The sequence below is a fragment of the Talpa occidentalis genome, unplaced genomic scaffold (genome assembly GCF_014898055.3).
Source record: "Talpa occidentalis isolate TD23 unplaced genomic scaffold, MPIMG_talOcc4v2.1 talOcc4.10, whole genome shotgun sequence".
NCBI classification, from domain to species: Eukaryota; Metazoa; Chordata; class Mammalia; order Eulipotyphla; family Talpidae; genus Talpa; species Talpa occidentalis.
In genome coordinates, this window is record NW_023600993.1 from 10739072 (window position 1) to 10863339 (window position 124268).

The 124268-nt window shown below is 39.1% G+C and overlaps 1 protein-coding gene and 1 pseudogene across 5 annotated transcripts; one reads left to right on the top strand and one right to left on the bottom strand.

The window, feature by feature from the left end:
- Positions 1-1185: 1185 nt before the first annotated feature.
- Positions 1186-101629, bottom strand: DNAJC13 (DnaJ heat shock protein family (Hsp40) member C13). Of its 5 annotated transcripts, none has more exons than XM_054688869.1 (57): positions 101373-101522; positions 86276-86356; positions 81507-81582; positions 80263-80412; positions 79815-79856; positions 77277-77477; positions 74120-74326; positions 73928-74023; positions 72261-72352; positions 69289-69455; positions 69111-69190; positions 68862-69031; positions 68349-68448; positions 65956-66063; positions 65163-65318; positions 64457-64513; positions 62357-62478; positions 60082-60157; positions 59743-59838; positions 58826-58969; positions 56249-56263; positions 55623-55705; positions 54176-54329; positions 51305-51408; positions 51060-51219; positions 49745-49807; positions 48712-48813; positions 47632-47736; positions 46427-46629; positions 45360-45444; positions 42763-42917; positions 42233-42278; positions 38382-38536; positions 36850-37051; positions 35137-35252; positions 34026-34104; positions 33140-33275; positions 30284-30468; positions 29816-29890; positions 28438-28557; positions 27360-27539; positions 26222-26389; positions 23115-23228; positions 21787-21903; positions 20730-20907; positions 19003-19094; positions 17333-17432; positions 16241-16315; positions 15917-16029; positions 12301-12470; positions 12110-12152; positions 11497-11670; positions 9930-10109; positions 9512-9652; positions 7911-8054; positions 6118-6217; positions 1186-2008 (listed from the first exon to the last, which is right to left on the bottom strand). In XM_054688869.1, exons 2-57 carry the CDS (start codon positions 86341-86343, stop codon positions 1911-1913), a joined length of 6738 nt encoding a protein of 2245 aa, XP_054544844.1. In that variant the 5' UTR covers positions 86344-86356; positions 101373-101522; the 3' UTR covers positions 1186-1910. The 5 variants fall into 5 exon arrangements, with proteins under 5 accessions (XP_054544844.1, XP_037380272.1, XP_054544895.1 ...); XM_054688920.1 differs by lacking the exon at positions 1186-2008 and adding an exon at positions 2598-2702; XM_037524375.2 differs by lacking the exon at positions 56249-56263.
- An 8162-nt stretch (positions 101630-109791) lies between these two features.
- LOC119237793 (small nucleolar RNA U3) lies at positions 109792-109882 on the top strand (annotated as a pseudogene).
- The last annotated feature ends 14386 nt before the right edge of the window (positions 109883-124268 follow it).

Sequence of the window (124268 nt, forward strand, 5' to 3'; positions counted from 1 at the left end):
AATTCTAGATTGTGATCTCAAAGTTTGGGATTTTCTATAGGGGCCATTTATCCGTAATCCTCTGGAGGTAAAAGACAAAGACAGAAACAGAGAGCTCTTGATTTTTCATTTAAAATTTTGGCCACATGTTCTAATTTCAAGAGTTAATTATTTTACCAATATTTATGAAGACGCTGGGAATTTTTATCAATTTAGTTTCTAAGTTTTTACTAGCTTCAGATGAGAAAATTTTCCTTAACTTTGCATGCCTAGGACATGGTCCTTTGGCTTTATTTTGTTTCTGTGCTCTCAGGAGACCAAGCACCTTCCGAAAACAAAAGAACACTTTTTATAGGCCATGCACAGGGGAGACAGGAGAAGAGCTACATTAAGATCTTATCTGTTCGTAGCTTCTCATCAGATTTGTAACTTAACTCACACAAAGCTGCATCTGCACTCTTAAGTTTCTCGTTAAGACCAATTAACCTGGGGCCTCCCGGGTGGCTCAGTGGTTGAGCGCTGGGTTGTGAAGCTGCCCGGGGGGCTCTAGTAGCGCCGGTTCGATTCCCGGCTGCTCCTCGAGCCCATGGCCTCTGCAGCACTGGTTCAATCCCAGGCTGCTCCCCAGGCCCGTGGGCCTCTGCGGCGCCGGTTCGATCCCCAGCTGCTGCCCGCGGCCCCTGTGGCGCCGGGTGAATTCTCTCACCCACCCGCGCTTCTGACTGTACCCCAGTGCATGTATAAACAAACAAATAAAAACATGCCCCTATTAAAAAAAATTAACCTGATAAAACTAAACTTTTTACAGGCCCAATAAGCAATGTAGAAGTTTCAAAATCATCCTGTATAGCTTGTTATCAAGTCTAAAGTAACAGCAGTTTTCACCTTAAACAGTGTAGACTTCAAGATTAGAATTTTCTAGCCGTAGAACAGACTGGAACAGTATGTCGATGAGGTGAACAAAAGGAGTCAAGCTCCCGGCACAGCTGGAAGGCAGCAGACACGCCGTCAGGCCGGCACCCCCCGCCAGTCCAGGCGGGCACTGGCAGGCCCTGCTCCTACCCCGGCGCGCCCGTGTTTATTGGTGCTGTGACGGGGTGGTCCCCGAGAAAAGGGGGGTTCCAGGTTCCCTGCCCTGCCCAAGGGAGGAGAAGCTGGAAAGGAGGGAAGGGGGGGAGCCAGGAGGGGGAGCGTTCGCAGGGGGAATTAGACAAGAACAAGTGTCTCTCATTAACAAAGCAGTTCCCTTTATTTTTAAAATTTTATGTACACATATGAATGATCTGTATAATGTACATTCAATATAGAAAGCTTTATATATTCGATAATGTATAGAACAGTTCACAATTACACTCATCTCTTACATAACATCTTGACATTGTTTTTAAATTTTAAAATTTTTTGCACAAGCTCCTTTTCATCCAATTTGGTAAAGCCAGTGACACCCCCCGCCGCGCCGTGAGCTCCGGGCGATGACCGCGGCGAGGGCGCCGGTGAAGGGGCCGGCGGAACCTGCTAGTGTTTAACGGGAGGGGGCGGCAGCGGGAAGCCCCCTTTTCTGGGAACAAGAGACTCAGCCCAGCCCCACGGCACGCTAGCTCAAAAAAAAAAAAAAAAAAACAACAACGAAACACATTATAAAAACTAGGAAGTCTTGTCTTGTTGATTCACAGTCTTGTAAACAGGAAAGGAAGGACATGTGCTCACACCGCAGGAAAGGAACGTCTCGAGGACCCGCGGCGGCCGCTCCCGAGCGCCTGCGGGACACGGGACACAAGTAGCATCACTGACTTTTTTTCCTAAATAAAAATATACTTATAGAAAAAGGAATAACACTGTCATGAACCAGGAGAAGGCAGTAGGAGTTCTCGTCACCGTCGCTGCAGGAATGTGGCGGGCGCCGGCGCTCACTGTCCCCGGAGCGCCCGCTGCTAGCCGAGCTCGCCGGCCTCGGGGTCCACGGGCGGCGGCAGGCTGGGCAGGACGGAGGAGGACGTGCCCGCGGTCAGGTAGCCGGCGACGCCAGGTCCTGCGAGGGGAGAACACGCGTCCAGGTGAGCGGGCCCGTGCGCGGGGAGAGCGACCAGCGCCAGCTCAGCTGCGCCACGTGGGCGCCGGGCGCCGCCTCTACCCCGCGCCAAAGCTAAGACGCGCGTCAAGACCACGCTGGCTGCAGTCAGGCCGGCGTGGAATGGCGGAGTCATTTCCTTCTCACGTCCGAGAAGTTTAGTCTTTCAGAAGCTCCTGGGGCTGGAGGGCGGCTATGCCGGATGCGGGGGACCGGCGGGGGGGGGGGGCCTGTGCTCCGCCCCCCCAAGTCCCACTCGGGACAATCCCGGCAAACGCGCCCACCGGCACGCAGGCGGGCCGAGCTCGTCCCCACGGGCCAGCGCCCCAACGAGGCCGCCGCCTGCCGGGGGGAGCAAGGAGGCCGTCGAGGGGCGTCCTCCGCGGCACCCTCTGCCCCGAGCATGCGGCCCGGGCCAGCCTCTAGCCGGCCGCGCCCCGAGAACGCGCAGGACACACCGGAGCGAAATCCCGCGCCCACGGCCCGGGCGGGAACCCCGCGGGCCCCGGCGGTGGGGCGGCATGCACGGAGCACGGAGCGGAAGGTTCTCTACCTGTCAGCTACACAGAAGCGAGCAAGCTGCCTGGGGAGCGGGTCTAAAGCCCGCCCCGGAGGTGGAGGGGGCTGCTGCCCGCGAGAAGGGAAGGAGACACACCTGAGGAGAGAAGAGACGTCAGCAGGAGGGCGAGGGCGGTGGCCGGGCGCCCCGGCAGGGCGCGGAGGGCGGTGGAGGCGGGCCGGCCCGGGGGACGGGGCAGGACTCGGGGTCCTCTGGGGTGGCCTCCCGGGCGCAGGAATCACGCCTCTCCGGGCCCGCGGGAGACGCCCCGCGACGCCCGCCCCGGGCCAGGCGGTCGCGGCGCCTTGGGGAGCGGCAGGGCGGCTGGGGAGGCCGGGCAGGGCCCCCGGACAAGCTCCCGACCGCCGCCGCGGGGCGTTTCCCAGTGGAAGCCGCGCGCCCGGCACTGGCACCTGCTCTCGTGCTGCCCGGACGCGACTGAAAACTTCCATCCGCGGGGAGGGGGGAGGGGGGAGGGCCGGGCGCAGCCGAGGAAGACGCCGCGGCGGGCGGGCTCTGGGAACGGAGGCGGCCCGGGCACCTCTGGGTAAGTCTAAGTGGTGACACGATGGGTCTAGAAAGGTCCAGAAGAAACCAAATTCCAGCCCCGCCTCCCTGTCAGGAGACTCGGCCACGCCGCCCACACCCCGGCTCTCCCCGGGGCCGGCCAGGAGGGCGCGCGGCAGCGGGAGGCGCGGCTGCGGAAACAGGACAAGAACCCCGCAAACGGCACTGGCCGGCGGGCTCGGGGCGGAGACGATGCTCGGCCTCACCGGTTGCTCGCCGGGTCCCAGAGTGAAGGGACCCCGCGGCTCTCTCCTGGGGTCTTGGGCGTCGGAGGAAGAAGGGAATGGAGCCAACTCTGGGAGCCGACGGGCTGCACCTCCCCCAGGCGGCCCGGGAAGGGCCCCGCTGCTCCCTGCCTAGAAACACGCAGCTCGCCAGCCCGGGAAAGCCTCTCCACCTCTGCTCATTCTCTTCCCTTCACGGGTTTTCTAGTCGCGATAACGCAGGGGTCGTCCCTGCTGACATTACTTGATGGGGCCTGAACTTCCCAGTGAAAGCTTGTCTCGGGCCTCAGGAATGGCGCGTCCCCAAGGGCCCCGGGCAGGGAGCAGCTAGTCTGTCTGCAGCGCAGACAGAGCAGATCACGTGCCAGGAGGGCAGCCGCAGGGCACCACCAGCCTGTGACCCTGCCCAGGCCTTGCCCCCCTCACCCTGAATCGCGAGCCTGTGACCGGGCGCGCTGTGCAGCAAGCAGGGAGAAAAATGATCAGTACATTTCGGGTCCGCCCCACCTTACTTTAAACTAATACTTGACTTTCCTCGATCCCACCCCAACTTCTAACCAAAATCCACTCACTTGCCAAACTCGCCCCAAAGCGCGCGTTGGAAGGGCGGCTGCAGCGCGTCCTCACACCGGGCTTGGAAGTTGGTGAGAAGGCGGCCGTGAGAATGCGCTCAGGACCGAGGGCGCTGTGGGTACAGAGTCCGCCCCACACGCCAGCCACACACGCCGCGCCCGTGCGCACGGGAGGACTGGCCACTAGACGCACGTGCCCTTTCACCAAACACAAGACACACAACACATGAAGGGAAACGCGCACACAGGACGAGCGGCAGCAAGTCCGGCCAATCCCACCGCCAGCGCTTACCCCGCCGGCCGGTCCTTGCAGACGGGACGGAGCGGCTGCCGGCAAAGGCCTCTCAGACACCTAAGACTGCAGCCAAAGAACACCGCAGCCCGAGGGTGCTCGCAGCTGGTTCCCATCACCCCGCGCGGAGGTGCCTGCACGTTCCCGCCCCGGCCTTCGGGCCGGCCCCAGAAACACCAGGCCCTCTGGAGACTTGGCTTACACCATCCTCCCCTGGACTGGCTTGTAAGGAACTTGCTGTCCTTGCAGCCAAGGCAGTGAAGGAATCGGTAAACCCCTGCCTGCCTTCTCCCCACTCCCTCTCCCGAGCCCCACGGTTCCTCACCCCTCACTGGCAGGAAACTTCACCCCCTGTCCGTTCCCCCCACAATGAGGGAATCTGAATGGGGGAGAGACCAACCAAATGACTTGTAAAGGAAGCTGAGGTCTCTAAAGATAGATCCCTCTCTCTTCCACAGACCTTGTGGCCCACAGCTGGCCAGCCAAGGGGCACCTGCAGCCTTCTTTCTGCAGGGTCAGGACAGCTGGCTGCCGGGGAGAACAAAGAGGCGGCCTTCCTGCAGGAAGCTTAATTTCAAAAAATCTATTCTTAGCTAGAAAAAAATACAGCAGATTTTCCAATCATAACATCTTCATCTACAAAGTAATAAATGTAATGCCTCAAAAATGTGGTCGCATGTACACTTAGGGAAAAGAGTTTAGAGGCAAAGTTTTTGGTGTGCCTTTGAGAACATACTTCTGAGAATCTACAGATTTACCTCAGATTTGAAGGCGAGATATGGCTGGGTCTGTCTCTCCACAGAGACCACAGGACAGGGGTGTTAGAAAGGGAACCCCTTGGACACTGCTCCAAGGCGCGCACACGACCAGCCAGAAGACAAAGTACTGTGGGTAACTCTTAGGGCTCTGCCCACAGATGTTAGCAGGGGAATAGTAAAGCTGTCACAGTGAAGGAAACAATTGTCACTACCCTGTCTAAAATTAAAAGCAGAAATTAAAACGCAGAACTTTCTCCAATGTTCCTGTTTTTGGCTATTCAGATCGGTCTTCATGATAAGCTTTGGTGCTGCCACTCCCACTCGGGATTACGAAGACAATTATGCTGGACAGAGAATACTAGGGTAATAATTTTTTTCTCTCACTTTTCCCGTGTCGCCTCTGCTAAGAGGAGGCCGCTACAGGTGCAGACAGACACCGAGAGCCACCAACACTCTTAAGGCTCATTTCAAATCAAACGCTTTTAAACCAGAAGTTACCATTTCTCTTCCACATACACAGAACAGCATGATGACCTTCTTAAACAGAAGCCTGTTATGAAAATGAATATTCTAAAATCACACAATGAGTGGGCCAAGCGCCCCAAGCTTCAGGACCGTATCACCCCTGCACCCCAAAGTAGTCACATCCTTTTGTGGCGCCCTATCTTCCTCCCAAGAGAGGACAAGCTTTATATACACAGTAAAATACGAACTAATCACTGGAAACAGGACTCCCCCCAGGAGGATACATATTTGGACTGAATCTGTTGTGTTGTCAGGAATGGAATGATGCTGCTGCTTCCTGACACCGCTGCTCCTCAGGGACATGCCTCTCCTGCCTCTGCACGTGCAAGAGAAACACTTTGACACTGCCTTGCTCCACACCGTCATTCATGAACGTGATCAGAATTGAGCAAAGTCTGTGTCTCAGGGAGCACACGCAGCCACAGCTAAAACCATCTACCCACCCCAGCGCCTCCAGCCCAGGAAGCGCCCAGCCTGGGAAACCATCTCGATGCTGCCTGCAGCTTAGGGCAGAAGGAAGGTCCAAATGGCTTCTGATACATGTTTTAGGGTAACCAATTAGATGCGGTTTACCTGTGAGGTATCCTGCTGTTTGAGAGTCAGAAATAAACAGATCATGTTTCTGATCTTTGAAGGCACTCCAGACCGAAGACCGAGACAGGATTTCATTCACCTGGGGGAGTAAAGCAAACTCTTTGAACATAAACCAATGAAGGACAGGATATTGGCAGATACAATTACAGAAGAAAAACCCTCCAAGACAAAAGGAAAAAAGTCAGCAAGGAGGGCCTCCCCGGTGGCGCAGCGGCTGAGCGCTGGGTTGCAAAACTGCCCGCAGCCTCTGCAGTGCCGGTTCGATCTCCGGCTGCTCCCCGGCCACCGGAGGAGGGTCCCACATGGCGCGCAGACCTCTCCTGCCGCCCGCTGCTCCCCTCAGCAGTGTACTTCGGGACTTCTGCCTGCAGTGAACTCTCACCCTCCCGCACTTCTGACTGTACCCAGTGCTTATATAAATAAATAAATCTTTAAAAAAAAAAAAAAAAAGGTCAGCAAGGAGACCTAATATTAATCAACACTATGCCAACACTGCCAGGCGCACCCCATTAAACAGACCTACAGGACCCCAAGTCAAACTTCCCTCTAAAGTTGGACTCTGTAATTTGAACCCAGTTTACCGACTTGGAACCTGGGCAGGACAATCCTGTCCAGTGTATCTTATGCGAGCAAGAGCTGGCGGATGGGGTGTGCCTTCACGGACTATCCCGGCGACGGGCTTGGGGAGCAGACGCTGCAAACTTGAACTAACATTTAAAGCAGTCGTGCATATTATGGGCTGTGGCCAGCGTGCTTGAGGAAACAAAGATGGTTAAAGCCGGAGTATGATTCTGTAACATATGTGTACATATGAGAGTCTAATGATGTATGTGTGAACATGTATTGGATTGAGATGAGAGACATGTTTGTTACAAGATTAAAAAAAGTTTAGGAAATTCCAACCTAGAGGACAGCGCTCACATTTCAGCGTTCAGATCACAAGTTGGCTGAACACAGTGTATGTAGGAGTCCATTCATATGAAATATCCAGAATAGTGGTGGCTGGAAGGGGCTCGAGGAGGGAGAAATGGTAAGTTACTACTTAATGGGCACAGGATTTCCTTTTGGGGTGATGGAAATGTCTTGGAAGTAGACGTGGCGGCAGCGGCACTGTTAATGCACTAAGTACCAGTTAACTGTTCACTTCAAAATGGTTGATTTTGTTCTGTAAATTTCACTTCATTTACATAGACCATTAAGTCGCTAGGGCTATATAGTGAGACTGAACGAGGAACTTCTCAGAAGCAACACAAAGAATAAAACCCAAGAGAAAAATGAAATTACAGAATGGGCCATAGGTCAGCAGTGACGCACTGGAAACACCTGCATACCAGGAAGCCGACAGTTTGTAAGTGCTGAGAGAGACAATGAAGCTATGATGATGCTTCTGTATATTTTTAAAAGGCGTTGTGGGGTGGCTGATACATGTGGTCATCACTATCCCAGAACTGAAAGCTAATCTTAACCAGCACTAGTTGGTCAACATTCTTTTATGCGGAAGAATTTTGGCCATTTCCGTCCTGAAATGTACAACATGCTCTCACTATCCAGAGTAAGAATTCTTTTGACTAGATGAATACACAGTTTGTGTTTTTCACTGGCTAACAGGCAGTCACGCAAGTCCTTCCTGGGGCTTGGGACCCACTGCACGTCCAGCCAGCAGGCCCACCCTGCCAGGAGAACCTGAGCAGAGACGGATGGGTCACCCAGGGCCGAGAGCCCCGGCTTCGAGAACCCCTTGTGTCATGGTCAGTCGCTCGGCGCAGACTCACCTGTTCTCCGTGCTGCAGGCTACGAGTCATTGCCTTGAGAGCTTTAACAATCTGAGCCTTAGTGGCTGCTGGGCTGTCCAGATTCTCAAGGCCAATGCCTTCGAGTAATTTTAAGAGGTATGGGACCAAGTCCACTTTCAGGGCCTAGAAGAGAGTATAAGTGTATGTGTATGTTACATGGGGGAAACAATAAGCCAGCCACTAAAGAAACCATTTCAACCCCAGGACCATGTCTGGAAAAGGACCTCCTTTTAAAAAATTTTTAATGCCAGATAGTTTTTCTCATATCTAAGGAAGATATTCTTATTTAATGACATTTTATTCCATGTCATCAAAGGTTCTAAATATCCTACATAGATTATTTTATTTGATCCTCCCAACATCTAATGAGAATCTTAATAGTGGAAAATCAATACACAGGGGTTAAACACATTCTCAGTCACAGAGGTAGGCCGCGATCTGCCATGACCTACATCTGGAACTGGATCTACAGTCACAGCCTGAGCTTTCAGCCATGGTACTGGGCCGCCTCCCCCAATGGCACCGCATTAGTGGGCAAAAGGATCTGGAATATATTAATATTTTTTCACATTTTCTGAAATCATCAACCTTTGTATTGCCACACGGAAGCCAGGCACTCCTCTGGCACACAGCTTTCACTGTCTGCTCTGAAACCCAAAAGGAAGAAGCGGAAGTAACGAACATTTAGTGCCCTCTTGCTGACAGCTACTATTCTCAGAGCCAGTCTGTGAGGGAGTGAGGACCACGTCCCTGTGCAGATGAGGAGCCCCAGTGCTGGATGCATCACGCCTGAGGTCACAGTGAAGTGCCAGCCACCAGGTGGTAGTGCCAGCTCGCGCTCTCCCCCATTCCACCCCCCAAGCCCGCTGTGTGACCCTCGGGGCATCCAATGATCCCCGAGAGCTGTATCCAGCGCTGTGAGCTGGCTTAAAGGGAGGTGGAAGGCCGGGGCGGGGAGAAGAGGAGGGACACACCGATAAAAATCACGGCCTGGTATTCGGGCTAAGAGTGCCCGAGGCCACCTGGTCCTCTGGCAGGTGATGCTAAACCCTGAAGGGTTTTAAAGATGAGAAGTGACCCAGTTACATTTAAGATTTGTAATTTAAAAAGACCACGCTCGCAAAGCTTTTTCCTTTAAGTCTGTGTTCTTTCTACCGGTGCCCACCAAGTCCCCTCTTCATTAGGTGGTTCGTCTGTCTCTTTGAAAAGGACAATAAAAATCTCGGCATGTTTCTTAAGCATGACTTAAGAGATAAGAATCTTCCAAAGGGGACAAAGCAACTCTTATAAAGAAACCTAGGATATAAGCTAAATAGATGATTAGCATTTAAAATTTAAACATCACATGAGTATTCTGAAGTTGGTAAGATTTTTGGCAGCTGGTGCCCCCTGCCCTGTGTGTATACGTCACTTTCAGGATGTGTGTGCACACAGAGTATGAAATCGTGCACGCACACACCCACAAGCTCCTTCCTACCTAACTTAAGCCAGGGAAAGCAATCAGCCCCGAGTCAGTGAGCACCTGCTTGTCTGGTGTGCGGGCTTTCCCCAAGTAGTGCGGGGTCTGGAGAGTCACTTACTTGTGCTACTAATTCACTCTGCTCCTTCTGAAACATTCGATTAATGGCTTCACAGGCGAGACCAACAGTATCTGGTCGCTTTTTCATTCCGTTCATCAGCGGGCCAATGGTCTCTAAAGATGCCATGGCTCGAACACACAGCTAAGGGCCCAGAAAGAGACGGTTACTTGTAGAGTTGCGCTCACTTGCATAGCACAGTACACACCACAGTAATAAAATCTATGAAAACCTACATCCAGGTCAATAATAAACCGAGTGAAATCACATCATTAAACAGGTTAAAGGTCACAGCACCATGGGGCACATCCACAGAGACGCACGCACGGTAGCAAGGGGATTTCCAGTGCACCGTGTGCTAGGCAGGAAGAGGGTGCACTAGCTGCCAGAGTCATAAACTACTGATGGGATGCCGCAATACCTCGTTTTCAGACAGGGCGTGGATGAGCCGAACGGCGCTCTTGGGGACGGCGTTGTTCCTGTGATTCATCGCCTGGATGACCTTGGGCAGGTGGCCCAACGGTGGGACCTGATCGGCCAGCTGTGGCTGCGCGCTGAAGAGACACACTGCTGCCATCGTTAGCGTTTCCAGAGTTTCTCCCTGGGGCGTGTGAAACCAATGGGCAAGTAAGCTATAAATACTGCTAAGGTCCTCGACATCCTTGGCAATTATTCCATGTTCCAACTAGGGATTCACAAGCTCTAGGCGCTGATACTCAGAACTGCTTTACAAATCCTGAGAGAACAAACTTCCCTATCTTGAAAAAAGGCATGCATTCAAAGGACTTGAACAATGTGGTATCTTAACCCCAGCAGCCCTGCACCGGGCCAGGTCCCATCTCATTTCCCAAAAACTAACACAAGGAATTTTCAGTCCAAGCTACAGAAATGTTGCTGTTTGAGAACATCGGTAAATTTCCCAGGTCTCTTAAAAATCCTGCTCTTTAACACCTCTGGCTACCACGATGCACCGCTATCGGGGACCTGACTGCAGCAACCACACACACCACTAGGCCCAGACACATGTCTCCAGGCTACATGGATCGTAAATGAACCTGGGAACTGGGGTGTGCCCAAAATGATCCAGGAGAAAATGTTATGTTTTTCCCTTTCTAAGTATGTGGCTTTTTAGGATTAAATTTTTTAAGCAAACTATGTTTGAGGTAAGAATCCTAGTAAAGAGAAAACATGTCTATGGAAATAGATAAAAAAAAAAAAATAGTATGCTAGATGTTTTTAAGTTTTCTTAAGCTAATGATAGTAACTGATAATTTCTAAGTACTTAACAGGTGTCAGACATTATGTTAACTATTTCAGAGCTCACTAAAAACCTCTGCAATCACGCCATGAGCGAGACAGCTAAGGCAGTCACGAGGTGGCGCCAAGTTGGAGCAGGGGCCCGGGAACATCTATGGCACAGTGTGGGTTCCTGGTTGTCTTGCTCTACAGCCAGCCTGTCTGATTCAACAACAGCCACACACCTTAATTATTTTCAACCTAAGGGGATTATATACCATGAGGATTTCTGACTCACCAAACCAAGACCAACACAACTTTCTCTCACTCCTGCTTTCCCAGTAGCATTTGGCTTTAAGCAAGGGCACAGGGTTCCCTCTGCCAATCATGCAGGATCAACCCTGCCATATATGGAAAACTGAGTAAAGAACACCCTAGCAGAACACCCTTGCAGGGAACAATTAACATTCAGGTTTCTCCTTAAAATTATACAATCACTGGAATTCGGTTAGCACTTCTATAAATATTGCAGAGTACCCACTCAATATAGAAACTTCCAACTCTGGCCCAGAAAGAACCATTTTACTAAATTGTTTCACTTTGAAAATACAAAAAAAAAAAAAAAAAAGCATGTGATATCTGAATTTAACTGTGGCTGCTCCATGAGAGAGGCAGTTCTGAATGCATGGAGAGTGAGGGTGGCACTTTAACAGGATAGTGAGCAAACCCTTTAGCAGATGGCTGAAGCTTACATGTGGATTGTTCTTCTCCAGGAGCTCAGTCAATCTTTCCAGCAGTGCAATAAGAAACTCTCTAGGCTTCCTCAGAACCCAAGCTGGCTGTGCAATGAAGATTCTCAAGAAAACGCCGCCAACAGCAAGTTCACCTTCTGCTTCTCCAAACACCACAGCAAAATCTTCAGGCAACTTTAAATAGAGAATGATAGCAGTCAGGTCACTTAGTAACCATGAGTAGAACATGAAGCAAGAAAGCAAATCCTGTTAAAGAAATGTTAATGAAATTACTCTGTCATTAATATAATCAAATTATAATCACTTTTATTTTCTCTTAATAAAGTTCAGAAAAGTTGACTGGATTATAGTCACTTCAAAAGCAAAGGTCTTACCTTTGTGTTTAAACCCTTAATTTTCTGGGGGACACCCACGTGTCGTAATGCAAAGTACCTAGTAGGCTGCCACTAAAATGGGCAGGAATTTTTTTTAAAATGTCAACAAAAACTAAAGTAAAATTCCTTAGCCTTAGAACAAATCAACCCTGCCAACATCTTGCTTTTAGATTTCTGGTTTCCAGAATTGTGACAACATAAATTTCTGTTGTATTAAAATAAATAAAAGCGTATTTTACCTTCCAGTTTATATCGGGGTTGTCTCGCTGATTTTTAAAGTGCCTTGGAAAAACAGAAAAAGGAGAGGGGGAAATATCAAACCTCAGTCACAACATACCCTGTCACGAGCCTCTGGACTAAGTCTCCGAGGCAGGAGTCAGGGAGAAAAAGGGCTGCTCCCGGAAGGCCACCTTGTGCCGCAGCTACTTACTCAAGCATCATTTCTCTGACCGTTGTGGACACTTTGTCTCGGGAACTGTCATTCCAGATTAACTCAGGATTTTCGTGAGTCCCTTCAAAAATGTGGACAGCGGCTTCGGGGTTGTCTCTCATGGCGTCCATGAACACGCTCGGGAGGAATTTCATCAATGTGATTCGAACCTAGGCGAGGGGGTTTAAGAAAAGATGAAGACCCACTGGGAACATCCCAGTCTGTGGCTTACACTTCCCTACCAAGGAATCCACCGTAACTTGGGTTTGGCTGACACGGGCCCTCGCCATTGTCCGCAAGTTCTGGCGTGGAGGACAGGTAAGCCTTGGTTCATGCAGAGGTAACTTTAGCAAGACTCATCACAGCCTGCTCCTACTTACCCATCCGGTTGCACTTCCCTCGGTCTCAAATTTAAGAAACTTTAACAAGTTCTTTCTCACTGGTGTGTAAAGACCCCAGAGCACACTCTGCACATGCCAGGCCCCCTTCCCAGATGCCCTGAGCTGGCCTATCCCACTCTCCCCAGGCCATGGGGGCCACATCCCCCACACATTTTTCTTAGGCTCCTTTGTGTCTTCCAAGTACATTTTAGTGCAGTCCCCCCTTTTTCTGATGTGTTGTTTAAAATTATACCGTGCTATTTTCCAAAAGGGATTTTAAAAAGCAGCCCAAAAAATACACCCAACACACTCATACATACCAAAAATTACCGTGGGCTTAATGATGAAAGGACAATAAAGGGTAAGACCTCCTCAGGTCCTCACATGGTTATCTCTCCTAGTGTCATTCAAGTCTCTGCTCAAATCTCACCTTAATGGAAACACTCCTGGGCCTGGCCTGCTTAGCCCCTGGCACACAGCAGATGCTCAGAAACTCGCTTGAATGAATGGAGACTATACTAATAAGAAGTCAGTGTCCAAAAAACATCAAAAGCTCCATACAGTTGCCAGTGATGTACCACAAATTTAGCTCTGAATTTTCCAACATTGGATGAACTAATGGAAACAATTTTAGTTACATGACAGAGAACATCCAGAGACTCGGAAGTTTTCACTATTCTTGATCAGGACAAAATTCAAAGAGGACGTGATCACTCATTAGTGTGTATACTACTAAACATTTAAGTCAAAAAAATTAGAAAATGCACAAGCCTTTACGTTATGGTCAGATTATACCCAGTTGTTCTAGTAAAGGGGTTTGAAAACTAGGGGCCGATATGGCCTGCCACTTAGTTGTGTACAGACAGTTTTACTGGGATGTAGCCTCGCCCATTCCTTCGTGCACCTAGTGCCCGGCTGCTCTGCTGTTAAAAGTAGCACACACCACATGGACCAAAGTATAAAATACTCCATGGCCCTTAAAGAGTTATAGCAGCCCCACCCCTACCTCACACTGTGTACAACAATTAACACAACTAGATTTAAGACACAGATACAAGAGTTAAAACTGTAAGACATAACAGGAGTAAATCTAAGCAGGTGAGTATTCATAACCCTTGAAAAAAAATTGGCAATGGTTTCTTAGATGAGATATCAAAAATACAAGTTACAACAATAACAGAAAAGACAGAATGGCCTTCACCCAAATTAAACACTTTAGTGCGTCAAGAGGCATCAAAAAAGTGGTAAGACATGCACAGAATGGGAGAAAATATTTGTATATCATGTATCTGATAAGCAACTGGTATCCAGAATATAAGAACGATCACAACTCAATAGTAAAAAGACAAATCGATTAAAAAATGAGCAAGGTTGTGAAGAGACATTTCTCTAAGCAAGATGCACAAATGGGCAAGTACTAGAGAAGATGCAGAGCAATATGAGCCCTCACACGCTGTGGTGGGAATGTAAAATGGTGCAGCAGTCACTTTGGAAAACAGCCTGACAAATCCTCAAAAGGCTAAACACTGTTAACCTATCATTCAGAAATTCCATTCTCAGAGAAACAAAAAGACATGTCCATATAAAAATTGTTGACAAATGTTGATGGCGGCATTAGTTAGAATAGCCAGAAAGTAGAAATAATCCACATTCTATCCATTGATAAATGGAAAAACAAAATGTGATGGATTTAAACAATGAAATATTTGGTAATAAAAAAAAAAAAAATGAAGTGTTGACATTTGCTACAACATGGATGAATCTCAAAAACATTACCCCACACGAGGGAAGTCCGTCACCAGAGACCATACACTGTATGGCTCTGTTTACATGAAATAAGACAAGCAAACCTATAGACAGAAAGTAGCGGGTGCTGGGGGCTAGGTGTTGGAACAAGAGGAATGGAAAGGGACTGCTAAAGGGAGTGGGATTTTTTATTTCCCGTGGATTGATGCAAATGTTCTAAAATTGATTAAGACAGTCCAATCAGTGAATATAATCAACTCACTGAATTGTACACTTTATAGGTGTGAGTTGCATGGTATGTCAATTATAATTCAATAAAGCTTGTTATCAAAAAGAGAAAAAAGTTTACTGACCCCAGTTCTAGAATCTCTTGCTGCAAATCATTCAGTTAAGGAGCTGATACTTGTATTTTTCCTATACAGAAAATTTAAGTGTAAATATATTCACCATGATAAAATTTGTCCCTCATGTGTTTCAAAGGTCAAAAAATTAGTGACGGGTTCATAGTTAATTCCAGTATATATTTTAAACATCTAAAAATTTTTTTAAAACACTGAGCTATTAGATATTACAATTATGTACTACCCAACTCTAATTTTAAGAAATCTCAATATTAAATGTCAATATTCATACTTCTGTGGACCCTTTCTCTAGGTATCTAAATCTAATCTCTCATCAACCCTGCTGATAAGATGTTAACCTTATTCCCAAAGTAAAACAATTTCAGGTCCTCTGACAGATTCTCAATGCCTAGATGGTGAGATCAGGCAAGAACAAAACAAAAACCAACTGAATCTCACTTGTGTCACTAACGTAAAATCAGACTCTGGATGTAGCGGGGGCAGGCAGCAGGGGGAGGTTCAGGATCCTTATTTCATGGTACCTCCAGATGTGTCTGAGGTGCGGAGTGCGGACTGACAGATGATGCTTAGGTGGGCACTATTCCTGTGATGCTAACCAGTAACAAAGTGGGCTTTGATTACACTTGTGTCTGGATGGAATTCTACTTAGAGATTTTGTTTTAACAAGTTCCCGCTCTACAAACTGGACCATGTGCCAAGACCGTCTGGTCATCTCCAGATCCAGGAATGAAAAGGCAGAACTGGGAAGCAGAGGTGCTGCTCACTCATGCATGTAAAGACTCCCTCCCCTCCCTGCCGGAGATGTGTCTTACTAACTGGACACTGAGTGCAGAAGGACATGGCGCCAGCTCCTTAACTAGCTACTTCCACAGGCTGATCCTCGCACTGCTCTTTCTTCAAGGAGATGAACAATTCATCCTCATAATCAAACATTCTCTTAAGACTTATCGATTCCAGGGGAGGCTTCTCTGATGGCAATTTTCTCAGACCCGCAATGTAAAGGAACAATATCAGGTATGTAAATTTTCCAACTTTCACACCAGGTCATTTTCTTAACTTCACCATCCCAGACTTTGGTAAAATTCAAAAGTATCAAAAGTAACAGAGCTTTAATAATCTTGTGCTCACCTTTGGGCCTATTAGTTTATCGGCTGTCATTTTAGCAAAAAGTTCTGCTGTTTGGGCTCGAACTTGTGGATGTGTCGAATTGCAGAACATATCCAGCAAATAAATCAAAGCTCCTATAAAGGAAAAAAAGAATTGGGGGTTTAAACAGAAAGAGTATGTCTATTCTAATCAGTAGAATTTATTTTCAACCTCATTTCAACTCAAAGATTTTTCCAAACGGTAAGCCTTCCAAAGCATTCTTTAATTCTCAGACTGTGCTAAACAGTCCCAAACAAGCTTCCTGAATACTGAACGTGACAGATAAGCCAGAACTCCATACATTACCTTTTGTCATTGCTTCTTTGATTATTTTTGTACTTGATGTTAAAGCATAAAGAGTTTCCAGAACAAGCTGACGACCTGCAGAATAAAAGACATTTCAAGGAACACATCACCATGTCATGTTACTGTAGGAACCAGGGGTGCCGCTTGGGGTGCTGCACTACTCTAGCCGCATCACATGTAAGTCTTCAGTAAGGCCGGCAGACAGGCAGAATCACGGCCATGCTATGGAAGAGATGCCAAGGACTAACTTAGCCAGGCCATGGTTTCACTAGCTAATGTGTATGGTTGGGTTCTGTATCGAAGTCCGACTGACTCCAGACTCCACACTGCCATGGGGGAACAAGCAGCAATTGGCAGCTGTAAGACACTGTTTCGACCTAAGACAGGATAGCATCCTTCTGACACAGTGTGTACCCCTCGCCACTTGTCGCTGAAATAAACCAGGCTACTTCACTTTACTCTTCTACAGTCAAATGGCAATGACAGGTGGGAAAGGAATAATGAACTGGCAATGACAGCGGAGGATGCCAGAAATTAGGTGGGGGATACAACTACACCAGACAACCGTGCAGTTTACCCGGAACCTACAGAAGTGCAGGCTGTTTTCAAGAAACCAGGTTGGCTAATTTTTTTAATTACTCTCATCTTGGCGGGAGCAGTATTTATCAGCATCAAATCTTTAAGGTACCAATAACAATAACTAAAAGCTACACACATTAATTTCTATCTTAGGCTAATTTTCTATCATCCAAGACCAATTATGTTTTTAATAAACCATGGAATATTATACCAATCTCAACTACTTATGTGGAGATTATTTCCAACAAATTGAAAATCCTAGGTTATTTTCCTTTGCTTTTGAAGCTCTCTTGCTCCAACTTTAAAATTTTGATAAAAGAAATGCAAAAGAATTTTATTAATCTATGTAAAACGTAATTAGGAAAGCAAATCTGGCATAAAGAATACCACTTAAACAAAATCAAAATAATGCAAACATGTCAGCAGAGGCCTGGTTCTGTATCATCTGAGAAACTACTTCTCTCTGGTTGGCTGAGCTGTGGCTTCTACAATTCTATCCGCCGAGATACGTACTTGATGGCAATGAATGTAGAAGAGCCAGTAAATTGGACAAAACCACTGACTCAGCAATATTGTTGACGCAATCTTGGTTAGACGTCACTATATTCACAACCTGAAAGTTAATCAACCGGACAATTAGATTCAGAAATAATTTCAGACCTACATCAATTTAAGTTGGATCTAAATAAATTTAAGACATCATAAAACAAAAACATTTGGAAGATAAAGTATTTAATTTTACAAAGAGTCATTTTAGGAGACTGGCTTTGTTACTCTGATCTTTTGAGAAATAATAGAAAGTGTTAATGATCATGTATGTATTATGTACAATAGCCTCCTATTAATTTAGAGGCAAGAATTAAATGTAATTATTTAACAAATAATTTAGCACCCATTCACAATCCTGAATAGGCCTTGTAAGATCTTCTAAGCAGCCATAAATGCACACCAGCGCATGCTCCAGAACTACAGGGCAGCAAGAGTGTACACCAGAGTGCTCTCCAACCAGATTCGGGTGGGGAGTGGCAGGGAGGTAACTATCCTCACTACTGGGACTCTTTTTTTGCATTTGGAGGGAGAGTGGGGATATCTCCAGCAACCAGCACAACAAAATGGGTCTATCTTTCCATTATAACAAAGTAAACATGCTATTCTTTCAAATATGACCTCTCAAGTCTAAATTCTGTAGTCCATATAAAAAGATCAATGTCATTTTTAACTTGAACCATTTCAAAGCAATGTATCCAAGATTTAATGTTTATTTAAAAAGTTACAAGGTACTTAAAGGCTTTAAGTAGAGAAGCATGACCCTTAACAAAAAGAATTTGCTTAAGATTTTTGACATTTTTGACTTGTATTATTCTATTAAAAATGTCTTTTAAAACAAAATGCAATCTAAAAACATCATACAAATCATTCACACACCATTCACAACTTGTTATTCTTTCAAATAAATTGTGTTACAAGTAGGATCATCTGAAAATAAGCTCCTGGGTGCCCCCTCTGAGCTGTCTGGCATTGAGCCACCTGTGATCGGAGACTTCCTGCTTCTGCCAGAAGAAAGGGCTGCATCCAAACAGCTTCCCAGGGCTGAGCAGTTTCATTCCCCTGGAAGAAGGGCCCCCACTTCTCCTGGCCTGCTGGGCAGCTGGCTTTCCTAGGTAGCTTCTGCAATAGCATCATGCTCCAGTCACTGTAACCCTCGCTGAAAAGGTGCTATTGTTCTAGACCTACAGGAAGGAAAAGCACCACCGGAGGGGGAGCAGGCAGGGTCTTCCCTCTAGATCACAAGCCTGGGCTCAACAAGTCTCTCTGTGTGAGGACAATGAAACATCAGGGAAGCCTGTCTTCTCCTACTGTTTTATCTGCAGATTCTAAGCTTTCCAAAAAAAACCTATTCCTTAACCCACACTACGTGACAGAGTACAACCCATCCCAAGTTCTACCGCACACTGCCATGAGCAGATGGAAACTGCTGTACAATGTTTGCTCTTCAAAATGAGCATATTAATTCAAATTTTAGAAACACATTCACTTGGCTTCATAGGCAAAATGAAGGAAAAAAAAAACCCACAGCACCATGCAAACGTTCACTCAGCTTGAGAGGGCGACAAATCAAGGCTTATACCATACACAGTAATGGCAGGAAAGATAACATGATTTTTAAAACAAAATTCTTTTACCTCTAAAGCCAACTGCTGCACTTGACCAGCACCATGGACTCGGAGAAGAGAAAATATTAATTTAAAGTGCCCAATGCATTCACTTTCAGAACCTGGGGAGTATGAACAAAATGTTTTTTGTTTTTTTTATTTTTTATTTCCAAGAGGATGTTCTAATTTATGAACCTTCAGAACAGATACACACTTTTACTGTTAAATACAAGTTGCTGAGAAGCCTTTCTCATCATTTGTGACATGAAATGACTTAAGTATCTAGAAACAGTAAATGTTAAGAGGCAAGGGTAAGATATTAGAGTTTCTTAGGTTTATTTGTTTTCATTTACAGACTCACCTCTAACTCTCAGATTAAAAGAAATTTATCAAACACACAATCCAAATCCAACTCCCAAATCAAAGGTGTAAGGTAGTAGCTTTACTCTTTGCCTCCAGACTTTGGGGCTATCCTCCCCAATCTAACTGTATTTTGGCAGAGTGTGACATCATCTGGCTTTTAATTAACACCAAGTTAAAACTCTGCCATTTGAAGACACATTACAAAGAGCTGATGGACACACATGAAGGACTCCTTGTGAAGACACATAAAACTGAATAGCATGCTTATTCCTATCCACTTCAAAGCCCATACCCACTGATTTACTAGCATTTTGTTACTAACATTTTGTTTACTAGCATATTTAATGGATATTAAATAAGGCTTTGTTCTATGTATTTTTTGCTATACAGCAGTAACATGTACCTCGTAATCTGTAATTTTTCTAGGCTTCATAAAATAATTCACTAAGACGCTCCCTCAACTTGAATCCGAAAATATTCTAAAATTCACTTCTTACCAGGTTAGAATTATTATAGATACAAATGTATATATATACAGACAAAAACCATACTTCCAAATTTTAAGAGCATTCATTCTTGATACATACATTACAATAAAATTTCTGCATAAGCCCTCTCTCATTTATAAGTTCCAACTCAACAATCTGCATTGTTACAATTACTTTGTACCTAATATAACACTAGTAATGTTCTACTCTACCAATTTCAAACAGTAAGAAATGAAGTGTTCTTTTGCTTTTATAACATGGCCTTTAATAACATCCCAATATATCTTGGGAATCACTAATTTTTCTAACAACATTTACTTACAGTTGGTTATTTTATTTGAATCATTTGTTGGCAATAACTAAAAACTCAATTTTAGTAGTACCATAATATAAACTGAAAAAATAAGTACTTGAAAGGTAACATTAAATGTTAATTAAAAAACTGGGGTTTTCAAGAAATTCAAATTAAATTTTTATTATTTGCGATTTTATAGACTACATTTGCTATCTAAATTATTTTTGGAAAAAAGGTTTTAGATTTTTACTCAGCCATCTCCCTGGAGATTTTTGGAAATGTCCTCTTATTGATGTTTAAGAACAACAACTAACTTTTATAATACCTAATGCGTAAGTCTAATCTAAGCACTTACACAACATTATCAAGTTATTCTGCCTTTCCAACTAACTGAGACTCATTTTCTCTTAGGAGATATGCATTTTTCTAATCATGGTGCCTTGATTTCTCTTTCTGGCCTACTGTTTATAGGTAGGGGAGTCAATTCTTAATCCTATACAAAGCATAACAGCATAACAACCAGGTATGATTTTCCTTGATAAAAGTCAAATACGGAATTTTTAGAGCTTGTCTATTTTAAGAATGTTACTGATCAAGATATAGTGATGTACCTGGATTATATTTTATGACATTTCTTAGAGCCTCCAAAGCCATTTCCACTCTTGGCAAGCGGTCTCCATGTTGCTCAGATTCCACCTTTGCAGCATGTGTGATAGCCATGAAAGTGTGGAGGTACTGGGCCTGGGAGCCAATAAAATCCAACAGACTTGCAGCAAACGCTTTTGGAACCTAAGTAGAGAAATATTTTAAAACAATTGAGCCCTTGGAAATATATAACAAGAGACTCCATAGCAAAGACAAAAACCTTCAGACCATGAACATGATTAAATTATACATAAGTTCGAATATATCTATGGATCAAGTGGGTAGGGAGGCATGGCCAGCAGGAAACAAACCCAACTGCAATAGAAAGTGTTTTGCAATGATTTTTGTCCCAACATCTGAGAGACCTGGTACAGAAGCTGACATACTCCCATCTGGTCTAATAAATTCCCTTTTTACCCCAAGAGCAAGCTCTAAAACAGTCTCATTTCTTCTTTCATTACAAAACAGTCACCCACCAAAACTTCCTCGTCACCCCCTACAAAAAAGAAAGCACAATAAAAAATTCCTACATGATCCCCAAGAAGAAAAGGCCCTTGGTGGTTTCTGAAAATGATTTGGGATCATCACAAGGGATGTAGCTCAGGCATCTTTTAAAATACCTTGTTGCTCTCCACCTATATTTTCTTATTTTCTTCTAACAACAGATTAGCGAAGGACTTCTGGTGGCCTGATATTCTATGGGGTGAGTGTGCAAATGGCTCTGCACTCCCAAGAGTGACTAATGAGTTGATGACATCTCTACATGACACAGTGGGTATCACTGTGCACAAAACAAAAGGAATAGCTGGGCAAGGAATAACTTCTATTTCAGCCGCCACAAAACTAAATTCTTCAGTACTTAAAATAAAGAGAACTTCAATGGCTACCCCATCACTTACCCAGGTTAGTACAAAGCAATTGGCAGAGAAAAGGCATTATTTCATTCTGTACAGCATAAAAAAAAAGAGTAGCTTTCAATAACAAATCAAAGTATCGACAAAACTAAAAAAGTAGAGAGCTTACCTCTAGCTGGAAAGTAGGGACTTCATTATACACCCTAACAAAAATTTCCCCCACAATAAGTTCTTTGGCATGATCACTGTAGACAAATTCTGATCCATAAGTTTTGTCACAATCACCCTTTTAAGAAAAGGAAATAAACTGTTAAATGGTGTCTGCTTTATAAATATATCCATTTTCAGTTTAATAACTGATAACTTGAAAAATCTGATCATTTTTCCAGAGGAAAAATGGGTGTACTCAATGCAATTTTAGTGTTCATAACTAGTAATATGAACTCTGGAAAAATAGGCATAAAATTATGTTTTTTTTTAATCCAAAGATTAAGATAGCTCATTTTAATATTTCAAAAGTTCACAAAGGTCAGCCAATGAAGTATCTTAGAACTAGTGTTTATAAAGTAAGAACTGCTTGGCTCTTCTCACTCCATCCAGCAGACACTTGGCCTAGTCAGACATAGGCTGATAAACAGAAGAAATGAACACATTTGGATTGGGTTTGAAAAAGCAACTGTTATATGAATGTGCTGGAAAACAGTCATTGAATAAAAAAGACAGGCAATATATTGGCTGAGAAATCAAGAAGTGAATCCATTTAAGGAAAAGAGAGAAAAGAACAACAGGAGAAAAACAGTTTGAATGGATAGAAATCACACAGAATTCAGGTTGAACTGAAATAATAAAGAACGTAAAAGAGATGATGTTATTATTTCTCCTCTAATAAAAGGACAGATGATGTACAGGACCACAATACCTATTCTCAGCAATGCATTCTCAAAGCTTCTGTCTCTAAGAAGTTCTGAGTATCACAAGGCAAGTTAAAAACAAATAATTCAGGAGACAACAGTGATGGTTATTCTCTAATAAATTCAGACTCAGAAACAAAACTGTCCTCTAAACCACAAAGACTCAACTATCTCACATATGGATTATCCACATCTGTTTCTAATCTCCCAGCCTACCAACTTGTTTTTTTCCATGGCTTAATAGCCTCACCCCTAGAAGGTGGCAGAATAGGAGGAATTATTCAATTTTGATACCAGAAAGCAATTTTGATTTATGCGGGAAAAGAGGATAAAGAGAACAAACAGTACCCTGGATACAAAAACTAGTTAAAAGAGAAAACAGCTCTACTTAAGTAGTAACAACAAATCCAAATGTATGATTAAATACAGTAAGCACGCTGTTCTTAAATGGGCCAAATGTTAGGAGGTAAAAAGGCTTGATTAACACCAAATGGAGAAGCAATGGGTTTCTGCGCCATCAATATTAAGTTAAATTTTCAGAGACCCCATTAAAGTTACCCACGAAATGTACACAACAGTAACATACTTTCTTAATCATGTTTTCTTGTTGGGATTCAAGAAATTCAAGTAGTTCTGCTCTTGTAGAATTGTTCCAAATCAAGTAGGGGTTCTCTGTGTTGCTGTTAAGCATCTTCAAAATCTAGGAGACAGAATATTACTATTTTGTAACATTTAGTAAAAAGTCATCATTGAAGGTATCATTTATTAAACCGCCTATTCCATGCCAAGTGCTGTAATATGTGCGTGAAATGCAGGGGATCACAGTAAGGATCTTGACAATTCTGATAAGTTTGTTGATAATCTATTTTGCAACTGAGAAAAATCAAGGCTGAGAGAGATCAAATTAATTTGCTGAGTTTTCACAAACTTTAAGTGGTGACACTGGGATTCAAACTTCAATCTGTTTGACTCCACCTTCCTAGCATTTGCTCTGCTATTGTAAAAATTAGATTGTTTGCCTCCATAAAAGACAACAAAAATTATTGTGTATCAGTAAACAAATATGCATGGTATTCTGCATTTTCTAGACACTCAGTAAACAGAAGTTTGAGAAGAATCACATCATACTACCTTTCACACACACTTGAAAATAAGATGCACATCTTTAGGAAGCACACACCTGGGAAGGGGCAGTCACATTCATGGGCAGATACTCCATTCACATTCCCTCGGGCAAGCCTGCACAAGGCCGCACGAAGCAGTTCTGCGGATTGTCTGTAACTGCTTAGCTGGCGAGCGCACTTTCCCTTTGTTTAGTTCTCTTTGATTATAAGTGTTACAGAAACATACTCTAGTCTAAATGTGTTAATAAAAATTGCTTACATTTTACATTTACAGAGCTCTATGCTAGGAGGAAAGCAGTGGTTATTACCTCCCCTAGTTTTTTAAACTGAGGCAACACTGGCTTACAACACTACACGATTTAGAGGCTTAGGGTCATCCATAGTCTTTAGGTGTTTGTCACACCACACACATCACCAAGACACCCACAGTCCTCCATTACAGTCCATTGTGCCCCATCCCCACTTTGCTCCCCCCTACTCCGGTAGCCTCCCTCCAACAGTCAGATTACTAGGGTTTGTTATTGCTTTGGTTTTATCTGCCCCTTTGTTTTGTTTCTATATATTCCACATATAAGTGAGACACCATCTGGCATTTGTCTTTCTCCTTCTACGAATCTGATGAACATAATCCCCTCCATTTGCATCCACATTGTCACCCACGGCAAGAGTTCATGTTTTATTGTTAGCTGAACTACTCACATCTACTGAGAAGATCCATAATGTTGATCTCATAAGAGGTATTTGGATGTAGTCCCTCTCAATTTTTGGTAAGCCTTTGAGAAGGCTCAGTAGTAAGTCATTTGTCTGAAGATTTGGCAGAATTCACTAGTGGAACCATCTGTTCCTTAACTTTTTCTTGGGAGACGTAATAACTGTTTCAATTTCCTTGCTTGTAATTAGTCGGTTCAGGTTTTTTATTTCTTCCTGATTCAGTCTCATATGGTTGTATATTTCTAAGAATTTCTCCATCTCTTCTAAGCTACTCAACTTATTGGCAAACACATGTTCACAATCTCTTATGAGCCTCTGAATTTCTGGTAAGTCTGCGGTAACTTACCCTCTTTCAGTCCTGATTCTGTTTGACCTTTTTCCCTTTCTTTTCTGGTGTGTGTGTGTGGGCTGGCTAGCGATTTGTCTATTTTGTTTATTTTTTTCTAAGAATCAGCTTTTGGTTTCATTAATCTTTGGACTGTCTCTTTTATTTCTATTTCATTTACTTCTGTTCAATTTTTATTATTTCCTTCCTTCTACTGGGTTTTGATTGTTCATCTTTTTGAGTTCCTCAAGGTGAGACAGAATATTATTTATTTGAACTCTTTCTGTTTCTTGATGTGGATGTGTCCCTCTGTGAGCGTGTATCGCTGTATACCTACTTCTTTCTTAGTATTGCTTTTGCTGTGTCCCATAGATTCTGGGTTTTTACCTCTATCTTACACAAAGCCATTCAACCTTTGTTTTCAAATGTTAAATATTAGCTAAAATGTTAAATATTAGTTAAAATGTTTGAAAAAAAATCTTTAGAACTGTAAAACTTCTGATATTTGGCAGTTTCTTAGTTACATGAATAAGCATGTCAAACATATTTTAACTATTAAATCCAGATGAAATTCAAGTTACTATTTTGAAATGCTACATCTTTTTTCTGTAGCAGTTAATCATCAATTTGCTAGTATTTCTGGAATGTTTTCAGTCAGCTAAAATGTATCACATTGGTGAATACAAAGTCCAGAAATAGAACAAAGATCAAGACTGGCATCTAAAGCTCTTCTCTCCTACTCAGGGACACTGAAAAGCAATCACCTTTCTCAACCAGGTTGGATTAAGTAACAAATAAGCCATTTAAATTCTAAAAATACTTCACATTTGGAATCTTGAGGACTTTCTTGATTACAAAAATATTATCTATCATCAGAAGAAAACAAGATAAAATAAAAACAGCTCACAATTCTGCCATTCAGGGTAACTGCAGCAAACTATTGGAAAAGGTCCACCCATCCATCTGGCTTCTCAATACCAAAAAGGGGATTTTGTTTTTCAACTTTAAGTATCTTTTAAATGTCTTTAAATATGCCTTTACACTGTAAAGATTCACAGTATTCTGTTTAATGGGTTTCAATAGTTTATTTTTCTAATGCTATATCCATAGATTGTGTCTCAATGATTCTCACAAAAAGAGGTTAAAGAGGTTGGGAGATCTGTCAAGGTTATACTTATTTTTGTGAAGAATGTGTGCCACATTCTCCTGACTCCCAGTCCTCTGCTGTTTACATGACATAACATTCATTCCAAGTTCACTCTCTTGTCCTCTTTTTACGGTCTTATTAACCTTCTTCAAGGCTAGTAAGAATTATGATAGTTCCACAGGCAAGAAACAGGAAGTGAATTTACCCTTGTAGAGCAGTATCAGCATCAATCTACAATAATAAATTTCTTGGTTGAGAGAACAAGCACATGAACATTACCAATTTTCAGATTTCCTACATCAATCAACGTAATATTGTTATGTACTTTTACTACTTCAAGACCTTGCAACGTTTAGCAAAACCCAGACTGTCTCTAAAGCACATACCTCAGTAGCACTGATCACAGCAAGTTTCCTGGCCACATATGGTGTCAGCATGCCAGCTAAACTTTTCCTTATGGTTGGATTTTCTGGGGTTGCTTGGTCTTCAGGTAGATACCCTCCCAGGCGACTTAAAGCATGGATACTGAGTTTGGCAAGGCTATTGGCTACTTCCTGTTACAAAAAAATTAAGACATTAAAGAAGATCTGTTATCTTCTAGGTAATAACACAATAACTTTATGAAACCACAACTGTATAGAACATATTTGAAAAGCAGAAAGCAAACAAAAAAGCACATGAGTCCCCAACACTGATGTTGGAAAATGTATGCATCAGAGGTTTTTCTTTTTCTTTTTTAAGATTTCTTTATGCATACAAGAACTGGGGTACAGGGCCAGAGGGGTGAGTGGATTCACCAGAGACAGAGTGGGGAACAGAATAGGCAGACTGACTGAAATACACTGAGGGGAGCAGCGGGTGAGCCAGGAAAGGTCTGCTACACCATGTGAGTAGCTCCCCGGCCGGGGATCAAACTCGTGCTGCAGTAGCTAAGGATAGCTTCATAGTTGCATCTTAACCCCTTGCGCCACCAGGGAGGCCCCAGAGGTTTTTCTCTTATTCTTACAAAAGACCATGAGAAGCTGTGTTCTCATTTATACTTAACATAGTATGTGAGCACACTGGGGGTAGGGTGAGCAGCAGAGGACAGGTAGGTAGACATGCCTGTTGAGTAACATACTGACAATGTGAATAGTGAATGACAGTGAACAGGAAAGACGAGACATAAAAAGTATCTAAGAAATCAGAAGAGAACTCAAGTGTTTGGGGGAGCTTGATCCAACAGTCTGAGAGGATCACTGTATTTCCCTGGGTGAAAACAGCCATAATTTTATAAGCATGACGGTGACTGAGCAATCAAGAAAAGATTAAGTTATGTCTCCTATATGCTATTACAAACCCCCTTGCCTTCAAACCTTCCAGCACGAGTGGTTAAGATAAAAAGTTTTGGGGCTTAAACAGTAATAAATTGAATTAATCTGAAAAATAATTTAAATCATGGGGGTTCTGAATAGCTGGAGTTTTGCCTTCACATTAACGAATGGTTTGGGTTCAAGTTCAGAATTAAAGCAGTGCTAGAGTTACCTGTTGATTCGTTTCTTCGCTTTTCTGAATGCCGCTCTCTTCCAGTGTATAGTCATAATTAAATAGATAACCTAGCAGATGCCACAAAATTCCAGCCTGAAATAGGTGTGTCTGTAGCCAATAATCCACAGCAAAAGAACTAACACATTCCACCCCGAGAGCGGCCACTCGTGGGATACTCTGAGAGAAGGAGAGGGATGGAATTAATCATGGCGAGAACAGCAACCTGGAGAGAATGTATGCTTATTATGTCAAGCTAGCTAACTTATTGTGCAAATTGTTTCCCTCCTCTAACATTTTCAATTCCAATTTAATATTTAATGCTATATCCTTTAAAGCCTAAAAAAAAGCAACTCTGTAAAGACACACAAAATCACTATCTTTGAGCCTGGTGTTCAAAGACTAGGGTTTTTTTCTTTTCACTTTCTATATTTTTAAATTTTTTTAAAAAGTGATATTTATAGCAACTCGTATGCTCATTATCTTAACTGTAAGGATACTTTACACTTTACCTTACAGATATTTGTATCAGTTTGTATTCCTATTAAACACACTTCAGTGCAGCAAGTAAATAAAGCCAAGGAGAGATTTTCTGCAGATTCTTTATTTCTAGGTACTTCAGTCCAAGATAAGCAGTCCAATCCTGTTCTGTTCCAACACCCCTTTCACTCTGCCCAGTTATCTACTAAGAAATCTTCTCCTTCCAGTCACCTATCATTATCTGCACTAGTCAAATTCCTCAGCAGTACTGGACTGGGAAGAAACAGGAAGCTCTCAGATCCCTTAAAGCCTCCCTACCAGGCAGTGACTTGACTAAGTTTCAGGTTTTACTGGTCCCTTACTTTTTTAGATGTAGTCTAGACTTTCTTTCTTGCCTCTACCCTCTAGATATATCACTCTAGTCTTATTCACTGTGGGCCAATCTAGACACAAAATTCTTCACAACGCATCTCAAAATACATTTTTGGACATCCAAATAATCTACTTTAAAATGACTTATTTATAAATTGGAGACAGGCTACTTGACAATAAAACCCTTTGCTGACTGTATCCAGACGGCATTAAAGATGAACTCTACCTTCCCAAAATACAGCACCCGACAGAGATCCTGGATGATGCCAGGCATTTCTGTGATTTTCTCTCGGCATTCTTCAAACTGAGCAGCCACACTATAGCATTTGCTTATGTGTCCACACACCTGCAGACAGACAACAGAGAAAAAAGAAGTCACTTGTGCAAAAAATCAAATCAGCAGAGATTCATGAGTAAAGGCTACAATGTTCCAGAAGTAAACCACTCCATCGGCTCATCAGCCTTTGCTAAGACCTCTACGGAAGCAGGGCTGACAACCAAGGCCACTGTGACATTCAAGCCAAATGACTTGCTTTTGTATGACTAAGGACCAAAGAAGAATTTCACATTTTAAAAGGATTTCAAAGAAGCACAAATAAAAATATGCAATAGACTCTATGTAGTCTGAAAGCCTCAAATATCTACTCTCTGGCCATTATAAAAAAAGTTTGCTGACCTCTGGATCAAGAAATTTATGTTCAGGTTATTTACTTTGAAGAATCAAATTCTATTTAGGTACTTCAAAACACAGTAAAACTCAAAAAGTCTGTACTCTATTGTATTATAGTCTACATTTTGTTGGTTTAAATAAAGGGCCACATAAGAAGTACATTCTACAATGATCTTAATGAATTTCTGATGAATTAAGGACTCAATGATTTTTTTTTTTTTTTAAGATTTATTTATTTATTTATACAAGCACTGGGTACAGTCAGAAGCGCGGGAGGGTGAGAGAATTCACCAGAGCCAAAGCGGGGAGCAGAGCAGGCAGAAGGACCGAGGTACACTGCTGAGGGGAGCAGCGGGCGGCAGGAGGGGTCTGCGCGCCATGTGGGGCCCTCCTCTGGTGGCCGGGGAGCAGCTGGGAATCGAACCAGCGCTGCAGAGGCTGCGGGCAGCTTCGTAACCCAGCGCTAAACCGCTGCGCCACCGGGGAGGCCCTTGGACTCAATGATTTTAACCTTAGCAGAAAATTAGTCAATTAAAATATTACTGATGGGGGAGGGAAGCAGGGAAGTGGTTAGAAGGTATGTGGGGAAAAAATGGCAAAGCAATAAATGTTTGAAACTGGGTCTGGAGACAAAGGTTCATCAGCCATTCTTTAAGGGGAACAAAAACTAAGTCAAAAGATCATAGGTGGTTTAGTGCAGTGCTTCTTAAAGTGAGATTCGCAGACCAGCAGCATCATTATCACCTAGCAATTTGTTTAAAAAGCATATTCTGAGGTCCTTACTCCAGACCCAATGAACTTTAAACCCTATGGCAGGTGGCGGGCAGGCAGGAGGAGTGGGCATGTGGGTGAAGGAATTCTCAAAGAAGTTAAAAGTTTGAAACTACTGGTCTAGTGTCATTTTCTTGTTATTTTCTGTATGTTTTAGCCTCACCTGCACTGACATGTCACCTGGTTTACTAGAACGATTCAAGACAGCCACACAGCGACTGAATGCCTCTTGTAAGACCTGCAGAGAGAGAAGTCAGGCAGCCATTTAGCTCTCTTTTGACTTGAAGTCAAAGCTTTTACTGATAGGAATTAAAATATTAATATTTTTTAATGTTAGCTGGCAAAAATCAAATACCAACAGTTTCTCAATTAACATTTGTTAACAAGTGAACTTTTTAAGCAATGTTACGTTTACTAATTTGAATTCAATATCCAACTCACATCGTGAAATAAAGCTCCAATTCAATTACTAATTTTGGTACTAAAATATGATGACATTATGTTATCTGTTAGAATAAATGAAAGAAACTGTATCAACTATATTTGCATTTGGTGGATTCTGTGTTGCCTAGAGTCATACAAGAAATCCAAACTAGCTCACAGGTAAGCACAAAAGTCACTCCATAATTACCTCTATTCCATTCTCCCTCCGGAGCTCCTCCGCATTGAGGGCTGAGCAGTTCACAGTATGAAAAGCCAGCTCTGCAGCAGCAGGGAGTAATGGTGATTCTTTTGAAAAAAGGAGGTCATCTGAAGTTTCCATTGTTATAGTCCTAATTAGCATGGGGTATCCTGCATATTTATAAGGCTGCAAATCTGAAATAACCAAAAGTTAGTGTAGGGAAAAAACAAAACAAAAACCAAGAATTGTGTTGCCTTTTAAAAAAACAAAATATTCAACATCTTAAATGTCTCCTAATTCCTTTTTTTTTTTAAGATTTATTTATGCATACAAGAACTGGGGTACAGGCCAGAGGTGCGGGGAGTGAGAGGATTCACCAGAGACAGAGTGGGGAACGAACAGGAGGATTGACTGAAATACCTGGCTGTGGGGAGCAGTGGGCAAATCAGGAGACTGACTACTGCGGCATGTGGGTAGCTCCCTGGCTGGGGATTGAACTCATGCTGCAGTGGTTGTGGACAACTTCATAGGTTGTGTCTTAACCCCTTGCACCACCAGGGAGGCCCCCAACTCCATTTAAAAAAAAAAGAAATTAAGCTAGTACAAATCCCTTGGATCCCTCCTTTCCTGAAACTTGTTTAGTTGATTTCTCTAAAATGTTTCCCCTAGAAAAAGAACATTTTCTGGTAGATTTAAATGAACTTAATATGTTTTGATCCTTTGCAGAATATCTACATTCTCGTTGTAATGTGATCTTTGTAACTTTTCATCTGATCACGGAGAGCAAGACAGAGCCTTATACCAGAAGTTGGAACACTCGTGATACTCACACCTCTTTATAATGAAGAAACCGTGAGAGACATTTTATTTTAATGAAAGTGAACATTTCATATTATGCTTTCTGGATAACAAGTGTGTTTTTCTATTTTACAGTTATCATAAAGTAAATGTTTGAAAATACTAGATATAATTTGTTGTCAGAAATACAAAACAGAAATTTTATTAACTGTATTTAGCTAATTTTGATAAGCAAAAAGTGAAAGCTAAAACGTATAGGAGTCCCACTGTTCTGTACCTTTCATTCTGTTTCTTTTAAAAGTAACCTATTAGATAGGAAGATGCAAGTAAATTGGCTATGACATTTTAAGTAAACTTAAAATTAGCACAAAACTTTCTGGCTTTTGAGGATTACGAATAATCTGCCTTATATTAACTCATTACTAAGATGGCTTTTTAAAAAACTGCCTAGGAACTAGTCCTAACAGTCCTAACATACATATGTTCATGTATGTACATGGAAAGGAAAAAATGTGAATTAATGTTAAATCCTTTCAATGAGGAATCAGGGTATAAGCAGCCTTATGGTAAGGCTGAAAAATCATGTGGCCTCCCTGCTGGCACAAAGGGTTAAGCACAGCACTGTTAAGCTATCCACAGCCTCTGCAGCACAAGTTCAATCCCCCGCCAGCCAGGAAGCTCCATACATGGCATTGCAGCTCTCTCCCATCTCGCCCACTGCTCCCCTCAGCAGTGTATTTCAGTCAGTCTGCCTGTTTTGTTCCCCACTCAGTCTCTGCACCCCTGCACCTCTGGCCTATACCCCAGTTCTTACATGCATAAACAAATCTTTAAAAAAAAACAACACAAACCAACGGTAAGTCACATTATGTGGTTAACATAGAGCTATCAGCCATTAAAACAAATAGCCAATTGTTGGGGCCTCCCTGGTGGTACAGGGGTTAAGTCTCAGCGCTATCACTGCTGTGGCCTGAGTTTGATCCCCTGCCAGGGAGCTAACTCACATATGGTGCAGCAGATTTCTCCTGTCTCGCCCACTGTTCCCCTTAGCAGAGTATTTCAGGAGATCCACCTGTTCTGCTTCCCACTCTCTCTGGTGAGTCCTCTCACCCCATGCACCTCTGGCCTACATCCCAGTTCTTCTATGCATAAACAAATAAGTCAAACTTAAAAAAAAAAAAAAAAAACCACAAAAAAACCCAATGGCTTGAAAGGCCACTTTTAAACTCATTCTGACTCATGGGAAATGACGTATAACTAAAAGCAAAATCGGTTAATGACTGTTCTCTTTAATGACCAAAGTGCTATACCATACTAGCAATTCCACTTGCTTCAATCACCCAGCACTTCTCTTGCTTGACAAATCCCCACTGTCCTCTCTTTTCTACAACATCATGCACCCAAATTGTGATTTAAGCAAAACATTAAATGATCCCTAAATTCCAGATCCATATTTCTCTTTCTTTAATATGTTTGCTGCTAAATGGATAAAAACTAACCAAATACCTCCACATAATGGAAATTCCATAGGAAGGAATAATAAAACCTTGTTGGAAATGCAAAATACTGGAAACCATAGTTAAAAAGTGAATAGTATAAAATAAATAAGGATTCTGGGTCTTGCTAAAGAAAACTAGACTTTTGCTATATGAGGCTTTTGCAATAATAATTCTAAATCTAGGGCCTCCCTGGTGGCGCAGCGGTTGAGTGCTGGGTTGCGAAGCTGCCTGCAGCCTCTATAGCGCCGGTTCGATCCCCGGTCGCTGGGCAAGGGTCCCACATGGTGCACAGACCTCTCCTGCCGCCCACAGCTCCCCTCAGCAGTGTATTTTGTCAGTCTGCCTGTTGTGTTCCCCACTCTGGCTCTGGTGAATTCTCTCACCCTCCCGTGCTTCTGACTGTACCCAGTGCTTGTATAAATAAATAAATAAATAAATAAATAAATAAATAAATAAATAAATAAATAAATCTTTAAAAAAAAGTTAGATTAAAATATGCTAGAAATAAGTTAACATGGTAGAATTAGCTGGAGAATAAATTAAAATTTGAGACTAACACAAGCCTTACCTTCTTTATGACGATTGAAGAGGATGCTCTGTGTTTTCAGAATTAAAATTATATTCTCTGGATCTGGTCCATCCACTATTTTTGCTGATTTGGTACATAAAAATTCATATGCTTTGTTTACTTTTTCAAACATATCCTGTATGCAGCCAAAGATAATTAATTTTTAATTTGGATTGTTCCAAATCACAACTTAAACACAGCTGATTTGTATTTATCAATACCTTTTCTAGTTATTATTTTTTTAACAGTAAGGAATTCATTCTAACTGGTATATGTTCAAGGTGAAACTTTTTTTCCCCAAACAGCTATTTAGTGATCTCAACATCATTTACCCAAAAATTCTTCTTCACTGATTTATACCATCGACAGCATATCAGCACTGTGCGAACTCTTAATGTGCATCACCTCATTTAATTCTGAGAACAGTCATATGAAATGTGCATATTAGCACTGTGCGAACTACTTAATGTGCATCACCTCATTTAATTCTGAGAACAGTCATATGAAATGTACACCATTAACATTCTCATTTTTTAAGATGACGTTAACTCAATTGCCTAAGGTCACAAAGTCAATTGGGTTAGGGCTAGGACTTATGCCTCCATCTGTCTCCTAAAGTCAAATTTTGAAAATAGTGAACTATATTATGTTCCTTAATCTATTTCTTGATTCCTGTCAACAATATCTTATTGGTTTACTACTTGATGTAGTTTTAGAGCATTTCTATTCATGTGGAAAACATGGGCATGTAGGCGACACATGGAACATGTGGGCCTATATTACAAGGTACACACTGCAAAGGTTGAGTCCATCCTTTATCTGCCTAAAACAGTAACAGAGCCAAAGGAAAGTCAACCCAAACCTCTAACTGCAAAGCAGTACATACCCTCCCTTCTGGATTCTTATCAGGGTGGTACTTCTGTGCAAGTCTGAAGTAAGCTTTTCTGATCTTGCTCTCATCATGCCTGTTAAATAGAAAAATTGTTTTATGAATAATGTGCAAGAAACCATTTATTGTATGTGATTATATATTAAATGATGCATCAAATTAACCCCAATACGGGCCTCCCCTGGTGGCACAGGCAGTTGAGCGCTGCGCTGTGAAGCTGTCTGCAGCCTCTGCTGCACCGGTTCGATCCCGGCCTGCCAGCGAGGGTCCCACATGGTGAACAGACCTCTCCTGTCTCGCCACTGCTCTCCTCAGCAGTGTATTTCTTCAGTCTGCCTGTTCTGCTCCCCACTCTTTCTCCAGTGAATCCTCTCACCCTCCTGCAAATCTGGCTTGCACCCCGGTTCTTGTATAAATACATAAATAAATCTTTAAAAAAAAATTAACCCCAGTAAGTTTACGCGATATGCTACCTTTAGAGTTGAAAGATAAAAACCTTAAAGTTGCCAATCAATGTCATTATTCACTTCAAATTACAAAATCATGTTTTGGGGTTTCAAAACTAAAACTTTTTTAAAACTTATTTTCAAAATGTCACTTGAAGTTCTGTAATTCTAAGTTACTTGAAATTATCAGCCTTGCCAAAATGTATGTATACATTCACTTTATACTTAAATATCTTTTCCACCATTTTCCTCTAACGTATTGTATCATAAAACTTTACTGATATCAAACTAAATCTGCATTCTTTCCCTATGTAACTGTTACTTAGCATTTTAGACGTACCACCATCAGATCTCATCCTCATGCACATCCCAAACTACAAGACGGGCGAGGAAGGGAAGTATGCTAGTAACTACCATGTGTCAGATATGGTGCCAGGTAAGCTGCACACGTTATTTCAATTAATAAAGATTATACCAAGAATTCTCCTAATAAATCTGCAGTAAATGAAAATCATATGGACATAGATCCATATGGTTATTTTCCCATAGAAAAAAATCAAGTAGGCAAAATATTTAAAATTGATCTATTATTTAGTTATTGATATTTATATTCTTAAAGCATTTACTTAATATTTATGAATGTAATATGGAAAACAACTCACGGCCCCTCTCCTTGAGGGAGATTAAGTACTTCATAGGCATCATCTATTGACATCATAGGTGGCTTCTTTTCTACTTCCTTTTTCCAGGCATCAAGGGTATCTTTTAGAAGCTTAACCTTAAAGACAAAGGATTAAAATTTGTAACTATTTAAGTAAAATTATTTCAGAATATAAGTTTTAAATTATACAATTCTCGCATTGAATTTAAAGTGACATTTCTAGGCTATCCAATTAATGGCTTAATACAAACATCCATTTATCACCTCCTTAGCACTGCTGAATAGTTAGGTAATAAGGTATTTGTATAGGACTATATTCCTCTTTTTTTTAAAGTGACATTTTTATTGTCTGCCAACCTGTTAAATAAATGTTCAGAAAGTACAGAAGACTTTTGAAATTAGGAAAAGATTCACTGTAGCAAGATGATTTTACAGAATTATTGGTAATCTGGCATTCAAACAAACATAAGCAATAATAAACACAAGGGAGTCTGGGTAATGGGTAAGGAAAGTTAATATTTACTCCATGTTTAAGAAGCTAGAGTCTTTAAACTCTACAGATTTAATTCACTCACAAAATTTCAATAACGCATGAAAACATTGCGATTCTAAGAGACAGTTGCATGTTTGTGATGGAAGTGGATTCAAACCTAGCCTGACTTACAAAGTTTGCATACATTTTACTACCTACCGGCCTTCATTTGGTTCAGAGCACAGTAAATGGGCAATGACTGTGGTACAAATGGCATGTGTTCATAAATCTTTTGATAGTAAGGATGATGCCACTACAGTAACAAATCAACATGATCACCGAGGCCTACTTTTTGCCAGGTTTCCAACAGACACCCAAGGGCTTGAGTTGGGAGGGTCCTAGAGCTACTATGACCAGGTATACAGTAGACATGTCATACTTATGGCTCCTATGTGTCAGGAATTATGTTCTTTCTTATGTAGTTTCTCACTCACTCTCCCCAACCACATAAGACAGTTGCTATTACTGTTATGTGTAGCAGTATTACCTAAGTGAGTGCTTGCAGAAGTCAAGTGATGTGCTGAATGTTGGTATGCAGAGCTATTAATGGCCAAACTGAGACTCAATCCGGCATTTGTGAGCTTAATCCACTGTAGAGACAATCTATTATAGTATACAATTGTATTACATACTCAAAAGCAAGTCTGTTTCATTTTTGTCACAAGAGCTCAAGATTGTATATTCTTTTTTTTTTTTTTTTAAAGATTTATTTTTATTTATTTATACAAGCACTGGGTATAGTCAGAAGCGCGGGAGGGTGAGAGAATTCACCAGAGCCAGAGCGGGGAGCAGAGCAGGCAGAAGGACCGAAGTACACTGCTGAGGGGAGCAGCGGGCGGCAGGAGAGGTCTGTGCGCCATGTGGGATCCTCCTCCAGTGGCCGGGGAGCAGCCGGGGATCGAACCGGCGCTGCAGAGGCCGCGGGCAGCTTCACAACCCAGCGCTCAACCGCTGCGCCACCGGGGAGGCCCAAGATTGTATATTCTTAATATTCCCTCGAAAAATTATCTTTCAATCTGGGACTTACCCAAATATATTGAACTACACTCAGAGTTACACAGTTGTTTGGTAAGAGCAAGTACTTGAAGAAGCTATTATTACCACAGAAGGAAGATATTACCCAGAAGGGATAAGAAGCTGTATTTATGGGGTAAGAAGGCACAAATTAATCTGTAGACTTACCGGGTCCTTAATTGGCCAAGCTGGAAATCGGAGTGTATCACAAAGTTGTTTAAGATAATAAATATTACAAAACAGTTCATTTTCTAGTTGTGGATAATTGATTACTGGGATTGGACAATACTGGTAAAGTGCTCTTGTATTACTCTGAAGACGAGGCGTGAAATCAGCAAGATGGGCAGCGATCTTCTCTATCATGAGGCGCCTACAATTATAAAAAGCTTCAAGCATTAATGAAGGATTATTTAGGTTTATAGAAAAGGTTAAGATAGGTGATCAGGCAATATAATTATATGGATCTTCTCTAGAGTACATTAATTATTGGCATAAAAGGAGAGCAAGTAACAAAGTTACTCAGGGCATTCTAAATTTATTGTGTAAAAATATGCAACTGCTATGAACTTATTTGTAACACTTGTCCATAAAGAAGGCCATAGAAAAAAGGCTAAAATACCCAGTCATTGAAAAATCAGTCATCAGAAAGTCAGTTGGCATAGATGCATGAGGGTGTAGCCTGGAAATTAAAGTTCACTAGCACCTTAAAGGTGCATACAGCAGGATGTTTATTTCAGTTAACTAACCAGTCTAGGATCTGGCTCTCATCTAAGCAGAAACTTGATTTGATCAGTATACAGAGCTACATCTTTTAGAAGGGAGACTCGCATAACCCACTCTCAGCAGAAAAAGATTACATAGAAAAAAAAAAAAGATGTTAGAAACTAATTCATAGTCTGTATTTGTTAACAGTGAAAAACATGACTGTCACACAGAATATACTGAAACTGGAGCTAAAACACGCTAAACCTATAGATCAATCTACCAGAGCAGCCAGGTGACCAGCAGGGGGCTCTGTGTGAAGTCAGACAAAGCAGAGTGATGACTACTCAGACAAACTGCAATCCAGCTAAGAGGACAGAGGGGTTCTCCACAAGGAGGTAGCTGTGACACTGAATTATGATTGGTAAGTCTTTCCTGGACAGAGCCTATCTAGATATTGATATCTGGTTCTGGGCCTCATTTCTCTTGTTTTCCACAGGTTTTTCCTTATGGCACTGCCCTGCTATAGACATTCTTATAAAGAATGCTAGCCTTCACATTAAAGTCAAAATGTTCTGACTAGGGAGCTTTCATTCTGAAATGCCTTCAGTTACTTCTGGTCTGATCCATTCTATCAACAAGTGAGCTTATTTCTTAAGTGGAATACAGTTTCATTTCCAAACACCCAGTAGGTGTGTCTTAATTTTATCTTTATATATTCCTTACATACATATTAGTTCACTGCCTATAGTGATTCTATAGACTGATTTAAAAAACACTAACAGTAACAGGATTTACCCTTATATATAGCGCCATTAAAGTGTCAACTGTGTTAGTGTAGATAAAAGTTTATGGTCTTGTCAAAAGCCATCATTTGGTTTGGCACCAATGAATAAGGTACCTTTAGATTATGCAACCAGTGAAAGCAGTTCTCTTAACCAGATGGCAAGATGCAGAGATTCTGAATATAAAATACAAATAATCAACTGGTTATTTACCTCATTTCACTGCTCCAGATTGCTTCTGGAGTATCAAATTCTCCTAGAAAAATCTCAGAAAACTTTTCAGGCTCGTAATTTTCTAAGTAACAAACCATTGCTTCTGGTAAGATGTGCCCAAGTATACTTCTCTGGAAGATATCTGGTCCCTTTGTCTTTGAAACAAAATAAAACAAAGTCAGAAACACTTAAAACTATCCAATTTTTTAATAAATTCAAAGTTCTCTAGGTAGGGTTAGAGAATACTTTAAGAGAACAACTGGAACAAGTTGCTTTTATTTAGAAATCTATTTTTTTTTTACTAAGTAACAATGGTTTACAGGTATACATTACAAATCAACAACTGTATATGTAACACTATGTTTGCCACCAAAAGTCTTGTTCATATCCGTCACCATACAAATGACTCCCTTCAGCAAATTTCCCCATTCCTTTAAGCCCTTCCCTTCTGGTCACTATTTTGTTTCTCTACTCTAAGAGCTTATTTTTATTGGGTTATTCCATTAGTTTTGTTTCTCTATCTTCCACATATGAATGGAATAATTCTTCATCTGACTTATTTCACTTAGCAAAATGCCCTCTAGGATCATCCACGTTGTTGCAAATGGCAGATTTTCATCTTTACACACATATACACATACACAACTGAGTAACATTCCACCATGTAGATATATCACATCTTTATGCAATCATTTCTCAGTGGGAATGAAGGAGGTTTTCAATTCTTGGCTATAGTGAATAACGCTGTGATGACCATGGCTTTGCAAATATCTCTTCAGTATGGTATTTCTATTAATTTTCTGAGGATCTCCATACTGCTTTTCCACAGAGGCAGCACCAATTTCCATTCTTACCAGTAGCATGAGTATTCCCTTTTCTCCATATCCTTGCCAATGCTAATTTCTTATTATTTTGATAATAATCATTTCCCCAGGTATGAGGTGATAGCTCACTATTTGACTTGCACTTCCCTAACAATAAAAGATGATGAACATCTTTTCATGTGCTGTTATCTGTATCCTTCTTTGAAGAAATAGTCATTCAAATCCTGTCCATTTTTAAATTGAGTTGTTTTTGGTTGCTGACTTGTATGCATTCTTCATAGATTTTGGGTATTAACCCCTTGTCAGATATATGATTTGCAAGTGTCTTCTCCCACTCAGTAGATTATCTTTTTGGTTTGACAATAATTTCTTCACCTTGCAGAAGTTCTCTGGTTCTCTGGTTTGATGTAGCTCCATCTGTTTATTTTGCCTTTATTTCCCTCGACACTAGTGCCAAATCCCCAGACACCTCTAAGGCTGATGTCAAGGAGCTTATTGTCTATTTTCTCTAGGTATTTTATGGTTTCAGGTCTTACATTTACATCCTTACCCAATTATGAATTAATTTTTGCATGTGGTATTAGGATAGTGATCTAGTTTTATTCTTTTCCATGTGGCTGACCTGTTTTCTCAGCACGACTGTATGCTCATATAATTAATTTGTCTTAAGTTAACTGCCAATTATGTGTACATGTAGGTCTATTTCTGTGTATATTCTGTTTTAGTGATCTATGTCTGTTTTTATACCAATACCATGCTGTTTTGATTATGACTGCTTTGTAGTACAGTATGAAGTTGGAGCATATGATACCTCCATTTTTTTTCCCCTTCAGGATGGTTTTGGCTATTTGGGGTCTTTCACTGTTCCAAATTTATGCTTTCTGTTCTATTTCTGTGAAGAATGTTGTTGGTACTCTGATAGGGATTTCATTGAATCTGCATATTGTTTTAAGAATATGGGCACTTTAACAATGTTAATTCTTCCAATCCAAAGCATAGAGTATCTTCCTATTTCTTTTTAAAAGATTTATTTATTTATTTACATAAGCACTGGGTACAGTCAGAAGCACAGGAGGGTGAGAGAATTAACCAGAGCCAGAGGGTAGAGCAGAGCAGGCAGACTGACGAAGTACACTGCTAAGGGGAGCAGCGGGCGGCAGGAGAGGTCTGCGTGCCACGTGGGACCTTTGCCTGGCAGCTGGGGATCGAACCAGCGCTGCAGAGGCTGCAGGCAGCTTCGCAACCCAGCGTTCAACCGCTGCGCCACTGGGGAGGCGCCTATCTTCCTATTTCTATGTATTTTCTTCTATTTCTTCTACTTCTTTTGCCAAACATGGCAAAATGTGAATGCAAGGTGGCTGGTATAAATTGGCTTAGCATAAGCTCCAAGGTGGGGTAACAGCCTACGGTCCTGCAGCAGAGTTAACCTCCTCAGGGATCAGGTGCTGCTGATATTACGTAGACTGCCTTTGACCATGAATGAGGGATGACACAAGATTATGCCAAGAATTATGTCAATTATTCTGTTATGCTGTTGGCTGTAGTTCCTGCTGGCACCTGCTTCTGTTTGCAAAAACAAGTTAAGGCCAAAAGATGAAGATCTTTAAGAGCCTGTGCTTATGAAGTGTGATTAATATTTAGGTTGAGAATTTCTATGCAATGCAATAGTAACTATCTGTATTAGGAATTCCACATCCTTTGGCCACTCAAATGGAGTCAGGGAAATAATTAAACTTTATCATACTGAACTTTCAAATTCATTTCTTTTCCTAATAGAAACAATATGCTAAAGATTATAAGAACTTCTCTTATTTCCTTCTAGGCAAATTGAGAATATTTTATTTCTCTAGGATCTGACAGAGAAAAAGCCAGGGGGAAAAACCAGACATGGTTTTACCACTTACTGCAAAGACAAATTTGATAAATATATTCAGGTTCTTTGCTTTAAAAAAATCATAAAATCACTATCTGTTAAACCTTTGGGTGAAGAATTGTGTTCTTTTAACAACCATTATTTGAAAATTTCTGTATCCAGAGTTCTGCTATATTTTCTTTGTTTATTCTAAATACCATTAGATGACACATACACACACATATATATATATAATCTCTTATTATAAAATTTTTAAAAGACTATATATGCATAACTTTACAGAAAAACAGGGTGGGAGTAAAGAATGCCAAGAATGCCTAATGCTACATTACGGTGGTAGCATTGGAAGCAAATTTTTAACAGTTTTCTCATTTTCTATTTGTATGAAATTGGAAATCACGCTGCCCTGGGCATCACTTTAATATGAGACAGATTTCCTTCCAGGCCGCACCGGCTGCTCCTCAGTCCTGCTGTTTGGTCTAGTGTTTATGTGAAAGAGGGGTAATAGCTGTTGCTTAGTCTGGTGTTGGTTTATTCAGCTCTAAACAAAATCTGCAAATTAGTGTGCCATAAAAGCCTAACATATTTTGAAATGCCCTTTGGTTATGTTTTGGTAACAAGTATCTCTTTGAAAAATGTAGGTATAAAGTTTCAGGTTGTCAAAGCTATTTGGTCATTGATTTTTGGATTCCCAATTTTCCTCTTCAGTAAAACGGGAATACTTTCAGTACCTGAAAAATTAACTAACTTTAAAAAAGAAACTTAGCACTTCTGCCTCCTTGGGATGTGAACAAAAAGAAGGCTGAGGTCTACTGAAGCCTGCCCGACTATATGAGACTTAAGTATACAATGAATTATTTATGAAAATTACCAATCTAAGTTTTACACATAGGGAACAAGTTATATTTACTATGGTACCGGGCTGTAGTTCATAATTCAGCAATTTCAATAATGGACATTGATTTTCTTTTAAAAAATATTAGCCTAGGGTTTCTGTGTGCAAGGTACTACAAAGAATGTGAAAAAAAAATGAATGAAACAATATTTGCCCTCGGTTGCTTAAAATCTAGTAAACATGCATAGTTAAGGAAACTTTCATGCCAAGTCACTATCCCACTATTAAGTTATGTATTCAGAGGATTTATCTGGCTTACCTCTTCTGACTTGAAAGCCTGTTTAGTATGTGTGTACTTCAAAAACCTAGGGGAAAAAAATTACTTGTTATACATACAGTGACTTTAGTTTTCTACAGATCTTTTATATATAAAAGACAACTTACAAATCCATATTCCCAAATTGTTTAATTTCTAATTAAGGCAACAATTTAAATTAGGGAGATTTAAAAATAATGATTTTATTTAAGTTCTGTAATAATATAAAAAAGTAACCAAAGTTAAATGTAAAACTGCATATACAGTGTGAATAGTTATATTAAGTACATATATTAAAATACTAAATAATAAAAGCCTTATGTTGGATAGGGTATGAATCTTTTGCCTTTAACTAAAGTAGTATAATTCTGAGGCATTTTCCCCCATTTCTATTTCCGAATTTTCAGATATGGAGTTAGAATTTTTATAATAATTTATAAAAGCAATGAGATACACACCAAAAAATTCAGTTAATAATTTTGTTCACATATATGGCAAATAATAATTTTCAAGATTACCATCAGAATTCTTACCGAGCAACAGGAAGTACATTGGAACCTGTATACATCATGATAAAGAAAAACACTCCACTAAGATAAAGACGAGGCAACTGTGGATTATCTTGCATGACATGGTATAGCAAAACAGCAACCTTCTCAACGAGGATAGGGTCAAAGGTCAGCAGTAGCTAAAAAAGAAATGGGTTTGTTACTGTATTGTAAAAAACTGGTAGTATCACTGTCCAATTTAGGTTTATGTTGAGGTTATGGTTTTCATACATATAGAATAGTAAACTGCATAATAAAAATCCGCTGGATTCAGTAAGTTGTCCACTACTCTTAGCAGATTTGAGAAGTGATTCATTTTACAACATTTAATGCAGAGATAGTAAAATATTGAGAAATGATCAAAACTTATTCAGGAAAAACTCAAAAGTGCCTGGAGATGTTTTATCATGATTATAGGTAACACTGTTTCTTGTGCAGGAATCTTCCTGAATGAACTTCCCTATTAGTAAAGAAAAAAGGGGAAAGTAAGTAGCTATACTTTGGGTCAGTTTCAGTTCAGTTGAGAAAAAGAATCCCTTGAAGACTTCTTGAGAACTCAAAGAGCAGAGGCAGAGAACAACTCTCAGTGAAACAACACTTAAAAAAAAATCTCAAAATGCAGGAAAGACGAGGATAAATTGAACACTACTAGTATGTCTACCACCATAAAGAAACTGAATATTATATCTTAATAATTAGCATTTCAATTTTCTATAAATATTTCCAAAGAATCCTCAACTTTGGGTCAAATGTTATCAGTAAGAAAAACTGTAGTAATGACAGTAAATACTAGCTCAGCTTAGGAGGTCAAAGTTCTAAATTCAGATATGAGACCGAACAGCTATATGTTTTTAAGTAATTTCAATTTCTCTGTGTTTTTGGTATTTATCTGTTTAACAAGGTATTTAGATTAAGTCTTCAGTACTATGACATATCTTACAAAGTAAAAACTGAGATGCAGTAATACAGGAATGGCTCTAGTGTTAATGTAGTTGTAGTTCAAGACTTGATGTCACTTTAATAAAAATATGGGGATTAGCAAGCAAAACCCAGAACATTTTAAATTTTGATGATACTGGAAAATCTAGGACATTCACTCATTGTATCTTAGACCACTCTAAAATTCTCAAGTTGTATCAGATGGTAAAACTGGAGACTGCTCTTAAAGTCGAATGAAGTAGCAAAATCCATACTAGCCAAGATAGGTAAATTCCTGAAAACTAGTGACGTAACTGTGCTCAGTATAAGATTAAGGTCTCTCAGAATACAGAGATTTAAGGGAAAACAAAATTAGTTTCTGAAAAAATTTTTGAATTCAGAAAAAATTTACATGGCACAAACAGCTAGTAGCAGTTAAAATTATCAATAAAATTCTTCTCTTGAATGACTAACTGTACAGAGATTATGAAAAAATTTTGGTTAATTAAAACACCTTCCCCACAACCTTCATGTTATCTTAACCACATCTCCTAAGAGTTCTTCAGTCATCCTTTCCTAGATTGAAATTAAAAATTTGCACTTATTTTTCTTTCAGTTTCATAGTCTCAGAAAAATGACTAAAATTGGGAAAGCTAAAAATTTTCTAGGCATGATCATTTATTTACATGCCAAGAAGGTCCAGATAGAAAACAAATCCCTCTCTTTGTACCTCCTCACATATACAGCCACAGACTTCTGGGCTGGGATGGTAGTGGGTTACAATAAACAACTTTTGTGCAGTGCTCTTGTATTTAAGCACCTAAAATGTCCAAAATAGAGATGCACACAAATTTTAAAAATCTTCATAATCTAGAATTTTAAATGTGATGTAACTGCTTTAATTACAGTTAAAATGAAGTTTTTTCACTTTTGGTGACTTACATAGGTACTTACATTCCCATGGATGCAAAAATGCACAAAGTAACTTCCCTCTCTTCATGCCAATGTAGGACTATACAAATGGCAAAATTACTAGCACAGATTCTGAAGGTATACCATGTGTGGTTTATGTAATTAGATATGACAAAATGGTAATCAATAAATGGGAAACAGACACTGACCTCACATCTCTGGGACCTGAGTTTGTTGGGTTTAAAGCTACTGTGGAGTTTAGGTAGCTTAATTCCAAAAGAGCAAAGTAATCAGGGGAAGAAAAGATGCTTTAGTATACGCCACATAATTCCTACTCTACACTTTGGATCAGCAGCTGTCTATGAAGAAAATGTAACTGAGGCACCGAGTCTACATGTGTGACCTATGGGTGGCCTCCCTGGGCGTCCTAACATCAAGCTCCACCACAAACTAGAGTACATCACCTTCAGTGATCATAGTGCATAATTTTAAGAATGGATAATAAGACCTTTGAAGAATAACTCTGGTATGTGGATGCTTCCCACAGGTTCTTGGAGATGTTCCACTGTATATTCGGAATATCAACTCAATTAGGAGTAAGAGAAATAAATGTAATTTAGGGTTCAGGCTGTTTGAAAATGGAATGGAGTACAATTAAAAAAAAAAAAAAGACGGGGCTCATGGTAGAATTAAATAAGGGAAAATGACTCTTAAATTATCATTCCTAATTCGATAACATAAAAAGGACTCACTTGAATAATGTGGGGAAGGCAAGCACTGTCCGACAGCAGCCTTTTCACTCTGGGTAAAGGTCGAATGATGGCATTATCTTGATCCCTAAAAAATAGTTTTTAATGTCAACATTCAATATATTTATTAAATTTGTATGTTCAGAGCATATGACAGTCTACTAGGCATGAAGCATATTACCTTACTTTTTTGTTAATGAAGACTAAGCTCTCATACAGCTGGGAACATGATTAGGTATTTTGGTTTAAATCTATTTGGCTGCTTAATATGACTTCATTTCCTTCCAAAAGATTTCCTTGAAAAACAGTACCCTAGAAGAGCCAAAGACTCTTATTTATTATTTAATTGATTAAACTTGGTGTTGTCCAACACACTGTCAGTGGATATTTCCCCCCAAAGGGCATATCAAACTGTCACCCAAATTTAAACCTTAATTTAACTTACACTCAGTATTTCCAAGTATAGGCTTAATTTTAATGGTATATTACTTCTGAATATGAACTATATAATTTTAAATCTGATCTGTATTGTGAAGAGAACTGGAGCTACGAAAAGTCAAGTGGTATTAAATTGCGAGATATTCAATAATTTTCATCACAAAATATCTTTAACATGGTAGTTCGCACCCATACCAGTCAAGTGTGACAAGGTGTGAGCGTGGCCTCACCAGCAAGAGAGCTGTCCCTCTATCTCAGAAGCCAGCGCTCACCACTGTCTCTGGACTATCCTATGTTTATTTCAAAGTGTGCCTGCCTCATGCTCATGAATATGACAAATGCTACTGTTTCTACAGAGCTAAGCCTCTACCCTGCAACATTAGCTAAAGTCTCCCAGACTTTATCAACACAATTTACAAAAAGCTACTTTAACAACATAACTTACAAAGTATTTCTTCATATATGTTTCAAAATTCAAAGCAACAAAATTCAAACCCAGATCACAATGGGATATCTTTGCTCTAAATCACCAGAGTAACCCCATGATGTACTGAAGAAGCACCCATCTAAATGGGGGAGAACAGATGCTTTAGTGTCCCTGGTAACCATGGAAATGTTCAATTACATTTTACCTGCTTGGAAAATATCCACACATTGTGATCAACATGTTCAATATAAGGGTAGCAAGTTCAGTTTCATTTAGTACTGCCTGGCCACTGGCTAACAGACACCACTTAAGCTGGGGTATTGCCTGAAGTGGTCGCCATCCATCCATGCCTTGAGCCCAGCATCTGGTTTTTGCATTTAACATTCCTTTGGTCCACAATTCTTGCATCTAAATGAATGGAGGGCATCATTATTACAAACTAAGCAATATGAAAAGGTCTGTAATGTTTGCTATTTTGTAGTCAGTACATACTTCCTATGAAATAAATATGAAGTACACTTTAAATGACAGATGTAAGAAACCAAATTTGGTTATTAAGAGAAAATAACTATTTAGTTGGCCAGCCTGCTGAGCAAAAATGGTACAGAGTATAAAATGACCAAATTATAGGGCCTCCCCGGTGGCGCAGCGGTTGAGCGCTGGGTTGCGAAGCTGCCCGTGACCTCTGCGGCGCCGGTTCGATCCCCGGCTTCTCCCCTGCCACCGGAGGAGGGTCCCACATGGCGCGCAGACCTCTCCTGCCGCCCGCTGCTCCCCTCAGCAGTGTACTTCGGTCCTTCTGCCTGCTCTGCTCCCCGCTCTGGCTCTGGTGAATTCTCTCACCCTCCCGCGCTTCTGACTGTACCCAGTGCATGTATAAACAAAACAAACAAACAAATAAATAAATAAAACATGCCTCTATTAAAAAAAAAAAAATGACCAAATTATATACAAGCAGAAGGTTTGGTCTTCTATAAAACTATTTTTGACTAAATTCCAAATGAGCCTGGGAGGCTAAGGATGGCAGAGGTGGACTAAGTAGCAGCAGATGCTAAGAAGGAAATTGCCTGTGGACTACACAGGTAATCTGCAATGAATTTCAGACACATGTTACATCTTACCTGTTCATTCAATATAGAAACATTCCAGTGATACAATTAGTAAGGTAGCAACTGTTATTATATAAAACTTATTAAAACCTGGGTGTTAATATAATAACAATAGCTTTTAAACAATAAGCTTTCAAACAATGAAGACATGGTGTGGACATGGTGTGGAAATGGCGCAGAAACCCATGGAGTTGACAATATTTCAAATCATAGTTTAAAAATATTCCACATCTCTGAATATGCTACACAGGAAAACAAAGAAAGGCTAAAATCTTCACAAAACATTTCTCCAAACACATACCTCATGAAAGCCATATGGACCACTTCTTTCTTTGTCTGCATTGCCAAAGTACCATTCCTTTTCACTCTCTCTCTTCATATCTGGAGCAGCTTCAATTACATTGCTCTAAATTTTAAAAAGATTTAGTTAGTTTTCAAGGCAGACATCTGATACACAGTACTAGGTAGACTGTAATGGTAGATAAGCTCGATCACCATTATTCATATCTGACAGCAGAAAATGTCACATTCTAAACATTCAAATGGCACTTTTGTTCACAATTCAGCTGAATCTAACATGACACATCTTACACCAGGAGATTAAACAAATCATAAAAGCAAAAAAATCGCCAATGAGTTAAAAGTTAGGCATCAGAGAGGCAGTTCTATAGACTTGCAGCTCTCTCCTCTTATTCACTAGTTTAAATAAGGTTTCCCTCCACCCCAGAACCCCCCCCCCCAGATTCCTTAAGGAAAAGCACACTCTCAATGGTTCTCAATGCTAAAAATTCTAGTTACATAACCAAGGAATTTGCTTTAAATTCTCAAGGTCATATTGCCTCAAAATAAGCTAAGACATGCAGTTACTTTAAAAGACAAAAGAGAGAAGCCCCCTGGCTGCAAGGGGTTAAGCACTGCACTATGAAGCAATCCAAAGCCACAGCATGAGTTCAATCCCCTGGCTGGCCAGAGAGCAACCCACATGGTGAAGCAGACCTCTCCTGTCTTGCCCGCTGCTCCCCTCAGCAGTGTATTTCAGTTAGTCTGCCTGTTCTGTTCCCCACTCTGCTCTCACCCCCTGCATCTCTGGCCTGTACCCCTGCTCTTGTATGCATAAATAAATAAATCTTTAAAATAAAAAAAGACAAAAGAGATCATGAAAAATAAAATTGGATCTTTGCCTCCCATTCTGGATTGTTTTTAGGGTTATTTCACTTTTCCTTGTAAATCAATCTCCCAGGCATTAGCACTATCATAAAAATTACAAAAAAACGCATTTGTGGTTACATATATTGAACTATTTTCAGATTTCTATGATTTTTTTGATCTAAAATTATACTCAAAAATTGTTGAGCTGGTAAAAACTAATCAGCGCACACACCTGCAGGGGCACTGTAGCTCGGCTCACGTGGAGATGCGCAAGGGTGAGCAAGTCCACAAGGGTTCTAATTCCGTTTGAATCCATCAGATCCTTAACATTTTTCTGGAAGACAACATTTATATAATTTAAAATCTTTCTCTCCAATAGGTACTACTATTTAAAAGTTCCGCAAAGAAGAGACTATTTGGAATCTCCTTGGAAATAACTAGCACACAACGGTTACAACTTGGTTTTCTCAGGATTTTGGGTTCAAGGAACAGGGATTTAGATGAAGATTAAAAGGGCAAAACTGTATTACAGGTTGTAGACATGATATGGTATCTGAGGAAATATGAACCTACACCCCCTAAATCATATACAAATTTGTAAACCAAAATTATCTCAATAGGAAATACAATTCTTTTTAAAAAAACCTGTATTACAAAAAAATTATTATATAAAGAATTTTTACTTATATTTTAACAGAACAAAAAAACACACAAAAAAATTAAAGGCTAGCCCATGATAAACTTTCTAGTTCTATAATAATTCTGTTTTCAAGATCTTTTTGTTAATAATTAGAAATAAAATCTGATATAGTAAAATATATCAATAATAATTGATGTTATGTAACTATGAATTGTTAGAAATGAGGATGAACCTATTAAAAAGTGAAGAGGTAAAGTGACTCTTCATTTTATGTCTTCAAATTTCTTTCTCATCATCAAAATGTATATTGAGAAATTGAAAACCTTTCATATTTGTCACTTACATTACATAATCCTAAAGATTCCCTAAAGAAAAAGCAGCTAATGATTTTAGCCCTCATATTCTTCATGCACAATTTTATTTCCATTAATTTATCCAGTATCTGTATTATCAGAGAAAAACATACAGAGAATATTCGGCAGAAAGGTTTCCCTCTAGGTGCTAAAAGGACACAAAACTTTCTGATCTAAAAAGAAGATAAGAAAAGAATCATATCTGAATGCTTAACCCAAACTGCAATGATTTTTTTTTTTGATACATAATTATGTACACAAAAATACTGTACCTTATTAAGGATCAACTTGTTAAGGAAGAGGATCAACCTATCTCGTTCAAGTTTATCTGTGCACTATTGAAATAAATAAAAATTTAGTCAGCTATTAAAACCACAAATTAAGATACTACCACCACTGGATAAAATGACCCAACAGCCAATAATAAATGTCATATTTTAAGCATTAAGAAATTCAGACACAACTGAGGAATTATCCTAATTCTTCAATGTCTTACATTTTCTGCAATTTTATATTACTGTTATAATTTTATATTGCAGGGAAAAATATATGCCTTTTTTCTAGAAAGGCATATATTTTAAATCATAAATATTACTTTATTACATAGTTTTAAAATTATATGTAAAAATGGAAATAAATGGTATAACTGGCCCAAATAACAATCCTTCAATTAAGCAAAAACTCTAAAGAACTGATTAACAACTTTCACATAAATCATATGCTGATGAACACAAACAAGGAAAAACATCTCTATCTAAAATACGAATATTATACCACAAGTACTCAGGTTCACTGGAATAATAGATTAGAATTCCATAGTGCAATCTGGCATAACAGCAAGCAATAAGGATTTTCATCAGGTTATATTATTTCCTACATATGTTTTATAACTTTATTCAGATTCTATATTCTAATACACTAAGAATAATGAACAATTAAGGCATCATAAGAATGACTATTTAAAAAACTGATGAAATGGTTATAAGGCAGTTTATAGAAAATGAAATTGATAAATGTAAGAGGAACGGAAACAAATGAATAAAGCAGAAATACAAATGAATAAAGTGGACACACTGCCAAGAGCAGTGCACTGGATGAGCTGCATGCTGCATGAATTGATCAGATTGTTCTCTTACCCCAGCATGCCTAAGTGTCAAATGACAAGCTTTCTAAAATAATGCAACAGGTTGACTCAAGGTTCCCCTTTTTGGTTATTCTATTTCTAGAAAGTTGTATTATCTTCACACTTCGAATTTAAATAGGTTAGCATCATTCAAGGTTTTTTGCAAAAAGGAAAACCAAAAGTATACACAACTCTAAATGTCACTATTTCTTTTATACACATGTCCAGCTCATCCAAACTTAAAGACTGGCAAACAGATTGCTAGTCATTCAAAGCAGCAACGGAAAAAACCTAAGCTGACATGGACAAATACTAACCCATTAGTCATTTTCCTATTTACCTATTTAAATTAAGTGTTATGTTAAGTTGGAGAAAAATATCAGAAAGTTGTACTAACAATGTGATCAAATAAGGTTTAAATTTAGTTTAAAAATTTCAGCAGTTTCCTTAAATGATATCCTTACCCTTTCTAACATTCCAATGATGTATCTTGTATCTGTAAAAGGTCCTATATCTTCATGACATCTGCCGTAAACAATAGCAAGGGCTTGTAAACATAAACACTTCATGTTTACTTTTGGGGTGAGCAGGAAACGATGATAGAGTTCATTAAAAAATTCATACCTAGATTAAAAAGAAAGTTTTACAGGAGATACAGCCACAAGCTAATGGTGAAAATAAATAGACCAAGATAGGAAGAGCAGCTTACGATTTCTTAATTGATCCACTTTCTTCATTCTCATCTTCCTCCAACAGTAATCTCAGGTAATAGTCTCCTATTTTAATTTCCTCTGCCAGGCACTCATATTTAACCTTAATTAATAAAATAAAATTACATTTGCATTTACAAGAGATTTTTGCAATTTTTCACCTAATTGCTTCTTACAATTCTTTTTGTTCAGAGCTTTTCCTTTTAGGGCCTCCCGGGTGGTGCAGCGGATTGATCGCCATGCTGTGAGGCTGTCCGCAGCATCTGCAGTGCGGGTTCGATTCCCAGCCGGCCAGGGAGAAACCCACATGGCGCAGCAGACCTCTCCTGCCGCGCCCGCTGCTCCCATCAGCAGTATCTTTGATCATTCTGCCTGTTCTACTCCCCGCTCTGTCTCTGGTGAATATTCTCACCGTCCTGCGCCTCTGACCTGTACCCCAGTTCTTGTATAAATAAATTAAAAAAAAAAACTTGTCATTTAAAAAAAAAAAGACAACTTTTATTTATTTTTTAAAGATTTATTTATTTATGCATACAAGAGCTGGGGTGTAGGCTAGAGGTGTGGGGGGTGAGAGGATTCATGAGAGACAGAGTGGGAAACAGAATAGGCAGATCTACTGAAATACACTGCTAAGGGAAGCAGTGGGCGAGACAGGAGAGGTCTGCTGTGCCATATGGGTCACCTCCCTGGCCTGGAAACAAACTCGTGCTACAGGGGCTGCAGACAGCTTCATAGTGCTGATGTTTGACCCCTTGTGCCACCAGAGAGGCCCTGAAAAAACAACTTTTAATATAAAAACCCCAGACCATTTCTTAAAATATCTGGTAAGTCACTACTATTAAGACTATTTTAGCTAAATGTTGAGTCAGAATTACACACCAATTTTATGAATGTGAAATTTGCTGATAAAAACTGTCGAGTCTGTATTACGTCCACTAAGGTTTAGGGGGAGCTCTGCTTCATTCCCCCTCTGCTTGCCTCCATCAAGCAAGGAGTAGATGGTGCTGCACCCACACGATTTGCCAGTTCAACAAGCTACTTGAGATTTCCTCTTAGGTCCCCACATATCAACTACAGTTTATATGTTTACATAGTATCCATTCTCTGTATTTCAAATAACTCCAGGCTACAAAATTGGAGGTGAAGGTAAAGGAGTAGAGCATAGTCAGCAGCCGGGGACTCGGGCTGCTTGAGTCCAGGAAAGATTTGCAAGCATTTAAGGAATTCCCTGACAAGATTATCAAAATACTTCTTTGAATGCCTAAAACAATTCATTTCCAAGAATATAAAACAGAGTCATATATGTAGATTGATTTTACTATCTTTCTATAAATTCTGAGCCTTAATAAATGACAGTCATTTATAAAGCACATACTGTGTACCATGCACTATTCTAGTTATCAGCGTAAAAAAATAAAATGTGTATGACAGTTGGATGATAGTAAGTGCTATGAAGTGAAATAAAGGCGGGTAGGTGGGGAACAAGAGGGAAGTGGAAGGGGAGAGGTGAGGAGGAGGAAAAGTGTGTCTGGGTAAAGAGGGCTGCATTCTGAAATGGGGTGGCTGGACCCACTGAGATGATGACAATTCAGGAAAAGACAAAACAAGTTAAGGGGCTGTCTGGGGAAGCAACAAATACAAAGACCTTGAGTCAAGAACATGAATTTGGTGTTTTCAGGGAGCCCCATGTGCCCTGAGAGAGAGAACAGTAGGTGTTGGGGGCACACAAATCCTGTCCTGAGTCACTTTGAGATGCGAAGCCATGGGAACACAGGAAGGTTCTGCATGATCTGAGGACACTGCAGCTCTTTTGCTGATGCACTGTAGGGAGGCCATGGTGGAAGCAGACATATTGTTGCTATCTCACAGATGAGAGCAGGGTCCTAGATAAGTTATGTAAGTGTTTTGAATCGGATTTGGATTTGAGGTATAAAAGAAAAGAGAATTTCAAAGGTTTTGACTAGAAAATAAGAAGTAGCCACTACCTAAAATCATAAAGACAGCAAGAGAAATGAGCTTGAAGGAAGAACAAGAACAGGGCTTTAGAGATAAGTTCTAAATGTTTATTAAATATCAAATTATGAAAGTATGAAGTCCAGGGAAAAATGTCTAAGCAGATAAACATCTATCTAGAAACCACTAGCAAGTTAGGAATAAAAAAAAAAACACTTAAAGCCAAGAGAATTGATGAGCTTACACTGGCAATAAATATAAATGAAAAGAGGTACAAGAACTGACACTTCGAAGCAAGCCAACACTTAATAAGTGCAGAAATAAGGGAAAATGAGCAAAAGAAAATGCCAGGCAAATACAGACTCCATAAACCCAAGTAAAGGCAGGTTCTGAAGCACAGTCAAATCACCGTATGGTTTTGAAATACAGTTTGGTTAAAAATCAACTGTAGGGTCATGAGTATGTTCAAATGTATGGTTACTGCAAGAGTTTACACTATACACACACATAACTGTCTACTTTGTTTTGCTGTTCTCTGCATCAATATTTTAATAGGACAGCAAAATATGACCACATTCAAAATCAAATTACCAGAAAGGAAAAAAAAAAAAAAAACATACAAGTTACAAGGAACAAGGGGAACAGGCTGTTTTTAATGGAGAAAAAAATTTAAAAGGAGAAGGAATAAACCAAGAACTGACCTGGAACGTACAGGATCAAATTTAACTCCCACATGACTCTCAGGTACAAAAGTGAGTTACTTAACAAAGTAATTTCTTATTTTTGTCAGGCAAATATTAAAGTTTTCCAATACTTTCTCCATAAAATTACAAGGGGGAAAATACAACTAAATTTCTTAAGACTCCAAAAAATATGTTTTCAAAAAAAATCTGTTATAAAACGAAATTAAACTTTACCTCAAATTCATGGTGGTTCCAGGAGATCACATTAGCACTGCCAAGTTCTCGATCAATATTAAATGCTCTCATTTCAGATTCAAGGCTATCTCTCAGCTCTTCTCGTGTTTTGAAATTCCATATTAGGTTTGACCTGGCATGGTCCTGTCCAAACCTAGATAAACACACACACACACACAGTCAGAAAATAACAAGCAATAAACGGTTTTAAACAAAATTTATAAATGTCTCCTTATTACTTCTTATAACAAGCTAGAAAAGAATGGAGTTAACAAACTTTAGCAAGGGTAAGAAAATAAAATCTCTGTAAAGTATATATATAATAAAATGTTAATGGTAGACCCTTGGTGTTACATATATAGTAGTTACTGCAAAATTCTTATACCTTTCTCATTTGTTTAAAAATTTTTAGAACAGGATATTGGGGGAAAATGAACCCAAACTACAAAAAAAATCTGTGAATTTTGAAAAAAAGGAGCTGATTTCAATTTTAGTATTTATTGCTACTAAATTCCAACCAGAAAATGATTCATTATATAATCGACACCAAATTTTAGGTTGTGGTTAAGAATTTCTGGATTATTGGGTGTGAAGGGTGTGGGATGAGCAACAGTCTAGACTAGAATCTTAAAAACTACCCAAGAAAGAATACTGCTACATGGTCAAGCTCTGATGGGTATTTTCAAAATATCTTCCTTTCATTCCTAGAGTAAGTCTGAACTGGGGTAAGGGAGCTTCATGTTCATTCAGATATTCATTCCTGGAAAATCTGACGTCAGAGTTCTCAGGGAGTTCTGGGGGTTTGACCACTGAAGGAATCCTAAGAAAACCAAGGTATATTGTACTCTGTGCTGTAAAAGTACTGTTTTCAAAGCACCTATTTTCTTTACTTAGTAAGGTACAATCAATATATTAGTTTCCAGGATGAATATTTTGTTATCTTCAAAAATATTTGCAAACTTTTCCCTATGTTTTAAAGTCCTTCTAAACTTATGTATCTGGAGGTGGGATAAGCGGGGGGAGAGTGTGAGAGAAAAAGGGGTTACCATATTAGAAAAACTGGAGAAGTATATGAAGTACCTATTTCTCACAAATCTCCTTAATGTTTTCATCACCCACCTCTTTTAAGGCTCTAATAAGGCATAAAGAAGTGATAATGTAGTTACCAATAAGCCACAATTAAGTATTTTAAAGCAAACGTCATCTCTGTCCTAAAAAAAAAATTTAAGGTTAACTTTAGCTCTTTGGACTACAGACACTCATAAAAGGCCTTAATTTTATTGAAGCATCACTAATCATATCAATCTTAATAGTTATAGTTGACAGGGATAGCATAAAAATACTGGTAGCACTAGAGCACTAGGGTTCTAGGAAAGAAAACCCTGTCCAGATTCCTCTATGGCAATGCCTAATTTAATCTACATTGGAAAACAGGTCTAAAGTTTACCTATAATAGAAGAGATCCCAATTTGCTTCTATTTTTATTCTTTGTCTTCTCTTTCGCAGAACTACTGGCTTTTGATTTATATTCTGAAAAAGAAAAAAAACTGCTCACACTGGGCCACCACAGACAGAGGACTGTCAATTTACAAGTGATAAGGAATACTTTCTTCATTAAATGTTGGTTGAAAAAAATGAAAACTAAATCTGTAAAATAAGAATATCAGCTATTAGATTACATCAAAATATATTAATCTGCCAGTACATATTTCTACATTGTTGCCGAAATATTTTCCATGTAGTGTTCAGTTGTTTGAGCACCAAACTTTGTTGAAGTTTACAGTGATGACTAATAAAATTTGTAACAAACTTGTTTTAAACACTTACATGCAGTTAATACAAAAGTCTTGGGAAAGTAATAAATGCAAAAGACCACAGGTTATTAAACTGGAATCAAAGCCAAGAGGAGCAAGTATAAGTTGAAATAGCTAGTGGACAAGAAATAAGTATCTACATTCAGACACATGTGAAGTATGGCTTGAAATTAATTTATTAGACAAAGAATATCAAAGACGATTCCACATGCCAGGCAATATAATGCATTTCACACATGTAGCAGGGATTTAAACTCACCAGATTGTTTCTGTCCTGAATTTAATTGTAAAAAGGAAAAAATAAAAAAAATTTTTAAAGAAAATAAAGTGAGCCTATATTTGCTATGCTGTATCTATTATATAAATTTCACAAGAATGTTATCCATATAAATCATCCTCACTTTAAGACATTAAAAGGCCCACCTGCTTCTCTAAATCTCTGACCCAAATTTTAGGCTGCTGCTGAAGGATGAGACAAACTGTTTTAGATCTGATGTTGACTTCAGGAGCTAATATTGAAAGCTTTAATTACAAACATTAATGTTAAATTAAAAATGTAAATATTTCAAAACCACTTGTCTGGCTAGTTCTGACTATGTAAGAATGCAGCTCATTTCAAGGCCAGCCAGTTCATCTTGACAATGGTTAGTTTTCAGACTTTAGTTAAAGCACATAACTCCATACTTTGGTGTTAATATTTCTAGTAATAAAACACACAGGGATCATTCAATTTCTTAAAGATGTTAATGTTAAAGATAGTATTGCAACAGAAATAATTAGTTTTCTACCAAAAAAAATTTTTTTTAAATTTATTTATTTATTTATACAAGCACTGGGTACAGTCAGAAGCGTGGGAGGGTGAGAATTCACCAGAGCCAGAGCAAGGAACAGAACAGGCAGACCGATGAAATACGCTGCTGAGGGGAGCAGCGGGTGGCAGGAGAGGTCTGCGCACCCTGTGGGACCCTCGCTGATGGCCGGGGATCGAACCGGCGCTGCAGAGGCTGTGGGCAGCTTCGCAGCCCAGCGCTCAACGGCTGCTCCATCAGGGGAGGCCCTCTAGCAAAATTTTTTTGACCAGCAAATCTATTTGGCATTATTACTGCTTGACACTATAACACCCCATGTAAACGAAACCAACAGACCAATACACCTTGTTGATATTACAAATACATTCTTTACCTTCGGAACCATTTTTTTTTTTTTAATTTTTTTTTTTTTTTAATAGAGGCATGCTTTATTTATTCATTTATTTGTTTGTTTGTTTTGTTTATACATGCACTGGGTACAGTCAGAAGCGCGGGAGGGTGAGAGAATTCACCAGAGCCAGAGCGGGGAGCAGAGCAGGCAGAAGGGCCGAAGTACACTGCTGAGGGGAGCAGCGGGCGGCAGGAGAGGTCTGCGCGCCATGTGGGACCCTCCTCCAGTGGCCGGGGAGCAGCCGGGGATGGAACCGGCGCCACAGAGGCTGCGGGCAGCTTCGCAACCCAGTGCTCAACCGCTGCGCCACCGGGGAGGCCCCGGAACCATTTTTTTTGAATGACAGATGTTATCTACATTTCTAGCTGCAACAGCTTTGTTTCAAGATTACGCTAGATACTGTTATATGAAATTTGATGCCCAAAATTTAATTTCAGTATGGTAATTATTTTCAACAGCTTGGAACAACTTATTTTAGAAGTAGATTTAACTACCTGAAGCCAGGAGCTTGTAATTCTTATTAACTGTGAAAATCATATCATATCTATACTTTCAACTGTTCAAAATGCTATAGCAGTATTATTATAACCAGACATGTATATAACTTTTATTATCTTGTTTCTATATCAAAGCAATCCTATTAGAGAGGGGAGTTATTATTATTCTAATTTTATGAAAGAGGAAAGTAAGATTTTTACGAAAACCCTTAACTTCCCAAACAGATTAGTAAGCCATGGAATCAGTTCCAAATATAGGTTTAACAATTCAAAGTTCAGTATTCTCTACTATCTAATCATTAGGACACCTGCCTAATCATTCTTTATACTGCATGACATTCATATCAATGAGCATTAACCCCAATGTGCTCAAGTTTTAAGGAACTGAAAATCATTCTCAATTTCAGATAGACACATAAGACTATTTGTTCGGTGCACCTGACGCCTTATGTTTAGATAGTCTAGAAATTCACAAGAAACCTGCCATTGTAGAAACATATTTATAGTACTTCCCTTGAACGAAGAGATGGTAAAAGGGAAGAATGTGTGGTCAACAAAGACTGTGAGATCAAATAAATTTTCATAGGGCGCCTTAAACAATTCTTAACCATGGCATGTTCCATCCTAGTTAGAAGAACATGCAGTAGATTCTGCAGCATATGCTACATGCTGAAGGATGAGACAAACTGTTTTAGATCTGATGTTGACTTCAGGAGCTAATATTGAAAGCTTTAATTACAAACATTAATGTTAAATTAAAAATGTAAATATTTCAAAACCACTTGTCTGGCTAGTTCTGAATAAAAAAGTTAAGCAAGAACATCTTCATTTTTATGGTTAGAAAACAAAGTTCAGAGAAGGAAGAAAGGAAATAGGTCTATATAAATCAAAGTACAGAAACCAGAAGTTATGGGAGAGAAATTAAGAGCAGACTTTTATATTAAAATAAAAAATTATAAAACTATAAATTAAGAAAAAATATATAAAAATATAAAGTAGGGTAAGGGGGCGTTTCTTCAGGTCTTTTAATTTGGGTGTTAAGTCAGATGTCTGACACCCATTTCTGTGGACAGCAATGATGAGAGAAAATGCAGGATAGACAGACATGCTGGGAGTTTGGAAGCAAGTTTTATTTTTACCTCTTTTTGAGCAATGCCCATTCTGTCTCTCCAGTGCATCAACACAAGGTCCACCTTTTCTTTGGCAAATTTTTCAACTTCTTTAGCAGCTTTCCCAGCTAGTCTTTGCCACTCTGGAACTTTGTTAAATTTTCCGTATTGATCCTGTAATATAGTGTTGAAATTCATTAAAGTCCTGTTTACAAATTTATTTAAAAATCTAAGTATAGCTGAGTCATGGTATTTTACAAGATAAAATAATGTATGCTATAGCTCACTATAGCTCAGTGAGAAACAAGGTGAAAGTTTCTATAATAAATTATGCCTTCACCTAGAAATTTTACTTTTCTAGTTTCAAGATGATTCCTTTTAGAGGAATGGCTAGATGCAAGTGGGAGATGGATACAGATAAAGAAACGGGACACACATGCAAAACAAAACATTAGGATGAAAGCGTATCTTGAAAGATGTTTAAGTAGTTTTCTCAGAGATAGCCCAGTCATAATCATTAAAATAGCTCTTGTAGGGAAAAAAAGTCATCTCTAAGTTCATTCTTTTAGTTGGCCTCTTTGACACACAATTATTCATTTCATATTACATGCCATCACATTATACAATTGAAGATTTTTTTCTAGAAATCCATTCCTGAATGTGCAAATAAGCTTAGTTTAGAGAAACAAACACACAAGATTTCTACTACTTACTAGATTATGGTTAAGAGTTGCACAAATTTGAAAATATATTAAAAATAATTGAATTCTACAGGCAAACCAAATGAGTTTTACAGGATATAAATTTGACCTCAATAAAGCTGATAATAACATAAAAGTGCTACTTTTCAATACAGTGCATTTTTGGTTTATTTCTAAAATTTTTATAACGTTTCAGAAAATAATGCTCTCTTCAACCTGAAAGACACCAACGACCATCATACTTACCATTGCTATTTTCACATTATCTCTAACATGCATCCGATCAGCATCTTTCTCAGGAACTGGATCTGAGCTGTCCAAGTATGCCAGCAATCCTGGTGGCTAAAAACAAGAAATGAAAACAAAATACAAAATCCACCTTTAAAACAATGGTGCAAAAGTTAGCCTTCAAAACCCAAATAAATTAATAGCTAAATAAGGTTTAGCTATAGAGGCTTAGCATTTATTATAAGGCAACTTCTATAAATATCTTCTAAATTAAAAACAAATTTAAAAAGCCCTTTAACAGTATAAATAACTTACTTTATGCAATTTTATGCAATTTCAGTGATTCAACTGACTTACCAAAATGCGTTTCAACAAGTTTGCTGCAGTTGCATTATCAGCTGTCCAGAGTCCCACTAAATGTCTACTTAGCTGTCTGAAAAAAGCAGACGTTGAGAAAGGTATGCTGCTTTATCTCAGCTAGAACAGAAAGGAATTTTTCAGAACAAAATATCATATAAGAAATATGACTATAGCAAAAAATGAATCATTCTGATGTTAAATACTAAAAATTAATATTTTAGTGCAGAAAGACATGAGATAGTACCTCTAATATTAGAATTACCATTAATTAGGAAATTAGAATTTTCAACAAATTAAAATGCTGTCCTAACTTACTAATTTTCAATGGACTTGAACATGAATAGGCTGCTATCCCATTTAAAGGTAATTTAAATTTAAAATAAATTAAACTTGATGTTGGTTTTGCATAACAAGTCCTGATAGATCAATTAAAGCATCTTGGCATTCCTTGTGATTCTGAATACGAGCAAATTCAACAACTATGTCATAATATATAACTTTTTGCCAAGGTCAAAGAGAGAAAATATTATGAGCGCTGGAATTCGGACATAGGATATAAAGCTAATTATTTTATTGATTTAAATAAGAAGTGAAAATAAGCTCTATTTGGTTCTAAAAGAAAATCTAAGATCCATACTGAATGTATATCTTCATCATTTATTAATCTTAATCTTAAACTGACACCTGTTTACCATGTATTCCACCTGATGAGAGGGGAATACATTTTATTCAGCATTAACCCTTCTAAACTCATAATTCAATTGTCCTTTGTTGTAAGAATGGGCATAAAACCTATAAAGGAAATAACCAAATAATCACCTGCAGGAATATGTTTTTGCACATGTTACAGTGCCAAAAGAAAAACAATTTAATAGAAAAACCCAAATTGTATTTTATTCTTTCACCAAAAAAAAAAAAAACAAAAAAACAAACAAACAAACAAAAAAAAAACCCAAAAAACACTCCACTGTTTATTCCTGTGCCTATCTGAAAGCTAACATTAAAGTCATTAAACTTATAATTTCCTTCACTGGTATTTGATAGTTACTATATCATCGATTCCTAAAATGGTTTTAATCAGGGATAAAGGAGATAACAATTTATAGTAGCAATTTGTAAAAGATAAAGCAATGCAGATGGAAAGTGGCCTATATGCCACGATATGACAAACTGACAGTTTTTCAGTACTTCAACTAATCACAGTAGGGAATGTAATTGATTATAATAAAGAGGAACACAAACAAACTTCTAACATGGTAATTTAATGCAAGAAGACATCAAATTATCTCTACTGTAATGAAAGATGGTGTCCAGCATTGCTAGTAAGGCAGCACACCAACAAAATAATCTCCCTTTTTTATCTTTTTGTCCTCTCAGGCAACTGATTACTCCTGTGAGCTAACATTTACAAGTGAGGGATGCATATAGTTTCCTGTAATAGCATAAACAGCGGAAAACCATTGGCAAGACAACACACTGCTACATCTAATAACTGGACAGAGGTGATAAAGTATCATAAAGTATACTTAAGTCAGAAATTTATATTATTATTTAAAAAGTCAAAAAGAGCACGATTAAACATATTTATGATACTCTTTTAAAGCATTATGACTCATAAGTCATAACGCAGTATGCTAAGGATATGTGAAAGGGCCACAGGGCAGGAATCATAAAGAAAGGTTAAAAGAGTTGGAATTCATGCAGCCTGGAATAAATGAACAGACTTATGTCTTTCTTATAGTTGAATGATTATTAGAAAAAAGATGATGATTTGCTAAAATACAAATTATTTAACTATAAGAGATTTAGGAGAGGCTGGTTAGGTAGTAGGTTTTCATTATTACTCAAGTAGAGTGTACCTAACTGACCAAGACATCTAAAAATTGTGCAGGGTTTTGCAAGGGGTCATCTGCATGCAACATGGCCAGAAGGAAACACAAGGAGAAAAGGCCTGGGCACATGATTGTAGTTCCAAAAATTTTAGACCCTCTTTACATGTTCCAGTTCTATGACTATGGGTGTAGAGCATAACAATCAGATATTGGGGGAAAAGTAAACACACTTTCTATCCCTCCCAGGTTAGCCAGTGGCAGGTTCAATGATCATCTGAACACATTCCTTCTTTAAGGAAAGTAAAAGGAGAACTGGGTAACTCAAAAGAAAATGAAACATTTATATAATCCAAACACCACCTACTCAGTTTGTTTAATATAATATCTGAATCCATTCTCTAAACAGCAAGTTAATTGATAGTAAATTAAATTTAACCTACCTATTTGTAAGCATCCTTTGATCTGAGCTTATTGTAAACATCGAAGTATGCAAGTGTCGAGGTAAGGCACCTTCACTTAGGGCAAGCTCCTGCATTTTTGTAGCAATTTCTTTGTCACCTTCCTTTGGAAAAAGGGTAAGATGATCCCTAGAGCAGCAATCTAGCAAGCTATCCTAATTTTGTAAAGCTTAGTTTACATTTCTAGATAAACTAGTCAGTATACAATAAAAATTTAAAATGCGATCTTAATTACCCAAAAATAACAAAGGTAAGTTAGTAGTAAAGCAATTTTTATAATATGGTTTCTTTGGAATGAAGTTAAAATGTTTCCAGATACATTTATAAATTAAGTTTTGCTGAATTTATTATTAAAATTAAGTTCATACTCTTGAGTATATATCAACTCTTGAGTATATATCAACTAACCAAAGGGAGAAGTGACTCAGGGAAATCAGCAGTTCCTACCATAGGTGTTCACAAATGTGACTTGCTTTTGTTTTTAACAATATGTTCATCTGATGGTGAACACAATTCTTCACTTTTTAAAAAATGTGATAGAGAGGTAGTTCTTTTTATTCTGATCTCATTTTGCTTATAAGGACTCACTTTGGCAACAGGATAAGAAGGAACTACTAATTAAAGCTAGTCACAGAATTATGAACTAAATAAGCAGTGTGATATTTAAAACCACCTGTCAAAACGTGAAAGCCCACAATGTTAGTGAAAAAATGCACAAATATATACTACAACTGAATATGTAGTATTTATACAAATATGCATGTAGTATGAGTATGTTACATATGTCATCTTGACAGATGAATATGTAGCATGTAAACGAATATATACACAGTATGGATATGTACATATGTCATTTTAAACACCACAAGGTCTGAAAGGAATTTTACCAAAATGCTAATAGCAGTTATCTCTGGATGGTAAAAACACAGGTGATTTGTTTTATTCCTTGCTTTTTTTTTTTCTTGTATGTCCCAATGTTACTTCAAAGATCATAAGCTGCTTTTAAACAATCAGAAGAGAATAAGACTCCTGCCTGCCAGGACTTCAGAGAAAATAATCTTCTAGTCACTGACTAGGAATCTGGTGTGTGTGGCTTATACTTAAGTCAAAAGTCAACATTTAGATTACAGCTGGCATTCAAATTTTTCTGATTGAATGGCAACATATTGATAAATCAGAGTCAGGAATACACTTCTGTTTGGTCTCTTTATCCTAACTGTCCTTGGCTACTTCAAGCTCTGTAAAGTGAGAGATACAGTATTTACAATGAAAGCTAAAATTAAACATAGTACCCATTAGCTAGAGGGGAAAATTAGCTCATAGTTGTATATACACACTATTAGTGTACATAAACTTTGAGGTTCCAACCAGTTTAATGCCTATATATAATTTCAACAGTTAATTAAAAGTGTACTAATTCTGTTTATTACTTATGTGTAATATTTTTAAGCCATAATGATCGAGTTTTTTTGATAAAAGGGGTACTCTTACATTTTATCAAAATTATTGCTGACAATAAAAGAATACAAAATTCAAAAGCCATTTAGATAGATGTCGTGAACATCCAGTATATGCAAGCTGACATTCACACGCATGATTTCATTATCTAAAAAATCAAGGCTAAAGCAACTACCTTGCAGAAGCAATATTGTGCGTCTGACAATATCATGTGTTCTGATCCCTAGAGCTTAACTACAAATGTACGTTAGCCTGAGAAACTAATTTTTTGTTATCATTCTTTGTTGGTACCACTATGCTCTGAACTAACTCCATTAATAGGTCTCTACGTAACCTCAGTATCTAAAGTTTTTAATATTGTCATCACTACTCCCTCAAAAAAGATTGAGAAATGCCAACTGTTAATTCTTTTAAAAGAACAAAAAAATGTAGACACACATATATTTACTCTAAGCCCATTTAAGAATCTTAAAGTCAAATTTTATTATTGTGGATTATTTTTACAAATAGATTAAAACTAATTTCTACATAAAAACTGAAAATTACTTTTTTACCCAGAAAAATTGCAAGTTTCCCATAAAAGACTAAATCGTTCAAGTTTAAAATTCAAAATTGTTCTCTCACCTCTATTATTGCCTTCATAACCAATCCAGCTCCCTTTATAATTGCCATGGAAGGATGCTTTAAAATGGGGAGGGGAGAAGAAAATTGGGAAATCACAGAATAAAACAATTTCATTCAATGAATTTAGCTGCTATCTTCAGAAAGATATACAATTTTATGCAAGGTATAAGCCATAAAATTATTAAAGATACATTTCAATGTCAGATTGAATTTGGTTAAGTATTTTAGGTATTCTTACAATGTATCTTTATATACTTAAACCAGAGTTAACATTAGTGGGAAACAGCTGCCACTTATTTGAATAATATATATTATACTTACGAATGATACATATCAAACAGCAGTGATTTAAAAATAACTTCTATTTTTAATACAAATTAATAACAACAAATACATAAATATCATGTACATAGTAAATACTATAGTACTGTAGAAAAAAACAAATGCTTCCCACTGTTTACAGATGGTCCTGCTAAAGCACATCTTATTATTTGGGCAAAGGAGTCAAAACAATGGTCACAAGGAATCAACAGCTCTACATGAAATACTAAGAAATCTGTGGGATGTCATGCACTAACTTGATAATGTTCTAGGCTATACTTACTTATCAGCATTTATCCAGAAGCACACGTACATCATTTGAAAGACAAACTGACCCCAAAAGCAGTTCTCTTAGTTATCTGATAAGAAAAACACAAGTTCTCACCTGAAAGAGTTTAAAGAGTGTTCTTCCATTGGAGGCTACCATCTCTAAGAGCATATCAAACTGCTGCCCTTCTGTTGTCTCACTGTATGGAGCACAGAGGGCAAAAGTAAGGAAGTCCAAGAGTGAACTAATGACCAGGGCTCCTGTCCCATGATCCTGAAACAAAGTAACATAGGCCTGACTTAGCACAGAGAGTTTCACTGAGAACCTAATAATTATGTGTCCTTTCGGCTATTCTCTATGTAACAAGCAAACATTCTTGTTTGGGGCTCTTTGTCTGATGACATTATGTGGCACCTGTTATAATATAATAAAATCACTGCTCAAATACCTTGCAGAAACAGAACTGAAAATCAGCCAAATTTCAAGAGAATAGCCAAAAATCCTCAAGCATATAACTAAATGTGCATTTGTATAAAAAGCAATCTTTAACAATACTTGCAGAACACTGGCAATATATACACGTACCTTCTAGATGTTATCAATTTGCCCATCTCCAAACTGTTACCAACGAACAACCAGCAAAATTCTGGCTCAATTTTTTAAGAGATTAGTTTATAATGAAAGTTTTTAAAGTAAGAGAAAAACAGCAAAAATCAGAAAATATCACTATAAAAATCTAGGGCTCTACAACTTATCCTCCCTAGACAAATAGATATAGTCCTAAAAAAGAGTATTTAATTACTCGCATCAAGCTGGGCCAATACTAACCAAAGTTGGGGTGAAAAAAAGTAATGTTGGACTTTCTGAACACCTTTTAATAACAATATGAATACATTTAATTATATCTTACCACATGGGAATTAAATTTCTCCAGTAAGTTTTCCAGAAACTTCTTTGAAGAGAGAAGAGAAGCTTTGTTTAGCTGTTCTTGTCTTAAGTCATAGTCATCATGCATGGGCTATTGATTAAAAACAGTGATAATTTGTGAGGCATCCCACATGCTGGCCCCACACAAAGTCATTCATAAAGAGTGTTCATGAACACTAACAGAATTAAAACCCCACCTTCCAAGTTTAAGGCAAAAAGGAAACTCGTGATAAGACAAGCAGGAAGAAGTGATTTCCTTGGGTGTGATGAGACTTCAGAGTTAATGTGCCCAGCAAAAAGGGATGCCAGTATGAGGATTAAGAATGAAGTTTAAATCCTAATTCTGCTAAGAATTGTTGACCTCTGTCAAGGTTATAGCACTTAAATTCTCAAAGTCTCATTTTCCTCAGTTGTAAAGTGGGAATGACAGTACTTTTCTTACAGTTACAAAGCTAAATGAGACAGTTCTTGTAAAATACATAGCCAAAATCTGATAAGAGGTTACAGGTGCGATTGCTTCACTGTTGTTATTGTATGTTCTAGTTATGTGTCAACTGTTAAAACAAGACAATAGGTCCAAAATGGGGTTGCTTATGTTAAGCCCCAAACCGAGACTCAATTACTGTTCTGGCTATTCCAGAAATGGAATCTTAAACCAGTAAATCAGGAATCGCTTGATCAGCACTGACTCGGTAATCTGCCAAACATCCCTGCCTTCTCCCCTAAAGGAAAGTGGCCTTGCTGTAACCACTCTGCCTTCTACTAGTGCAATATCCTTGTTCCCACTCCCTCTGCCTAGTTTAGAAGTCTTTCACTCTGGACAGCTCCTGGGAGCGCCTTTCTTTGCAATTCAAGAACCATTGAATAAAGCCAGTAAGATCTTTAAAATTTATACAGTTGAATTTTTTAACAGCATTAATTCTTTCAATGGAATTATTTAGAGCAGTAAAAATGGAATTTCTTGAATTTACTTTTGGGAATAAATGCGAAGTTGTAGCAAGTGGTTACTTAGGTTTATTCTGTATCACTAAGGCTGCCTAAAACACTTTGCACAGATGGTCCCTGACATATAAGTGGATTCATTTCCAATTTTTCAACTTTACAAATGGTGTGAACAGCAGTGGATATTCAGTAGAAACTGTACCTAGAATTCTGTATTTTGACCTTTTCCAAGGTAGCAGAAAAGATACTCTTTCATGATGTTGGGCAGCAGCACCTAGCAACAGCTCCAATTAAGTTGTGCAAGTCATTCAATCAACTACATGAGATACGTGGCACATTCGATGGGACAATAAAACTGTTCTGAGCACATGTAAGGCAAGGCTAAGGTATGACATCTGCAGGGAAGGTGTACTAAATGTATAAATAAATTTTTGACTTATCAGTATTTTCAGTTTACAATAGATTTATCAGGATGTAACCCCACCATAGGTCAAGGAAGATCTGTATAAGGAAAAAAGCCCCAAAACTATACACAAAACTGAGGCAAATCAGCAATGTCAAAATAACATTGAATACTGAATAACTGCCTCTCTCCCATATGTGCTGTCACCAAGTCAGATCTTAACCTCTCAAACAGCTTTCAATTGTGCCTTGCCTTTCTGAATTCTTATCACTGTCCTACCTCTCCATCTCATTTTTTACTTGGTCTACCTACACCTAATTTTACTTCTAATGTATTGTCCACATAGTACCCATGAGCTTTCTAAACTTTAAGCATAGCATGTTACTGCTCCCGTTAAAAAAAAAAATCTTCCAGTCGTTCCTTACTAATGGATATAAATCTGCTTCCTTTGTCTAATACAAAATGCTTTTATGACTGTCTTTGCATACACCTCTAGCTGTATCTCCTAATCCCACACACTCTCATTATCCAACCTTATTATCCAACTACATTTAATTAGTTGCTGCTTCCCAAATATGCATAGGTGTATGCTAACCCCACACCTAGGAAAGCCTCCCCAAAGGCAGGGGATCTTGAAGGCCTGTCCATCAAAGTTCAGATCAAGTAGAAGGCCTTCCAGAAAGTTTGGTCTAGAATTTTCTATCTTCTCACCACAAAACCAAAATGAAATGCTGTTTTAGGGATCCCATGGATCCCACTATTTTATATTATACACATAAGCCCACAAGACTATCAGCAATTTCATGAAGGAACTTTCATGAACATCTTTGTATTTCTAGTGTCTAGTACAGATCTTGGTTAATAGGATGTGCTAAACAAATGTTTAGTGCAATAAATAAATAGCTATGGGAGCAATTCAGAAAATAGAGAAAAACGAACTCCACTGGTACAATGTACATCTGGGTTTGTGGAAATGTAAACCATCTGTTCACTTAAGAAAGCCCAGTTTCCTTAAGAGCAAAGCCACTTACACACATGAGGGCACAGAGCATGTCGACAGCTGCGTGGATGACCCCATTGTTGCTTCTCTTGAGTGCTTTCACCACCTTCACACCGAGACGCTCCCGAAACCTGGCAGAACAAAGAACCACAAGCAGATAATAGGAACATCAGACCATTATTTATTACATTGTTTTAATAGAACATGATAAGTTACCTTAAGTTTCCATTGCATTATTACAGAAATTACATATTTTGAATCCCACCTCTGGAACATCAGTTTTATAACAGCTTTTTTCTTTCAGGGTAAAGATGTTTTTATTAAGTTAAATAAAGCTAACAGGAAAGAGTAATACCATGAGCATGTATGGGACCACACTCCAATTCAACTCCACTTGTCCTTTTTAATTTCTCATGAATAAAAATTGCCGTTATCACCATATAAAAGGTATAAGGTGTGGTCATATAAAGTGGTAAGTGGTTGATTATTTACTATTTTGAGTTGCTTAAATTCCCTAAAAAAGAGGTTTTAGAAGACAACTTACCTTGGAAGCTGAGTAAAGGCTAGAAAGCCAGCCTTGGAAGCAACAAGCCTCCTCACAGCCTGGAACTGACTCTCAAGTTCTGCATTTGAAGCAACAACTTCTCCCTCTTGGGACAATAATGCTGTTATTGCATTATTGATCAGCTTTTCTTTGTTTTCTGAGAAGAGACCCTAGGTAAAGAAAGAATATTTCAAAAAAGTTTCCACACCAAAAGTTAGTAGTAACAAAGTATGACACGATCTGTCTTACATCTTGTGTCACTGCATGCAGAACTCCACTGTATGAAATATTAGCATTGAACCTGAATACGGCATCTGCAAAATTGCCATCTGCAAGGAGATAAAAATGTTCAAAAAGATTTAGAGGTTTGTGTTCTAATTCTTAAAAGGACAGATGAAAACAAAACTACATTCAGGTCGATACTTACTTGGAGGTGTAGCGAGGAACCTGAGATGCAGGCTCTCTACTTCCTCATCAACAGGCATGCTGAGAAGGCCCCATCGCTGACCTTTATGGGTCGGTGTCATTTTCACACAAACATCTCTATTACCGGAGGCTCTTACTCCGTCCAGCAAACTAGCTAATAAGGAATCCCTAAGCAAGTTTGAAAATAAAAAGGTTTTAGGAATGATAAAAATTCACAAGGGGTTTGATTCAGAATACAGCACAGTCCTTTAGCAGGCACTCTCATTCCCTGGGGACAGGGGAAGCACGCAAGAAGAGGGAATTTCAGAGAGAGCCTAGTTTTCTATACTCACTCTTCACTTTGCTGCCATATGACCTTGTACAAGTTACCTAGGTACTAGAGCTTTAACATTTTTCTGGGTTTTTAAATTTTAAGATTATTTTAACAGTTTTATAGAGATTGAGGTATAACTTACAATCACAAAATTCACCCATTGAAAGTACATAGTGTTATAATTTTTTAGTAAATTGATAGAACTGTGCAATCATCACCACAATACATATACTTCTATCACCCCAAAGACTTTCTTTGTAGCTATTTGGAAAAAAATTCCCCAGCCCCAGGCAATGCTTATATTCTTTCACTCACTATAGTTTTGCTTTTCCAAGAAACTTCATCAAAAGAGTGAAAAAACAAGCCACAGACTAGGAGAAAATATCTACAAAAGACATCTGACAAAGAAGTGTCATCCAAAATATATAAAGAATTCTTAAGATTCAACAATAAGAAAAACCCATTTACAAAACGATTCAAAGTCCTTAACAGACATCTCACCAAATCAGACATATAGATGGCAAATAAGCACATAAAAAGATAGTACACTTCACAGATCATCAAGGAAATACAAACAAAAAAAGTTACCACTACAATAGAGCATTACTATTAGAACGAGCAAAATCTGGGAAACTGACACTACCAAATGCTGGTGAGGATGTGGAGCAACAAGAACTCTCGGTATTTATTGGAACAAATGCGAAATGGTACATTTGCTTTTGGAAGACAGTTTGGTGGTTTCTTACAAAATGAAACATCCTCTTAACATATGTCAATAATCACACTCCTTAGTATTTACCTGAAGGACTTGAGTCTATGTTCACATAAAGCCAACACACAGCAATTTTGTGGCTTTATTCATAAAGCTCAAACTTGGAAGCAACCAGCATGTCCTTCGGCAGGCAAATGGATAAGATCCAGACAATGGAATATACTAAATGATAAACATAAATGAGCTCTCTAAGTCCTGGGGATGTAACATATAGCGTGATGATTATCGTTAATAACACTGTATTCCACATTTTAAAATTTCTAAGAGAGAGGGTCTTAGATTTCTCATCATAAGAAAAACACTTTTGGTAACTATGTAAGGTAATAGGTGTTAGAATTATTGTGATAATTTTGCAATGTGCACAAACATTGGATTGTTATGTTGTACACCTAATATATTATGTGTCAATTATAACTCAAAGAAAAGATCTGTCAAGCCAAGAAAGAACTGGAGGAAACACAATTAGTTTGAAAAGTAAGATTCCAATTATCTATCGCGTGGAAAAGGCAAAACCTTGGAGACAGTAAAAAAATCAGTGGTTCCCAAGGTCTGGGAATGGGGGGGCGGGGGGGGTTAGAACAGAGGATTTCTAGGGCAGTGAAACTATGATATTATAATGATGAGTACATGTCATTATACATTTGTCTCAAGTGGGGTTTGGTTGATAACATGTCAATGCAGGCTCATCAATTCTAACAAACATACCATTCTTGTGGGGGATGCTGAGAATGGAAAAAGCTATGCATGTGGGGGGTTCTTTATGTATTCTAGATACAAGTCCCTTATCAGTTACATGTTTTCCAAATATTTTCTCCTTCTCTGTAGCTTGTCTTTCTCTTAACGTTTTAGATTTTCACAAAGTCCAATAAATCATTTTTTTTAAATGACTGTACCTTTGGTATTAGATCTAAAAAACCTTTTTTCTAATCCAAAGTTCCAAAGAAATGGCTTTATTTTCTGCAAGCAAGCTTTACTGGAAATAAAGGTACCTTCTCCTAGGGCTACCAACAGAATTAAACAATAAAGCACATAAGAAACTAAGTGTCAAGATTCTTCCTCAGATTAGAACATCTGCACTGTTTTTTTTTTTTTAGAAGGTCTCTTCCTCAAATTCATAACAGGAAAAACAAAACCTTTTGCCCGAGATGCCATTTTTTGTTGACTTTAGGATCAAAAGCTTTCTAAGATAAGAAAGTTACTGGTCATATTTACGAGGTAAGGTTATAATGTAGACAGTGGCAAATGTACCAGATTGTCTTCACTAACTTTTAAGAACAGATTCCAGTCTCAATCTATATAAAACAGCATAAAAGGACTATCTGGAATGTAAGAACTGCCAAACCCAGGACAATGATTTAGTATTTGAAGAATGATCTGACTATATAGTTAAATAGCATTGTGTTTACCTTACAGCGGGAAGTCTGCGAGCCATAGCTCCTCACTGAGGTAACAGCCAAGTCACAGTAATGATAATATGCAAGCACATTCTACTGGAAAATCAGTAACTAGCTTATGATACTAACTTATAAAAATCTAAATTCATTTTTATTTATAGTAAATAGCTTTCTGCTGTTACCCAAACAGTGTAATAATGAAAAGTGAAAGGCAAAATATTTTTGAATATTTTGAAATCAAAATATTTTTGAAGTTACAAAAGTATGCTCTATTTTCATCATTTCATTTAAAAATCAAATTACCATTTATATTCTTAGGAATTTGAAAACTGAATGAAGGTCACTTTAAATAACAAAACAATATTGTCATATCCTAGGTTACATAATTACAAAGTTCTAGCTTATAAATCTTTGTTTTTCATCTTCCTCGGATTATTTTGGCTTTGCAATTACTAGGATCTCAACAACTTTTTTATGTATTAAAAAAAAAATACCTCTCCGTTGAAGAATATTTACGTATTTGCCCTTTTATAAATTCAATGGTAAAAACTTGAGGATTTTCTGAGTCACAAACCAATGCAAATACCTGAAGAAAACAGAAAAACAAGTTCAACAAGAGTTTAGTTTTACATATTTCATTAGAAAAACTACACATCATCATACAGCTTGTAAACAGCTTACTTCTTTATTTTTATATTTTATTTATTTATTTATTTATTTATTTATTTTATTTGTTTGGTTTTGTTTATACATGCACTGGGTACAGTCAGAAGCGCAGGAGGGTGAGAGAATTCACCAGAGCCAGAGTGGGGAGCAGAGCAGGCAGAAGGACTGAAGTACACTGCTGAGGGGAGCAGCGGGCGGCAGGAGAGGTCTGCGCACCATGTGGGACCCTCCTCTGGTGGCCGGGGAGCAGCCGGGGATCGAAGCAGCGCCGCAGAGGCCGCGGGCAGCTTCGCAACCCAGCGCTCAACCGCTGCGCCACCGGGGAGGCCCCTATTTTTATATTTTAAAAGGACATATTTATTAGGAAAAGGAGAAAGAAAAAGAGAAGCACCTGCATAATTACTGAGGGCAGGAGAGCAGCTACAAAGGCAGTATTTTAAATAGTAACTTGTTCATAGTATCAGAATTTAAAAGCTGTTCAAGGGGCCTCCCCGGTGGCGCGTCAGCCCGCAGCCTCTGCAGAGCCGGTTTGATCCCGGCTGCTCCCCAGAGGAGGGTCCCACATGGCGCTCAGACCTCTCCTGCTGCCTGCTGCTCTCCTCAGCAGTGTGCTTCGGTCCTTCTGCCTGCTCTGCTCCCTGCTCTGGCTCTGGTGAATTCTCTCACCCTCCTGCCCTTCTGACTGTACCCAGTGCTTGTATAAATAAATAAATCTTTAAAAAAATTAAAAAATTAAAAAAAAAAAAATAAAAGCTGTTCAAAAGTCTCATTTAGATTTTCATATAATTATTACATAAAATGTTACACTCACAGTATACTTGGAAAGTAAGTGCTGCAATATTCTTTGTTCTAAGAGCAACAAATATAACATTGTAAAGAAATAAATACATTCTTCCTGTTTCCCATTCTTTAGGCAAAAAAAAAAAAGTAAAATAGAAAAATATAGTCAGCCCTCTGTATCCTTGGATTCCACAAGTGCAGATTCAACCAACTACACATGGAAAATACACACAACAGTTATAACACTGCAAAGAATTAAATAGATTCTTCCTGTTTCCCAGTCTTTGGGCAAAAAAAAAAAGTGAAATAGAATAATTTAGTCAGCCCTCTGTATCCTTGGATATCACAAGTGCAGATTCAACCAGCTACGCATGGAAAATACACACAACGGTTAGGCCTACAATGGTATGCCTCTGCAGTGAACATGCACAGACTTATTTCTTGTCATTGTATCTTAAAGAAAACAGCATAACAACTATTTATATAGCACCCACATTGTATTAGGTACTATAAGTAACAGAGCTGATTTAAAGCATATGGGAAATGTGTAACAGTTATATGCAAATGCCATGACATTTTATATATAGGACCCATGCATCCACAAATTTGGGTGACCTCATGGGTTCTGGAACTCATCCTGAGAACTGATCCCCCATGGATACCAGATTGAGCAACAGGAAGAAATCTCATTTAGGTTAATACTATTGAAACTTACTTCTCCTAAAGGCTTCAATGTTGCAATATTGTAAGTTGCTGGATCACGTTCTACCAAACACGTTTCTGTAAGTGCTAGAACTCTTTTTACAGGTTCCTTCAAAAGAATAAAATTGAGACATATTAAGAAGCTATTAAAGAAAAATGTCAAAATTAAACCAACAAATTTTTACTTTTTATATACAGGTCTTACCGAGTGTCTGGGTGATATTTTTTGGACTATAAACTCTGCTAAAGAGGTGATGGATTCATCAGTGCTGTATTTTCCAAAGCGAAGATTCAAATATTGCTCAAATTCTAATGGTTCTTTTCTTATCCGCAATGAAATACCTATGTAGTTGCCAGCATGATCTATTGCACTTTTGATAATTTCTTCTCTTTGCTCTGATGCAAATAAATGCTGCACAAATTTTGAAAGTTAAAAAATCAGGATTGAAACAACTAAAATGTGACCATAATGAATCAGTTCTTTAGACAAAAAAACTGAAGTAGCAATTCTAGAGAAAAAAGGTAGATCTTATCAGATGTAAATAAGTAATGCTATAGTTAAAACATTAATTAAAATCACAAAGTAAGGGAGTGATATGGTAGCATACTCCATCCCCAGGAAATATAGGAAGAAAGTCTGATCAGGGATAAGTGGGTGTCTCCTTGAGGTGATGTCTATAAGGCCCATGTGGCAATCAATCAATCAATCAATCAATAAAATCACAAAGTCTGGGATGTACAGCCATGCAAATAATTCACTGAAAGGAAATTATCACATAACCTCTGAATCTGATTCTCATCACCATGTGGAAGCAGTACCCCAAGGCTCCTATAAGGGGACCCAGGGGCCTTAGCCAAGTCTAGTGAGGGTGGGGGTAACTATGGGCAGGATTCCAATTTCAACTAAAATAGCTTTGATTTAATCTGTTTAAGGAAATGGACTTCCTTGCAGATTACCTAGAATATTTAAATGTGTACAAGTCATGGAGTTATCAATGTTAAGAAGCAACCTCTAGCGGTGTATTTATAAAGTAAGGATAAGGTACTGCTACTTGTATTTGGTACCTGGAGGCAAAAAAAGCTAAATGCCCTACAAAAGGTCTGGAGGCAAGTCCTCCATAGGGAAGCAGTGTCCTGTCCTGAATGCCAATGGTGCCCCAGCTGAGAAACACTGAATTGAGACATGTTTAAGAGCCTGATTTTATTCACAGCAGCTTATCTGTCACTATGGATGCAGAAGGTACCAGATGGTTTGCTGAATGACTCTGTCATGGTATCACATTTTAGTGAATTAATCCACTGTAGAGCATGTCTTTTAAAAGGCAGAAAGCATGCTTAGAAAGTAGATGATTCAGGGGCCTCCCTGGTGGCGCAGCGGTTGAGCGCTGGGTTGCGAAGCTGCCAGCAGCCTCTGCAGCGCCGGTTCGATCCCCGGCTGCTCCCCGGCCACTGGAAGAGGGTCCCACATGGCGCGCAGACCTCTCCTGCCGCCCGCTGCTCCCCTCAGCAGTGTACTTCGGTCCTTCTGCCTGCTCTGCTCCCTGCTCTGGCTCTGGTGAATTCTCTCACCCTCTCACCCTCCCGCACTTCTGACTGTACCCAGTGCTTGTATAAATAAATAAATAAATAAATCTTAAAAAAAAAAAGAAAAAGAAAAAGAAAGTAGATGATTCAAGTTAAAACTGCTTGATATCATCAAACAGTAAAAATGTTGGAAACTGAGGAGTCTCAAATAATTCTCTTCCTTGATATCTACCTTAAGCACTACATGGCTTCATGAAATTACTGTGATACAGTTATCCTGTTAAGGTCTGCAAGGCCATAGTCCTGTAATTAAATATGTTTTTTCACCAAGAGGTTAATCACTACAATTTCCCATTGACCAGGAAAGAAACAAGTCTTTGGATAGCACTAAGACAGCAGGCTGCAGTCTGCTTTAAGATAGGAGACAGAAGGCCTCCCTGGTGGCGCAAGGGGTTAAGATGCAACCGGTGAAGCGCACCATAGTCACTGCAGCACGAGTTCGATCCCCAGCCAGGGAGCAACCCACATGGTACAGCAGACCTCTCCTGACTCACCTGCCGCTCCCCTCAGCAGTGTATTTCAGTCGATCTGCCTGTTCTGTTCCCCACTCTGTCTCTGGTGAATCCTCTCACCACCCACAACTCTGGCCTGTACCCCAGTTCTTGTATGTGTGAATAAATAAATCTTAAAAAAAAAAAAAAAAAAAAAGATAGGAGACAGAACTAATTTTCCCTTTGGGTCTAGCCTCAGGTAACAAAAAGTCTCCATATGTATTCCTAGGTGAGGGACACTAGGATGGTGCCTATCGACTGGGTAAAGAGTGAGACCTAGAGTGGAAAAAGGCTTTCACCTCTAAAGAGCTAAAAGATTTTGTTAACCACATTGTTCAGTCTTCCATCATTCCCTCATTACCCTCTGCTGTGTATCTAAAAAATTGCTCTGGCTCTGGCTTTATTACCCAGAGCTTATTTATCTACAAAACACTAAAACTTGAAGTAGAATTCCCAGGTCACTAAGGTTGCCAGAGAAATTAAGATTCTCAAGAGAAATGATTCTTGAAAATTTAATTGAGCTGCTCTATTGCTCATCTTTGAGACATGGGGACTAATTCAGGACTATGGAAAAAAAAATTGGTGGTCATCATCTATACTCATCCTCTATACCTAATTAACAAGCAGGGTCGGGCCTCCCCTGGTGGCGCAGCAGTTGAGCGCTGGGTTGCGAGGCTGCCCACAACCTCTGCAGCTCCAGTTTGATCCCCGGCCACAGGCCAGGGTCCCACCAAAAAAAAAAAAAAAAATACAAGCCGGGTCCAGCATACCTACGTTGCTTCTGCTGCACCCCACAATTTACATATAACTCAGAATTTCCAAGACAAAAACAGTTTGTTTAATTCCAAATTAGAGAACTCAATGATTACTCAGATTTCAGATTACAACAGCAGGCAAGGGAAAGCAGTGTATAAAATGTATGCTATTTTAAATTACTTTTTTCACAGAAAGCTTAAAAACTGTCAGGTGAGACATTTATACTAACAAAAATAACAAATGTTAACTACCACTCATTGAACACTACTAAACCATGCACTGTGCTGATGAAACACTGTATAAATTACCTCACCTGATCCTCAGGGAAGAAACCTATGGCACACACATTAATGTCATCGTAGAGCTCACACCAGGATCAAGTGCAGGTCTCTTTGATACCAAAGCCTGCACTCTCAATACCATCCTTCCTCCCCGAGGACTCACATAAACTTTTAAAATGTAGAAAAATAGCCCTGCTTTTCTGAAAATGGTCACGTTCCTTTAAATGACTTTTTAACAAACACTACTTACCAATCTGCTAAATCCTCCATAAAGTATACAAAACCCTCCTTGATAATCAGAGAGATCTACAAAGCCTTCAATATTTCTATAGTCATAGGAGCAGAGAACTCTGTTGGTTGCAGGATTAATTTGGTCAAAGCCTCCAGGCGTTACTTCCAAAATGACAGGTTTTCTTGTATCACTCCAATGATGCTTGTAACAGTTGTATCTCTAGAGAGAGAAATAATATTTAATCTCACCAAAAAATAAAATTATACTTAAAGTATTAGTCACGGCTGAAACACTAATTTAAAATAATGACAAAATGAAGCCAAGAGAAAATAAAAGTAGCAGTGTCCAATGTGAAATGAACATCCCTCTCTATAGTCTTAAAAAACCCCACCTGAAAAACCTATAGTCGTCTACCTGTAAACATAAATGATCAGTTACATGATTGAGATAAAAATATATTGGTTGCTCAGGAATATGACTATTTCTAACTCTAAAATAAGAGAAAAATGCTCCTGTAGGTGTTCAGAAAGAGAGTAAGGAATTAAACAATAAACCCTTCACCAATTTCCAAGGCTAAACCCAGCGATGAGTTCACAGAATCGTATCACCTCAAGTCCCCGCAGCATTACTGATCAATGGCATTGTGCACACTGTGGGACCATAAAAGGAATTCTGCACCAAGATAAAAGCCTGCCTTAATCCAGAAGCATCCTTAGCGCCTTGAGTTTAACTTAAGGATGGAGCAGTGCCACACCCCTTCAGCAAGAGCAGGGATAGAAGACAGCCTACAAAAATGGTGGTGCTTTTCAAAACCATTTTTACTTACATTCCACCCACCCCACTCTTCAGGACAGTCTCAGGAACCTCCCAGCTGAGTTCCAGCAGTCAATGAGATGAGCTGGTGGAAACACATCCTTATCTTTCAGGACTGTGGAGCCAAGAAAGCGACTCGAGAAACACCAATTTAGAGCATCCCCAGGATGATTCGACTCAGTCCCAAATTCGACTACTATAAGAGAGGTGTTTAGCCAGCAGAGCATTTAGGGGAGGCTGGGTCTGAACTTTTTCATAGTGAGGTGCAAACGCCACTTACTCCTGATGTAAAATTAGGTGAACTATTCTTCATGCAATCTTCCAGAGACATGCTTTCACCACAAAGTTTAAAAAGTATTAGCTGAAGTTAACTGATATAAAAGGAACTTAATAAATGAAATTTCTCAGTATGCTTTTTAAAGCAGTTGTTTAACAAAACAGATGAAAAATACAGATAACTCACCACTAACATAAAATAATTAAAATAAGCATAACAAGTTATAATTTATAGAAATCTGACCGTGGTTCATTAGGAAAGAGAAGCAGTTCGCCAGTTGCCATTAAACTTTTTAAAATGGTTCCTAGGCAACCAGCCAATTGCTTGAGTTGAGATCAGTGAGACTTCTGGGATGCTGAAACAAGCAAGCGAACATTCATAGCAAAGACAGAGCTTTAAAAAGACAGGGAAGTGGTGCTGTTGCCAGAATATTAGAATTCAGTTCCTGCCTTTGCCAGAGCCAGAGTTCTGAACAATGCTATGAGTTTAGGCGTTATTCTGGCCCCTTCCTCCCAACTTCAGTATGAAAGCAATATCTCCTCATGGAAAGAAATGTCACATTTCAAGGGAGTGAAAAAAATATAAACTCCCAGGCCTCCCTGGTGGCGCAAGGGGTTAAGACGCAATCTGCAGCCATTGCAGCACCAGTTCAATCCCCGCCCAGGGAGCTACCCACATGGCATAGCAGACCTCTCCTGTCTTGCCCACTGCTTCCTTCAGCAGTGTATTTCAACCAATCTGCCTGTTCTGTTCCCCACTCTGTCTCTGGTGCATCCTCTCCCCCAACCCCACACACACACTAATGGCCTGTATCCCAGTTCTTGTAGGCACAAATAAATCTTTTAAAAAAATATATAGACTCCCATTTTCCCTCCCAGAAGTCTTCTCTGTTACAGATTAAAGGCTACTGAACTACAACTAGAGAAGGCCTGGAAAAGTGAAGAAGATTCTAACAAGCAACCGTGACTTCCTCAAAGCTGTCAGTGTACCATGTATATCTTCATTACTGATCACACCCTGCACAAGAACGTGTAATGAGACAGAGTTCTGATATGCCCTAAACTTAAACTCCAGTGAGTTCTGGAATAGGAAACTCCTACACCAAACATGTTTTAACATTTATTATCAGAAATATTACGCTTATTGTTGCTCTGTAGAATACTGGATAAGAATCACCTAAATGTTATAGGAGTTTTTAATGCCTCATAGTTCTGCATGAAGGTCCCTCCAACCCCCACAAACTATCAGCATTAACAGTCATATGGTTAATTCCTCATATTTGAGTATCCGTTAAACAACGTTCACCTTTCTATCACATGGTTTCAGTAAACATTAAATTTTGTTTCCTTTTTTTCCGTTAGCTTTCGCCATAAAAGTCTGTGTATATAGACTATGGAATGATTTCTACAATACAGAGCAACATTTGAACAAATAAAAATAAATATTAATAAATGTTAAATACTTACCCTTCCTGTGATTTTTCCTTCTGAAAAATCAGTTCTAAATCTCTGAAAGAGAAAATATAACCCAACTTAAGACAACAGACTGGCATAGAAGATGCACAGGTCAATCTTCTCTATCCAAAGCAAGTAAAATCCCAATTTAGTAATCTTGATATCAAAAAATATTACCATTTAAGGACATTCAATAAAAAGCATGTGAAGCTTTGTTGAAAAACTATACAAATTAATTCAACACACAACTGCTTTATTCTATATAATGCATTTAAAGACTAAAAACTACCCAATATAAGGGATTTTTCAATCTTTTCAGTTAGAGAAAAGTAAAAGTTTCACAGAGTCAAGTTAATGATCAATAAGAAAAAAAAGCACAGTGGAAATGGAGGCCTTATACTTGAATGTAACTGTTTCCTTCAAAAAGAAGGAAAATTAGTTAATGTGGGACCATTCTTACCAATGCTTCTGTAAGGAGCTCTGTTCTGTGCTCTGTAGAAAATTTTAAAGTTTCCGACTTTTTTCCACTGCCTTTTCGAAATGTGAGATTGAACTCTGTTCCTTGTCCTTTTCCAACAGGGCTGATGCTGCAAATGTCTCCATAAGGCCACTAACAAGAACAAAGGAATTCTTTCATGAAATGAAATGCTTATTTCTACTACATTAATTTCACAATCATTTATTTTTTTTTTTTTTTTTAATAGAGGCATGTTTTATTTATTTATTTTGTTTGTTTGTTTTTGTTTATACATGCACTGGGTACAGTCAGAAGCGCGGGAGGGTGAGAGAATTCACCAGAGCCAGAGCGGGGAGCAGAGCAGGCAGAAGGACCGAAGTACACTGCTGAGGGGAGCAGCGGGCGGCAGGAGAGGTCTGCGCGCCATGTGGGATCCTCCGCCGGTGGCCTGGGAGCAGCCGGGGATCGAACCGGCGCCTTAGAGGCCGCGGGCAGCTTCGCAACCCAGCGCTCAACCGCTGCGCCACCGGGGAGGCCCTCACAATCATTTATTAAATGAGAAAACTGTTACAAAATAATATGGAGGTCTAGAAGCTATGCTGTATAGAATTTTATTTAAAAAAATTTCATATTTTTCATCATCAGCAAAAACAAAAATCTTTTATCTGCATTCCAATTTTAACTGACATTAACCAAAACAACTGAAATACAGACATGAAAAGAACGAGGAAATCAAAGTTTATGATTAATTGCTAATCTGTTAAAAACAAAAAACAAAACAAAGGCTCTGTAAAACATGCCTATTTGAATTAAAATAATCTATATTTAAATATATTTACTTATCCATGTTCAGGTTAGACTTGCCTTTATTAAAGAGTAATCCTACTTCCATGACAAGCATTTCCCAACAACTGTGACTTAACTTACCTATGCGTGTGTTAGTTAACAACATAGCCTTCAAAATTATAAAGAATTTACCAACTTTACATAAAATAGATGACTATAATCAATAGTAACATATCAAAAAGTTTTAACCCGTAGAGCCTAGAAATAAGCACATTCCTTCCCACCGTTTTATTTTTGGTCCTAATTATTGAACATTATACAACTAATTTAATCTCTTTCAGATTTGACATTTCTAACCTAAAGGACTGATTTCAGATCAGGGACTACTGGGTCTTATCATGGCTTTTAAATTCAAATGCAGTTCAAACAAACACTTATAAACTTGTCAAAGGATTACCTACCTGATTTGTTACTTCTAAAGTATTGGGATTGTATGTAGTTATCGCATGCGTACCCACTGAAAAGACTCGCTTATACCTACAAAGAAAGACAAGCACTTAAATTTAGTCTTAAATAATAGAAACATTTTAGAAGAAAAAAACATATGATACCAACATAAAAGAAGCATTTCAATAAATGTGTTAATTATTTAACGGTGGCTACAGCTTAGTTTTATATCCTCACTTTTGTTTCAATGCACTAAAATGTTAATTGGTACTAAAATTCACCAACCACTCATTTTATTATGAACTGGTAAGGTCCTGAAGTAGAAAATTACGACAAATGTAAGCAATCTTGTGGTATTAGTAGTATATAAGAAGTTATTAGCAAAGAACCATCTGAAGATGGCAAATATTGGAAAATTTTATTTTTTTAAAAAAGGCACTGCATAGTACAATTCTTTCAAGATCCTTTTGACAAAACCATAATACTAAGGAAGGAAGAACTATGACCTGTAACAGGTCAGCCACAGCCATATTCTGAAATTTTAATAATTTCTATATAAGAAACTACCTATTACACTTTAGTGTTGCAATTTTATAGAAGTAGGAAGCCTACACAACAGACAAGCAATTTTCACTTCTTACTTCACTTCCTTCACTTAAAGTAACATCCCTGAAGGAGAAAAGACACTTTGGAGATCAGTAATCTTTTAGTAGAGTGAGGAATCCACAACGATGAAAGTGGAAACTGAACTAGAAAACATTAAACACTGAAGAATTAGCTCTTTAGAATTAATAGGTAAAACATTAGCTAGTCTAAGAAACACAAAACAAAATTAATAGAACACACAGCCATAGACACAGAAGAAAAAAAATTAATTTAACTCTGTAATAAATTGGAAAATTAAAAAATAAACCAGTCCCTATATAGAAGAATTTAAGAAAGCAAAGAATTTTAACACATCTTACAAAAGCAAAGCACTAAGGTTCAAATAAGGAAATGAAACACTGAAAGAACATGCTTCTTAAAATGGTCCGGAAAACAGTATAAGAGGAAAATACCCACAATCTATTTTTTTAAGTACCAAGGATCTAGTACACCATGGGCAAAGAAGGTTCATTTCACGGAAGCAGTTCAGAATTAGAAAAAACTTAAAATAAGTGATCGTATTTATTAAAATATTTGTATTTTAGTGATTTTAAATTATAAAAAAAGGGATGTAAAATATAATCAAATGTCCTTCTATCTATGGAGAAGATGATGTTTTTCTCTTTAAACTACTAAGATTAAGATAGTACGATGCCTCATCTAGTTCCCACACACATAACTTGAATCTTTATCACATCCTGGACAAGCCCCCCAGCTCTGGGGTCACACTGCCTGAATTAAAAAACCGGCCAGACTACTTACTTTGTATGTATGCTGACAACCTGCATAATCTCCCCCAGCTTCAGTTTCCCCATGTGAAAGATGTGGGTAATATACACTCCTACTTCATAATGTGACAATTAAAACCATGTACAGTGGTTGTCACTTATTGTTTATAACTGATAAATGTCAGCTATTCTCACTGCTATTATTCTGCTAATTGAATAGGGGACAAGGGGCTCAAAATTCCAGCAGTGTCACTCAACTAATAACAATTAGCATCATTCTGCTTCAAGTAGCCGTGACTGCTGCTACTTGGAACAAAGTGATGGGCAAGCTCATCATTCATCTAACTTTATTACCAGGACACTCAGATTCTGACCAAGACCCTTATCAGAAATTATACTCACCAGAAAAGCTATTTGCAAATCATATGTTTAATAAGAGACTTACAATCAGGACATATAAACTCTTACAACTCAACAATGAAAGCACATATTACCCAATTTAAAAGTGACTAAACGATCTGAACAGACATCTCATGAAAGAAGACAGACGAATGGCCAACAAGCACATGAAGACACTCAACATCTCAACATGAGATACCATTTCATACCCATTAGGATGGCTAAAATTAAAAAAAAAAAAAAAAAAAAAAGACAACAAGAAGTATTGGTAAGGATGTGAGAAACTGGAATCCTCACACACCGATGGCAGGACTGTGAAAGGCTGCAGCCACTTTGGAAAAGTTTGGTTGTTCCTCAAAAAGTTAAACACGAAGTTACCATGTAAGTCTATATAACTCGGGCCTTCCTGGTGGCGCAGTGGTTGAGTGCCGCACTGTGAAGCTGTCTGCAGCCTCTGCAGCGCCGGTTCGATTCCCTGCTGGCCAGGGAGAACCCCACATGGCTTGGCAGACCTCTCCTGCCTCGCCCACTGCTCCCTTCAGCAGTGTCTTCGGTCAGTCTGCCTGTTCTGCTCCCTGCTCTGGCTCTGGTGAATTCTCTCACCCTCGCACACTTCTGACCTGTACCCCAGTTCTTGTACAAAACAAACAAATCTTTTAAAAAAAAAATAAGTCCATATAACTCAATATAAAATCAATTCTATCCCTAGGTATATCTCCAAGAGAACTGGAAATACAGATTCACCCATAAACTTGTACTTGAACATCGACAGTAGCATTATCCTTTCATAAAAGTAAAAAAGTAAAACAATACAAATTTCCATCAACTAATGGATAAACAAAACATGGCATAACCACATGATAGAATTTCACTTAGCAATGAAAGAAAAAGTAGTACTGACACGTGCTACAACATGAAACCTTAAGAATACTGACAGAAGACAGTCACAAAAGACCACACATTGTATGATTTCATTTACATAAGATGCCCCAAATAAGCAAATCCACAGACAGAAAGTAGATTAGTGGATGTCAGATGCTGGGAAGACAGGTGAAGGGGTATAACTGTCAATGTTTTTAGAGATTTTTGTTTTCCGGGGGGGGGGGGGGGGGATGATGCAAGTCTCTAAAAACTGGGGTGATGGCTCACAACTCTATGAATACGATTAAAAACATGGAACTGCACACTTGAAAAAGGTGAGCTTTATGTATGTTAATAAAGCTATTATAAAAACAAAACTGTTTCAAGGTGTGAATGATGGAGCAAGGAATCATGCTGACAGCACAGAAATAGAGTCAAGTGCCACTTAACGAGTGGGACATGTCCAGGAAAATGCACTGTCAACTGAGTTTGTCATGGCTTGACTCTCACACACACACATTACACAGCCCCAGGCTGGACAGTGATACACACCTAGGTCTTATAGAATATTCTACAGGCAGAGCCTGTGTAGTCGATATCCGTAGCTGACTGAAACATTAAGTGACACGTGACTCTGGCTCTGCTCCCTACTGTTACAAAAAATAGAAAATGGAGGCCTGTCTTAAGTCCTAGTCACTACTTCCTAAGAACATTAAGACAAATTTTCCTCCACATGATCACAATTACAAACTCACAAAGCAAGTAGTATTATAGTTAAGTTTGTTCCTTAGAATTAATGTTAATTATGCTGTAACTGTATTAAAAACAGAAGTTATACTATGATCAGAGCAATCTACCAACTTAAGAAAAAAATAAGGATCAAATGAATATACAATTTTTTAAGGCTGATTCAAAGAGACTCATACTGCCTAGAGGACAACAATGGTCTCTGAGCTTTGCTCAGTGAAAGTAACTGAAGAAAAAACTTCTTCAAGTACTCTACAAGGGTAACAGTGATGCTCTTTAGCTTAGGAGCTCATACAACTGAGATAATACAAGGAAATAAAATTAAACACTTATCTTTCAAAATTATAGTCAGTCTGCTGATGCAAATCAGCAACACTGGTGTTCAGTCAGATGTTACACCGTTCTAAGTTAACACACTATTACTAAAAAATGAAAAGAACCAAAGTTACTGACTTTGTGCACATCAGTTTTAGATGAGGCCTGGCTTGGAAGAACGCAGTCACTTGTTTGTAAGGTGGGCACACTCCTTATTACTCAAAAGGCCCAGAGACTAACTGGCCTTTGTGATGGTCAAAAGATGCCACGCCTGAGTACTCAATGTATTTAGGACCTAATTTTAAAACCTTCACACACTCTGTATCACTTCATTTAACCCTACGGCAATCTGCAGGAGGAGGATTTACCACCCATTTTACAGAGCAGAAACAGAAGCTTGCACATCTTGGTCTGACCAGGCAAGTTACCAAAAACTGTTTTCATCCCCTCCTAAGGAGAAGATGAAGCCCAATTTTTAAATTTCATTATATGCCTAAAGAAAAACTACAAAACACACTATTGGCAGGTTGTCTCTGATAGTCAAATGACATGAAATTCACTGATCACAGAAGCGTGTCCCGAGGGTGTGAAGTTGTCAAGTTAACACTCTGCTACTACTGAATTACATTCCCATTAACTGATCCTACCCAAAAGGGTGCATAATTGGTTTGCTTTCCTTTTAATTGTTACTTTTTTTAAAATTTTATTTATTTATGCATACAAGAGGTGGGGGGGGGTGGTGAGAGGATTCATCAGAGACAGAGTGGGGAGCAGAACAGGTGGAGTGACTGAAATACACTGCTGAGGGGAGCAGTGGGTGAGACAGGAGAGGTCTGCCACGCCAGGTGGGTCAGCTCCCTGGCCAGGGATCTAACTTGTGCTGCTGTGGCTGCTAGTAGTTTGATAGTGCTGAGACTTTAATCCCTGCGCCACCAGGGAGGCCCTTGTTTCGCTTTTCAGAAGAGTGGGCTGAATGGAATTAGAGTTGTGTGGTACTACCTCAGATACAGAAAGATACTGAAAGAATAATGTTTAAAGTGGTATTTTATTAGCCGTAAAGAAAAATAAAAACCAACAGAAATACTTACTTTCCTCTCCATGAATGTTTTGTTGTGTAGAAACATGCCAGGTCCTTATTTTCCCTAATTATGTTCATTTTGTGCTGAAACCTGAAAGAGAAAGATATGGGTGGATTTAGTGCGGTGTCAGAGAGTTTTTCCTGAATCTCCCAGACCATATTTTCACAGCCTGCCACACAATACTGATTGTAAAGCACAATTTGTGCAACACTGTAAGGTTTTAAAGAAACGAGGAAGGTCTGCTCAGCTCTAGCACACCAACTGTCACAGCCTGCTCTCCACTACAACACTGGATTTCTTCAGGACAAGAACTGCCCTCTACTAACATCCTCAGTATACATAATCTAATAAGAAATGTTAAAATAAATGAATCTCCAAGCCTCACATTGGCTGAACAATGCCAAGGCACATGGTAGGACACAAAAATATTTGCCAAGAGTCAAAACAATTCCAAAAGGTCTTCATGGCTCTAAGTGTCAGCCATTTTGCAGTCACGTCAAAGGGGACTTACTGTAAGATTTAATTTAAAAATTAAAAATAACAACAGCCTCTAAAAGTAAATCATCTTTCATTCCAGCATCCAAAGATAACTACTCTAGCCTCCCTTTTCTATTTAGGAAAAAAATAGGCTTTATTTTTCAATGAAATTGAGACTGTGATTTGTATTCTTATCCTGTTTCCACAGGATATTAACCTTTTCCTGTGAAATTAAATATTCATTGAGAAAAAGATTAAGGTTTCATGTATTCCATTGCATGAATATATCAGAACAAAGCAACTCAACGAGGAATTGCAAACTTCAAGATGTAAACACCAAAACTGAGAGTAAGTGTTTAAGAAGTTCCATAGTTCTTTGGCTGGTGGACTCCTTAGGTTGAACAGGATACAGAACAGTGTCCGACTGTGTGATGAGTCACACATGGGGTGAGCTTCCTGCCAGGCATGTGCATAACACATGCACATTACGTGCACTATTTCAAGACTACTTTATTGAGAACCTAGAAGAGTATAAAATCCAGATTCCACATATTTCATGAAAAAAATTCAGCTAGATTTGCAGGATAGATATTGTAACTGGTTACTAAAAAATGTTAAAAATTAAATGCGGTCATTTCTTTTTCCTTTTTAACTTGGTTTTTTCTTCCTACCCTTAATATTTAGAAGTGTGTGCTAAAAATATATTGTAAGTTATATACCTAACTGTCAATAATGTAAACTGAACTGCTGAATTTTGGTTCACTTAAGCTATCTTCACATCTGTGTACACTGGCCTAAACCTTAATCAGCATATATTCTCCACATAATTAGAATAAAACCACTTTCACTCAAAAACAGTTTATAGCAGCCTTTTAAATATTACATGCCATAAAATTCACCCTTTTAAAAGTATATAATTCATGGGATTTTAGTATATCCATGGAAATTTACAACCAACACCACTATTCTTAGAACATTTTTATCACCCCAAAAGGAAGAACCCTGCTCACAGTCACTCCTCACTCCCAGCACCCACTACCCCATGTTCTATCACTATGGATTTGCCCGTTTTGGACACCTCATATAAAGGGGAGCGCACAACATGTGACGGTAGTGACTGACCTCTCTCATTCAGTATGGACATTTCAAAGTTCACGCACAGCTTTAGTGTGGTTCCACTTCCTTGTATGGTTGGACCACATTCTGTTTATCTAGTCATCAGCTGATGAACATCTGTGTTGAATCTTTTTGGCTATTAAGAATCATACAGCTATGAACATTGTTTTGTATGAACATCATATTTTCATTTTTCTTGTGTATATACCTAAGTGGCAAAAACATGTTTAAAGACCCCTCTGATCTGAAGTTGCTTTCTTCACGTCTCCTGTTTTTGCGTGAGCAAATCAGCTAGGTCTCTGCACTCCCTGAAGAATATCCTTTGCCTAGACAGCTATATGGCTCACACCTTCACCTCCTTCAAATCTGTGTTCAATTGCTACTTTTAGAATGCCACTTTTACCCTCTACCCTATCTGTAATCACCCTCCTCATTCTACACTTATGTTCCCTTTGATTTCTGCTCATTTTTCCTCCTTGGCACCTGTCATCTAATATGCAATTTATCATATATATTATCCACCAAATCCTACTTGTCCAGACAAAGGTAAGATCACACACACATGTATCTCCCCAGAGCCTATGAGAGTGCCTGTCACAAGAGGTGTTGGCCACAAAATTATCTGAGGAAATCCCAAAGGAAATTCTGATGTCCACTTCAAACTTAATGTCCTAACAGTTGTCAAACTGTATGGAAAAGCATCCACTTAGGCTCCAAGGAATGGAAGAACCACAAGAACAGCAAGTCTTTAGAAACTTTTTTTTTTTTTAAGATTTACTTATGCATACAAGAGCTGGGGTGCAGGCCAGAGATGCGGGTAGGGGGGTGAAAGGATTCACCAGAGACGGAATAGGAAGAGAACAGGCAGACTGGCTGAAATACACTCTGAGGGGAGCAGCGGACGAGACAGGAGAGGTCTGCCTCACCATGTGGGTTACTCCCTGCCTGGCCAGGGATCGAATTTGTGCTGCCGAGGCTGCGGATTGCTTCAAAGTGTGGTGCTTTAACCCCTTGCGTCACCAGGGAGGCCCTTTAGAAAATTTTATTGTTACCCAAGAGGAAATTTCCCTCATTAGTCAGCTGACATCTGCCTACCAGCATGTATGTAGACAGCTAAATACAGTCCATGGCAGTTGGTAGGTTATGTTTGCTTTTTCTGGATTGCACATCTGGAGTGACCCAGCCTATCAACTAAGACTGATTAAACCAGCAAACATATCCCTGCCTGCTGAATCATTTGTAGTAAATAATAGTGACTTAACATTTGCATAGAATCTCTGAGAATGTGTCAAAAAGTGAAAAATCATAGGTCTACAGATATTTTCCCCTTAGATACTATAACTCAGTGAAGAAAAAGAAAAGTGAAGAACAGAAAAGGTATGGCTGATTCTGAAGAGTGGAGTTTGGAGCCCTAGCCCAAAATTTAAGGAGTCAGAATGACTGACTTTGTATCAAGGGAGGGCCTACCTTTGGAAAACTGGTAAGAAAGAAAATGTGTTTAAGTGAAGACTGACTGATATAATTAAGGAGACCTAAAATTAAAATGAAGTGAGAGAAAAATAATATTTTGAAATAACAACTGTAAAGAACTTGGGACGTGATCCAGAAGAAATAAAGAGGATCCCTGATAAATCAGTGTAGGGAATAGAAAAGCAAAATATTCCCACAACAACAAAGCAAATTTAATAGTAATAAAACCCAACAACTAAAGAATGACCTCACAGCAATCACTTACTTAGGGTCAGCTGTTACTCAAAACACGCTTTTAAAAGGTAAATTAAAACAAGTTTATATAAGAAGGTTTATCTACAATTTTCTGGAGACCTATGAACTTGAGAGTGATGAAAGTACTGGACCCCCGAGGATTCTTAGGTTAGAAGAGACATAAGAAGAAAGAAAGCGAAGATAACACATTAATATAAAATTAAGCTACTAGGAAACATACAAATGGTACAAATATATTGAAAAACTGGTCAACAAAACTATCATGGAAATACAACTCAAAACCATGTGTTGTCCCCTCACACCTCTTAGGATGGCTAAAACAAGATAGGTTTTGGGAAGGATATAGAGTAACTGGAACCTTTGTACACTGCAGGTGGGAATGTAAAATGGTGTAGGTGCTGTGGAAAACAGTATGGCGTTTCCTCCAAATATTAAAATCAGGACTACCATATGATCTAGCAATCAAACTTCTGAGTATTCAGCCAAAAGAAATGAAATTAAGATCACAAAGAGGTAACATTCCTATCTTCATTGCAGCATTATTCATAATAGTCCAGATGTAAAAACAACCCGAATGTCCATCAGCAGCTGAAGGGATAAAAAGTGTGATGTCTACACATAAACACACACACACACACACACTGGAATATTGTTCAGCTTAAAAAAAGAAATCTTGTAATATGTGACCACATAAGTAAACCTTGAGGACATTAAGCTAAGTGAAATAAGCCAATCCAAAAGGACAAATGCTGCCTGATTCTACGTATAAGAGCTATCTAGCACATACTGAGGTAGTATGACTATTTAAAATAGTCAAACTCACAGAAGCAGAGAGTACAATCATAGCTACTAAGGACTGGGGTGGAGAAATGGGGAACTGCTAACCAATAAGTATATATAAAGTTTCAGTTATGCCAGGTAATTCTAGAGATCTGCAGTACAACCTTGTGTATTTTAAAATAGTATATTGTTCACTTTAAATCTTGAAAAATTTAAAAAGTAAACTATTGACTGTCTGGCCTATAAGAAGAAATACGATATTCCCAATATATTTCTGCATTGCTGACAAAAAAAAAAAAATGACAATGTTGGACTAAAAAAATACTTCACTTCTCCGGATATAGCTATCACCTAAAAGTAAACTTAAAATACTTCCATCTTATAGCTATGGGGAAAATTAGCCTTATAAAATCACTTCATACTCTGAGTCTTTTATCCATTAATTTTATCCTAGAAGTCTTCAAAGTATTCATTGAAAACAGAATTTCTATTTTCAAAAGTGGAGTTTTATTTAATTAGTATTCAGCTTTTCCTTACCTATTCAAAATAACTCTATCGATGTATTTATTAAACTGAGAGAAGTACTTAGGACATCAATTGTTAGTACTATCTTCTTCATTATTTATCTTTCCATAAAGGATTTTTGAAACAAAAAATGTGATAGACCAAAATAATCATGATAGGTAAAATTGTTTTAAGCTATCTTAAATCAACTTCTAATTTAACATTTAAACTTGTCTTTATTTCATGTTGCTCCTACAAAGTATTGTTATTTTACAAATCATTTTTATTTAGGACACTTTAAATATCCCCCAAATAAGCGTTTGGAATTTCAGTTATTACAAATGTTTCTCAACGTTAATCTAATAATTTTATGTTTGATACCTGAAAGAATGGTTTTGGAAAAAATAAAATTCACTCCATAAAAATAATTTAATCTCCATTGAAATACTTTGTTATATATTTCTATCATAAGCTCTAAAAGTAGTTCTAAAATTGTTGCTTATATACAAAAACTCTTAAACTACCATTAATTCCCATCAACAGTGAAGAAAAATCTATATACTTTCTAGAGTCAAGCAACTTAAGCAGGTAATAGCTATGACAGTCACTTACTGGCACATTCTATAAATAACAGTAAATTCTCCAACGAAAAAGTAATTGTTGGATGAGATCTTGGTAGCAACTGTATTATCAGTATTTGTCATCTTGCTGGATGTTTAGAACCTAGTCAAATTAGCAAGAATTTATCTGTTCAAACTAATTATCACAGTTTACCTTCCTCATTCCTGCAAGTGTCTCACTTCAAATTCTCTAAGGCCTACTCTTCTTATTCATGAAAAAATTGGGTTCAAGTTTACATGCCCTTTGTAATTAAGTCACATCAAAGGTATCTCTAATTCTGCAAATCAGCTTCATTTGCTTTCATTTTATACCCTGCATTACACCATCAATAGAGCCCTTTTTTGCTACTTCTCAGTTTGTGCTCTTTAGAGAACTGTACTAAGTATTTTTAAAAAGTCAAATTCAGGACAATGCAGGCATTTTTGGCTAGATTCACCTTTTTAATGAATCATGCTTTCGAACAACACATTTTCACATTTTCTAATTTATTACTGGCAGTAAAACTGACAATCCATTTAAAATCATTTACAAAGTGAAAATGTTCTTTTGGAAGACATGATTTTAACAAAAACCCACTAGATTTGAGAATCTCTTGATGACAAGTCTTCATCAAACTAACATTAAGAAGCAAAGTAGGTTGAAGGAGTTGAAACCACAGTAACCAAACAAATGACAGCAAGGCTATAAGCAAAAGACTTTGCAAATATAGCAAAATTAAGTAAATGTGTGTGGCATGTTTTAAGTACAAACTCAAGCATATTACTCATTTCACCAGGTGAATGATAGATTCAGAAAAATAATATACTAGTGAATGAATGCATTGGTTTTAATCAAGGCTATTGTCTCTAAAGCATGCATTTTGCATGGCCAACTGGAAATGACTTTTCAGCGAACATGACAGCTTCCAGAGGATAGATAAAATACACTCATTTCCCCACTTTGAGTCCATAGAAGAATAAACACCATAACTAAGGCTGTCCTCAAATAAGAAATTAAAAGGTAAGTTTGCCTTGAAATACACTAAAAAATAAAATTGACAACGATGTGTCAAAGCAAGTATATATTAATAAAAATGTTAATGTGAAAATCTTGGAGGTAAGTCCATGGATGTCTGACCTAAAGTTCTTTCAACCTGGCTGTAGGTGAAAACTTTTCCATTTGGGGAAAACTGTGTTTGCCTTTCTGGCCCAACTCTTTTACAATAGAAATACTTAGTGCTACATTGTTAAACTACAGCTGGAACTGCTGCAGGTATTCATGTAACAGCAACTAGTTTATGAACACACTTCCTTAGACAACTATACTCCATTGAAAATGTAGGGGGAAGGAGAACCATTGCTAGGCAAAGGCTGACTTTAACAGTAACAGAAGAGACAAGCCCCTACAACCAACTTCTTAAAGACCTAGTTTTACTTGGAACTCGATTCAAAATCTAAGTGAATTATATTACTGTGCTGACTCAGTTGCAAGTATAAGGTCAAAAACATATGGTTAACAGAACATTACTTTTACCCAGATTAAAAAGCAACAATTAGACACTTAGACTGTGCTGTGCATGGGGGAGAGTGACATGAATTTTAACCTTCTTTTTAAATTTAAAATGTTTACTTTTCAGCTTCACGTTTTAATATATAACTCAAGTACATTTCCTTCTAAATGTAAACAACAAATCAGTATGTAGAATGTGTATGATAGCTACCCTACAGGGATCTTTAAACATCTACAAAACAGATGGCTAACTGAGCTACATCCTATTAAAGCTTTCTTAACTCACTAATGCCAATAATTCTAGAGATAAATACTGTGAGAGAAAAAGTCAGTGGTAATATCAAATTTCAGCTGATAATCAAATCCCCTAAAAAACTGCCCGGAAGTTATAACATTGTTTGCCACATCAAAATTAACTTTTAAAAACGTCCACTATCAGAGGATAGGGCTAACTACTCTGCTGTGGGGCCTGCCATCCTCTAAGAGCCATTCCTACCACCTGGATATATACGCATGGACACATCAGCACATGCACGCTGACTGCATCTAGAGGAATCATTTTTACTTCTCACAAAACAGATCTCTATTTGTAAAAATTAAATTTTTTCCCAAGAAAAATATTTATGTTGGCTCTTCCCTTTCCAAAACTTAAAAATGCCTTTCAGTAATGTTCTGAAAAAGAACTAAGAAATATAGTCACTTCTGTGAAATCAATGCCACGCTGATCATTTGCATATTTTTAATTTGTACGCATTTTGAAAACTTTTGAGATGTATTTTACTTTATCTCTAAAGCTATTTGACTTATACAAGAAGAAAATATAAGCGTTCAATAAACTCTTCTTCAACTTACAAATAGGAACTTAATAATATTGCTCTATTAAGCTAAATAGCCCTAATGGGTAGAAGGGATTTTCCATTGTCACATTTTAATTTGCTGCTTTTTCCTTCACTATAATAAATGCATAACGGGAGGCTAAATTCCCTAAGTATATAACAAATACAAATTATGGAAAGTTTTACAACAGTAAGCATCCTAATAATATTCAAACATTTTTCTCTTTATACTATTAAAAGACAAATTTAAGTTGCTACAGTTTCCCTTTTGCCCGACATAAAACAGGAACATGTAAGTTTCTGGTTAGTCCTTTCTGAAATATCCCTAATTATTTCTAATTCTGCCATAATGCCTCAGTTTACTGCTAAACCTTTAATTAAAAAAAGGAAAATCCCACCTTTTAAATTAAAGCCAGTAGCTCTAAAATTTAGAGAGTGGATGAGATAGCTTAACTTTTTAAGATTTGATGAAAAAACAAAATGTATTCTCTAGATTTCCTAAAAATTTAGGCAAAGAGAATCCCCACAGCACTTCTAGAACACTAAGTCTGAAATACACATATAAGAATTTAAATTTTAATATAATTAGCAATTTATGAACTATTACAGAAGTGTCTCCTATATTCATAACCGTATCAATCCTTTCATTATTTCTGGCAACTATAGTTGACAAAATCAGAACATTAAAATTATTTTAGTTTGCTTAGGGGTTTTGGTTTTAATCTGTTCATCAAATGAGCAAATCCTAAAAGGTACCCTGGTGCACCGCTGATGGGAATGTAAACTGGCGCAACTACTTTGAAAACAGTATGGCGGTTTCTCAAATAATTGAACATAGAAGTACCATATGATCTAGTCACGCCACTCTGAATTTACTTGAAGATTATGAAAACACTAATTCAAAAAGCTATATGCACCCCGATGTTCACTGCAACACTGTTCATAATAGCCAATACATGGAAACAACCCCATGAGGATGGCAGAACGGATGAAGAGGTGGCTTACATACACAAAGGAATACTTCTCTCAGTCATTGAAAAAGATGAAATCTTGCCACTTGTGACAACATGGATGGACCCGGAGGGGATCATGCTAAGTAAAATAAATTAGGCAGAGGAAGACAAGTACCATATGATTTCATTCATTTGGACAGTAAAAGGGGAGGGAAGTAAATGAATAAACAAGACAAAAACAAAAACCCCTTAGACTCCTGAGGAGTTCCCTCCCCCAATAGGGTAGGAGCAGGGAGGGAATGGGGAGAAGAGGCCAGTTATAGGTGATGGATGGTCATTGGGCATTTGGTGGGGAGCATGTGAGATAAAGGCAATTGCTGAGGGGAGAAAATGCACACTTGGAACCCATTCTTTGTAAACTAAAGTTATCACAGTTAAAACAAATCAAATTCCAACTCATCAATTAATTGCAAGGACATTACCAATGGGCATGTGCTAAGGATGTGAGCCTCCTTTGGCAGTGAGTCTACTCCTAAGGGTAGCCAAGGGTGCCGAGACTATAAAACCCACTGACTTTAGGGCCTTCCTGGTGGAGCAAGGGGTTAAGATGCAACCTAGGAAGCTGTCCGCAGCCACTGCAGCACGAGTTCAATCCCCAGCCAAGGAGAAACCCACATGGCACAGCAGACCTCTCCTGACTGGCCCACTGCTCCCCTCCACAGTGTATTTCAATCAGTCTGCCTGTTCTGTTCCCCACTCTGTCTCTGGTGAATCCTCTCAACTCTTCCCCCCCTGCACCTCTGGCCTGTATCCCAGTTCTTTTATGCATAAATAAATAAATCTTTAAAAAAATCCAGACTTTAGACTCAGTTATTTTAGAGATCACTCTTCTTAAGTAGTCCATTAACGTACAAGTAAAGCCCCAACAGACAGGCTGTTGAGCAAAGTTAAGAGCATCAGAAAAGAACTACTAGCAAATTACATGTTTTTCCTTAGTCACTGAACCACACTTAAATTACCTTTGCACAGGTACCTGCCTTAAATTAACAAAGATAATCATAACCATGTTGACTTACTTGCTACAAATACATCACTGATTCCCAAAGGCATTCCCTTAATGAAGAATCACCCCACAAGAGAGGTTGCTGAGTGGAATGTGCTGAGCATGTGAACACTGCTGAAGCAGAAAAATGTGTTGGAGATCACGGATTAAAATTGTGAACTAAAGTTAGAGGTTGGGGAGAATGTCATCCCAGAAGAGATACTATGATTAGAAATAGTACTAGGATTTAGCAGATGGGGTTAGATACCCCACAATGTACAGGAGAGTCCCACAGACTGAAGAATTGTCCTCAAGAGACTTTCAAATATCCAAGTGGTCATTCACATAGGTAAAGTTTATTTATAAGCAACTAAGCCCCGAATTTTATTTTAATAACAAAAGTATGTTTTTCAGGGTTTAATACGCACATAATTTTCCTGCAATGTTACATATCACATAAACTGAGAGATTATACTTTACCTTGCTCATTTCAAAAAACAATACTGATAGCAATCCCACTCACGGTTTTGAACTGCCAATACAACAAACTACATCTATCAACAATTTTGTCAAAATCAAACTGAATATATGTAAAGGTGCAAGTCTCTGGCAACTTCATTTGGTATAGTCATATGGAATTATGCACACATTGAAATGCCTATAATCTTCTTAGAAAGGTTTTTTGAAAGCAAACTTATTCCAACAGGATCTACATATTAGGGAACCATTTCAACACGTACAACTTCACATTTGCTAATGGGTGACTTCATCCCCAAGAACAAGTAGGTAAAAGGAGAAAACTGGACCCAGATGAACCAAACCACGTACAAATTCATATGCCACAGACATGCACAGGTTAGATCAATGAACCACATACATCCACATCTAGTGTTACACTATTACAATGTCAGATTAACTCCTTCCACTGCTTCACAAAAATTCACAACCTGCAACTTCTTCCATGCTCATTTTCAAACTTTTTTGAGGCCAAAAAATACCATTATTGTAGTACATACACATTTAATGTACATGAAAGAGTGCTACAGTTTTATTATGCTCCTTTTGTAAAAACTGTCATTGATAAAATTTTAATTGTGTGGTCCCAGTTCATTTTTTCTGGTAAGTCCTGAGGATTTTAATCATGCAATTTTGCAGTGGAGTGATTTTTAGGAAAATGGATCATGTTATAGCCTATTATTTTATTTCAAAGTTTTATATAAGAGGAGGGATATGGTTAAGAGTGCAAAGAGGTTATATAATTTGATAGTCAGATGTGTCCATTTTTTTCTTCTATGGATTACATTTTTGGTGCCAAAAGTTTCATTTCCTACAAATTGTATAGTTCTTTTTTATAGTTTATGTCATCTTGGAGAACTGACATTATGTAATATAAACCATTACATAATATAATATTCCTTATACTGAAGTTTGTTCTGCCTATAAATATAGGTGTTTCAAACTGCCTTTTAATTGTTTCATGGTATAACTTTCTCCATCTTTTCATTTCTTAACCTGTCTTTGAATGTGTCTCTTATAGACAATATACAGTATAATCTTACATTTTTTTATCCAATTTGACAATTTCTTTAACAGATATAGTCATAATTACAGTTTAATTAAAATACATATGAGGCATTTTTGATTCATCTGTTGTTTCTCCTTTTCTGCCTTCTCTTGTTTAAAATGAGTGTTTTCAATAATTCTGTTCATCTTTTCTAATGACTTGTTATTTATACTTCTTTTATATCCATTTTTATTGCCCTATGCTTTTTAAGTTCAATTAAACAATATACCTTCTAGTGATATTTTGCTTTATGTGTAATATAAGGACCTTAAAACGGTACATTTTCAACACCCTCTCCTATCCTTTGTGCTCTACTTTTACAAAAAATCCAAACACACAGTAAACTGCTACTGTTTTTACCTGGCAGTCTTTTGGAGCAATTTTAAAAACAAGAAAAAAACATTTTACTTTCTTTTCTGGCATCCTTCCCCTGTTCATATACATTTGCCTGAAGAACTTCTTTAAAATCTGTATTTATAAAGTATATCCCTCTGCCCATGAGTTCTTTTGGCTTTTGAGAGTTTATATTTTGTCTTTATTTTATATTTTTTGCTTTTTTTCTTTCAGTACTTTTAAGGCAGTCACTCAATTGTTTGCAGATGCTCTGCACCATAGTCTAACTTTTACATTTGTTACTGTGTGGGTTTGTTACCTTCAAGATCATCTCATCCTTTTGATAAACATCAGCTCAAATATATGTCTAGGTGTGTTTTGTGTAGTTTTTTTTTTGGCGGGGGGAGGGGTGGTATACTTGTCCTGCTTGGCGTTCTCTAAGTTTCCTGGATCTGTCACTTGGTGTTGAATATTAAATTTTTAAATTTCCATTATTTCTGCAAACATTTCAGTATTCCCTATGCTCCACTCTTCTTCTGGGACCAGGCACGCATATATTTAAAGGTCTGATGTTATCTCCAAACTCTTAGATGGTTTATTCTTTTTTTGTGTTTTAGTTGGGTGTTCTCTACCATCTACAAATTCACAGATTCTTTCCTTGGCTATGTCAAATCTACTGATAAATCCAAGGCATTCTGCATTTTTTTATTGTGTACTGAAATGATTAGCATTTCCTTTTGATTATTTTTTAGTAATTTCTCTCAGCTGAAATTATGTACCCGATCTTTCATGTTGTCCACTTTTCTGTTTGTACCTTAATGTACAGTCATTTTAAGTTTCCTATCAGATAATAGCATTTATGTTAATCTAAGTATAATTGCTCTCTTGGGAACTTGCCTTTTCACAAGCCTTGCCATTTTTTGTGATTTTTAGGAAATTTTTGTGAAAACCTGGACGTTTATAGAACAGTGGAGACTTAGGTAAATAATGTTTATAACTGATAATGGGCACAGCTTTTCTTTGCTAGGTCTTTAGTGTGGGGTTTGTGTTACTCTGCAAGGAGCTGGGCTGGGTTTACGTTGCTATGTTCCATGAGCTTCAAATATCTGTGGATTAGTTTGTGACTATACTGGGGGATAGTTTTCTAAAGCAGTGTCTTGTCTGACTCTGTGCTATGCCTCTGCAAAATCTTGCTCCTAGCCTCGTACTATCCTCCAGGTGTACCTGTTTGTATAATCTTGCTCCTATTCTATTAGCATTCTGCAGGTGTACCTGTTTGCATAATCTTGTTCCTATCCTAGTACTTTCTGCAGTTACTTGCTATTCAGCATTGCTTAACTTCATGGCAGGGGGTTGGGGTACAATATCTGTTGTTTAGATTAAGGTTCATCTTAGGCTTACACTATGTGCCTAGGTCTCAGGAGTGTGTGATTTTCTTGTTTCCCCTAGACTCAGTGTCCCTCCCCCAACAGATATTTTCCCCCCTCTCTTCTGGGCTCAATCAATGTGTTGTTGTAATGGTAGGAGCAAAGCTGCTTTTTTGTTCCAAAGCCAGAGGCAGATATATTATTTATGAACTATTTATAAACTGAAAGTGTTAGAAATTATTTGGATATAAAAAGGGAGTCTTTGGTTTCAACTGACTTAAAGAATCTCTTTCAAAACAACTCCCTTTTAACCACTGCTATATATACCATCAACATTTAGGCCTAACTATCAGTAGCAATAAAATGTTAGCTACGGTTTCTGAATGCAAAGCTCTGCTTCTATGTTGCTACTTTGGGACCTCAATTAGAGAGAAGCAGGGGAAAGACACATGCAAGGGAAACCTCAAATTCACCTGCGTAAAAAGAACTGGTTGAGGAATGGAGCCAAATTAGTTAAGACAGATCCTTTTTATTTCACTGGTAATTCAGTAACTACTGAAAACCTGACTCCACTATCAGCCATTTTACAAATTTAATATTACTGGCAACCACCTTCTACTTGTGGGTAAATTCCTACAAACAACTCATATTTTCCATAACTCCTCACTGATCATGTCCATGTATTTTAGACTATATATTACTTCAACTTTAGAAAAAGAGGAATCTCCATTGCCTTCCAGAGGAATACAAGCTGTGCCTGGATTTTTCCCCTGACTCCTCTTTTCCTCCCTTCCTACATTCTACTTCCTGTTTTCAAACTTAAGTATAACATAGTATTTTTGAAACAAAGACTTATGTTCCATTTGTTATTAATAGCAAAAGCCAAGTTTGAGGCATAGCTGCTTAAACATCGAAATGTTAACAAAGTTTTACCTTATATGATGAATCAAGTGAAAAATAAAGCCCTTTCCAGTCATCTAATTGTGAAATAATGCTTTTCAGGATACCAAATTTCTAACAAGTAGTTTTCTAAATTTCCTTAAAAAAAAAAAAAAGGCAAGTCCTGTTTCCCACCAACATCGTCTCATAGTGTACTGGCCAAACCTGACCACTCTGGGTAATTTCCTCAAACTCTGCAAACAAAACTTTCAAACCTAGAAATGTATCAGATCCATAAAGTGAGAAAGAAAAAAGAGTAACAAAGGCAATGACTAGGGCAGGTCCTGAAGCAATATTCAGAAATTTTACTTTTTCCCAAAGACACTACTTGTCCAAGACACTACACTTGTCCAAGAGGCTCAAATAACCTACAGTATTAAAGCTCATCATAGATGAGGTAATAGCGTCAGCAGGAGAGCTTCCTATTTTTTAGGGGAATCAGGATGGGTTCAAGGGGAAGAGCAGAGAGGTGAGAAAGCACAACTTTGGGAGTCACTGCCGCATATGGGGAGATTTCTCACCCCTCCACCCTAACCACCAACTCCCACTCCCCCATGCCCAGTTCCAGCAACTGATCAAAGGAACAATCTCGAGTGGTTAACCGAACACCTTACAATAAGGAAACAAGTTAAAGAAAGGCACTCTTCTGAAGTGAACTAAGTCACATCTGCGTTTAACAGCCACTTCACCGAGAGTCAAAGTCCTACTTCACTCACTTCAAAGGCCAAATCCAACGGTAAAATCACAGCAGCACAGGAGAGGCCAATGTTAACAAGCTGCCCTGCAGATGGGAAAAAAGTCTTGCGGGAAAACTTAATTTTGGAAAAGGAAGAGACTGGAGAGATGAAAGGACTCGGGTACTTTCCCATTCCCAAGAAAACGAAACAAAGATAAGCAAAAAAAGGCAAAGTCTTTGCAGGACGTGGGGGGGGGGGGACGGGACGGAGGGTCACGGACCCGCTGAAACGCGAGCCGCCGGCATCCAGGAAGAAGCGCTCAGACCAGAAACTGGAAGGGAATCCCGAGGGCGGAGCCCAAAGGGAGCGGAGTGTGGGGTAAGGATGTGCAGAGGGGCGTGAGGGACCCCAGAGAGCAGACAACAAGACGACATGAGAGACGGGGCTGAACCAGGCAGCGCCCTGGGCGAGTGTCACCCCGAGTCGGGGGTCCGACGGGAAGACCCAGCCCAGCCCGGGGCCCCGGGGGAGGGCGGTCGGCTTCCCTTCGCAGCTGGAGGCTGCCGGGATCGAGACGCCAGCCCTCCTTTTCCCTGCTGCGAGCGACCCCGTCGCCGCGGCGTGGAGAGGACCGAAGGGGGGTAGAAGTGCCGACCCCAGGGGCCGGCGCCCGGAGCGCCTTACCTTCGCGGGAGGCTGGAGTGGCTCCAGCACGAAGTCCTCCCGCCGCCGGCTCTGCGCCCAGAGTGCGTCGAGGCGCGCTCCGGCCTCCACCCCGCACCACTTCCCCTTTTCCCGGCCGGAGCCCTGTAGCTCGCCGCCGCGGGTTCCTGGTGCCGCGGCCGCGCTGCCTCCCCGCCCCCTGCGCCTCCTCCCTCTGCCTCTCAGAGGCTCGCTCTGGAGGCCGCCATCTTCGCTCAGGCTGTGAGCCACCGCGCTCCAACGCGCCTGCGTCGCCACCGCCCAGGCCGTCACGAGACCCGGTCAGCTGACTCCGACGCTTCCGCCTCCTGCCCCGCCCCCTCGCAGGCATCGCTCCGCCCCTCGGTCTCATTCGCCCCCTTTCCTGAAATTCCGCATTCCTCCGGCCGCCCAGCAGCTGCGCATGCGCAGAGTGGCGAGGCCGGCAGTGGGAGCCGGAGTCCACGCAGCGCGAGAGGGTCGCGACCCTTGCGCGTGCTGACCCTGGCCCCGCCGGGTCGCGCGCGCCGCGCAGGAAAGGCCACGCCCCCCGGCGTGGTCCGAGGGCCACGCCCCTCGCCTAGCAACGCTGAGCCCCGCAGCCGCCCGCGGCCTGCTCAGGGGGTTTGTCCTGGTGATCCCCCTGAACCCCGGTGTCTAAGCATTTCCCCGACCTAGACGTTGACTTCAGTCATGTCCGCGAGGCAGTCTGAAGCCTCAGTCTGTTACCCAGTGTGGCTAGATTGCGAGCCCGCAGGCTCACTCCATAGATACCAGAAGGACCGATAAAAAGGGGTTTACAATTCGGTTCTCCTCATGGGTTGTGGAGACCCAGGCTCTGAGGTGCCAAAGGCTTTTGCTTGGGACCAGCTTGTCTTGTGGATCACGTGTCAAGGGGGTGACTGAATCCTCACCTCTGAAGTCAGGCTCCTAAGCCAATATCCCAGATACTATCTCCTTGAACAAATAAGGAAGGGGGCGGAGGGCAGTCAGGTTAGGAAAAAAGAGGGGCTATCAAGTGTTACCTGTGGGCTTGTTAGGGGGGAAAGGATGTCCTAAAGCTACAGGCTGATGGTTTGATTAAGAGAGTGCAGCCTCCACTCGCAGAGGTGAATTCAAAAGACACTAGCTTAAAAATAAATGATTCTGCTGTAAACTTCAGTAGGTGCACGGTATAGGGTGACTTGCATGAATACATGACTTTATAAGGGCTAAATGGCTCTGATAAGGGTTTCCTAATCTGCAGAGCAGTCTTGAAGTTGTGATTTCTTGGAGTGTCTTTAAATATTTCTAGTTTTTAGAAATGGCGGTGGTAGGACGAAAGTGTAGATGTTGGTTCTTACAGACTTCTGCTTGGCTGTTGGCTCTGCTCTACCTGGGGACAGAAAAAAGCCTGCATTGATCCTTACAGTAGACTTTTCTGTAATGCAGCAGTAAGATAAGGTGCCTCCACGGGATGGTAACAGGAATAGCTGGGTGTGGGAAGGCAGAACCCAAAATAGAGTAGAAAGGGAGGAGAAGAAAAAAGAATCAGGAGCACTGAGTTAAAAGGGCCTCTTGGTTTATCCCATGGAAACTGAACCGTGTTTATGTGGCATTTTATAGGTTGAAAAGCCTTCTAATAATCCTAGAAGTAAGTGTAGGTGTGTTATTTCTGTTTTATAGAGGAAGCAAAACCAGAGACATCAAGAGACTTGCCCAAGGTGATCTAACTCCTAAAGGTAGGCAGTGAACTATTAAACCGCCACACTGCCACTCTGTTTAATATTTGGGACAGATGAAATCAATTCTTGGAGCTGGAGAAGCATCATGAACTGTCCCCGTCCCTGGTGGAAAATTGCTTACCTCCCAAGACATTTTTTTTTAAAGATTTATTTATTTATTTTATACAAGCACTGGGTACAGTCAGAAGCACAGGAGGGTGAGAGAATTCACCAGAACCAGAGTGGAGAACAGAACAGGCAGACCAACCAAATACTACACTGCTGAGGGGAGCAGCGGGCGAGGCAGGAGAGGTCTGCCAAGCCATGTGGGACCCTTGCTGGTGGCTGGGGATCTAACCGGTGCTGCAGAGGCTGTGGGCAGCTTCCAAGCTCAGCACTCAACCGCTGCGCCACCAGGGGAGGCCCTCCCAAGACATTTTTTACATTGCATTTCAGAACCCACTTTACTTGTATTCAACCAGTGTACCTCTCCTTTGAATTAGCAGGGTTTGTTGCTGTTGTTTGTTTGCTTGTCTTTTCCTCCTCTTTTTGACATGCCTTTAAGTGTTTGCCAATACAGATGATCATCAGATCTGACTCCCTCTCATCTGCTCATTTCCCCAGCCACAGCTTCTCAACTCCAGAAGCCATATTCCCTGTGCTTTCAACTGTTGCTTGCAGGATGTGGTTTCAAGCAAGCATTTTCACAATTCCTCTGGTTGCCCTTAATTGGATTTGCCTTCTTGAAACACTAAACACAAGTCAGGTAGGGGAAGGGGATGGTCTCATCTTTCTGGATTCTTGGGTTAAATCAATCCCATCTCCCCCATCCCTCAGCTCTTTAGTGAACGATACAAACGGCACCCTCACACTTCGTGGATTTATCTTTTTATTAAAAATCTAAGTTTGCAATAGCTTTTCGCACACTTTCATGGTGCAGATAGGTCAGATTTACAATCTGGAAGAAGCAACAGCATAGAAGATGCTGTGATGTGATCTCTACCAATATTTCACAGTTTTTTAGTTAATAACTAGTGGCCTAAATTAGCATACAAGTCAGGAGAGGCTTAAGGTTTTAGGGAACTCACAGGATGGTCCAACTTGCTGTTGCTGTTCAAGCAACCTGATTAATTATATCAATATCCCAATCCAAAGTACGTCCCCTAAGAGCTCTACGTAATTCAGCAAGATTTGAACTGTGTCTCCAGTGCTACTGTAATCCCATGTGGCTGCCACATACTTGAAATAAAGTTAAAATACACAACAGATTTAGTATGAGATAAGTATGTAGGGCCTGGGGCCTCCCTGGTGGCGCACGGGATTAAGACGCCACCTATGAAGCTATCCGTAGCCACTGCAGCATGAGTTAGATCCCCAGCTGCCCAGGGAGCTACCCACATGGCACAGAAGACCTCTCCTGACTCGCCTGCTGCTTCCCTCAGCAGTGTATTTCAGTAGATATGCCTGTTCTGCTCCCCATTCTGTCTCTGGTGAATCCTCTCACCCCCCAACACCTCTGGCCTATACCCCGGTTCTTGTATGCATGAATAAATAAATCTTTTTTAAAAAATATAAAATACTGCACTAACAACTTAGTGTTGATTACACGTTGAAATAATTGGACATACATTTAGTTAAATGAAATATGTTATTAAAATTCACATTTCTTTTTTAAACTGTATCTACTAGAATATGTAACTTTTTAAAAAAGATTTATTTTATTTATTTGTGCATACAAGAGCTGGGGTGTAGGCCAGATGTGTGGTGGGGCGAGTGAGAGGATTCACCAGAGACAAAGTGGGGAGCAGAACAGGCAGATCGACTGAAATGCACTGCTGAGGGGAGCAGCAGGCAAGACAGGAGAGGTCTTCTGTGCCATGTGGGTTAACAATCGGAAACTATTATTGAACTATTAACTGGTTAAGGAAAAGGCCATGCCGTGCCATATTAAAATCAACCTCTGTTGTTCTTTTTGCAATATATACATTGCTGAGAATTTTTCAATTCATATGTCCTTACTAATTAATCCAAACACTTCCAGTACTAGCAACCTTGAGAAAAAAATCTAGAGCCTTACAAATATTTTCCACCAGATCACTACACTTAACTTCCTTTTTATTCTTTTATTCCATAGCATCTTAGAAGATGTATATATTCTTTAATGTGAATTTCATGACCCTATGTATCTGTGTAAATATTGACTGGGAAATTATGTAACTATTAAACTATTTACAAGATATTTCTATAGGTAGATAATGTAATATTTTTCACAAATATTAAAATGAAATAACTTTATTCCTGAATTTAAATCTATGTCAACCAAATTAATTCTAAACATGATTAAATCCATTTTACAAAAATTTCCTTGATGAATACTACAATGAGAAATTCAAATAGAGAGTGGCTCCATGGTGTCTTAGCTCTGAACAAGCAAATGTGGTAAACCACTATTTAGCACCTTCCAAAAGAAGTCATTCATTTATTAAGTCCTCTATACTGTCTCAGTGGCCAGGGAAAAGATATTCTGGTTAACCCAAAATTTGGGTTAATTCTGCATCAGTTTTCAAAGAAATAGCAGGTCATATACCATCCTATGTCATGTCTATCATTTATTGAGCAGTGACTTTGTGTACTGTGGATTTTAATACATCATCTCATTTAATTTTCATCACAAATGTAAAGGAGGATTTTATCATTACCACCTGTATTATTTCACAGGTAAGGAATCCAAGAGCTTAGAGACAGTATTAGACTTTTCCAATATCTTATCATCAGAAAGCACAGAATCATTCAAACTCAATCTCCTGGACTTGAAAGTCCATATTCTAAACCACATACACTTTTTTTAAACACATAAACTCTACCATCGTGTCATGACCTCCTCCTTTTTTGATCATTCAGGAATTATTTGTGGTTATAATTCTAAAAATTTATATTTTTATTTATTTTTTTAAAGATTTATTTATTTATACAAGCACTGGGTACAGTCAGAAGCGCGGGAGGGTGAGAGAATTCACCAGAGCCAGAGCAGGGAGCAGAGCAGGCAGAAAGGCCGAAGTACACTGCTGAGGGGAGCAGCGGGCCGCAGAAGAGGTCTGCGCGCCATGTGGGACCCTCCTCCGGTGGCCTGGGAGCAGCCAGGGATCAAACCGGCGCTGCAGAGGCTGGGGGCAGCTTTGCAACCCAGCGCTCAACCGCTGCGCCACCGGGGAGGCCCCAAAATTTATATTTTTAAATGAAGAAAAGACAAGTGCATTTTCTCAAAACAACACAAAAACAACTTGTATTTTATTCATATCAACACCAATTTTAATAATACTGCATTAACTTTTTTATTAACATTTGACCCATAGGTAAATTCTCTTCTCCAAAACATCAGGTGTCTATAATTTCAGATAACAGAAAATATGACTTATCTTCATCTGCAGATTCCTCAGTTCCGGGCCATCTGTAGCTAACTTAGGAAGACCAGAAATGGAAAGTAAATACTCTGTTTCTAGTGAAATCAAATAAATGGCAGGAGGGAAGTGAAACTGCAAAACAATCCAAAATCAACTGAAATTAAACTGCATAGGGTCAAAGTTAGTGGATCAAAGAGGGATTTTTCATATTTTTCTTTTTTGAAGAAGCAAAACGTTGGCAGCTCTGTGTTTGAGTTCATTTATTACATTGTCAGTTATACCTGATAATGGGTAATTTAAGAAAACAGGCCCTGGGGCCTCCCTGGTGGCGCAAGGGGTTAAGACGCAACCTATGAAGCAATCTGCAGCCATTGCAGCACCAGTTCAATCCCCGCCCAGGGAGCTACCCACATGGCACAGCAGACCTCTCCTGTCTTGCCCACTGCTTCCTTCAGCAGTGTATTTCAACCGATCTGCCTGTTCTGCTCCCCACTCTGTGTCTGGTGAATCCTCTCATCTCTGGCCTGTACCCTAGTTCTTGTATGCATAAATAAAAAATCTTTAAAAAAGAAAAAGAAAAGAAAAGAAAACAGGCCCTGGAAGCTAACTCTTCGGGTTCCCTGACTTTCACTTCCTCTTGCAATCGCCTGCTCTTCCATGTGCTAAAAGATGTCTTGGGAAAAGTTCAGCATTGGGTTCCTAATAGTCCGAGTAGTTTAAGAAGCAAGCAGAAGGTTCTAGCACCTCATGAGCAGGTGAGAGTGGCAAACTCAAGCAAGGATGGCTTTACTCACCAGAAGTGATTGATTGACCTCTCCTCCCACCTCCCTCCAGCTTTAATTCTTTCCTTTTTGCCTCACTTTTTTATCACTTTCCCAATTGCACTCATAGGAACTTTTTTATATATTTAAAAAATGACTAGAAGTCATTCAGCCACTAACAGAGGCCTCCTGCATGGACTGCAGTTACTACACAAGGCCCTGATTAACATTGTGTGGAAGAATCTGTTTGGTTTGGCAGCATTTGGATGACACCATTTCAGATTATTAGAATAAGGCAACTGACCATTCCTGTTGTCACTACAAATTTGCCAGAAGCTGGGAATGCCAGTGCCACAAAGCAGACGGGAAGAGGTGACTTCAGTGTCCCCCAAGAAGCCTGACTCCCTCTGCTGGTTCCCCGTGGGCCAAATCAGAAGGCCACGTGGTTGTTGCAAGTCAGCACTGTCAACTCATAGCCCTTGGGGCCACCCCCTGCCTCTGTGACTCCCACTGATGGGGGGGGCGGTGGTTGTGGGGGGGGGGCTGAACTTCTGTTCTGGCAGTTGAGGGGCAGGCATGACCCATGTGACCCCCTAAGACCTCACAGGCCTCAGGATCAGAGCTGTCTATCTGATTTTGCATCAAAACCCTAACTGTGCTGCTTTGGTAGAGTCACCCCAGTTTTAAAAGCCAACTAATAAAAATTCCCAGAGACATCATGAGGATTGCAGAAGGCTTTGTGAGGATATCCAAACGCACTCTGTTGAATGAGAAGGATGGAGATTTTTACAAAACTTGAATTTTTTACCACAACATATGAAATATCATGTAGTACAAAGCTAATAAATCATTGGAGTTATGCCTCCCCGAGGAAATGAAGTGATACCCACCCAGATAACCCTTAAAGCCCTGATTTCGTTTTGGTCTCACTCTGCTTCCCATTAACCTCCCTTTCCTCTTTGTGACCGCTGCATGACGTGAACAGAAACTGTCTTAAGATCAGTACAGGCAGCTGTTGCAAAAGCCAGGCTGTTGACTCAGCATTTGGCAGGATAGAAAACTGTTCAGGGAAAGCCTTGTTTCATTTTTGTTAGGCCAGCAAATAGCAACAGCACACTGGCTAGCTTGATTAAAAGAACAAAGAAAACAAAACAATACCTTTACCTTTTGCTGACATTTCTGTTTCTAGTGCAAATGGCTTGGCAGGCAGGTGTGGGGGGAGTGTCTCTTTTTCACTCTTTTCTGGCATCAGGACATCTTCAGTCGCCAGGCCAAGAACATGGTCCACCTCTCTGACGGCAAAGGCTTAAGAACAAAAGCCATAAAAATAAATCATTGTCTTTCCCCAGGGCTACCCTTCTGACCCTGTTCTCCTCCAGACCCTTGGCTTCCAGCTCTGTTCCGCATTGTTATCTACTCAATACAAGGACTCTCTTGATAAGCCAGACCAGTCAGAGAGGAAAGATGTTTAATGCTTGGTGACCTGCCTGCTGCCATCAGCAGCATTTTGGCTTACATTTGAGTGCTGAGGAACCAGGATCGAGTGATCAGTTCTCTCAGACACAGGCTGCCCTGTTGTGGTTGATGCTGTGCTGCCTGAGTCTCCCTCTGCTGCTGTGCCTCTCAGACACAACCTCAGATACAACCTCTTCGTTCTCTGGGGGACAGGTTGCTCCAGGGGGCAGGAAATTGTCTGTTTGCTGTGTTTGGGGGAAATATTTTGATCATCTGACCAGCATTTCTAGCTATGTCGAAACCTGGCAGAGATGCAGCTGAAATCAGATGAGAAATTTTGTAGTAAAAATTTCTGGATGCCTCATCTTTGATGGGTAAATTGCCACCATCCACACTTCACATAAGGAGGGAAAAGTTAAGCAAGTTACTCTCTTTTTGCTTCAGTTTCCTCATTTTACAGTGAATGAAATTAATATATACTTCCTAGAATTATTGTGAAGATGGGCCTCCCTGGTGGCGCAAGGAGTTAAAGTCTAAGCTGTATGAAGCAAGCTATCATCAGCCACTGCAGCATGAGTTTGAACCCTGGCCAGGGAGCTGGCCCACATGACACAGTCGACCTCTTCTGTGTCATCCCCTGCTCCCCTCAGCAGTGTATTTCAGTCAATCCACCTGTTCTGTTCCCCACTCTGTCTCTGGTTAATCCTCTCAGCCCCCCACCTCTGGCCTGTACCCCAGTTCTTTATTTATATTTATTATTTATTATGCATAAATAAATCATTAAAAAATAGAATTATTGTGAAGATTTCTGTGTACATCTAAAGTGAATGGAAAAGTACCCAGAACATAGTAAGAGCTCAGTAAATGCAGCTGCTACTGCTATTCCTACTGTTGGAATTAAAATTGTTTCATTGAGCATTAACTACCCCAAGAATAGTGAAAAATCTTTGAAAAGCCTGGTCCTCAACCATCATATCAGAAGAAATTGTACACTCTATTTGTCACTATGATATGGAATGGAAATTTGCCCATTAAGTTAATCACTACAGATAGCTAAATTAGGTAATACAAGACTAATTTGGATGCTTAAAGTAACACAATAAAGACTATACTTTCAGGGATCATTTCTATAGTTCGTTACTAAAGTAACACAATAACCTAGACATTAGCCATGTCTTAATAGGAAGCCTGGCCCCATTCAACGTTCTTTGTTTCACTTTTTCTTCAGAATTGAGTGGTTTATCATATGAGAACTGAGAATAGGAGTGATTTTTTGTGGCTGAGTGTGGCCATCGGCACAATTCTTGCCCTCTGTTTGACAAGGAAGGAATTCCTGAAGTCACAGGTAAACACCTTGGGCTTTTGTTGATGGGGCTTAGTTCAATGAATGCTGGGAATGCAGCTGGTAGCCCAGACACATCCTGAGCACTCTTCATGGAGCACACGAGGTTCCGTGCTTGGCCTGGGACAGCTCCAAGTCAGCTCACCTTTGTCTCCAGTTAGGCTTTTCCAACATATGTCCCTCTTTCTAAGATTCTTTATTAAGACTTTACCAATTTGGGGGCCTCCCTGGTTGTGCAGGGGTTAAAGACGCTATCAAGCTATCCCCAGCCACGGAAGCATGTGTTCTATTCCTGGGCCTGTCTGGGAGGTGACCCACATGGCGCAGCAGACCTCTCCTGTCTTGCCCGCTGCTCCCCTCAGCAGTGTATTTCAGTAGATCCACCTGTTCTGCTCCCTGCTCTCTCTCTGATGAATCCTCTCACCACCCCACATCTCTGGCCTGTACCCCAATTCTTGTATGCATAAATAAATAAATCTTTAAAAAAAGACTTTACCAATTTTTAATTTAAGGAATATATTTGCCTAAATATGACTTGCCTCATCTTAAAGAGCTCACAAAGGATAAAAATGACTAGAACCAAATATATCCAAATCAGTTACTACTTGGTGGAGGTATTACAAAAAATATTTCTTAATTTCACTGTGCTTTTTATGTTTTCAAGAATTTTGATATTGAACAAGAGTGAGAAATATTTTTTTCTCAGATTATCGTTTTCTAGTTACCGCAGATTTTCAATAAAATTGCAAGTAGTGGGTAATGAGGGAGAAATCCAAAGAAAGTTCCAATGGTCATCAACCCATGGTATCACTTCATTTGGAGTTAAGTTCTAGAATCTAGAGTTGACTTCGTTATCACCACAAATAAGAAAATACTTTGTAAGATCAAATAGTAGAGAGAAAGAAGACTAAATTGTGCTTAGTTTTATCCAGTCCACTGGTACTCACAGTTTTTATCACAAGATTGAGTAATATCTGTTCAGGACCAGGAACCTCTTCACTCAGAGTAGATTGAAATGTCCATAGGTGCAATTTATTTCCTTCTCAAATGTATTTAGCAATGTCTTTAGAGGTATATCCCTTAGACCAAAAGAACCGGCATAATCTGGGAACTTGTGAGAGACAAATTTAGGCTCTTTCCCTAGACCCAATAAATTAAAGCCTCCGTGCGTGGTGCCCAGCAATCTGTTGTACCAACCTTTCTGGATGAGTCTCACATACTCTCAGCTTTAAGACCCATTGGGTCAATCTACGTGGATATGAATCTCATCTCTCTCATTTGTTAGCACTATTTTTTTAAATAAAGATTTATTTATTTACGCATACAAGAGCTGGGGTGATGGCCAGAGGTGCAAGGGTGGGGATGGTGGTAAGAGGATTCACCAGATACAGAGTGGGGAGCAGAACAGGCAGATCTACTGAAATACACTGTTGAGGGGAGCAGCAGGCAAGACAGGAGAGGTCTGCTATGCCATGTGGGTTAGCTCCCTGGCCAGGGATTGAACTCATGATGCAGTGGCTGCCTATATAGCTTCACAGTGCTAAGATGTAACCCCTTGTGCCTCCAGGGAGCCCTTATTTGTTAGCTCTTTAAAAAAATGAATTTAAGCAGTTAATAAACCTCTCTGTGCCTCAGTTTCCTCATGAAAAATGGGGGTAGCCACTCTTTTCGTGTTTGTTGAGACTAAACCAGCTAATATCTATGAAGTACTTAGAACAAGCAGGTGGCACATGATAAAAACTCTAAGAGTGCTTCCTGTTACTCTCCTTCTAGGACTGTAGCAATATCTACTTACTATTGCTATAATCTGAAAATCCCAATAGGGGAACAGATAGGTATCTCACATCAAACAATTATCATATTCATTTATGCATTCATTCATCAAACACTATTGAAAATCTGCTAAGTTTAAGGCATGATTTCATGTTCAGTACATTTTTAGGTTCTAACTCACAATCTTAAAGGACACATGTAAGGGAGCATTATAGTAGTTAGTAGGCCAGATAATGCTTCCTGAATCAGGTTGGCATGGGTAGAAATGGTAAAAACGGACAAAAAACTGAAATATCAAAACCCCTACATTAAAGAGTATGTGTTTAACCAAAAACAGAATGGGGAATTCACATAATATCCTTCATCAGGTCCTCTCTGGTGGCACAAGGGGTTAAGACACACACTTTGAAGCTAGCCGCAGCCACTGCAGCACAAGTTTGATCCCCAGCCAGGGAGCTGACCCACATGGTGCAGCAGACCTCTCCTAACTCAACCGCTGCTCCTCTAAGCAGTGTATTTCAGTCAATCCCCCTGTTCTGCTCCCCACTCTGTCTCTGGTGATAACTCTCACCCCCCACACCTCTGGCCTGTACCCCAGTTCTTGTATGCATAAATAAATGCATCTTTAAAAAAAATACCCCTCATCAGTGAGCATTCCTCACCTTATCTTGTCTTCCTTTCTGATTGCAGCACTATTTCTTAGGTGATAAGGGTAGATCAATTAGTGTATGTGCTACTTTAGTTTTGTTAAATATGCTTATTTAAAAGGATTATGCACAACCCAATGAAGGATATAGTTGTGTCCTTACTGAACTCATTTTGCTCTCTTCATTTTATTTATCACGTAACTATTTTGCCTGGAAATTTTGGTAAATGGGTAGAAATGTTGGCTTTATGGATCAAAGACTATTTCAAGTATTGGTTTGCAGGGGTTTTGTTAGTTTGCTTTGCCATTGCTATTTATTCCAAATAGCATCATCTTGGGTGCTAACTAATGTGTTATTCACTCTTAAATATGGCTCTTAAGATTATGAGTTAGTGCCTCAAAGTATGTAGCAGAATATCTTAAGTCTGTGTACTTCCAGTAAACCTGATGAACGAATGCACACATGAATGATGGGATAGTTGCTTGATGTGGGATATACATTTGTTCTCCTACAAGGATGACTGTATGTATATCTGTATATATCTATATATTAATCTATATATACTATATTGGAACTGTATATCTCTCTATCTCTCTATCCCATATTTGAACTGAGTGTGTCTTAGATGACCTAGAGATGGGTCATGTTTTTTAATCCATCTGACAATCCCTGTTTTTAAATTTTATTCATATAATTTGTGTTAATGTTATTATTGATACTCTTAGATTTAGATTGATGGTATGCCAAATTTTGGCATTCTTTCCCAATCTTTTGTTGATATTTGCTTTTCAGAGTCTTCACATAGTAATTCATTCATCAGTCCAGATTTTCTAGTTATATTCAAGAAGGTGTAAAACAGACTTGGACTCCATTTACCTGCAATGGGAACACTTGAAGTAGTTATTTTTAGAGCTTTCCTTACATATAAGGGGCAAATTCCAAGTTTCTGATGGTCACATTAATATTTCTGTCAGATCCCAGAATCTCAAATTTGTCATGAATCCAACCTACTTATGTAAGCATTTTCCTCCAGCAATGAAAAAAATGCTCTCAAGGATTCCCAGGGCCTACTTAACACTCTTTCCAACTCAACTCTGCAGACTCAGAAGTTCCCAGAAGTATAGAAGTACTTGAGCTGGCATTTACGGTGTAAACTTATCTCCTAAGACCACATCAAACAGAATCTCTAGATGGGGTATCTCTAATATACCACAGAACAATTCTATTTATCATCTTTTCAACAAATATTATGAGTCAGATCCTGTTTTAAGTCTTAGAGATGTAGCAGTCAAGAAGAGTCCTAGGGAAGAGGGGAGAGGGAAAGAAAGACAGTGAACACAGACAGATGAATGAATCCAAGTCAGTTAGTGCTAAGGACTATGAAGAGATAGACAGGTTGTGGGCCAGAAAGTGATGGAGTGGGGCGGGCGGAGTGACTACTTTAAACAGGTGGCTGGGAAACGCTCCTTAGGATGTGACATTTGAGTTGAGACAGGCTGAAACCTGGGGAAGATATAGAGGGTAAAAATTTCCAGCAAAAGAGAAATGAAATTGCAAAGGCTTAGTCTACCTCTTCCTACATTATCTTCTGTTTTTCTTAGCACAGAATTTTTTTAAATTTTATTTTATATTTTTTACATCATTTTTCATTTATGCTCAATGTATGCATTTTCATCTTGGTTATATTCCCCATACAATTCCCACCCCCCTTATTTTGATCCTGATCCCTCCTCCCCTCCTTGCCCCCCTTAGTGTGTTTCTGGTCTGCAGTTGCTTATTGATTTTGATTTTTACTTTATTATAATTAGTCTTTTTCCTGGTCCCTTATTTAGGTCTTCTAAATTCCTGCTATGAGTGAGACCATCCGGTATTTTTCTTTTTCTTTCTGGCTTATTTCGCTGAGCATAATCCCTTCCAGCGCCATCCATGTTGCTGCAAATTGCATGTGTTTATCTTTTTTGAATGCTGAGTAATATTCCATGGTGTATATGTACCACATTTTCTTGATCCAGTCATCTATTTTTGGGCATTTGGGTTGTTTCCATAGCTTAGCTTTTGTAAATAGTGCTGCCATAAACATAGGGGTGCAGGTGCCCTTTTGAATTAATGATTCTGTGTATTTTTGGGTAAATACCTAGAAGTGGAATTGCTGGATCATATGGAAGCTCCATATCTTTAGCAGGTTGAGGAATCTCCACACAGCTCTCCATAGTGGTTGGAACAGTTTGCACTCCCACCAGCAGCGCAGGACAGTTCCTTTTTCTCCACATCCTTCCCAACATTTGTTGTAGCTAATTTTTTTAAGATGTTACATTCTCACTGGTGTAAGATGGTATCTCATTAGCACAGAATTTTTTTTAAGATTGTCCCAGGTTGTGCTTCAAGGGAACCTCAAACTACGCACAGGCAGTAAGCAACTCCAGAATTTTAATTTGAATTAATCTACCACCCCAGTAGTATTTTTTTCTGCAGATCAAAGAAAGCCCAAGTTCTGACCCAATTTGAAGGGGACCAGGATAGTGAATGTTCTGCTAGATAGAATGTTTAGAATGAAGGAGGCAGGGGCCTCCCTGGTGGTTCAGGCAGTTGAACGCAGTGCTGTGAAGCTGTCCGCAGCCTCTGCTGTGTGGGTTCGATTCCCAGCCAGCCAGGGAGATACCCACATGGTGTGGCAGAAATCTCCTGTCTCTCCAGCTGCTCCCTTCAGCAGAGTGTTTCTGTCGGTCTGCCTGTTATACTCCCTGCTCTGTCTCTGGTGAATTCTCTCACCCTCCCGTGCCTCTGGCCTGTACCCCAGTTGTTGTATAAATAAAAAAATAAATCTTTAAAAAAAGAGAATAAAGGAGGCAAATCATTAGATTGAAGATTTTAAAAATCCATATTGCATCTAATTCATTAAAAAAACTCAAAAATATATCATTTGTATTGTGAATCATACTTTAAATGAGAAAGCAAGCATGCAAAGACTATTTATGGACAATAGATGGCAGATTATACCTACAAACTAGTGGTTGAGTCCTTTGTGCAATCTCACAAAAATCTGGGGAAGGAGATGGACCCCAGCTTCTTGCATCACAATAATTAGATGATATGACAAGCACTTATCAAGGACATATGCAAGTGTTGGAACAATTTCAAGTTTCTGTATTCTGATACCACTGAATTACCTCCTTATTATAACTACATGGTTAAGAGGCTCTGGGCCATAAGAAATAATAAAATAATATTTTAGTGACTAGTACATTCCAGACTCAATCCTCTTGAGGTACCCATGTGAATCTTACAGAGATTGGCATTTGTTTTTGATTAGGGATTTTAGAAGATGGGTGAAGTGAAGGTCTTTGAAGTCCTTAGCACTCTCTGGATTAAAAGACAATGTGTTCGGGCCTCCCTGGTGGCGCAGCGGTTGAGCACTGGGTTGCGAAGCTGCCCGCAGCCTCTGCAGTGCTGGTTCGATCCCCAGCCACCAGGCGAGGGTCCCACATGGCGCGCAGATCTCTCCTGCCGCCCGCTGCTCCCCTCAGCCGTGTACTTGGTCAGTCTGCCTGTTCTGCTCCCTGCTCTGGCTCTGGTGAATTCTCTCACCCTCCCGCGCTTCTGACTGTACCCACTGCTTGTATAAATAAATAAATGAATCTTTAAAAAAATTAAAAAAAAAAGACAATGTGTGGTATACTCAAGCAGTGTAGTAGAAAAAGGCAGTAAGACCTTCAAATATGGCACTTTTATAAATGGTATGATTTGATGGCATCAGTCATCTGCTGGGCTAGTGATTCTGTTTGGTTGGTCTTAAAAAAAAGACCACTATGATGCTCCCTCCCTTATGAGTCTGCGGAGATTAGTTTTCTAGCAGCCTTTTCAACTGTTAGTGGGCAGGCTGATGAATACCCCAGAACCCCCAAACCTGCCTGCTCTAAATGGGTCCTGCCATCCGCTGTATAAAGATGAACATACCCTTAAGTGTGTAAAACCTTCAATAGGAAAGAAATTTAATCAATTAGTATGCAATAGAGAGATGACTGATCCCATCAAATCATACCACAGTCACAAGTTTGAGTTTAGTTTATAGAGATAGGAATAGTGAGTATTAACATAAAAAAATGTAATTGTTCTGCAGGAAGGTTGCGTTTGATCCTAAGTTACTTTTACCTTAATATATACTGATGCTACCTATATGTAGAAGGAAACAAATATTAGGGTATAATCACTTCCCTGATGTCTAAAGAATGCACTATGCAGACTCAAAGACTGGTACCCATTGTTTAAATCTTCTGTATCCTGGAGCAGCAGATTTTTTGCATAGCTGCCTTCAAGTCTATGCAGATGGCTTTGTTTTCTTGTCTGCAGGATCAGGGAGAGGGGTGTTTTGAGAACATTTTGCAAAATGTTCACAGTAGGAAATGGAAAGAATTTCCTCAACCTGCTAGCAAGTATCCACAGAATATATATCTGCAACTAATCTCATACCCCAAGCTCAGGAATGTCAAAGGTCTCCATTCTCAACCACCCTTACTCAACATTGTATTGGGAATTTTAGTCAGTGCAATGAAGCGAGGTTAAAAAACAGATATGCAGATGGGAAAGAAGAAGCAAAACTATTCCTATTTTCAGGTGACATATTTGTTTTTCTAGAAAATTTCAATCTCCAAAAGAGCTCCTAAAATTAAGTTTAGCAGGGTTGCAATTTATAAGGTTAATATTTAAAAATCAATTATATTTCTCTATACTATAATTAGTATAGAATTAGAAAGCAAAATATTTTAAAAATATAATTTACAATAGCTCCAAAAGGAAATACTTTGGTCTAGATCTAGAAAAGATATTTTTGGGATCTGTATGCTAAAAACTAAAAATTCTGAAAAAAGACACCAAAGAAGACTTAAAGAATGGAGAAATATACCATATTTCTGAATTGGAAGAACCATGAAGGCAAAGATATCAGTTCTTCCCCAACTGAGCTGTAGATTGAATGCAATACCAATCCACAACCAAGCAGAATCTTTTGCAGATATGGACAAACTGATTCTAACATTTATATGAAAAAGCAACAACAACCACAAAAAATAAAACTAGAAGAGATTGAACAGGTTTTAAAAGGCAAGAATAAACTTGAAGCAACCTGTAGAAAAAATTTTGCACTTCAATGGAAAACCACATTGTCTGTAACTTACCTTTCCACTTGATCAGATTTTGATTCTAAGGGAATATCTGTAAGGTGGATAGACATATATTTCTATGGCGAGAGGTTCCATTAGAGACAGGAAGGGTCCCAGGATGAGATAGGAATAGTGAGTCATTAACATAAAAAATGTAATTATTCTGGGGGGAGGTTGCTTCTGATCTTAAGTTACTTTTACCTAAATATATACTGATGCTACCTATATGTACATTTAGATCATATGACAAGCAGGATGGTGTTCAAGGACAGGACTTTGCTGTCCCCCGCCCCCCAAGGCTAGTAATGGAGGTTAAACACACCCGTGACTCCCTGCAGACACCCGCTGCTGTAAAGTCTCTCCACCCATTGTTTTTGTTATTACTTGTTCTCCAGCCTGTGCATTCCTGAGCTATCTCTTTACAGCTTATCAAGTTGGCTGCTGCAGAAGAAAGACGTCACAGACCCTGGGACCAGACCGGTTCAGACTAGAGCTGCAGGCACACAGCCTCCATGAGATGCTCGCCCAGGGGATGGTCACGAGCCCTGCGTGATCACCGAGCTGCACTGATTCGTGCTCGCAATTAGCACCAATAAGTGGACCACGCTCAGACAGACACCTGGATGTTAGCCAAGTCACTCTCCTTGCCTTCTCAGCCAGCAAAGTTTAACTCCTTCATTCTCAATACTGCCACCCTAAAACCTAGACAGCCCTGGCATCTCAGGGAGTCTCTCGCACCCAGGGAAGCCTCTCTGGACCTCTCTTTTCTTGCTCTTTCCCTATTCAATAAACTCTTGCCTGCCCTCCTCAGTGCCTAAAGAGTCCTCTTTTTAATCTTGACCAGAGGGTCTCAAGAACCCTTTCACAGACTTGGAAGCATGGCCTTATGGTCCCTGTGAACCTGACAGCAGAGTTCTCTTTGCCCCTATTCATTTAGGGAGATTTAAAAACTGCACCATGTTTTGTTTGGAATGAACTGAACTTAGTATTGGGAGTGAGAAACCTGTTCCAGAAGCTAGACCTAGCACAGATTGGTGGCATGACCCAGCGGGGTCCCTTATTCTGCTTTCCAGCAAACCATCTCCCAAATGAAAATGTGAGATGTGATTAATTAAATCTCTGCTCCCAGAAGTGTATAATAAGGCTAATTATACTAATTATAATACTAGATGTGCCAGATTGTTTAGCTACGTCATCGTTTTAGGTTGTCACAATAGCCTTATGAAATGGATATTATAAGTATGAAATGGATAATATAAGTATTATCTGTAAACTACCAGGAACTTGAGGGTCTTCAGTTTAATTCCACCTTGACATCCTAGACACCATGACCTTGCAAGGCCCAGGGCTCCCAGTCCCAGCAAGTCTGCCTTGCTCACTGTTGCCTTCTCTGTACCATCTGATGACTTTTCTGACAATGGCAACAGCTGTCAAGTTCAAGTCCCTGGAACTTCTTAGTTCCTTCTATTATTTGTAGATTTTCAATGGTGTAGATGATCCATCCAAAGTGATCTTCTTAAATTCATTTCTAACTACTTTCATTCCTATTCAGTTACCCATTTATTGGTCACCCTTTGTATTTGGGAGTTTGATCCATCGTAGGGTACAAGGCCTCCCTGGTTGTGGCCTAGGGGTTTAGTCTCAGCTCTATCATCAATAGGTCTGAGTTCAATCCCTGGCCAGGGAGCTAACCCACACATGGTGCAGCAGACCTCTCCTCTTTCACCCACTGCTACCCTTAGCAGTGTATTTAAGCAAATCTGCCTCTTCTGCTCCTCACTTTGTCCCCACACCTCTGGCCTATACCCTAGTTCTTCTATGCAAAAATAAAAAAAATCTTTTAAACAAACAAACAAAAACATTTCTTGGTACATCTGGTATCCACTGAGACCAAGTAGGTCTCTTTCTGGGATTATGTTCAGTGACTCTTGAATTATCCAGGCAGTTCCTAAGATGCATTTGTGCCACATGTTATTGTAGATAGAGATCAATTGTTATGTCAGTGTAATGTATTAAATATATTGGAAAATTTATAACCAGCACTTCTGAGTTCACACATAGGATAGGATAACATTTTAAAAGAGGTCAATTAAAAGATACATTAAGTCATAAATAGAATAGCAATGGCACAAAAGGTGAAGATGAAATAAAAATGCTGAAAATAGGCATGTAAGAATGACATCTTGAAGCTTGCAAAGGAGAGAGGAATAAATGGGGTAATTTATTCACATTCTCTCAAACAGTATCAAATGTCAGCAATTTTTTGCCTCAGTCTATTTTATTTCACATTTCATCACCCTAAAATGGTCAACATTATTTAAAATCTATCTCTCCCAAAGGACAATGAACTTTAATGGGATGAGCTATATTTTTATTTCAGCCTGGTCCCCTGTTATGGATCATGATTGTGGTCTATAAGATATTGGTCTACAACATTATTATGTCACTTTTATAAAAGCATGTTATCATTAGATTCACTAAGTTCATTGTCACGTGCTGTGATTTCTGGAATCTTGTCCTCATTTTTTTTCTGGTGTCAAGGTTAAAGCACTCTTTGAGGAGTTTATAAGGGACCTTCAGTATCGGTCAGTTGTGATCACATGATTTGACAATGACTTTTCAGCACAAAAATGAGAGGGAGACCTGCACACTCTTTTGCTGAGTGGATCTAAGGGAGAACATGAGTCATTAATATCTCCTAATTTTATCAACATGTTAAATCATTAGCCTGGATATTTTAGGCCCAAATTGTTCATAAAATGTTGAGCATATCAAATCTTCACATCCTCTTGCCTCTGCATAAAAACTGCAAGCTTGAGGTCATGTCCAAGTCTTTCAGAGATTTTAAAGCAGCCAAACAGAACGTTATTTTCCTGAATAAAGTGAGGGAAAAAAACCACTCACTTTATTAAGGGGCATTAAGTTTGAAATGATCAAAATAAAATGACATCCCACTTGGATGGACTCACATAATTAGCAAGCACTTTCCTTCAAGGCATTAATATATCCCAAGTGAGACCCATTTTGGGTTTTATGGAAGAAATGACAACAAAGTAATAAAAGAATGAGATGTGATTTTCAGAGGATCTTACCAAAGTAGTTTTCTTCAGAAGAAGGCAGTGTAGCTTAGTGATTTAAAGTGCAGTATTTATAAGAAGAGTTTAGGTTCAAATCCCATCCTTCTCACCTTTCAGCTCTGTGACTGTAGGGAGGTTACTTAGCCTCAGTCTTCCCATCTGTAAAATGGGAATGTTACTATTAGTGTGTGCCTTATATAGGTCTAGCATGTAGAAAGTGTGCTGCAAGTGCTTATTACATGAATAAAATATACAAAATTTGTTTGTTGACTGTAGGAATGTCTCATCAATTGCTTTAATGAAATCAGGGTGTGGTAAGTTTCACAAACTTCCACCCACATTCTAATGAACAATAGAACTTCTTAGGAATCATCTATATAGACATACAAAATGTTTAAATTATGAAAGTACCAGTTTCTTAATATGTTTTCTGGAAATTTATCTCATTAAAAGTATTTTAAATTCTGTTCTCATCTCTGTCTCTGTCAATCTTTTAGAAAACCAATGGAGGTAAATGTGTGTTGTGAATGACATGAGCTAAATGGCACCCTCAAGAGGCCAGGAGATGCGTAGAACAAAGAAAGAAAATGAACAAAGTGACTGTTTTAGTAACTTGGGCAGTTTCCTAGTCCACCTTACCCCGGTCTCAAGAGCTTTTAAAAAGGAACATTCATGATTTTCTGCTGGTTTGTGGGAGAGAGAAAGCATGTTTACTAACTGGAAAAGTTGCTTCATGATGTGATCATGGGGATGGCCAGACCCCATTGGGAATTATCCAGTTATTGAAAGACACCTGTTCACCGTCAGCCTGTTCAATTTTGGAGACAGCATCCTGTGTGTTTCTTTGGGGTTGGTGAAACCTGGGCACAAGAGAGGCAGCTTACTTCCATAGTTATAAGAAAGAAGTTGAGCTATCGCCCAAAACTAAAGAAGTGAAAAAAGTACCAACCACCTACATTTAATAATATTCTGCTTTATCATTAACAAGATAGCAAATCTTCAGAAAACCAAAACTTTGTGTTTGCATTCTTTCTGCAATCTGTCTTCATATCAAATTGAGCATAATTTAAGCTGCTCTACTCAGTATCTGTATTTATTTTAATGACTTTTCTAAACATCCTACTACAGTGGACCTTTTGCTAAAATCTAGTTGCTTTGACTTTTTAAAATACTATTGAGATGGGCCTCTCCGGTGGCGCAGCAGTTGAGCGCTGGGTTGCGAAGCTGCCCGCAGCCTCTGCAGCACTGGTTCGATCCCTGCTGCTCCCCGGACACCGGAGGAGGGTCCCACATGGCACGCAGACCTCTCCTGCCGCCCACTGCTCCCCTCAGCAGTGTACTTCGGTCCTTCTGCCTGCTCTGCTCCCTGCTCTGTCACTGGTGAATTCCCTCACCCTCCCGCGCTTCTGATTGTACCCAGTGCTTGCATAAATAAATAATCAAAAAAAATCTTATAAAAAAATAAAATAAAATACTATTGAGAATACTGTGTTCTCTTAGACAGAAATCATCAATCAAAGTAAGTGTTTCAAGTATTCTTTAAAGTATTCTCAAGTATTCTTGTTGATCCACCAGATGAAAACTTCTATCATTTTATCATTTTAATAATAGTTGTCATTTTATGATGTGGCATAAGAAGACTGAAAGAAACCCACTGTATACATTCCAGACTATACAGAAAATGAATGAAAAATGACATTGTATGGTTGTTAAACTTCATAAAACTCAATGATGTTTTTAGCTGGGAAGGATACATTCCTGTCTTTTCTATTCATTATTTTAATTAATAGATACTGATATGATATTTGCTATGTGCCAGGCTTTGTTCCTGGCACTTTACCAATATTAACCATTTATTCTTATAACAATTGCTATATTCTTATAACAATTCTCTGAGGTAGATTCCATCATTACTAACATTTTACAGATGAGGAAACTGAAGCTTAGAGAAATTAAATAACTTGTCCTGGATCATGTAGCTAAATCAGTGTTAGAGCTGGGATTTGAACTCATGTGATTTGACACTACTATCCTATTCTCTTTTGTTCTCCATGTTTGACAATGGTTGGTAACTCAAACATAGAGCTAAGGTATTGAATAATATTCCATCAGTCCTTAAGAGTAATATCCATGGGCCTCCCCTGGTGGCGCAGTGGTTGAGCGCTGGACTGCGAGGCTGCCCGCAGCCTCTGCAGCGCCAGTTCCTTCCCCAGCCACCAGCGAGGGTCCCACAAAAAATAAAAAAAGAGTAATATCCACTAAGAATAGTAACTTCTAACACACAAGTACTTGGCAAAATTTTGGTTTAAAAGATTTGGTTCTTCTTTTATAAAATTTAAAAGTAATTTATAAGCAAACATATCTATGTAAGAAGATACAGCCAAGAAAGTGGGGAATAGAAGCAAAAGTACAGTTTCGTGATTGTAGGGGAGACAAATTGTACCATCTCCCATCGATTTTAATTTAAATATGATTTACTTTACACAACACTGTAAGAGGGATGGAAGACAGACAGGAAAAAGTGACAGTTAACTAGTAACTTTGGAAGATGTAACAACAAAGAGTTATATATTAAAAATTGACTAAACTTTCTACAACATGCTAAAATTACACTTTTATCTCTGATTTTTGAGAATTTTATGCTTCAAATACTTCATTATAGTGTAAGTTTATTTTCCCTATGTTTGGGCCTAGCAAACATCCTGGCAAATGTACTTCTGTTCATTTAATAATAAAATTAGTTGTTTGGAGAATGACAAATTGTGAATTGTTGGTCTTTTGGAGGAGCTATTTCTCTTTGTTCTCAACATCATCATTTTTAACAGGCCTTATTAATTCTTTTATCGCCTCTGTTCTTCAGGCGAGAATTAATAAAACATTTTAAAATGTGAGCTCATTTCAAATATCTTCTACGAGTCTTCCTTTGAAAATACACCTGGAATGCCTACCTAACAAGGCAGGTTGGGACCTTTGAGCTGCTGCACAGACTTCATAACCTAGATAAACCCGAGGCATAGGTTGAGTGTTCTTTTCCCGAGGGTGACCACACTGCTCAGAGCAGGATTGCTCAGAACCAGGTCAGGAGGAACTACGGGGGGATCCTGGCTGTCCGCTCTTCGATGGGTGAAATCCAGTCCCTGCATGCTGAATCAGACTATCTGGGCTTCAGGCTTGGAAATTCGAATCTTTAACAAGCATCCGAGTAGATTCTTCTGCACACCGAAATTTGAGATTTGCTGGTTTAGCCCTACTTCCAGTAGACTCTCTGTAACCTCTGAATTTGAGGTGGGGCTTTGGAAAACCCCTTCAGCTTGAAACTGGTAAAAGCAGGTCTGGTTAGCACCAACAGGACATTGGGTGGGTCGATCAACAGGTATTTATTGAGGGTCTATTTTGAATCAGCCCAATGGATAGTCTTGAACAAGGGCCAGATATGAGTCAGGAATATTGTGTGAAATTTACTGGAAGGAAGGGCTTTACACTAGCAACGTGATGCTGAAGGGAAAATGCTGGTAGTGACCGTAGAAAGCAAGAGCCAAATCTTTGAGGCACTCTGAAGGGAAAATGATATAAACTAGTGAAAA

Bases quoted from the DNA above. Each gene is read 5' to 3' on its own strand.
- DNAJC13 (XM_054688835.1), bottom strand. From the start codon at position 86,343: ATGAACATAATTAGGGAAAATAAGGACCTGGCATGTTTCTACACAACA. The intron at 66,064-68,348 runs GTAAGTGGCTTT...TTTAATCAATAG, and splicing joins TGCTCTGTGCCCTCATGTGT to CCCATGCATGATGACTATGA. The intron at 30,469-33,139 runs GTAAGGCTTGTG...TGGTTATTTCAG, and splicing joins CTTCAATCGTCATAAAGAAG to ATTTGCAGCCTTATAAATAT.